General features: G+C 41.9%; 2 protein-coding genes and 1 long non-coding RNA gene across 6 annotated transcripts; 1 reads left to right on the forward strand and 2 right to left on the reverse strand.

Annotated features, from left to right (window-relative positions):
* Positions 1-1,491: 1,491 nt before the first annotated feature.
* TFAP2B (transcription factor AP-2 beta) lies at positions 1,492-33,266 on the reverse strand. Of its 4 annotated transcripts, XM_064508297.1 has the most exons (10): positions 33,016-33,266; positions 29,838-29,864; positions 28,167-28,625; positions 27,824-27,979; positions 22,942-23,002; positions 14,776-14,995; positions 12,054-12,172; positions 9,669-9,810; positions 7,245-7,504; positions 1,492-5,873 (listed from the first exon to the last, which is right to left on the reverse strand). In XM_064508297.1, the coding sequence occupies exons 1-10, from the start codon at positions 33,094-33,096 to the stop codon at positions 5,833-5,835; spliced, it is 1,566 nt and encodes a 521-aa protein (XP_064364367.1). In that variant the 5' UTR covers positions 33,097-33,266; the 3' UTR covers positions 1,492-5,832. The 4 variants fall into 4 exon arrangements, with proteins under 4 accessions (XP_064364367.1, XP_064364369.1, XP_025949604.1 ...); XM_064508299.1 differs by lacking the exons at positions 27,824-27,979; positions 29,838-29,864 and having other exon boundaries at positions 33,016-33,259; XM_026093819.2 differs by lacking the exon at positions 29,838-29,864 and having other exon boundaries at positions 1,769-7,504; positions 33,016-33,262.
* LOC135327780 (uncharacterized) lies at positions 32,989-35,588 on the forward strand. The gene is made up of 3 exons (XR_010388157.1): positions 32,989-33,086; positions 34,206-34,533; positions 34,895-35,588. It is a non-coding gene; the product is annotated as an uncharacterized LOC135327780 (long non-coding RNA).
* Positions 35,589-56,860: 21,272 nt separating this feature from the next.
* Positions 56,861-104,421, reverse strand: TFAP2D (transcription factor AP-2 delta). Its single transcript, XM_026093835.2, has 7 exons — positions 103,876-104,421; positions 100,288-100,348; positions 89,216-89,381; positions 87,638-87,756; positions 81,680-81,821; positions 74,394-74,507; positions 56,861-58,123 (listed from the first exon to the last, which is right to left on the reverse strand). The coding sequence occupies exons 1-7, from the start codon at positions 104,419-104,421 to the stop codon at positions 57,904-57,906; spliced, it is 1,368 nt and encodes a 455-aa protein (XP_025949620.1). The 3' UTR covers positions 56,861-57,903.
* Between the last annotated feature and the right edge of the window lie 39,758 nt (positions 104,422-144,179).

Genomic DNA, 144,179 nt, shown 5'->3' on the forward strand with positions numbered 1-144,179 from the left:
CCGAGAAAAAGAAAAAGAAGGAAAAAAGAGAGAAAGAAAGGCAATGCCTCCTTGCTTTTGGAAACCGGCTCCAGGGTCGCTGGTCTTCCCAGCGCTCCCTGCCCAAGGGCATCCTTCCCCCACACCTGCAGCCAGGCCAGCCCTGCACCGGGGAGGGGGGGGGGGGGCGGCTTTTTTGGGAGGGGTGGCTGGTGCCCACTCCCCGCCGTGCCAAGCCCCCGCAGGAAGGAAGAAGGGGGGATTCCCTTTTCTCTCGGGCTCCCAGGCCTGCGGCTTCCCCCCCCCCCCCCGGCTCCCCCCGACCCCGCTCGGGTCTCGCCGCCCGCCACCTCCCTCCCCGGCCCCGCAAACTCGCTCCCGGCGCTTTCGCCATCGCACCGCGGAGGAGAGAAACTAGGTCACGGCTGAGCCCAAGCCCGGCTGGAGCTGAGGCAGCCGAGCCTCGAAAGCTTCCCCAGAAAACAGACTTTGGGGCCGGTTGTTTGCAATGCCTTTTTGTTGTTTTTGCCGTTTTTATTAGGATTTTTGTTGGACACCTTGGGCCATCAGCTGAGTCTGCTCCTGTAGTCCGAGCTGGAAGGAGAGGGAGAAGGGAGGTAGTTTGGAGCTGGAGGTGGGGAAGGATTTATTTTTTGCTCTCCCCCCACCCCGACCCCCAGCAAGAGAGAAAATATTAAATTGCAAAACCCGATCCGTTGTCTTTAACGGCTCCTGCATTTCTCCGTCTACGGCTCCCTCCTGAAAACTAACAAACCCATCAGACTCTGCAGAACGGGCGCTTAACTAAAATACTTCGCCACCGTAAATGCCACGCTTGAAAGCCGCTCCCACCCCCAGGGCTCCACATATGCGCGCTGCTTTTCGGGGGGACCGTGGGGAGGGTTGAGTTGACGGTCCCTTCCACCTCTGATTTACAAGGACAAAAATGACAGGGCTGAAAGGAAAAAAAAAAAAAAGAAAAAAAATCGGGAGGCCCTAATCTGCCTCCCCAATCCCATTTCCCAACCGCAGGGTAAATCTTGAGTCGCTCCAGAGTGGCTCCGGGTTAACCCTGGAGATCAGGATCTACCCCGAGCTGCTCATGTATTCTTCATGAGCCCCTGTTACAAACCCAAATAAAGCCGACTGGGGAACGAAGGGGTTTTTTTTGGGGGGGGGGGCGGGGGGCGGAGGGGTTATTTTTAATATTTCCCTTTGCTAATCACTGGTGCTGCAATGGTGGACCTAAAGGTAGAAAATAATCCTGCATTGTGAATATGAACATCACGCCCGAGCTGTATATTATAGAATAAATATACATACATACACACTCACATACACATATACAGAAGTGGAAAAGTACAGTAACAGAGCAGTGAGGATCGCGGACAAAACGGTTCCTGCTATTGAAGCCTTGTAATAATACAGAACATTTTGTTTTACTGGCTAATACTTGGAAGAGGGAAAGATTTAGTCCGAATTTAGCTAGTAAAGGCAAAATGAAACGAAAGATCACGTTAACATGACATGAGGTTTATTATAGGTCTGCTTAGAATGAAGAGGTAAGAGTGGTAAAAATATGGACACTTTTGAGTCAGACAGAAATAAAATACCAACATTTCTGAGAAGCAATATTTATTGTCCTTTTTTTTTTTTTTTTTCATGTAGAGACACGTCCTGAATTTCCCCAAAGCCTAGACTGGGAAAATAAAGACTTCTTGGCGTTATAAGTAAATCCGTCTGCAGAACCAAAGCAGCACCAACATTCAAAAAAAACTGAAGAGGAAAATACAACAAAACACAACAATCTCTTTTTTTATTCTTATTCTTATTATTTATGTAAATCAGGTCAGCACTGGACAAGAAACCAATTTCTACCCATTACCATAACAGCTTGTCTATAAAGAACAGAAAAGATTCAGATAGGATACTATCTAGTCAAGCGGTTTTTTTTGTTGGTTTTGTTTTTTCTTTTTGTTCATTTTTTTCTTTTTTTTCTCTTTTTGTTTTTAAACTCCCCCACCCATTCACAGAGGTATAGATTCACAGATAAATAACCCCAAAACTACTTGCTCGCCATATTTACACATTCCCGTTAAATTAAGCATAAATAAATATATACAAACTCAATACTGAATGCCTCTCCGCATTTCTTCTCAGGAAGAGTCGATAAACTGATATTTCTCACTGCATGGTCAGATTTTTTTTTTTTTTTTTTCAAGAAGAGGAGGTGAAAGGGATCATTTGGGGCATAGGAAGGAGAACGGTGTCTTTTTTTTTTTTTCCTCCATCTTTCCAGTTTCTCATTCGCGTTTTCATAGCTTTGCATTTGTTTGGTTTTTTTTCCTTATCGCTGGCACACAAGGCTTAGTCTCTCTCGAAATGCTCAGGCGCTTGTTGGGGGATCTTTTACTGTTGTTGTTGTATAAGAAAATATATTATTTGTAAAAAGCCTAGGGTGTCTCTCACACAGGGAAACCCGAGGGGAAGGGGCTCTTGGCTGGATAACAGGGAGGCGGAGAGATGCTCCCCGCCCCCGGCAGCTGAAACGAGCACCAAATTCTGTGAGAAAACGTACGAAAACAGAGGACTGCGTGTTAAACCAGTCAGAGAGAGATTAGCAGGAGAAGGTAATAAGCTCTTGGGCACAGCTAAAGGTCTTAAAAGCACCCCCCTCCCCATCCACTCAGCCCCAAAAGTGAAAATTCGGGGATTTTTTCGGGGGGGGAGGTTGTTCTGGATACAAGACTGGGATTTCTCCCATGTGAGCAGGAAGGTCCTCTCCATCGCCTAGCTGGTCTCTGGCCGTGGAGGTTACGATGCTATGAGACTTTAACAGAGCTTCTCACAGAGAATTTCTATTAGGTGGGACAAGACACGACCCGGTTTTAAAGAACTAAGCCGGCTCTAAAGGGATTCCCATAAAATTGGCTTCTCGTTTCCTTCACACCTTGTGTGAATAACAACCAGAAAAAAAGTCAGGGAGCATACAAAAACAAAGATCTTTCCAACGGAAAATAGAGAATTGTATTCAAAAAATAAAAATAAAAAAGAGTGAGGTTAAGAATGAAATAAAGTTTACAGTAACCCACCTGTTTGGTTTGAAAACAAACTTTTCACGGTCTCTCCTCAAACTTTTCCCTTGAGTTAAAGAGCAGAGCTGCCGTGTTAATCCTCCTGTTTATTGATTTATGATCCCGAGGAAACCAAATCTTTTAACAACTCAATTATCAGATATATGTCTGAGGTGCCCCGCCAAGAGCAGAAGTCAAGCTGAGGGAGCTCAGGGAAACGCCGCTCGGTTAGGGCAGGCTGTGGTGGGACTTGGAGAGCAGGAGGCTGCGTTTCGCTCTCATGGGGGGACCTCAGCACTGAAAGCAAGCAAGGGATGTTTCCCTCTGTGGCCAGCACTAGACCATGGGGAAGAACAGGGATGGGTGTATTCCTGTGCCATGTTTTCTGCCTGTTTGCTTTTAATATGGAAACATCAGGGGTTTTGTCTCAGGACTTTGGGGAACAGGTGAGAGGAGTCTGCTGGAAACACTGAGAATTTTGCAAACTCTTTAGTTTTGCCTAAGGAAAACATGGCCTGGTGTTTGCAGTCTATCTTCCAGGTGGGAGGCATGAGAGGCACATCCAAAGTTGCCAGGAGTCAACTGAAACTCTCCCCTCGAACTTCCCAGGGTTTGGATCCTGCTCCAAGTGACCCAACCTGCACCTAAGGGAGATTTCAGCAGCAGCAGCAGCAGGAACAGGCCCTCACACATGCATGTGCATGCACACAAGAGCATGCAGCTCTTCCCTCAAGAAATTGCAAGCAGTCTCTTTCCCATTAGCTCACGGTGATAGTGTGATACACTACACTATCTTTCCCTGCTTTTAAAAGAAAGGAGCATCCCAAACACCCCCCAAAACCCTTGAATTGCAAGTTCTTCAGTGGCAGGGAATGAGTCCCCCTGTCCCTGTATGCACTGCTGGGGAGCTGGAAGACTGAGCACTAACTTGGGGTCTCCCCAGAGCCCAGGAGTCCACTCGGGGGGCGGGATGCTGCAGATTTTGGAGGGTTTGCTAGGCCTCTGGGCTCCTCACAAAGGCTGCTTTGCAGAGGGCAGGCAGAGCTGCATGCAACACTCAGCACTTGGCTTCGAAAACCAGAATTGTCTCACGTGACAGAGGAGGGAGACATGCCGGTCGCATGATGTCTTGGGGATTTATACCCGTTTGTTCCTCCCCATGTCCATACACACACACACACCCCTTCCCTTCTTGCATCACACAGCTGGGGCTCGCCTTGCACTGGAGCCAGGGTTATCCTTCTCCGTGAGCCTGCCACAATCAGGAGGCTGGTTGGCAAAGGGGTGGGCTTCAGAGTGTCCCAGTTGCCTGGGGTCTACTGCTCAATCTGAGGGTCAGAACCTCTGGGTGAGGGATCACCAAGGTCTATGTCCCACAGGGATCCACACCACCTCCAGGGACATGTGTAGGGGTCTACGACTGCAAGAGGTGTAAACCCACCGCTACCTGCCAGGGGCCTGCCAAGATCAAAGGTTACCCCAGTTCCTGCCGGGAGCCCACGGAGAAGTCCACGTGCCTCAGTTTCCCCCTTCTCTCACATGAGGATTCTCTGCCCCAGAAGGATCAAAGATACATGCATAAAGGCCAGCTTCAGAGCGGGTAGCACTCTCTGGAGCTAAGCAAATCTGTAGGGTTCCTGCGTTTCTATTGCTACACACGTGTCTCAGTCACAGGTATGGGACAAGAGTTGAGACCTTCGCTTGCAGCATGAAGATAAACCTTTGGAACTTAAAAATAGAGCAGGCCTCAGTTCTAGACCTTTCCCAAGCAGCTAAGGACATTTTGGGGTGTGAATCAAGAGGCTCATTTGCTTATTTAAGAAAAAAAAACTGTTGAAAAGATACATCCCTCAATTAGTTCTTCCCCACCATCCACTTTCAAAGACTTTTTTTTATTTTTAGAAACTAAAGCAAGGCAAAGGCGTGTCTGCCTTCTCTCTCTCCCCCGCTTAGATTTCAGGTGTGCCTGCCCAGGTTGGAGCTGTGGCTCTAATAGGGATCACGGCGGGGAGGCCTGACCCCATGGGAGCTTTGCCAGGGCCTCCAGGAGCGCCAGGATTTTACCCACACCCCGAAACTGTTCTGACACAAGCAAAAAGATGTGTTAGTGCATGAAACCTACCCCGCTGCGAAACATATGCAATTACCCAATATTGCAGAATCTGAACAGAAATTCATATCCTTACACTTTAGCATCATTTTACCATATAAGACAAAGAAAGGTATGTTAAAAAATAAGGAGAAAGAAAGAAATCAGACTTCCCCTCCACCCCTCAAAATCATATGCATAAGACAGCCCGTCACACACCAAACCACTGAGAAAAACATTGGAGTTAAGAGGTTTTTTCCCCCTTACCACCCCAACATGATCTAAAGCAAGAGTCACAAGGCATTTTTTTAAAAAAACTTTCTATGCAAAACCTCTTTCCTCAGCCTGAGACCAGAAATCAGGATATTCCCTGGCAAACCCTCCCCGCTCCCATCCTGAGGAGCCAGCTCACACGGCAGCCCTTTCCTCTCTGCGGACAAAACCCTAGTGCCAAGCAAGGTGGCAACAGTCAGCACAACGCTTATTTTCTTTGCAGTGTTACACCTTGATTCCAACTTCTATTTTTATCTTGTTCGAATTATTCCCTTTGAGCTTCTTTAAAGAAGTGCACCTACAGGATTCTGAAACAACTGGCTTTGATTTGAAAAAGAAAAAAAAAAGAAAAAAAGTATCAGAATATCAGAATTGTGGATTTTTTTTCTCTGTACCTGATATATTGTGTAGGGATCTCTAGTCCTCTTTGAAGAAGCTCATAAGCCAAGCGGGCAAAGCTTTAGGAAACAGAAGAAAATAAAATAGTGCATACTCCTGAGAAAGAATTACATACTCATATCACTCATTTTTTTGTTGCTGTTAACAGTTCTTTAAAAATGGGGAAAGATATCTCTCACACACACCACTAAAGGAAGTTAAGGATCATAACATTGGCATAGTTAGGAATATAAAACTCCCTAGAGAAAAAGAGGAGATCTCAGAAAATTAAGAAATCAGCTAGCACTACCATTTTACCAGACCTGACTTTCGAATTTTGCAACCCCTTATAGACAAGGCATTTTACCGTCAAAGGCAAGTACTAAATTAAAAAGGTATGTTTGCATGCGTGAATATGTGTGGCTGTACACACATATTAAATACATGTATATGTATGCATACATATATATACACAAGCATACACAGTGCACATACACACCTCTATCAAGCTATGTGTGTGCATACGCATATGCACACACATCCGCACACGCGTGCACATACACACCTGTAAACACTGGTAATCTAAACAGAGCGGCTGTCTAGACCAGGAAAAAAAAGGGTTCTTAAAAAATAGAGTTAGCTAATTCGATTGAGCTAGCATGACTCAAAACATCCAATCTAATGTAATTAACTGGAGTTGCTGCCACGAATGCAGATAGAGCCGACTGGTTTTGCTGTCCTCGTAAAAGGTCTGGGGCTTTGCACACCCACTCGCGTCACCTCCTTTCCTAGTCTAGACAGAGCCAGGGTGGTGAGATGAGATGGGAAAAGCCTGGGAATGAGATGATGGGATTGCTCAGAAAGGAGCGCTCTGGAAGATACTTTTGTCTATTGTGGAGACGGGACATCGTTCCAAAAAAAAAGGGGGGGGGGAAATAAAATAAAAATCACAGGAAGACAGACCGTGCATCTCAAGAAATCAAAGCACTGACACCAAAAATGTTTCTCCAATTTCTTCCAATAAGTTATTCATTTCTTTCTTTTATTATTATTATTAATTATTATTATACTCCCCCCACCCCAAATCATTATTTAAAAAATGTGAAAGAACAGAAGTGGGAAAAAAATCCTGGTGGTTGTCTTCACATGTTCCTGGCAAGAGACTCTGAACCACTGGTCTTGCGCCATTGTGCTCCTCTGATCTTAAATTATTGTCTTTCTTTAATTATTATTATTTTTATTATTATTATTATTTTGTCCTACCTAATAGAATTCTTCCAAAGCCCAATCCAATATTTTTAAAGCTAAAATTAAGACGGTTTTTTAAAAGATTATCTCTCTCTCTCTCTCTCTTTTCCTTTTATTTATTTAACTTTTTTTCTTTTTTCTTTCCTTTTTTTTTTTTTTTTTTCATTTTCTGTGTTTCTCTTCCTTGTCTCCAGTTTTACTACCTGGTCCTTCGCCAGATGTGTGCCTGTTAGCAGTGTTGTTGTTCAAGAACATCTTGTCCATGCCTTTGAGAGCTTCAGTTAGGTAGTTTTGAAGGGCCGTGAGAGCGGCGCAGATAGCGGGGGCCCCAAAGCCGTGAGTGATGAGGCTGAAGTGAGTCAAGCAGCTCTGAATGCCCGGTTCCAAAATAGGGGTGGGTCGGCTGTTCCCAATGGGCGTCCTGTCCTGGGCCAAGAGATCTGTAAATTCTTTACAAAGTTGCCTGCATGGAAGAGGGGAAGATGAAGAGAGAAGATAGAAAAAGAGAGAAAAAGTGGTGGTTAGACCCATCCCATACTGACAGCGGTCTATGAGACAACAGAGGCTGGAGGAAGGGGCAGGATCAGGCCAGGGCAAGGCTGATCTCAAGCCCCAGGCTGGGGCTTTTGTGCCACCTTCCTTTCCCCAGCTATATGGTGGACACAACTGCTGCTCCCACACCAGGATGCCGGTGGAGATCAGCAGCCCTCTGCCCAGGACCAGGCTCTTCAGCAGCAGGGAGCGAGCTTGCTGCAGTGGGGTTGTCAGAAGAGCACCAGGCCTGGAGATGGAAAGCTCCACCACCAGCATGCCTCTGAAGCCCTGCTAAAAACCCAGGCCTGCTGGGTGCCTCTAGAAATAACTGGGCAGCAGAAAGGCAGAGAGATGCAACACTAGTCTGTGGTCTATCCTTCTGTCCAGAGGCCTGAGCCAGGCCTTGAGCTGGTCCCATCGGTGCTGTTCCCAGAGAAAAGCATCAGTTGGAGGGGACCTGCACGGACCTACTGCCCCAAGCGTGGAGGAGCCTGGGGTAACACAGGGAGCGGGCAAAACCCCTCCGAGATGGCTCAGGCCGGGCATCCTTGGGAAGAAAAGCCAGGACCCTGGGGCCACGTGCTTCCTCATATGGGGACCAAAGCTGGGGCTTTCTATTTTTTTTTTTTGGGGGGGGGGGGGCACCAAAGCATCAGAGCTGACATCCAGCTCTTGTTTGTTTTCCCCACACCTTGGAGAATCAGATCTTTCTTTTTTATTATTATTCTTAATGAGATTGTCTTTCTTTCTTTCTTTTGCTTTGCTTTAGTCCAGAAGGCCTTCAAGTCAACAGGTACCTAGGCAAAGTGAAAACCTGGGGGGCAGGGAGGTCCTCCCAAAAGAATAGTCACTTTGAGACAGATGCCTACCCAGGGACCAGAGAAAAAGGGGCTGAAGGGAGGAGGAAAAAAAAAAGGAAAAAAAAGCTTTAAAAGTGCATACAGCTCTCATCCTCTGAAAATCTCTGAAATTCCCGGTGGGTTGAAGGTTTCAGAGGGTGGAGAAAGATAAAGGTCTACTTCTATATGTATTATCCATTAAGAAAGTGCAAGAGAGGAAACTTTGAATTTGGAGAACAAACAGTAATGAGTCCAACATTTTACATCTTCAAAGAGCAAAGCAGGGTCTGCGAGCAATTAAAGTTCTGGGACATTAATATCTTCTGACCCTGCGGAAAAGGGCAATCAAATTCCAATCACGTCTAAAAAACATCTGGACAAATTTGAGCAAATGATTTTTCAACCCTCCATATATTTCTTTAAATTACACTGTCATCGGAGCAAGCCACGTCCCAGAGCATGAAATAAATGAGAGCTGTTTGGGTTGTTTTTCTTTTTCTTTTTTCTTTTTTTCCCAGAGAGAGAGAAATGTGCAGAGACACACAGCACCCACCACCAAGACCTGAGCGAGATATAAAACGCCCAGCTCGCTGGCCCGGGAGGCAAAGCCGCCTGTAAATCAAACGATATAGAAAAGCCGAGGAGAAAGTCCCAAGGGAAGGAGATGGATGGGGGGGACCCAAACCCAGTGGCAGATTCCCACTCCCCATCTCCCCACCTGCTTCGCGACAGCGGCCGCAAATTTGTTAAAAGTAGGGACGATTAGCAATACGCGGTGGGTTTTTGTTGTTGTTGTTTTTAATTAAACTGTGTGGGAAAGGCGTTGCAATTTGGCAGCAGCCATGCAGGTGCGAGTAAGCAGCAGGGAGGGACAGACAGACGGTGTCGTCTCCCTGCAGCCCTGGGAGTGGAAGCAAAATACAGATTTTTGGTCTCCTTTCCATGCAGGATTTTTTTGGGGGGGAGGGCGGGGGAGAGATAGCTTGGAAACGACCTGGGGGACATCCACCTACACCACACAGAAGCCCCATTGCAGAAGGACACAGAAGCAATATAGGGTCATGGTGTGACACAGGGTCCACACGAGCATCCCCTCCTCCCATTCCTCCCCCCCGCCCCGGACAGCTATAATTTTGCGGCTGCAAACTCCGCCTGCCTTTAAAACGAGCTCAAAGGAAGGCTTTAAGAGGGGGGAGGATTTTTTTTTTTCTTTCTTTTCCAGGGGAGGGCAGAGGTGGCCAACTTCGCACTCACTTTGTAGCAAGCAGCATGTTTTTCCTGGAGTGGAGGTCGCTGGGGTCCGTGTGCTGCCTGTTCAGGTACTCAGAAACAGCCTTGGCCGGGAACTCCGTTTCGCAGATGTACCCAAAATCCCGAGCTAAATGAACGGCCTCACCTGGACGAAAGGAGAGGGGCATTAACAGCCTCTGATCACCTCCCTCTGCTACAAGCCAGCTCTTTCGGGCCGTGTTTGGGGACCCACTAACACCCCCTGCACCTTAGAGACAGGCTGCGGTCTCATGATTTCCCTCCACAAGCCCTATTTGTCGGCAGAAGCAACTTTATGGGGCAGCTTTTCAGCTGATGAGATTTGTCTTTGCTTCGATCTGGTCCTATACAAACTTGTGGGAAAAGTACACACACACAAACACACACTTCCAAGCAAACTGGACCAAAAAAAAAAAAAAAAAAAAAAAAGAACAGTGAGGTCTCTGAATTCAGGAGGACCCAAACTTCTTTTAAAGTAGAGAATTCCCTCCTAATTCAATACGCCAGCACATTGTCCAGGATTTTACAGATGTGCGCATAATTTTTGGTATGAATGTCCATTCTCTGCGGGACATTATATACATACTTCTATATACACCTACATATGAGGGGAGAGCGCCTGCATCATTATCGCAATTATTGCTGCATCTGCAAAGTGATGCAGGTAACTGCGTTTCATCCTCTGGAAATTATCAGTCCACTATCTGATCAGATAGTTTGGGTCCACCCCAGTGGAAAGACAGCAACTAACAGCAACCTTTTCCTGTGAAAAATAATAATTATTCTAACTCTAATACTAATTGTCACTTCCTCTGCCTGTCTGGTTTCAGGTTTCTAGCCTCCAGAGGTTCGTGTCATCAAACTCCTACTGATGTACTTTATGCCACAAGAAGAAGACACAGTAGCTGAAGAAAGAGGAAAAGAAGGAGAGGAAAAAAAAATACAAAAACCCCTCAGACTCTAGGGGGATTCCACCAGATTATAGCTCACCCCCTCTAGAATAAAGCATTAAACCCTTTAAAGCACCGCCTGAGGGACCAGGGGAAAGATTTCCAACACGCAAAACAGATAAGTCTAAGAACTCTAGGACCGCATTATTTTTGACGATCAGGACTTGCGGTACGACGTCATCTTTATTTTCCGAGGCATCTCGCTAATCGCCAAAGGGGCTGGATGCAGCATTTTTGCTATAGGCAAAAGCATAACAGCAATGCCAAATCCTGACCGGTGGCAGAAAGCAAGGTAAAGCCCGAGCAGGTGAAGCTTGGTCTGCGAGGAGGGAGCTCTTTTAAGGGAAACTGTTGATTTGGAGTTAAATCAGAGGAGGTATGAGCATGGGGTAAGTGATGCTGCACCCTTGACATGGTTGGTGACACCCACGCCATATGGATAACCCCATACCATACCCCGTGCTACGCCTTGCGCGCTCGGGGTAAGCCATATGCCGACAGCAGGCCAGGGGAGCCGGTCCCCACCGGCCCTTTGGGATCTGGTTTCAGCTCTGCATGCGGTCTTAACACTCGCACAACTCAACCAAAAAGAGCCGAAAAGTTAATATCTAGCGCAAATGTTTATGCATGGTTATATGCAGGAGAGATAAGTGGATTATTTCTGCGCCTCTCGGTGTGTATGTATAATGTAGATACATGTAATTCATAATTACATCCATACTATCCTAGTTATGTTTTTTGGAGAAGGTCCAACTTCTCTTAGCACAAACACAAGCACATATCCTCAACATATTAGCAGCTCTCAATTTTACTCTTCACTACGGTAACAATAAATCAAAGAAACGCGCCGAACACCAAAACGGCATTAGTTCGCTTGAAATCATCTAAAACTTAAGCTTCTCCTTCCCTCTTTCCTTCCTCGGGAATTGCTCATCTCTTTGTTCACGTCTAGTCATCCTAAGGTAACCTGCACTCTGCAGCTGCTAAAAATGCTCTGATTTCTTTCTTCTGCCGAAACGACAAGGGGGGCTGAATTTTTTTTCGCGATGAGCGTGCGGTAGTGGGCATCTGTCAGAAATAAACTCGGGAGGAGCGAATTAGCGAGAGCCTGGTAATTAATAGCAATGAGGAGTGGGGACTGCCCTGCACACACACACACGCACCTACACATATACAGAGCCTCATCCTTGCCACCAAGAGGATTCAATGCTTTCCCCACTCCCCACCCCCTCCCAGGCCAGGGACTTCGCTTTTTGGGGATGGGCTCCTTAGGCATGCTAGCCTTAGGCATGCTCACCCGCCCTGAATTTCACCTCTGCAGCGCTTTCCCACCTGATCCCGAAACTTTTTGGGTTCGCAAAACGTCAGACGCGAGTTGAGAGCGGGCAAGAGTGCGAAGGGGACGGCGGCCCCTGCTTACCTTCCACCAGGGAGGTGAGTAAAGTGACATTTGCGGCCTTACGCCTGCCGGCTGGTAAATTCAAACCGATTTTTTCTAGCCTTTCTCGCAAAGATCTCCCCCCGTTTTTCGATTTGGCTCTAGAATTGCAAAGAAATTAACAGTGTGATTAACCCCGCAGTGTTCCTGGAAGAAACGTTTAGTCTGAGCAGGCAGTGGAGCCTGGGAGGGTTTTCGCTCCACGTTAGCGCTTTGTGTGTGTTGATTTCTCCTTAAATTTGCTGAGATTTGCTTAATTTCTCCCAGGAGTGGGAGTGGGGATGAGCCCACTTTTCTCCTCCTTTTATCCAGGGAAATCAAATAATGCCAAATAGCAATAATTACCGTACAGAGGCCTGATATGGAAGGCGGCAACTGGGTTCCTATTGTATGACACCAACATGTATCAGGATGGAGTGTAGAGACGAGCAGAAAGACAGAGGGTGAGAATTAGAGCCTCAGTTATTCTAGGAAAGAGCCAAAATGGAAAGAAGAACGAGAAAAAGAGATCTAAAAGGCTCTAAGGGAGAAGGTAATGTGCGTGTGTGTCCGTGAATAAATAGAAAAGGAGAAAAACATTCATGAAACTAATGGAAATGTTTCGTGTGTGCGCGCAAAGCCAATGCTGGGCTACTGGGAGGAACACCTAAAAGCAGAGTGCACTATATAAAGGATTGCCTGAAGGAGTATCTGGATATCTGCCGGAGGTTACAGACAGGGACAATAGAGGGATGAACGAGCTATAGATGGGAAATACAGAACTATTGTTTGGACACCTACAGATATGTACCCGGAGAGTAAGTCCCCAGGGGTGAAATTTTGCCACCTGTGAAACTAGTGGGAGTTTTGGCACTGGGATCAGGGTCCATCCCAAAACTTTAATAGTTTATATCTATAGCTATATATATAAACTTATATATATATAAAATTAACAATCACACTTAGCAGAAGAAAGTCAGAAGTGACAGAGAAGCCTGGCTTCTCACTATTTTATATCAAAGCAAACAGGAATAGATGGCAGAATTGCAAGAGAGCAGCTTTTTGTATTTCATTCGCTCTGAACCAAAGGCTTGTCTAAAACCCAGACGCGAGATAGGAACTGAAGTCAGCAGCAGCCAATGATTACGTCTTGGGCCATCTCCAGAAATCCGCTGAAGTTCAGTAATGATGTTTCTTTACCTTGATAATTACATTTTCTACAGTATATCTCTCAGATGTTCTCTCTGCTCCATTTGCAGTTATACAGAATGAGCAGACCGGCTGGCATCTGTAAGTAAAAATCCCTGCTTCTTCCCCTGGCACGGATCACAGCTGAACACCGATTACAGAACTCACGTGGAAGCGCATCTATTTAAGGAGACCCTACGTCTCATCTACATTTTAGGATGAGTGACTGTGCATGCAGCAGGACTTTCCCTCTGCTCCAGACACGGAGCCGGATCCCCTGATGTGATAACAGACTTTGCCCAGGCTTCGTTCAAAAACAGCTTAGAAAAGATGTGGCTCAACTGCTCCTATAGGGTAGCTGGCAAGATCTCTACTGCTCTCAGATTAACAGCTTTCAAGCGCCACCTGAGATTTATTCATGGCCAATTTATATGCATTTGTTCCTGTCCGGGTGTTATCCTTTGTCTTCCAGCCTGCCATATACCCCCCAGGTAGAAAATGAAGTCTTATCCCCTCTCAGCCTTCCTTTGGCTTGTGAACTGTTACCTTGTACCACATCAGCCCTTTCCTGGCTAGAGATATACCCTTATCTCACCTTTCTCACAGACGAATCACACTGACAATTCACAGTCCTTCAGTCAATATCAAGAACGTAAAGGCTGTCTCCCTGTTAAGTTTTTCCAGGCAATGACCTCGGGGCTTAAATTCTTGTTACTGGTACCCAAATGCATGACTTCTCACTTGATATGAAGAAATGGCAACCAGGCTGCCAGGTCGTGCCTTGCTACTCTTTTTCTTCAGATAACATCAATTAATTTGGGGTCCAGATAACATCAATTAATTTGGGGTCTTCCGCACAGTTCACCAGCACATTAGTGGGTGATTTTCACAAACATGAAACATCATAGGCCTCAAGACCAACCTTGAATAATTCCACCAGCAACCTTCCTCTAGATGGAAGCTGTTGACTTTCAAAGCTATCTGTTGTTGACTTTTCTTTAACCAGGTACTTACCTACCTTATAATTCTCCTACTAATTCCCTGCCAACTTCAGTGATGTCCCACGTGGCACCTGTTAATTGCCTTGTGGTTATTGCCGTATAGAGGACGCCCCACAGATCCCTGTTATCTGGGAAATATACTGTCTTATCCCTGAAATACATCAGGTCCATCGTGCAACATCTAACTTCCACACGCCCACGGTGGCATTTTATCCTATCTTCCGTTTGCTGTGAGAGCCGAAAGTGGAGGAGAGAAGACAGAAAGGGTCTGTGTGCGTGCACAAGGGTGAAAAACATCTTCTACTCTAAGCTGCTTTAATAAAAAACCTACATGGCCACATCTTTCTCTATCCTTCATACATTCCTCTCGATGCCTCAATACAGTATCTTTTTTACCTGAGCCTGGGCATTACACACACACGCACATCCTGCTGAGATAAGAAGATCAAGGCATATCCGAGATCCTCTTTCCTGCTGGCCAAGCATTTCTGGTAGGGAGAAGGACGCCCACACACCCGCTCGCCTCGGCCTCTTACCTTCGGAGCACTCCTCCGAGGAGCGACGCGTTGAGACACTCGGGAGGAGAAAGGCGTCTTTGAACTTCTCCCACAGTGACTTTGTACTTTGAGGTTGAACTAAGCAAAGACAAGCGGCCAGGAACGGAGCAAAACACCTCGCCGGTATTGACTGAAATTCCACCCAGGAAGCCATCTTTATTCATCATCAAAGAAGTAACAGATTTTGGAGGAACCGGAACTGGAGAAAGAAAAAGGGGAGGAGGGGAGAGATGAACCATCACGCCACCGAGGAGCACAGCTAGCCACGCTGCCTCCGACATGCACCACAAAAGGAAAGGGGATTTTCAATCTCCTGCTACCTCCAGCCACTTAAAGGGGTGCTGCTCCACCAATCCTCTAGAAAAGTGCCCCAAGAACCAGGGATAGCCAACAGCGTGGTGCTCGTATGCCTTGTTCCTTCACGAGAAGGTAAAACACACCTTGTTAGCACCAACTTCGTGTTTCGGATCTAGGCTTGTCTAGAGCCCTCTGATGCCTTTCTGTACAATGGACAGCGCCTGGCACATTGATGGGGGAAAATAAGGAAAACTTGCTACTTTTGCTCATTTTTCTACTATTCCTATTGCTGAGCTAGGAATAAATTCACTACACTAAAGGAGGTTCTGCCTTAAATAAATATCGAGGCTGGAGGATACAGCAACTAGAAGACAGCTCTATTATTGCTTTGTGGTTTTATTAAGTCTGGTATGTGAAACAAAATGAGCCTTCCAGTTCAGAAAAATGATCTCCAGAAAAAAAAAATCTGGTGTAACCATAGCATTCACCATCTTGATCATATCATACTATCCATAGAGTAGCACAAAGTAGTGGGAACTCTCATGTCCCCGAAAAAAAGCTGATCTAATTACTGTAACACATATTTAAAGGAAGCAAAAACAAAAATAAAAACATTTTATTCTGCCCACGATAAAACAAAATATTTCATTTATCTGAGAAACTAGTAAGGTTATTTTAAGAACAACCAAAGGGCTTAGAATGAACTAATTCCTATAATAGCAAACAGACTCACTCAGAAATAAACAAAAAAATGGCTAAAGTAAAAATGAGAGCAATCCCCTAGTGACATGAATTTTGTTTACAAATGAACTTAAATAGCTCTCTCATAATTGTGTGTAACTGTTATGATTTACAGCAGGTGCTCTAATCAATCAACCAATCACTTTAATTTATAGAGAGCCTCGCTGCATTTTCCCAGTTGTTTCATTTCTGCGAGTAATTGATAACAAACCGTACTTAAGGTATGTTTTATGCAGGAGTTAATAAGAGCTGACAGCTGCTACTGCTGCTTCCTTTCGGAATCGCTGCAACGTGCATTTCCTTATAGAAAGCGCGCTCCTAAATTGCAGATTCGCTGGTGGTAGTCTAGTGGCAGTCTAGCGGGCATGTTTTAGAAGAGAAGACTAATTGATTACACACCCTCGTAGAGCAGATACTACTTCACAATCTCCCATTTCCACTCAATCAATTGCAAAACCAATTCGGCAAATAATAGGGTTCTATTATGCACATATGTCAGCTATTTAGGTAGTTATAATACATGTCAGTTAAGTAATAAAAGCCCTGTTTATTTGCAACATATCTGGAGAATCAAACCATTAGGGTTGAGGGGATATTTAAGTCGTCTGGAGCTGCTAAACAATAAGATCGGGTATCCTAATATATTACCAAGTGCTAACTACTGGGCAATTGCCAATTTTATAACCTCAGTGTATGGAATAGACACAACCGTGTTTCACTGTTTTTATTACAGATCATTTCCTACCGCCAGACCAGACCCCCACAATAAAAGCTCTATAACAGCGAAAAACTAAAAGGCAAGTAGATTTCAGATATACATATTGCTTCACATGCCTTGTACATAGTCTCCAGTATAAACAAATTATTCTGAGTGGCTTTAGTTCAGGGAATCGGAGAGTGGAATGAATTCCTATTTCTCTATTATTTTTAGCTAGGCATTTTATACAGCTCATAAAGGCGGTTTCAAATGGTTTGAAATCGGCACAGAAACAGTTATAAAAGAGTTAGAGGCCCGTTCCTGCTTTTCTTGCTATTACTAGGTATTTTGCCATTGATTCAATGGGAAGAGACTCCTTTGGGGTATCAGAGGTAGCACTGGCATTCAAAATATATATATATATCTGTGTGTAAGTGTATCTCATATTTCATATACTTTGTTCTGCAGCGTCACTGGAGTGCAAAATCCCGAAAAAGAAAAAAAGAGTTAGATTAAAACACTGCCCCAACAGAGATATTTTCATGACTGGCATTTTTCTTCGGACAAACACACAGTCTCGCTGGTTCGAGTACACCTTTACAGGGGCTATATTTAGTGCCCAGTTTATCAGGTCACTGTCCAGTGAACTGAGAAATTAAACAAGAGGCAGCAATTCCAAGAACATCTGATCTTAGTCTAAACTCACTAAAGAGAGAGAGAGGTGCCCGTGTAATGTTTAAATATATCTCACCCCACTCGCTTTGGCCTTTTGGAGCACTTATTACATTAGTTAACCTTTGAAATATGGATTTTCGAGTGTTCGATATTTTTTCCATGCAAATTGCCTTTGGTAAGCAGGCTGGCTCCTTTCCCTGCTATGCTGAGCCCTCTTCAGCTATTGTTCTTACCAGTGGCTCACCAAAAATGACTAAATGAACATACCGATCAGCTGGAGTCTAATAACTCTAAACCCATTTGAGAGTCTTACCAGGCGGTGTAAGCATAACTATCGCAATTTCATAGCTTCAGAGAGATGTATTTTATCTATCCTCTATATCTTCTGTAAATTACCTAATGCTTCCTTAAAAAAATGTGTTTGCCACGGAATGAATTATCCCTATCTTTATCATATCTGTATGTTTAGCATGGCTATAGCGTTTCAGACGGAGCCCAGCCAGTACCAGAGATAACGCAACGTGGAGGTTTTGGTGGGTGAACAAACACCCACGGCCGTGTGTGCAGCTGCATGTGGCAGCGCCCTGCGTGCATGTAAACTGTGATAAACTGTAATGCGCGGGGTGTTTTTAGTCGCTGTCAACTTTCCCGGTCGGTTAGGGATTGTCGTAACTGTTGTGATGATACAGAAGAGCACACACATATATACACGGCGTCCCCGCTACCTCTGGTTTAACTTTATCCCATTAATATAGTTCTTGTTGTTCCCAGCAGCAACTGTTTTCCTTTCACTCACAAACTCCTTTCGGCGAGTGTGTGTGAGCGCTCTCACCATCCACCCTTCCCAAATCTTTCCCTCCTTTCTCCTTCTCTCACCCTTTCTCTCCTTCTTTCACTCTCACCCTCTCTCTGTTCCTCTCTTTCTCTCTGTCTTTCCTTTCCTCTGGTTACTTTGCATCTCTTTGTCATTTCTCCCCCTTCCATTTCTCTTCAGCTTATCAATAAACTGAGAGAGCAACAGTAGCCGCTTGATTTGTTAGTAATTATAAGCATACTGTTCCTGCAAACGGGATCTCTAGATGAGTGAGATCGCTTTAAAACGACAGCAGGAAATGGTGGGGAAATGGAGCATGGCGAAACTCAGCGTGAAGCTTTCAGTTCTTTACATGTTTACAATTTTCTGTGCATACATTAAGTCTTAGGTTGTGAGGAGTTTTTTTTTTTTTTTTGGTGGTGGTGGTGGGTCTCTGTTGGGCTGCTCGCCACGAACGCGTGGAAACGCGCCCCAACGCACACGCGCGAGAAGAAATAGCAATAAAAAGAGCATGTCAAGAGCACAAAAAAAAAAAAAAAAAGAAAAAGAAAAAAGAATCGTTATGCCCTGAAAACAGCTGAATAACCATTCTCTAAGCTATGAATATCGTTGCAGTAAACCTGGAGAATAACAAGATAGTCCACCAGTCAATCAATCAATCAATCCACCGATCAAAAGAAATGTTTTGCATTAAAAAATGTCGTGGACAAACTTATTACTAATGAGTTATCGGACTGCTGTCTTCATACCTTGGGAGCTACCTACTGGGCCTAAAACGAGCCAAAAGCTCTTTGTCCACCATAGCAGCAAGGCTTGGTAGTTGCTGCTGATTTGGTCTGGCTCTGTAGGCAAGTCTAGGAGCCCAGGAACAGTATATGACCCGTTGCCACTAAGTTTCGGTTCTTATTTTCTTCTTAATGAACACGCACAGAAAGTGGGTATTCATGCTCCCTTCCCTCCTCTGCCGCTCGCCTCCTCCTCCTCTTCCTCCCGCCCCCTCCTCCTCCTCCGCAGCCCCTATGCCCCAAAGCCAGGAGGAAATTTCAAAGTGAAATGTATTCCCTCGAAATTGTTTCGCATTAAATTAAAGGTGACGGTAAGGTCCCGGCGGTCTTCCAGGAAAAGGTGCCCAGCACAGTGACACCGAGGCACAAGCTCCGAAACAGCGTTTGATTCCCAGGTCTGTCACCTGAAAGCCTGTGGCCAGGGTGGCTTTCAGTTAATCATTTATTGCCGGATACTTCAGGAAGGGGGTGGGGAGGCATCTCATGCTATGCGATTAAAAGAAATGTTAAGACACCTCTTTTCATATGATTCTTTAAAATAATACAAATAATAGCGCGTGCGTACGCAAGGAGACAGTGAATTAAGGTGTTAGGGTTAAAATGGCCTTTCGTGCTAAGTCAGATGTGAGTGTACCGACAAGCTCCAGAAAAAGCTGAAAGTAAATAAATACATCAGGATAATTTTAAGGTCACTGACTGTGCCCCAGAGTCACAAAAAATTAACTTTGGACTCGGGCCATGCAGGATTTTGAAAGACGACAACTTATTTCGCCATAGCCCGTGCCAAACAGATTTCAGATGAACAGTTGACAAGGGGACCCGATCTTTTATTCCTAACAGACGGAAAACCTTCCCTTCGTTTCAGCAGAAACCGAGGGAAGGCCTCAAAACATGTAGCCGGTAAGCTCTTAAAGCCGAGTTAAATCTGGTATTAATGCTCTTGATGATTATTATCATCTCGATGATTTATCTGGCTCCCTCCCTCCCACTTCCACCACCCAAATCTTAATGGGACTAGGAGTTAACGATGATTTTTTAATGTCTCGTTGGATTTTTAGACTGCTAATGTACCGCATCCTTCTCATTATTAGTTTATTGATTGTTCATTGACCAGCCCCCTTCAAATCGTATTAACCACCCTCTGCCAGTTTAGATTAGGAGGGTTTTAAAAGCACCTTTCATTATTTCACCGCCACCACCACCACCACAGTAGAGTTCAGGCTTGGTAGCTTAATGCTAGCTCTAATGGGGCAGCTAAGAGACGAGGGGCCACGGTCCCTGCCTATTGCATTAATAGCTCAAAGGGGGCTAATACAGAAAATTAGCCTTAAACGAGCTCTGGAGATCTCCAAATGAAAGAGCCATTTATCACGCTGGCTACCTTCACTCCACTCGTTTGCTCTCTCTACTGGGAACAACTCATTTCCTCTTAACTAAATTACTTCAGAAATGTCAAGTAAGCTCAGATAGCAAACATAACAAGAGGCTGCGTATCTATAATCTATTGTGTGGGATCGATGCGCAAGATAAATTGATAGCTGTGTATGAATCCCCATATAATCTCCTTAATATTTTTGGCAATCCTTTTGCATCTCTGCATAGATGGATAGAGAGGTAGACGGATGATTCCCTCTGCAGGCCTCAAAGACCACAAAGAAGTAAACACTTAGAGGCTGGATGACATAATTAAGTTTATGCTTTAGGTCTGTATCATATATTTTTTTCACTACATTTTTATTACAGCATTTGAAACACTAAACTAAGTTTTTGGTGAAATAGGCCCCCTTCAACCCTTGTCTACAAAGTATTTATCACGAAGAGTATTGCACTGCACAAAAATCAATCAATACCTATCTGACCGTCATCTGCCTGCAATAGTGACCTAAGTCTAGATAACTTATCCTAACTTCAGAGTATATCCTTACAGCTTGGAAGTGTGGAAAACAAAGAGAAAGTCCTGCTGAACCCTTTCTGCGCTGCTCCTTCTCTCGTTCTGATTAAATATTGTCTGCCACAAAAGTGCCCTACTACTTCTTGCAGGCTTCTCTTCCTTTGCACCCAAGAAACTCGCTGTGCAAAAAGAAACCGAGCTCACAGTATGCCTTTCCGCTGAAAAGTTCCTTAGAGCTCAGCATTGCCTCTAAGAAAGAAAATGCTGCTACACTGGCTTTAAAACAGCTACAAGCAAACGCTAGTATCTTTTCAGTTATTTCCGAAGTGCACAGGTATCCTATGCACCATGGTTAAACTCAGAGTATCTCTCCCGATAGCTGCAGATCCTCTGGGTGTTTGGGTCTCTGTGTGTGGCAGCTGCAACTGTAGCGATTCCAATGCCCAGGCACTGTAAGCACATCCCAATCTATACCTAAGAGCTCCCTCATAATTATTATAATTCAAATTTTAATTTGGCAAATTTAACCGCATGATGCTCATTGTCTAACTGTACCCGTCAGCATGCACATTATCTGTCTCTGCTATCCTCGTCATTTGAAGGAGGGAGAGACACAGGCAGAGAGAGAGAGAGAGAGAAAAAAAAAGAGGCTATTTTTGACTGGGTGATCACACACAATGCAGAAGAGCGTCCTGCGAATAACAAATTGCAAAACGAAAATGCGAACACGGACCAATGTTAAAAAGAAGTCTCTCGACCACAAATCAACCACCAATTAATCAAATACACCCAAGAGGAAACATCGTATATGAGCTATCAAGCGAGGTGTGGGGGGGGGTAGGGGAGGAGGGGGCAGACGGGAGTGGGAGGGAGAGAGAGAGGGAGAGAAAAAAAGGGAAAAAATACAACCAGAAGCCGTCGTGTTTCAGACCCTAAGCACAAAACCTACCGATCACATGCAAACTGAACTCATTTCATTAAAAACTAATTACAAAAAAAAGATTGCATTAAGGCAACTTTTTAAAGGTCTTCCCCCCCCCCCCCCCCCCCGAAAAAGTCCTTGGTCTTTTCAACCGGTGGTCATAAATGATGCTGTCAAATGATCTTCAAGTTTTCATCTATCCTTCCTCAAATGACTAGAACTTCATTGTGTGTGTATGTGTGTATGACTGTACACGAGGATTTAAAGAAAAACAATAAATAAACGGAAGGACCTCCTGGTGCCTTCAATACATTTTAAATAAACACCCTCACTATTCTTTTTCTTTGCCTCCCAGAAGATCATCTCTGTTAAACTACTTGCAGTTTAATAGTTCTGCATTTGACAAATAATAAGGTCCTGGCGATAAGTGCTGTTGATAGTAAACATAAGGGACAGCATTGCTAACTCTCATCTCTGGTACTTAAAATTGAATCTAGAAATAGAAACTCCTTAGATAATTAAAGATAGCTTTCCCTACATTTGCAGCGTGTGATCTGTTTAATGTCTATCAGCATAACACAACACTAATCGCCAAGCATCTTCAAGTGACTGTCAGAGAAATGTAAAAAAATTAAGCAGCTGCAATACACCCAAAATGAGTTATTGTAATTACATTTAATTAGTTTAATTAGTTAATTATTTTGCTTACAGCTGTACAAGAGACTGCAAACATTTGTTAATATCACATTCCCTTTAACAGTATGGGGTGAGGCTGCAGTCGCACTAAATCATGCACGCATATGTAGAAAGATTAGGAAAAAAAGGCATGTGGAAAGGAGGGATTCTTGGAGGAAGGGGGGAAGGAGTGGAGGCTGCTTTTGCACCGACGTGCATGTCTCTCCCCCGCACGGCTGGATCGCCTGGGAAATGCACTGAAACCCCAAAGGGGCTCAAAGCCGGGCGGGAAGGAGGGGGGCCGGCTTTGGGCATGGGGGGCCCCATTTGCCAGCAAGGTGGGGGGAGAGGTGGCAAATTCACATCGGGGTCAGAGTGTTTCCCTACTCGAATTGCTATTGGCAACAGCGCAAAGAAATATTTACAACTACGTGTGATTAATCCGAGTGCAGCGCAGGGAAAAAACCCGCTTCTCCTTTCACACGTCTTTCCTCTTCCCTTCACTCTATCTACCGACCCAATCAGCTATTCATCTTGCTGCCATGTATGCCTGCTTCCCGGATAAATTAATTGCCCCAAAGTAAAAATATATCATGAAGATATTGCTACACAGTAAAAGTTTGTCTAGCTTGTTGGAATAATCCATACCTTTTTTAATGACAGACTGGTCCAATAAGTTCATACCGCTGTTATTGGCATCTTCAACTGACTGTGGATATAAAAACATCACTATTCAAATTGACTGGATATTAAAGAATCGCGTACATAAATCATGTCATTCCATACTGGAGTTTCTGTTATTTCCATTTATATTAATTCACTAGGGGAGGAGGGATTTATTATTATTATTATCATTATTATTCCCCCAGATCGACAAGGAAATGAAATTCTTACAAATTATATTGTTTTCTAATAAAAAAGGAGGTGTGAAGCATATGGGGTGCAATACTGGTTTTGTTATCTTATAAAACATAGATGTTGCATAGACTTTTTTTGCATACGATAAAGCTTTATATTTCTTTCTTTGAAAACCTAGCAATTTGGCAACATCTGTAAGATCTATTGCATGACATAAATGAACACGATTAAGAACAACTTAAATTCTCCCTCCCCTTTTCCCAGCCTCCCCCCCCTTTTTTTTTGTTTTGTTTGTTTGCTTAACCCTGCCACATCTTAATAATTCAAGGGCCATTTACTTTTTATATATAATAGTTTACATTATGGACTTTTAATTAAAGCCTGAGCAATTCGGAGTGCAGCGCAACGCCCACATCGTATAGGGTACAAGCAGAAAGAGATTTACAGCTCCCAGGGTTGCTTACATGTCCTGAATTTGTGGGGGCGGGAGTGTCCGTGTGTGGGAGGGGGGACGGGACTGCACATTATCAAAAGTCTAAACTATTAAATTGACTGCCTAGAAAAAGTCTCCCGGTTTCCCTACCAGCCTTTTTATTAATGTTATTTTATTTTCGGCCCGATGAGGAGCACACCTGTTATTCTGGCATTAACTTCTTTAGGAGGGAAGAGAACAAAGACGGACAGGGAGGACAGGGCAAATGTTTCGTTTCTTAACATGAAGTTGCGATGTATATATATAAAAAAAACGAGTACACAAAAATTGCCGCTAAATCTGCGTTCGGCACAGCAAAATCATCTCCTAAAAAGCAGTGATGTGATAGGAATAATTTATGGCAGAATTACGACAGGTTCCGTTTTAGGATAGATTCTGGATTCCAGCTAGAAGGAGGATCTGAGGGCTGCTCTTTTCTTTCTATTTTGATCATTAGTTGAGGTTTTGCTTTTTTCCTGGTTATTACCTATTCGGAGAGTTTTCTCCTTTTTCCCTGATAAGGAAAACCTCTTTACAGCAAAGCAAAGCCTTTCTTCCCTATTATTTTAACTTTATCTTTGCTACACTGAATGGCTGAGTCTATCCTGCTCCTGCCCTTATCTCCCGTTCTTCCTGCGCTCAGCAGAGACTTTCAAGATGGAATATGATTTAGGAGAAAATTACATCTCCAAAAGGCGCACCGAAAAAGAAAAAAAAGTGACGGACTGATTTTTTCTTGAGATCTTTCCTCTCCTTTCATTTTCCTTGAACACACACACACACACACACACACACACACACAGAGTGGCTCCTGGTGTCCTGCGTTTGTGTGTGCCTGCGCGTCTCTCCCCTAATCAATAGGCTACATACCTAAAGGGCACAAAATAAAATCACGGAGGCTTCCCTCCTCCCCGCTAGCAGCCACCAAAGGGGGAGGATGCGCAAATCCTGCAGCCTGCTCGCCACTCGGTGGCCCAGAAGTGGAGGTAAGTGTAAAACGCCATCTTCCCTCTCCCTTCTCCGCCCTCCTCTCCTGGGTACACGGCGCTGCACACGCTTTATGTGCGTGCCCTCCGCTCGCTCCGCCAGCAACGTGGGTTAGTTGTTGTAGTTAATGAGAAGACTCCTGTCTGATTTTCTATCTAATTACGCCCTCCTGCTGGGTTTTTGTACAGGATATTCGCTCAGCATGCTGGCAGTTAATAGTCACAGAGAGGATCGTAAAGATTTAATTAGGACTGCATGCGGAAACGTGGAAAAACAACTCAGACTTTTAATTACTAGACTTCTTTAGTTAAAAGTGATACCAGGGGTTACTTTCGAAGAGACTTGGGTGTTTTGGTGCAGCTGAACTTTCCAGCTCGCTACCTAGCAGGCAGAGGTGGTGGCTGCCGCGTGTGCGGGTGAGAGGAGGAGAGGAGGTGTGTGTGCAGGGAGGGGAAAGGTGATGAGTTTCTAGATATACTTAGGAAATCTGGAGAGGAAGATTCCCCTCCCTCCCCTCCTCCAGCAATCAAGTAGCACAGAGCTACCTATATATCATATATACCTCATTCAACGGCTAGGAAAATATCTGGGGGGGGGGAGTTTAATCTCTTTTTCCTCTCTCTCCAAAGACTCTAAAGCACCTGGATCTTCCCCTGTAGATTTTTCTTTATCGTAGCTTTGCCCTAATAAGACCCATAAATCACACTTTGCCTAGTTGGTAAGAAAAAAAATATCCTGGGTTGCAGTGGTGTTTTTCAGAGTCTCTATTAGATGAAGCAAATTGGTTTTCAATAAGGAGGTCTTTTCTTCCCCGTTCCCTGTCTGTACGGTTGCAAACTGCAGACTGAAAATTCCTCTCGAAAGGGGCAGCAATGACAATGCAATCCAGTCTGTTTACAATAACAGAGCGCTATCGTGTTACAATCACTTAATTATATCCCTGGACAATGGGTTACACATGGCCTGGATTTGGTGTTTATATAACAACCGCTGCTTCTTTCTGTCACGCACTCCCTTTTTTTCCCCCTCTCTCTTTTTCTCCCTTGTCAGCCCAGCCCATTCTTATGACATCTGTTTAATCAGAGACGCCTAAGCTGAAGAAGAGATATACGTCCTTATCTATCTACCCAGATATCGCTTCAACTTTTTAGAAGACTTCGGAAAAAAAAGTGATCTGGGACCATTCCTGGACATTCTCTCCAGTGACTACGGATAATAGGTGTATGTACTCCTTGGATAAATCCATACAAATCCATATCAAAAATCAAGGTGGAAAACTGCCCAGCTTCATCTGTCACTAATGGTGGAGGGGAAGAATAGAAAATGCTCAGCGGTAGGAGTGAGTTTTGGGCTACCTTTCCCGCTGTCTGTGCTAACTTGCAGTTGGACACTTCTCCCTTCACGTGCTTCTCCGTGAGTCACCCTCTGTCCCTCCTCCCCCAGCTTAAGACCAAACTTTTACAGATGAGGGCCCGGGCTGGTCCCCCAGGGCCCGGTGCCTCCTGCTCAGCCCAGCCCGGGCGAGAGGCCGAGGCCCCCGACGGCGCCGCCGGAGCGGCCGCGGGGTTCGGGCGGCCACCGCGGGCTGCGCTGGGGGCCGGAGCGGCTCCCCGCGCCCGGAAAGGAGAGGAGGAGGAGGACGCTTTATGGGAACTGTCCGAGAAGAGTTTTCCCTCTTTCTCCTTCCTTCCTTCCTTCCTTCCTTCGTCTTTCTCTCTCTCTTTCCTTCTCTATTTTCCTCTTTCTCTCTCTATCCTTCCTTCCTCTCTTTCTCTTTCTCTCTTTCCCTCTCTATTCCCTCTTTCTCTCTCTATCCTTCCTTCCTTCATTTTCTTTCTTTATTCTCTCTCTCCCTTTCTTTTTCTCCTTTCTCTTCCTTTCTCTTACACTTCTTTCTTTCTTTCTTTCTTTCTCTCTCTCTCTCTCTCTTTCCCTTCCTTCCTTTCTCTCTTTCTCTCTCTTCTCCCTTTCCTTTCTCTTTCTCTTTTCCTTCTCTCTTTTTCTTTCTCTCTCTCTCTCTCTCTTCACAACAGTGTAAGAACAAGAGAGCAAACAATTACGGACTTTCTTTGCGGGAGGTGGAAATATCAAAGCACTAGTTACATCTTTCAGTTACAGATAAAAAGAGAGAGGGAGAGAGCCCCTCTCTGCATCCACCGAGGCCAAAGCCGCCTGGACCCGCTCGCCAGCTTTGCCTGAGTGAGGAAAGCGAGACGGGACCCGTGATTCCTGCCCAGGGAGGCCAGGGGCTACCCCCAGATCTCACAAAAAAACTTGGAAACCCGCGGAAAGCAGCGCCCCGGTGGCCACTGAGAGGAGGCAGGAGGAAATCCATGCCGAAACCCTTCCCATTCCTAACGCACTCGCTCCAGTCCTCATCACCATCAAAGCTCTGAGATTTTCCCGTGAACCGCTAAAAGAACCCGCAAGCCAAGGCGATATAATCCCTCTGCTCCTCTTCCAGTGCTTCTTTTATTAGGATCTTCAGCAGGATCCCTTTCCACGGCTATTTTTTCCTTCTCAGCCTCCTTTTCTCTCTCCTTTCCCCCCCCTTCCTGCAGTGACTTCCATATAGTACCCAGCAGTCCAGATCTTTCTTTATTCCATCTCTGAATATATATATACACACACATATATATACATACATATAAATACATATATATACATATATCTCCATAACATATATATATTCGGAAAAAGGAATAAAAGCGGACGCAAATCCCGACTTCGAAAGCCTAAGGCAAGATCTGGCCCCTGAAGGCTCCTGCTCGGGGGTCCCCAGCTGACTGGCCTTACCCACCTCCAGCAAGGTGGAAACCAGACCGAGGGCCCCAGCACCAGAGCTGTTCAGGGCCTTTCTGTTTTAAGCGAATAACACGTGATGACGAGTTTCGCGTGGGATGGGGGGAAGCTGGGAAATAGTGTGCACTGAGCCCCGTGAAACTCCTTTGTTACCCAGAGGAGCTAAGAGACCAAATTTAAAATCAGTGCTACCCCTAAGGACTGTATTTAAAAAGGGGGGGCTGCCTCGTTCCTGGTGGCGTGTTGTTGCATCATTATTATTATTACTATTATAGTTGTTGTTGTTGTTATTGTTATTATTATTATTTCCCCCTCCCTCACGGTTGAAGAATAAAGTAGCTTGACAGTTTCATCAAAATCCCTAAGCTGCAGGAAATTGGTTAGCAAGAGCTGCTATTTCCTGGGAAATACCTGGAATTTGAAAGGCCGGCTTGAACTCTGCCAGCTCTCGAAACACGTGGAATATTTGGAGCAGTGTGTCTGCCTGCCTGTCTTCCTACTGGGTTCTGCTAGCTCTCCATTTAGGGGAGGGTTTACCAAAGAGAGCCTGTGCGTGATGACATTCTCCTTTAAAAAAAAAAGAAAAAAAAGAAAAAAAAAAGGGAGCATTAAAATTATAACCTCCAGCGCGACAGCAGGATGGCGAGCCGCCATAGAATTGCTGGAAGGCCCCCTGGGGGGTTTCGGAGCGAGGCCGCAGGCTGGGGGAGGCTCGTGCCCTGCCCGGGGAGCAGAGAGGAGCGCGGTGCCTTACCTGGACCTCCTCCATGCCCGGGTGTCCGATGCCGTGCAGGGAAAGGCTGTCGCCCATGCCGGAGTCCAGGCCATGGTGGGCTGAGTGCAGGAGGACGTCTGGCCGCCTCACCGAGTGGTAGTCCCGCCTGGGGTCCAGGCCCGAGAGCTGCGGCAGGGCGGCCCGAGGCTGTGGCAGCAGCGACCCGGTCTCCGATCCCACCTCTTGCCTCTGCCTCTGTCCCCAGGGGTGCTGCTGGGGCTGGTGCAGGGGGTTTAGGGAGTAGGGGTCATTGACATGGGAGTAAGGGTCCTGGCTTTGGTGGTAAGGAAGAGGCTGGTAGGGGGGTGGGAAGTAAGGCGGCTGGAAATCCGAGGACGGGGTGTGAGACAGCGGAGGAGCGCTGGAGTAGGGTCCCTGCGAGACGGAGCCCAGCTGGGACAGCCGGGAACTGTGGCTGGGCACTCCATCATGCCGGTCCTAAAAGCGAATTAAATAAGAAAAAAAAAAAACACAAAAGGAGGACCTTTAAAAAAAAAAGGCACAAACCCGGCAGCAAGTCGCCCACCCCAAAATAAAACTTAAGCCCTAAATAAAAATAATAATAAAAAAAGGAAACCCGTGTTCAAATGCATCCCCCTCCCCCGCCGCGGATTAGAAATATTCCAGCGTTTCTCACCCAGATCGTGTCTATTCCCAATAACTACCAGGAAAGGGGGGGGGGGGGGGGAGAAATGCTAAATGTCATAATTAAAAATGTAGGACTGGTGTTTCGTATGCGTGTAAGATGCGTGACTTCAGTCCAGTAATACGATTCCCCCCTCCACCAGCCCCCCAAAATAAATCCGAAGGTAAAAAAAAAAAAAGAAAAGTTCAAAATGAACCCCAAAAAAGAACCCAGCCCTCCAAACAACCCACCCCTTGTCCTGCCTAAAGTTTCCAAACATCTATTTATTCCCTCTGCTGAAGTCCTGAAACTCAAAATCACCAACCCATCTTCACGTGGAAAAGACCAGAAGGAAAGTTGCACTTCTCGGAGGACTCCGAGGTAAGAAGTAGTCCGGGAATGGACTTTAAAAAAAAAAAAATCAAAACACGGGGGCTCGCTGTATAAGGAGAGACACCCCTAGGAAAAAAAAATCTCAAACAAAACCCAAATCAAATATCGGTATTGAACAAATCCAGCCGCTGTGATTTCTGCAGCAACTTCCAGTGTCTTTTGTCTCCTTTTCCGATATTATATTCCGGAGCACGGGGTGGGAGCGGGGGGGGGGGGGGTCGTCATTGTAATGAAAACTCTTTGGGGTGTGTGGGGGGGATGTGAGGGGGGGAAGTGTGTGCGAAAAGGTGGGAGAGGAGTTTTGTCCAGCTCCGCCGAGCTGGAGCTGCGAGGCTAAAGTAAACAAGAAAATACCTAGTCCGCAAAGTGTAGTTCAAATCCCCACAAGCAATGGCACACATGATTAAAAAAAAAAAAAGTTTTTTTCCCTGCTCTCCCCCCAAACACCCCTAGCTCAAATCGAGAACACACAATGCAAAAAGGGAGAAGCAGCTGCAAGCCTCCTCCAATTATTGTGCTAAATTACCAAGCCAAAGGCGTTTAAAAAGAGAGAGAGAGGGAGAGAGAGACAACAGATCGAGAGAGAGAGAGAGAGAACATGCAATTCTAGTACAACATGGATCCAAACTCACCATGGCGGAATAGGTGTGGACTAACATCTGGAAATAAAAAAAGTCTTGTAATAGCTAAAAATAAAATAGTGGCGATAATACTACTAATTGGAGGGAAAAATATCAAGGAGATCTGCAAAGGGACGTGTTGGACACAGGAGAACAGCTTGAGATATTTCGAAGTCTATCCATCAAAAAAAAAAAAAAAAAAAAAAAAAAAAAAAAGGACCAGTGCCCCCAAAACCGAGCCTGGAAACCTCTATCTACATATATGATTTACCCCTCCCTCTCTGTTTTTTTTTTTCTTTTTTTTTCTTTTTTTTCCTTTGAGCTCCCAGACACAATCCTCTTCAACCCAAGGCTAGGCTCAGACTGCTCCGATACCCCTTCCTCCCTTTCCTTCTCTACACCGCCTCATAATAATTGATATTCATGACTATTAATATTACACGACTACTTTAAAGGGAGAATGCAGGACCAAATGGAGCGTGAAGCTGGCAGCCAGCTCGAGAGCTCCCCTACTATTGTAAATGACGTTCATTCAGTGGAGAATTACTAGATGTAATCAGACGAGGGGGGCTGGCAGAGGCAGAGTTTGGGGAGAGGGAGAGGGGGGAAAAAGTTTAGCAAGGAAGAGGCATAACTTCAATTAACTCCAGTGGAGGAAGATGTGTAAACTAGACACTGCTGGTCGGCAGCGAGGAAGTGAGACGGAGCAATGCTAGAGGCTAAGAAGAAGAAGAAGAAAACCGTATTTCCTTCTTTTACATTTAATTATACATTCCGAATACGAGAAATTGATTGCCTTTGGTGCTTTTGTTCTTACAGCTTTTTAAAAACAAATAATGAGAAAAAATAGGCTTTTCTAATCCTTTCCTTTCTAAAAAGAAGTGAGAAGAAGAAATGTGCAGCCATTGTATTATAACTATTTACAGCGGAGATTAAGCCCTTTTGCTGAATGCTGCAGATCGTATTTATTCGCAATAGCAAAATAAATACGTGGATCGGGGTTAAGTTGGGCTCCGTTTAATTTCGAATCCTGTTCCTCCTGCCCGATATGAAAATAAATAAGAATAAAAAATAGATGTATACACGCATATCCCGATTTTCACCCAAATGTAAAATGTATGCAGTGAATTTTAAAGGATAGTAAATTTATAGTTTCGAGGCAAAGCCGGGGGCAATATAAAACCTTTTTGATGTTGCAGGAACCCGTTCAACTGGACTGTCTGCCATTTCTGTTAAAGTTCAACTTACGTTCCTTCCTAAATAGACTCACACTTCCCAAAGCAGCCCCCCCGCTCCACACACACACACACACACACACACATGCACACATACATACTTTTGTTTCAAGAACAGTCAGTTTAAGTGGCTAAGACTCCCCCACCACCCTGTTGTTAATTATAAATCGGAAAGAGGAAGAGAGAGAAACAATTTTTTTTCCCTGAGATAAACCTAGAAGGCTTTAGCTGCTTAAAAAAAATAAACAGCCATATTTTTTCCTCTTTTTTTTTTAACTCTGCACGTTGCAAGCTCCACCAGGTTGGGGCATACCGTGCTTGCAGCCCACCCAGCCGCTCCCCCGACCTGCCTCACTCCCACGGCAATTTAGAAACGCGCGTGTCCACCAAGCGCACAGCAGCCAAATCAGATTAAAAATATCCTATATAGAAAAGAAAAAAAGGGGGTGAGGAAAAAGGGGAAGCAAGGGGGAGTCCCCGAGCTCCGCGGCCGGGGAGGGGGCGCCCGGCGCTGCGGCAGCGGGACAATGGCCGAGCCGCGGCGGGGAGGGCCGAGCGGGCCGGGGGGGCGGCCGGGCTGTGCCTGCGCCTCGAGCCGCATCTGCCGGCTCTTTCCAGCCTCCCGTCGATAATCAGCGCGGCGGGAGCTCCGGAGAGCCGAGCCGGGTGGAGCGGGGAGACCCGCCGCGCCCGCCGCCCTGGGCGGCAGCAGCGCTCGGCCGCCCTCGCGGCGCCCCTCACCGTGCCTGCGGGTCGCCGGTGCTTCCATGCGGTGCCCCCCCGCGCCGTCTCCCCAGTCCCTCGCCTCGCAGTTTGCCGCTTTACGCCCGAAACGCGCTGCCGGGGCGGCGCGCAAGGGACCGCGGGGGCCCCGACGGCGCTGCCCGTCCCGGCGCCCCGGGGGTGGCCGCGGCGGCGCGGCCCGCCCTGCCCTCGGCCAGCCGCCCCCCGCCGCGCCCCCGCCGCCGGCACCCTGCTCCCGGCCTCGCATCGCCCCCGAAACAAAATTCAAAAAAAAAAAGAATCAAAATAAATTCAAAAGCCCGACGCCTTTCCTTACGCGTCTGCCCGCGTTTCGGAGCAAATCCCGTTTAACTTACGCGGCGTGCGTTCGCCGAGCCCGTTTGGAAAAGATGCCGCTCATGACACCGTGCAAAATTAGGAAACCTTTCGCAGTGGTTTTGCTGTATTATTATTGTTATTATTTTCTCGGTCTGCTCTAAAATAGCAGAGGTCTGAACATAGCGCACAACTTTTCTCGTCGACGGACTATGCGGAGCTGCGCTCTGAGTATATGAATTCGGGTGCGTGTGCTCATATTCGCGCAAGAATGTATGTACCCTTTGATCAATATATGTATACTTGCATACCGTATCTGCTGTTAGGTAGGTATACAAAGCCGTAAAAATGTATCCGATTGTGAAAGAGAGAAGAAGATAAAAAAATCCAGGTTCAGGATGAGCTTACATTGGAATTGGAAATAAAAGAAAAAAAAAAAGCAAGAGAAGAAAAAAAGAAATGCATCCAGTTTATGAATACCAGATTGTGTTTCTCTTCTATTTTCAGCTTTTTTTTCTCGACATTTGTCCATATTTAATCGAATTATATTTAATTCGAGGTCTAAACAATCAAACTCTTGCCTTTAAGTTGCCTCATTCCAACCCCCAGATCATTTCTTTGATGTTTTAAATCGCATCAAACAGCTTTTCCACGAAAAAAAACCCCAAAGTTTAGGACTTGGCATGCTGAATACAAATACGCAAATAAATAAGCATTTAAGCATTTACTCTTGGTTTCCTATCTATATATTTGTGTGTGTTGGTGTGTGCGTTTATATAGCTGCCTATATATGTATGTAGATAGAGAAATATATAATATAGTCATGCCTGTATACAGCTAGAAGTATATTTAAATATACATATACTCTCTTACTCATATGCATATTATATACTCACCTCGTAGATGTCTTCATACTTGACATTTTCAACCAGTTTCCAGAGCATGATGGCAGGCTGTTCTCTAGGAGGTGAGTGCATTCATGTGAAGAGCAGATGTCTGGATTCTCAGTACTTCTCTGTCTGTAATGATCCATCTATAATTGGAAATGGGGGACAGACACCAAATCCGACGTTCCTCTTCCATCGCAACTTATATCTGTTGTCTGAAACAATAGGCTGCAGAAGTAAACCTCAATCGGATAGTAAAAAACGTTATCTGTTACATACTTACATATATCTACAGACATATATGTGACTGCATATATACATATACACACATATATAGACTTAGACTTATATGCAGGCATATAAAGACTATATATATGCACAGTTGCACACCCACACACACACATATACAGACACACGTACACGCATATATCTCCAAACATACAACTTTTCCTATAAACAGACATACATAAATTGATACATATATGCACGTAAAATGTGTATATCTTCATGCATATATAGGCACATATATATTATACATATGCGTATATACATATAAACCTGATCAATTTATATAGTAGTTTATATAAATGCACATGTGTGCATATTTTTATATATCTACACACATATACGTGGATATATGGTGATCATACATACATATTATATAGTATATATATAGACTGTTTTGATACATAGATACATAGATAGACAGATAGAAGAAATTAATGGATATGTTTTCAATCCTCCTTATATTAAAATAAAGAAGAGATTGACTCTGTACTAAGCGATTCATCATTTACAATGAGATATTATGTTTTTCCCCCCACGCAATATGCTTTTATTTACATGTCCAGAAATTATCGTCTCACATGCAGTAAAACACTAAAACAGCGTCTCATCAAGAACATTAAAGAGAATCTAAAAGGAGTAAATCTAAAATTAATGATTTTCATATGAAAGCTTTATACTTCGGACTGGGAGTGTATATTTTATAACTTGGAAACACTTTCTCTGCAGAAAGAAAAAAAAAAGAAAAGACTGTAGCAAACCCGCCTCCACTCTCATCTGAAGAGCGATTAGCTACTTTCTTAAAATGATTAAAAATAGAGTTGGATTCGTGCGTTTCCCGCTTAGCCCTTGGTTTGGAAGGGGAGAGGAGGAGTTGGACCATTTTTAACCTTTATTTTTCTTTTTTCCCCCAGGCAAACCTTCGTTTGCATTGTCCGTTTTTAACACGTTGTACCGCAAAGAGGCGACCTATTCTGAAGGCGAGCAGAGCCCATCTCTGCCTCTGGAAGGAAACAACTGAGCTTTGCAGTGGGCTGGTGCGCTAGGAGGGAGGGAAAAAAAAAAAGGAAACAAGCGAGACAGAGACAGAGAGACAGAGAGAAAGAAGGTGTTTCTAAATTCAGGGTCCTATCTCTGGAAATTTCAAGCTCTGTCTATAAGGTTCCTACAAATCTTTGTTATTCTGCATGGGATCCTATGGGAAAGTGCATAGTGTCCTTTGTACTTTCAAAGGTCCTACAGGTAAAGACGCTTTTATATACATATATATGTGTGTGTGTGTATATATATATATATATATATAATCTCTAAAACGAGGAAAACTTCATAAGAAGGCACTTCTGGCGTCGTTTGGTTGGCTGGTGAGAAGGGTGGGCTTTTTTGTTTGCTTTGGCCCCTAATTAAAGCAGAAAGCGTAAATTCACCCCTTTTCCCCCAGCCTCTGTAGACGCCCCCCCGTTTCAAAGAGCACATCTCTTCTAAAAAACTCAACCCGCAAAAGGGAAGAGACAAATAACAGCTACTTATTACAAGAGGAGCCGGGCAACGGTTTTGCTGGAAGTTATTAAAGCAGATACGAGTTGATTTTTTCTCTCTCTCTCAGCAGAGCCTGTCTTTGCAGTCACCGCTGCACGGAGGAGGAGGAGAAAAGAGCACATCTCCGAGTGGGTTGGGCAGACCTTTTCAGCCGAGGCAATAGTGTAAAAAATGCTGAAAAGGAAAACGGATGTGTGCCGTTTGCATGTGGATGTGCGGAGACAGCCGTGCAGACGCACCGCACACGCTCCCGTGCGCCTGCAGAGCTGAGCGGCCCCCTTAGAAAAATGCCAGGCTCGCAAAGGGCCACTTTGCCATCACTTCTGTTAAAGTCTTTGAGTCATGTTCTGCGAGGCTGGCACAGGGCAGAGGGAATGTGCTTCCTGACAGCTAATGCTTTACCATTTCGTGGCACCCTGAATTAAATGTGCTCTGCGCGTTGGGGGAGGGGGTAAGAGGGGATGAGAGAGAAAAAGAAGCTAAAACAGATCTGACGACCACCGCTTCCCTGCTCACAAAATGGTACAGGCTGCAAATCCTTATTTTCAAGTCCCATAATTGTTAGATTCAGTCGCACTTGCAAAACATGAGATACGTGTCTCAAATGAGCTTTTTAAAAATTAAATTGAACAAAGGTTCTTCTCTTTTTTATTTTTTTCCCTCTGCAGCTTAAATATTTAAGTCTGTCTACTTCAGCAATTACAAACGGGAGTTGTTGCATCCGTTTATCTGAAATACTCAATAAATTCTTGAGTTCAAAATGCGTGACATGTCTTCAGAATTGACCCTTAGAAGTTGCATATCTTCAAACTGAAAGAAAAAAAAAAAAGAAAAAGACGTTTCTCGGCAGTTTTGGGGCATGCTTTGACAATCTTTCGCAATGCACGCCGCGGATCTTCGCAGTGCGCAGAGGCACTGCAACTCAGCCTTGCAGCTGCAATTGCATAGGATTTCGTTTTTTCTTTTTTTCCTCTCTCTTTTTTATTTTTAAGGCCCCTTTTCTACCTAGCACTGCTTGCCTATGAGGATGCCCCCCCGCCCCTGCGGCCCCGGGGTCCCGGCAAGCCGCCCCGATGCCGCCGGGCCGCGCACCGGCCTTGAGCGGGGCAGCGGCGCCCTCTGATGGGGCTTCGCTACATGCGGCGGCTGCTGCCGACGGCTGCTCAGTCCCCCGCGTTTCTGCGCATTTCCAGCCGGCGACCGGGGGTTACAAGCAGCTGAGCGTTTTCCCTTTCTAGAAATGCCGCTAATTTCGACGCTTGATTTGTACAGACGCAGAGAGCTGCAGCTTCTCCTTAGGCTGCTCAGTGTTTGCAGCTCGGTGCTGTAATTAGGAGCATCTTTTAGCCGCCACTTTTAAATGCAATGTAGAGCTTAAATCAAATATTCAAATAAGCTCACTTAGCTGTCTGTCAATAGCTTATCCCCCGGCACAGGAGGGAAAGGAGCTTCAACACCGTGACGGTCACTCTGAAAAAAAGTCGGAAAAAAATTGACTTTAACTCAACAAGTATGTCACTCTCATTTCATATGATATTTCTGCCTTTTTTTAAAAAATAGTCATTTACCTACTAAAGATCATATTTCACTAATGGACTTTCAGTCATTGTGTGCCTTCTAAAGCAAGCGTGGGTCTTTATCATAAAGTATATCCTTTCCCGTATCCTACCCCTTAGCAAGTATGTGCTATTGGCTAGAGTTTAAAATAAATCAGTTTAGCTCAGCGCCCTCTGCTGCTCGCTGGCGGCTTGCATGTAAAGGCAGGTTTGTGATATTTCAAAGTGCAAATTCAGTCTTTTCAGACGTGTTTGGCACCTTTTCTTGCAGACTAACACTTTTGTCCCGTGCCTGTTATTTTCCATATGTTCCCACGTACATTTCAGAATTCAGTCCTAAAAACAAACAAACAAACAAACAAAACCTCAAGTTCTTCACAATTTGCAACACCGGAGAAAAAATACTATAATAATGCAAATATCTAAGAATGTGGCTAAAATTTCACTGCCAGCTTCTTCATGGGTTACAAAAGTCACCTAGCTGGTGTGCGTTATAGTCCTCTTCATTGTGAATAACCCCAAGACTCAGCTCTTCAAAAAGGAGAGACAGAGAGAAGGAGAGAGAGATTAAGAGAGAAAGAGAGAGATAAAAAGAGGAAGAGAGGAAGAAAGGAAGAAAAAAGAGAAAGAGAAAGAGAGAGAGAAGAGAAAGAAAGACAGACAGACAGAAAGAAAGAAACAAAGAATGCCCCCTCCAAATCAAAACAAGAACAGAAAAAAAAATCCTAACTTTTTATCTTATTGGCTGATAAATCCAGTTTCTCTACTACATCTTCAGACATAACTGGAGATTTTCTTTCTTTCTTTTTTCCAAAACCATCAGCAACAATTTTTCCAGCAGAAGCATCTCCACACCCTCTTGATGCTGCCTGCTTTCTTAGATGCCAGGAGCAACTTGTAGCAAGCCAGGAAAGAGCAGCAACACGTTCTGAAGCCTCTTAGGGAGATTTAAGAGTTTTGCCAAGTTTAACAACTCTGCAGGAAGATGCTGGGAGTCTCCCATCAGTGGTGACTTCCCTGGGACCCCTGTCCCTGCAGACCCTCTCAGACCATTCCCAAACCCTGGGATCAGGGCCAAGTGGTCACCCCTTGGCACTGAGACCCACCTCACACTGCCCTGGGGCTGCCACCCTCCCATACCTCTGTCTGCAGCCAGGAAAGACATGGACGGGATGGTAACCTTGTCTGAAATGTCTTCTCCAAGAAGGGCTCTGAAGCATCCTAAGAGCTATGCTCTGAAAAGGGCTGGTGTGACCATTTCAATCTTCAGCACTATGCGCTTTTGAAAAGGAGGCCCAGAAATATCTTTTTGAAGGCTAGCAGGGACTTCCCTGTGATTCCTGCCCTTCTACCTGACAGGAAGAGAGGCAAAACTCCTCCACCAGACAGGCTCAGTAGTGAACTATCAACCAGAGTCACCAGCCAGGAACCCACCACCTGGTTAGTGGTCTCTGTCTCACTCCCATTTTACGGGCACGAGTATAACAGTGTGTTTGAGCAAACTCAGGAAATGCTTTGGACCCCTTTTGGATAGTATGACCCTAGTCCTGTTAATCATTCCTAGTATGTCTGAAGACATAGAGATATTGTAGGAGAGGGCATTTCTGCTGCCCTCGTGTCGGGGTTTTCTCTCTGCCTTCCTGCTCTGCATCTTTTGGGATGGTGACGAGTCGCAATGAGTAATAGCAAAGAGCTTAGGATGTTTTGAAACTAGGGAAATCTCAGTCCTCACCACTAGGAGACACTGAAGATACCCTTGGTAAATATTTCCAGCTGAGAAAGAGGAGGCTCTTTTATTTACTTTTGGAAGCAATTGTAAAATTGTCAAATACCTGGAAAATTAGAGAGAGGAGGCAGCTTAAAAGTAGTAAGTGAGTAAGAGAAAAGTTTTTAAAACAAGATAACATCTCAGCAATTTGGTGTTTTCTTGTTTTTGTTTTCATTTTTGTTTTTTAAGATGGGAGTGTTTTCAGATATGATACAAATTAAACATCAGGATACAAAATGTCAAAGCTTTCTTTTTTTCTGAGCTAGTAGTATCAAATACCCATTCATAGCCAGTAAGCACACGCTGATACAGACTGAAAGACAGTCAGTGACATTAAGGAAAACCCTATTCTCTATTTTAAGAAATTTTGGATTTGTCCAACCACAATTAAAAAATGAGTTTGAGTTCACATGTCACTCACCTTATCTACCTGTGGTACTTACTTGCCCTCCAGTCTTTAAGACAACCTGTGAAGCAGAGTCCTTTATAAATGGGAAATGAGCTATACAGAGCAGAAGTCTAGATTCACAACGGCATTCAGAGATCTCAGTGCCACTAAATTCAACAATTATCTCTTCTATGCCATGTTATTCCTTTCTCCCTCCCAGCTAACTTCTGACTTCGAGGCACTTATATATCCCTAGGGCCAACATTTCATACTTGGAACATATTCTCATACCATGAAGCAAGCTGCTGCCTAAGTTCTGGCAGAGATGTCCCCCCTACATGACTCTGCTCCAGTGCAGATTACTTCGTCCATACTAGAGGACAAACAATAATAATAACAACAACTCTTCCTTTGCAATTACATTAGGATTACAATTACAAATGACATGTTTATATTAAAATTAATAACACATTGTATTGCTAGAATGAATATTGTATGAAAGGCTGTGAGGATGAAGTTAATCTAATTTAGACAATTAATTTTGCCTAAAGTTTAAGGCTATATCCATACTTACAATGGCTCAACCATCATAGTGCTGATGTGGGAGGTAAAGATTTGTTTCTTCCTTTACCTGCCTTTGAGCAGGAATCCCAACCTTGTTCTCCCTGGCCAAGTCCTTGTTCTCCCTGGCCAAGCCTTGCATAGTCAGTGGGTTGTTTGGAAAAGGGAACTCTGCCAAGTGATGTCTGTATTACTAGATTTAGGAGTATTCTGGTACCCAGGTTGGATTATGTGCTCTACTCATATCTTGATGTTATATTCCTCTCTGCAACTTGCTCCCCACCACCACCCTCAATAATCCTGGATACATCATGTCAACAGGGACCTGGACAGTGTGATGGGATATCTCACCAAACCTCTAGATTCAGCCTTCTAGCAAGCTGTTCTACATACTGCAAACTCTTTGGCACAGAAATGACAACCAGACCTCCCAGATGAAGAGTAAAGAGTCCTCCATGTCTTTCTTCTTGTACCACTATCATCTCCTCTTTATTTTGATCTGACTCACGCACTCAGCTCAAGAAAAGTTTAGTGAACATCAGATAAGTGCTTAGTTCCCTACAACATAGAGCAAAAAACCTTACTCATCGCTTCAGTGGCCCTTCCTATGAGCTTGGATTGTTCTTTGGTGTTGGCTTCTGTATCTCCATATCTTAAGACCCACAACACTCTTTACTCTTTGGATAGGGAATCCGAACGATAACTTGAGGGATTTCTATGGCTAACAGGAAAAGTAGGAGTTAGCTGTTGAAATATTAAACCCAAGACTTTACTCCCCCATGGTCTACTACTGAATGGACATATCCCTTGTAACACAAGAGTCTGGGGAGTCCCAAGAGCTGCTGTCTCAACTGCAGGGTTACCCTGCATGTCTGCTCCGTGCCCAGCTTTTGGAAAACAGTTAATTCTTTCTGAAACAAAGCCAAACAAAGAAGCCAAACAAAACAAACAGAAAAGTTGCTAAACTCATTTCCTTAAAAATTTTCAACCAAACATTCATTCACTTTCCTCAGTTTGGGGATTGACACTGAAAGTAGGAACCAGGTTGTCCCTCTGAATAAAGCATAGAATTTTTATTTATTTATTGTTCCGATTCCCCCTGCAATAAACCAAAACCAAAACCAAAACCAAAACCAAATCCATAAAGTAATGAGGCAGCATAATCAATGAAGAAAAAACTGCAGCCATTAAAGGAAGCTTTCTGTTTTACTGAATGTTCAATATGACAAAAAGTTAGAAGATTCAACTTTTATTTGTTTAATTTTTCAGGGAGTTCAGGTTCTTGATTTCAGGGGCCTTTCCCTTCCTTTGCTTTCCTTTGCTTCCCTTTGCTTTCCTGCACATCTGGGCACTTTGGCTGCATCGATGCTAACAAATTGAACGATGCCAAGAAGTGTTGGTTGGCTTTCTGGTTACTTAATTATTTAATTGCTTAATGGTTAACAGGATCCCTGATATGATTCTGGCCCAGGTCAGCTCTTCCAGACACCTCCCAAGCAGGGTTTGGGAGTAAGCAAGAACAGGGGCTATTCCCAGTAAGCAAGTTGGATACAGCCATGCTGTTTCAGAGGCTGAGCTTAGTAATTTAGAAGCCAGCTATTTTGTGACAGTTGGACTCATGGTATAGTGTAGGTATAGCCTTAAAATTAAGGCACAAGCTAATTGTCTAAATTAGGTTAATAGCATCCTCACTGCCTTCCATGTAACATTCATTCTAATGCTAGAATATGATATTAATGTTAATACAAACCTTCCATTTGCAATTGTAATCATAATGTAATTGTATGTCATCGCTTTCATTATTATGAATTAACAAGCACAATAAAGATCAGTGTTTCCTACCTAAAAGGCATAGGAATGAGCAAGTGTAAATGAATCATTCTAACAGCACTGAAATTAAACATTTTGTTCTCCCCTATCAAAAAGAGGGGATTGAAAATGAAAATTGTAACCTTCTTTCCCCTCAATTTTGAAATTACCATCTTTTAATGATTTGATTTGGCTACCTGAAAAGAACCTAATTTGTAAAAGCTTATAAGCTTTCAGCCTACCTTTTAATAATCAGATTTGTTTATGAATCTTCAGAATGCCTGACATTACTAAAAATATGATCACAGTGTTCCTAAAAAGAAAAGGCTCACAGAATCACTACTCAGTTTTGCAAATCTTGGTCTCTGAACCTCATTCACTGCTGAAATTCGACATAATCATTTTTCCCCCAGTTAGATACTAAAAAGTTTCAGCCCAAATTTATGCCAGGAGGCTTAGACCAGGTTTTATCATGTGTTGAAATCACATGACCAGTTTCACAGTTCCCTGAATGAACAATTTTGTTTTGGTCTAGTTTTTATTTTTTTGGTAATTCTGATCCCTAGGATCCCCATACCCTTGTTTCTAAGGGTATGAAGAGTCTGTTTGACTTCAGCAAAAAAAAATAAAACAGGTATCTCCCTCAGAATACATGGAATATAAAAAAGGAGACCTAAACCAGTTTAGTGGAGAGGGTACTTTGGAGCCTGGGAAGCCGGTGCTGCCTCCCATCTCTGCCAATATTTCTCCATCTCCTGTGTGCCTGACTTTCATCCAGACCTGCTTCTTTATTGGCAGCTCAGTTCTGACATGGCTTGTTCCCTTTTAATCATCTGTCCTCATAACATAGCTAATTAAAAGGAACCTGACCATATCCTAGACGTGTGAACATCAGGAAGACACTTGGCTGAGAAGAAAATAGAAGGGATCCATCTTACAGCAGCAAGAACAGCATCCAGCAAAATTCCCCATTGTGTCAAAACCCCTTATGCCATGTAGGACAGTTGCACAAATGAAGGATGATGCCTGTTTGGTCAGCTTCTTTCATTCCCTCAGGGTTTCTATTTGAACGTTCTCTGAAAATGGAATTAGTGGAAAGTGGAGCAGCCAATCTATTTCTTGAAACTCCTGAAAATAGCCATGGATAGGCCAGGAAGGGTGAATATTCACAGCTTCATCTAAACAAAAGCTAGAGTTGATCAGTTAATCTGAACCCCTGTAGAACACACAAAAAAACCCTCTATTGATTAACTGTTGAATGAGCTGCAATGTATCTTGTTTTAATTTTTTGGGTTAATAGTAATACAGTCTATTCTTTACTTTTTAAAACAGAAGATTTAAAATCTATCCCTACCTTAATGAATTGTTCTTAAGTACTATCTCTGATGAAAATACAAACCGGCTTTCTGTTCTGATAGTGTTTCAGTCAAACGTGAATATTGAAAAATCTTCTGTTAGGGTGTATCAAGTTCAAGCTCGTATTTACTGCATTGTCCCCCATGACCAACAATTCCCTTTCAGAGTCACTGCATTCCAAATCACAGTCCACCATCTCATAAGGAAGGGCTGAATCTTTTTTTTCTTAGATATGCAAATTCATTTTCATTCTGTTGCAATAAATTGTTTAATAGCAGCCAAACAATCTGGAGCATGGTACATGTGTCCTCCTCATCAGTTTTCCCACAAGCTTTCAGTCACCTACAAACATTATCACCAATAATGTTAAATATTCTCATTGATGAGAATGCAAGCTAATGTCAGAGCAGAAATTGAAACCTGAAGCTCTACAAGGAGTTTGCATGCTCAGTCATTACTTTCTCTTCATCATCCATTTTCAGGTTCAAATAGGTGGCTTTAGCTCCATTTAATGCATTTAGTATTTTGTCTAATTGTTATAATTGCAATCAACATCCCTGTGCTCCAAGTTAAATGTGCTCTAGAAGTCAATCAAATCTGTAATCTCATTAAAAGGAAGAAAAACAAGTTCATTTGACAACATCTATTTTCTGTAAACCCTTATTGATTAGTATTAATTACATTATCCTCCTTTAATTTTTTATTAATTGAGTCCTCGGTCAGATATTATGTTAGTGACACAGAACTGATGCCAGACTTAAGTATATAATTATGTGGATTTTTCTGTTCATCTTTTAAAAGTTTTGGCAACAAATACACTGTTGTGCTTCACCAAGTTATGAAAAATAAATATTTATCTTCCAACTGTCTGACCATTTATTTGAAAACTCCTCAAATTGTCATATTCTAAGATATTAAGCAACCATAAATGAAGCTATGTCTATGTTTTTATTTATAGAGCTGCTCTTATTTTCTTCTGAGGCATTAGTAACAGCCACTGTGAGAGACAGGTTCCTGAGCCAGATGGTCTCTTTGCATACTGTTCTTGCACTGGTAATTTCTATTATACTCTTCACCCACAGACTTGTGCACATACAGCAAAACACAGACATACTTTTAAATGAAAATCTCACATAAAAATAGGACACTTTTTCTTATTCTTGAAGTTTTGTGGACCTGGAAGTCAAATGAAAGCAGTAGCTTCCCATGCTTTCATACAGATCACTGAAAACAAGATGGTGCATAGTTGTAAGAAAAAAAAAAAAAGACTTGAAAGACTCTGTGAAATGTTTCCATCCCCTGCACCACCACATTCCCCCAGAATAAGTACAAAATCAGAACTTCTAATCACATTAATATTACATAGTCTTTGAAGAAAAGAAATTGAAATACAGAAAAAAGAAAAAACTTACGAGAACTTTGCAGATAGTATGCATCACATCTGAAGTGTGTAAATGATACAAAGTGGAATTTGTAGACCATCAATGACACATCCACTCATGGGAAACATGGTATTCCTAGGAGCAGAGTGACTGCTGCTCGGCGGTGCGGTGCATGTGCAACGCTGTTGTAGCAGCAGGACAGACTGCGAGTGGGAGAGGAGATGTTTGTGAAGAATTGCTTGGGTTTATGGGTATTGGGGAGAGCTGTTTGTTGTTGTTGACATTTTTGAGAGGGGAATCATGAAGGAATAGTAAACAGTTTGAGCACTGTCCTGCAGTCTGCACCAATTGCCCATACTGCTGGAACTGTTCCTGGGGAAGTTTTGGCTCAGGCCAACTAGCAGTCTCCCAAACATGGGGTTAGCACAAAGCAGAGACCTTTCCTATTTTACAGTCTGTATTTTGTCCCCTGCTTCTGAGGGAAAGAAATCACACTGCACCACTCAGCCTCAGGGCAGAGGATGGGCTCCTGGCACACTTGATTTGCCTTTATCAGTGAAGACATTGGCTCTCTGTTTAACCATTTTACTACTACTGCTACTAATATCATTCTAAAACAGTCATGACACATTCCTGTGCAAGCAGAAAATTATTCCACAAGACAAGTTATTTCAAAGTGCGGGTAAGAAATGTATCCAGCTATACTATTCCTTAACAGGTTGTAGAAGATCTGTAGGAAGTTATCCATATTCCTGTTACTCTTTTAGAAAGCACTTTAAGCCTTGTCCTGGAGGCTGCCAGTGCCTGGTCCATTCATGGTTCTTGTTTAGTCTTCAGTTTCCAGTGTACTTGCTCTGCAAATTTCACCTTCTTGAGGAGTACAAGAAAAGGCCCTACAGAAAAAGGGACAAAAAATTCCTGATAAACTGAGTTGTCTGGAATTAATCCTGGTCCTACTGAAGTCCATGGGGATTTTGATATTGACTCAAGTAAGGGCAGAATAGGGTATTAGGAAGGCCCCAAGGCACTGAGTACTAGAAATCAAGGATATAGTGTGATATTGGAAAATAAAAGGAATTATTTCCCTTTCAGGGTATTTTGTAACTAGGTGAAGGCAAGAAACTAGGAGGTTCACTTTGAACCAGCATTTACAGTAGATAAAAGAAAGTACATCATTCTACATTGTAAGTAATAGATCTACTTTCCATAATTATCTTTGAATATTATTCAGTGAATCAGATTTCTCTTTTTCATCCCAGAATTATTAAAGTGCAAATAAAAAATAAATAAAGCCTTTAGAATTGCAGAATATAACAGTATCATCTGCAGTCTTCTTGCTTTGCTATTATTATTATTACTATTTAGATCAGTTTGTTAAATAGATCAACTTGCTGGATAATCATCACGATTTGCATAATAATATGTTTAATTCATCTGCGCAGTGGGATTCATTCACCTTGATCCTGGGAATCTTGAAAAACTGCAGTGGATATGCCTTTCAGATCAACATTTTGGCACCTGAGTATGCCCACCTCATTGAGGTTACCTCAGATCCTGGCCAGAACATCTGAATTATGGGGCTGACAAATATGACACAGGACCTACAGGAGATGCACATCATAATTCTAGAACACTTATTCTAATGCTATAAAATAACAAGACATGTTTAGTTTTCTTCAAAAGCTAATGAGTCATTGGCTGCTTTTGGCTTTGGTTTCGTATCATTCCCTCTTACAATATGCACTTACTGATAGTTGGAGTGACACATTTGTCTGATCTAAACTATATTCACTACCCCAAATGCCCTTGAAACTGGAGAGTTCATTTATTTATTGCTTGAAATAGCTGAAAGGACATCTAGATCATCTGGTCTTGCTGCCTATGTGTCTTGTTGTAAGGCATCTAATGTTGATATGAAGACACCGAATGGTGGGGAGTCCATCACTTCCTTGATAACTTGGTGAAAAACACTTTTTGGGCACAGGCTAGGGACTATTCCCTGTTTGGTTTGTGGCTGCCTGTTTGAATGTGGCTACTATATTTTGGAATCTTTGAAAGATTAATTGTACAGGTATGGCCAGATTGTAACTGTTGACCAGGACCAGAGAACAGTTCAGGCACTGCAGTATTAAGAAAACAAACAAACAAACAAACAAAACCCAAGTAGATAATGAGTCAGAACTTCAGCCGGGGTTGCTTGGTTTCCGGCTGATGTAGTTTTGCTATGGACTTGCTGGTTGCCATGAGTAGATTCTTGCATGTGTACACGAAAGCTATTTTTCCAAGGTGATCAGATTTTTTTCCCCCCCCCAAGACAACAACCTTGACTCTAACTAATCAGGTTAATAACAGTCAAGGATCCGGAGCAGAGGCTGTAATCCCAGCCAATTAACTCCAATTCAAAACATCTTCCAGTCTGATGGATGAATTGAAACTTTAATGCTGGAGGACCTGGGTAAAATGTGGATAGAATAACTACAGCTTTCTCCTCAAGGACACCTGATTAATTCTGATCTAAACTGATGGTGATTAAAAGCTTCTATCATTTAATTTTAACCAAAGTTGAGATTACTGTTTTTCTTCCTCCACTTAAAAGTTAAGTATTTAGTCAAGCGAGGTTTCCTCTACAGTCAATCAATAAGCACGAGACAACTAGTCTAAATAGATAACTGATTTCTAAATGTCAAAACTTAGACACCTGTGCTATCTGAGGGGATCAGTGTAAGGCAGATTAAAGACAGTTAGAAACCACCACAGTAATGCTGTGGCGACAAAGGAGAGTGGGCAAAGGACTGAATCAGTCCTCTCTCTCTCTTTGCAGTCTGTTCCAAAGTGATGAGATTGAACCCACAAAACTGTCTTCTGTTACAACTTGCTCATTAAGCAGGCATTGGACAATTTTTGCCTACTCAAAATGTTTAGTGCCAACCACAGGCATTACCCTCTTCTAAGACAGTTATCAGAAATGCTTTCATTATGTAACATTTCTACTTTCAGTCTTAAATGATGGGAGTAAAGGGAGAAAAAATTCATCCTAATCCCTTTCCATCTGAAGCAAAATCATTATTTTCCTTTTTAAACTGTTTTTCTGTTACCTCTTTCCCTAGTACGTTGTGCAACACTTTTCTAGTGAATAAAGGATCTTTTGTTTGCTTTTATTTCATTTTTCCTTTCACATCATAGACAATTTTTAAAGAAAAGTTTTTCCAAATATTTCCCAGATCCAAATTTCACAATGAGGAGATCATATCCTGGCATACTTCTGAGAGTTTATTCACAGAAAATCTGCTTCAACTAATATGCTCTCTACTGACCATTCCTAATTTCCTGTGCAGTTTTATTACTGGCTTCACACTGTATATTAATTGGCAAAGGCTCAATGATTTGATAACTCTTTAATTCCATTGGCCATAATGACATAGCCCAAGGTGGTTCATTAATATTGGTGTTGAATGTATATTAACAAAAGCATATGGAAACTAGATGGCTCTGGATGGGAATGGTAATGGGTATCATCTTCTTGGCATTTCATGTCTAGTCCAAGACTTTAGAAATAGAAAGCATGAGTTTCACGAGGTGATGAATCTGCTTGTGTATGTGCCACCAGGACATTGGCACTACACCTAGACATAAACAGAAGTGATACAAGACAGCCATTCTTTTCAGTGTTTCATAGATTTCTGGACAAGAGTATCTAATGCAGCTGAGTAGGGCTGGAAAATGTGATGCAAGCCCTGTCTGGAAAAACAGAGGCTAGGAAGGATAATTATCTCAAAAGCTGCTATATTGTCTGTGTGTGGGCAACAGAATTGAGCCCAAAATGTTCAGAGAATCCCCAAGTCACTAAGCTTGGAAGGAATCTCTGGAGATCATCTACCCCATCCCCCCTCCCCGCTCAGTGCAGGGTCACCTAGAGCAGGTTGCCCAGGACTATGTCAAAGCAGGTTTTCAGTAGCGCCAAGGATGGAGACTCTGTGTTCTCCCTGGGAACCAGTTACAGTGTTTGACCTCCCTTACAATGAAAAAACTTTTTCTTATGAAACTTCCTGTATTTCAGCTTCTGCCCATTGCCTCTTGTCTTTTCAATGGGCACTGCTGAGAAGAGTCTGGCTCCATCTCCTTTACCCTCTCCCATCAGGTATTTATACACATGAGTAACATCCCCCTGAGCCTTCTCTTCTCCAGGCTAAGTAATCCCAGATCTCTCAGCCTCTCCTCATATGACATATGCTCCACGGCTTTAATCATCCTCATAGCCCTTTGATGGACTTGTTCCAGCATGTTTATGTCTTTCTTGTACAGGGACTCCCAGAACTGGACCTGACATTCCAGATGTGGTCTCACTAGAGCTGAGCAGAGGGGAAAGATCACCTCCCTCACCCTGCTGGCAGTGCTCTTCCTAATGCAGCACAAGGTGCTGTTTGCCTTCTTTTGCCACAAAGGCACATTTCTGGCTCATGATCAACTTGTCCACAAGGACCTCCAGGTCTCTGCAAAGCTGCCTGTACTGGTGCGTGGAGTTATTCCTCCCCAGCAGCAGGACTTTGCATTTCTCTTTGCTGAACTTCATGAGATTCCCACCTGCCCATTTCTTCAGCTTATCAAGGTCATTATGCCTATGATGATGTTATGAGAGAGAGTGTCAGAAGCCTTTTCTAAAGTCAATATAAATAATACCCACTGCTCTTCCTTCATCCACCAAGCCAGCCATCTCATCATAGAAGGTAGTCAGATTGATTAAGCAGAATCACCCCTTCATAGATCCATGCTGACTGTTCCCAATCACCTTCTTATCTTTTATGTTTTTGGAAATGGTTTCCAGAAGGATTTTCTCTATCACCTTTCCAGGGATTTAGGTGAGGCTGACTGGCCTGTAGTTGCCTGGATCCTCCTTCTTGTCCTTCTTGAAGATAGGTGTGGTGTTTGTTTTCCTCTCGTCCTCAGAAATCTCCTGTGATCACCATGACCTTTCAGAAATAATTGAAAGTGACCTAGCAATGACTTTGGCCAACTCCCTCAGCACTCATGGGTATATCTCATCAGGTTCCATGGACCTGTGTACGTCCAGTTTGTTTAAATGTTGCTAACCTGATCCATCTCCCCTGAGAGTAAGTCTTTCTTGCTCTATACTTTCCCTCTGGTCTCTGAGACCTGGGATCCTTGAAGGCAAATCATACTAGTAAAGATCAAGGCAAAGACTGCATTGAGTACCTTGGCTTTTTCTGCATCCTCTGTCACCAAGTCCCATGCCCCATTCAGCAGCAGGTCTACATTTTCCCTAGCCTTCCCTTTGCTGCAGACATACCTGTAGAAGCCTTCCTTGTTGCTCTGTACATCACTTGCCAGACTGAACTCCAGGTGGGCTTTGGCTTTTCTGTCCCTGTTCCTGCACGCTCAGACTGTGTCTCTATATTCCTCCTGGGTCACCCATCCCTGCTTCCACCTCTTGTATGCTTCCTTTTTATGTTTGAATTTTATGAGAAGCCCCTTGTTGATTCATGAAAGACTCCTGCCACATTTTCTTGACTTCCTACATGTTGGAACAGACCATTCTTGAGCTTGGAGGAGGTGATCCTTGAAAATCAACTAACTCTCTTGGATCCCTCTTCTCTCCAAGACTGTCTTGCATGGGATTGTTCCAAACAGATCCCTGAACAGTTTGCTCTCCTGAAGTTCAGGGTTGTGATCCTGATTTTGCCTTGTTCTCTCCTTTCAGGATCCTGAATTCCACTATGCCACAGTCACCCCATCCCTTCACCTCACCAGTCAGTTCTTCCTGGTTTGTAAGTACTAGGTCCAGCAGAGAGAGAGCCCTCTCATCAGCTCACCAGTAACCTGTGTCAGGAAGTTATCACCAAGGCACTCCAGAAACCTTCTGGACTGTTAGTGCCCTGCTGAGTTGACTTTCTAGCAGATATTGGGGTGCTTAATGTCTTGCATGAGGACCATGGCCTACAAATGTGAGGCTTCTTCCAACTGTCAGAATAAGCCATCTGTCATCTACGTCTTCCTGATCAGGTGGACTGTAGCAGATGCCTGCCACAACATTGCCCGCATTGGCCTTCCCTTTAATCCTGACCCATAAGCTCTCAGCCAGCCCATCATCCACGCCTAGGCAGAGCTCCATACATTACTGCTGCCCTCTCATTACAGCACTCCAGCTGTGTGAGGTGTCTCCTCATGCCTCTGTGATCCCAGTGAGATCACAAACTTGCAGCTTCAGGCAGACCTCTAATTCCTCCTGTTTATTCCTTATGCTGCATGTGTTAGTGTACAAGCACTTCAGAGAGACACCCAGTTGTGCCAGTTTCCCAGAAAAAAAGTATAAGAGCTTCCCCATAATGCTGTCCTCTTGGTTCCTGAGAAAGGAGACCATATCTCTCCCTTGGCTTCAGGAGCTGAGATATCTAGCTTAAACTTTACATTTGACTTTAAGACATGTAGGAGGTGTTTCAGTCACCTAAATATAGGTACTTGATGCTGATGGAGATGCCCTGGAATACCTAAGACTTCCAGGTGGGTCTGGCAGCTGTGGCACAGGACCTGTAGGAAGCCTGTGCTTCCTGGCAGAGTACTCCTGGGCTGCTGAAATAGCATCAGGTACCTGTGTGTGGGCAACTGAATAAACCTAGTATTGTATGTGTAGGAATCAATGTTTGCAGAAAGATGGGTGTCTAATACCATTTCAGATGCCCTTGGGTATCTAAGATGTATGCAAGAGATGATGCAGGAGCTGTGAGTGGCCTACATCGTTCTGGAGAAGCAGTGGGAAGCCAGGGAAGATATGCAAGGCTGTCTAAAATGTCATGAGATGCTTATACGTGAGTAACAGAATTGTGCCCTTGTTGTGTCTATTGGTATAAAATGACAGCAAGCCTGATTTTCTCTGTGCAGGTCTGCCTAGTGTGATAGGTGCTGAATAATCAGAACTGTAATCCATGCTGCAATGTAATTCTAGTGATGCTTTCTCCAAAAGCAAGGGTTTTTTTGAGTTGCTTCAGAAATTGCATTGATATATCACTAACTCAAATATCTTTCCATTAAAAAATAAAATAAAATAAATCTTTATCCAGAGTAACAATTTCCATTAGGACTTCAGGTTCCCACTGATTTCTTAGTCATGTCATTTCAACAGGAAGGTGAGTCTAAATAGCAGTTAAGAGGCTCCACATTTTGTTAGTTTTGGCTTCTGGAGCCTACCTAGAAACTAAACTGAATTTTTCAGCGAAACATAAGTGAAAAAACAACCTTTCTAGCATAAGTGGGAGTTTTGTCCTTGAACACAGGGGCAAATATTACCATTTATACTTGGTCAATTCTGCTAATTCTGGGTTCAAGATATTCAGTGTTTTACAGATTTGGTCCCTTGTTTTGCTTGGTCTCTCACTTTGAATGAAAATTTACATAAACTTTCAGCAGTTTTTTATATAAAATCTGACAGAGGTGATTTTTTTCTATTACTTTTTGCTTTTCATCTTATTATACGGTATGTTATATGTTGCATATTGTTTGTAGTCTCTATAAATTAGAGGATACTTGTGTGTATTGACATGTATTTTGGCAGTGCACTTCTGTGAATCTCAGGAGATTAGTCTTCTTTCTTTGTGGAGAGAGTATGAAAATTTACACACTGAAGTGAAGAGAGATGGCAGAGCCAACCTCTCAAGTAATTGTAGTTAAAATACTGATGATTTTTTTTTCCATGGTTGTATTTTTTCTGACTTTGGACAAGAGCACATACTGGACTGATCAGAGGAATTCACTGTGGCAACGAGGAAATTGCATTTCCCAGAAGATTAGAATGATAATATTAATTACTGAGAGTTCATTTGTTATGGAACTGAGGTGGGAGTTGGATAAACCAGATCCGAAAACATAAGAACTACCATCCAAACTGCTCTCTTTTTCACCTGAAATCCTTGTGAAGCTTCTGCCATTGCAGCTTTGCCCTTGGTGTCTCATTGTTTTTAATTACTCATAAAGTCATTTCTGCAAGCATTGAAAGGACACAGGAAGAAGGGTTGCCATTGGGTTCCCAAGCACTTTTGAAACAAGATGTCCAGGAAATCCCTTAAAAAAAAAAAACTTTTTGAAAAAATTTCAGCAAAATTTTTCAGATCCATTTGTTTGGAAAGTTTCGTTAAACATATAGAGTGGAGTTACTTCAGACCAAAGCGGCAAGAGACGGTGATTTACATCTAGAGACAGTTTTCTTGACTCTCATTGTTTCTGCCTGGGGAGAGTCAAACCTTGCGTCAGTACACTTGGTCCTGAATCCAAAGGCGGGGCACTGGTAATTAACACAAACCCTGAGCTAAAGTAGGATCTGGAATTGAACTGCTGTAAGCTTATGCAGGGAAGATTAAAAGGTTAGATTGAAACTGTGAAGATGTGGACTTGATTGCCAGCATTGTCACAGTCTTCTTTTGCAATCATGGGCAAGGCACTTCCGATGTCATTCATCACAATTTAGTTTGGACATCTAAATGTCAAGTATCCAAGGTAAGTTAGTTTTCTAGACTCCATCCAGCATCAATGGAGAGCAACTTGGGCTCTTACTAGTTTTCTGCTGTGGTTTTCTGCAGTTGAGATAGACTAATCTAATATAAGTCATACCATCTAGCTCAGGGTCCTGTTTTAGGACATTGCCTTTTTACTCTTGGTACACCAAGAAAGAAATTGCTTTACTAGGTTTTAGAAAAGATAGCTGCTTAAGATAGATACAGTTAGGTAGGATAAACTCCACCTTTAATCTCTGTATAAGCTGAGTTTCTGGCCAGGTTCGGCTGCCCTTATTTATCCAGAGATGTAAATTATTTTCATGCACCAGGCACACCAGGGGTTAAATCAACATAGATTTTATTGCCGTGAAATGTTCGATCAAATGTGGTCATTATCTTCATAGACTCATGTAAAACAGGTAGCTTGTATAGGAAATAGAAATATAAAAGATTATGTTTTTCACCACTGAATTATAAATTAAGTTAAATTAAGTGGAAGGAAAAAAGCAACCCAAAACTCCAAACCAATAAATAGGACATTGTTTGTTGGTGACCAAGTGCGCACTCACATTTAAATACAATCACAACAGCTGCTGTACAGAACAGAATTCATTGTACAAAATAAAGAAAAGAAAAGAATAGCAATAAAAAATATCAGACCTCTCCAAATGACCTTCATCTGGCAAAGGAAAATAGCATTATCTTCTTCTCTCCCCCATTCCCCACACAGCTATACTTGAAGTCTTGTAGAACCTGTAATGAGGTTAGAGGCAGAGGATATTTTTATAATTACAGTTCCTGTATAATTATGTTCATTGATTTTCCTTGTGTTGCAGGCTTGTGTCTTCTATTAATGCTGTTTTTTCTTGGCCTTAAAAATATATAATTAGAGCAGCAGAGCTATCTCTCCAAAGGGTAAAAGACAGTCAGATGACCTTGGAATTCACCAGCAGCCCTTTTGGATACCCAAGATATCTAAGACCAAAAATTGTTTACTGGTGTTAAGAAAAAGAAAAACAGTTAGAGAACATGGCTCTTAGGATGCTAAGCAACCCCTCTTGAGCCTTGCTTCAAAATGGTGAGCCACAGCTGCGCCAGTGAGTCATGTTCAAAGGAGGAGATGAGCTGGGGAAGTATTTACACAGAGGTCCAGGATTTGGAAGGGCTATACATTGTGCTTGCTTTGTAGCAGATTTTTTTTGCTTTTAGCAAAAGTTAAAGAGAAGCTTCAAAGAATGGATTCCTTGTTGTTTTGGAGAGCTGAAGTCTTTTCCCAGTGGATGCTGGACTTTATCTTTAAAAAAAAAGAGTCCAAATTCATCCCTTGTGCCAGTTCTCCAAGGCAACAGACTGACACCTGGAAGAAATTAGGGTTTTGGAGGGCAGCAAACTGCTTTGCATTGCAGCACGAAGGACAAAACTCTTGACAATCTTCAGTTGAAGGTGGCAGGATCATCACTGCTTGCCTGTGGTTCACTGCCCTTTACTGGCCATATGAATACTGTTCTAATTCTCTTGTCATCCGCATAAAACTCTCCCTTTGCTACATTTCTCTACTGTTAAATGATACTAATGGAAGTTAGTGTGAACAGAGGTCCAAAACTTAGGGCTGAGGCTGGAAGTGAGAATGTCACTCCTAGCTCTTGCAGAGGCTCACCTTCAAAACTTAGTCAATATAGCTGCTCTTTGTGCTATCCTCACTCTATGGATAACACCTTGCTTTATAAACAAATGCATATGGTTAGTCAGTGAGCCTACTTGATGAGTGGGTTACTAATAAGTCCAAGTAGCAATAATTGGTCTTTGTGAGTCAAATGTATTACAGCTTTTGGTCCTAAAATAAAGCATTAAAATATAGGATATAAGGTCAGTTCTGGGACTTTCTTACTGTGTTTTGAGATCTGTAGTGGGAAAGCTGGAATACTGCTGAAGCTGGGCAATGGACTGAAGTATAACAGGATCCAAATACTCAGCCAGCACTTGAACTATGTGTCTATTTTTGAAGTTTACAGCCCTTAATGACTCACTGCTTTTGAGGATGGAGGTTTGGACACTTTTCTCAACTCCCTGGATTTTTTGACCTGAATGGAATAAACAATTCCATGATGTCTCAAAAGGAGAACTTTTTTCAGACCAGATTTATTTGAAAGTCAAAAAGATACAAATATACTTGAATTTGTCACCCAGTAACTTCAAACCATGCCCTTCCTTCAGGCTGATCTAATTCATGAATGTGTTCTGAGATAGTAACATTTCCACAGAGACAAGGACTAAAAACAGAAAAAAGCGATGGGAATGTTGTGCTTGTATGTGTGGAAAGTGGGTAAGAACTTAGGCTGAAATTTTCAGAGGAACATCAGTGAATTCATTGCTTAAAACCCCACTGAAAGTTCCAATTTCAAAAACCAAAGACATTTTGACACCAAGGTGCTCTGACAAGTAGTTCAACAGAAAAGACTGTAATAATTATTTTTCCTTTCAATAAAATTAATCAAATACCTACAGATAAAAAAAAATCACAGAGAACATGTCAATGTCAGCAAACCTTGCAGATACCTTTTTAAAAGAATTTTACTTTCAAAAGGTGTGAAGATATTAAAGGAAAAACAGGGGAAAGACCAGGATGCAAATGCAGATAGCTCCTTAATGGTAAGAATCTCAGGGAGTTCAATCAGCTTGAATAAAATCTGTATTGAAATCTCCTTAAAAATCTGTAGAGGTCAATAGGACAAAAGCTGGAAGTTAAGGGGGTTCAGCAGTGCTCAGCTTCATTAATATTAATAGATCAAAGGGTAATTCAGGTTAAAAATAATTTGTTACCTGAAGAGCAGAGGCTAACAGTAATTGTGCAACAACAGAAGATGTAAGTCTTTAAATAGCTTATTGTAAGGACTTTGGAATGCATCCTAAATAGCTGAATCTTCCAAATAATGCTGTATACATGTTATTTCCAAGATTAGATATTTGAATAGGATAATAATAAAATAATTCTGATTTCTCAACAGTTTTACAGAATAATCTACACAGCGAGTAATTCCTTCTATCTCCAGGAGTCTGATATTTTGGTGACAAAAATTGAAAAGGAATTTTTCAGTTTTTTTCTTCTGTTTTTCTTTCCCCCATCAAAATCTACTTTAAATTTATTCATGTTTTGAAGTAGAGGATCACAATTAAATAGCTTTACAATACATTTTCACATGGCAAATCTGTGTATCTGACAGTCAAACATGTAAAATTTTTCTCCTCTCCTTTTCTCCCCATCAGTTTGGGCAATGGAAAGAGAAGTATGAGTTTCTTTTTCACTCTCAATCAGTGGTGAGCTACTTTCACACTCAGGTACCTCATGTTCCAGAGTAATTGCACAATGTTTCTTTTGCAGACATCACTGAGGAACATTCATTTGATTTTAGCACTTTTCCACAGGTGCCAAAGTGAAAAATTCCTTCAGTAAAGGTTAAGTTCTGTTAGGCACTTAGCTGGTCTTAGTGAGTTAAGGAGGTGGAGTCCAACAGAGACACATCTATTTCCCTCACTGAGTACAGAGGGAGCCTAGATCAATTGCCCTAAAGTAGGCATCTCCATTATACACCTACCATATGTAGGACAAATCTGGCCTAAATCATAGGGCTCTATTTGATTTGCAGATTTCCTTACACAAGCAGATAGGGACTCAGTTATCTCCTAATATATTTCCTAATTGATGGCAACATGCCTACTGATGTCAAGAGGAACAACATCATGCCAAAATTGCTCTGACCTTGTTAATTCAGTTTGGCTCCCTACAGCATAGCTGCAAATGCCCTTCGATAGTCTTCACATCCCCAAGGTTTGTGAGTCTAAGGCTGATCATCCAAGATGTAATGCATCTTAACTAGCTCTAGAAATATGCAGTGTAGTCACCTGCTATGAACACTTTTATCCTCAGTTTCCTTTATATCTAGTTGAGAAAAACACAGTTTCAGGGCATGGTTCATCATTACTTTGGGATGAGATTCACTTTCACCCTGTAAGTGCCTTTTCCTCTCCACTGATTATACGGAGAGGAAGATGACTAGTCCATGAGCAACGGAAAACGCCACCATTAAATTCCAGCTCTTTCCTGTGGAGAGATAGGCACTTCCAGATGATTCCTCCTACCTGCCTTGGACACCTGGTGTGGGGTTCAGTTGGCTACCCATAGGTATCTGTCTAGTGCTGTCTTCTGGGATACTACAATTCCTGCTCCAGGAGAGTCCTCACCTCCTGTAGGTTTCATGTCATATCTGCCAAAACCCTGTGGCTATCTTAGATACCCTAAAGCATCTCAAATGCTGCTAAACATGTGGGCAACTCTATGTTGTCTTACTGTAGCATGGGATGAATTGTCCTTTGGAAGAAAAGTTCTGGCTCTGTTCATTTTAAAGGAAGTTTAGATGGCCAGCATAACCCCACCCTATAACATCTATTATTTTTAACTTTCTTGATATAATTTTATCAGAGAAACAAGACAAGGAATAGAATAAAAGTCTTGTTAAAGGATGAGTTAGAATGTGGCTGGAAAAAGCGTCTGGGCTCAAAGAGGCTTGAGCTCAAAGTATGCTTCAAATGCTTTGTGAGGGTGTGTGGTAGGTAGTAAAGTAATATTTCAGAAGTACAAGAACTAGGTTATTAACCCTTTAGCTGCTGTGGACCAAGCCAATCTGTCTTGGTTATCATTTTGATTTATTTTATTTTATTTTTTTCTGTAAGTGAGTGGGTTCTGTTGAACCTCTGCACCTCGGCTGGATTTCTAAAGACAATAAAGCTGCAGAAACAAGTTGTTGAAGAAAAGAAAGTATCATAAAATCAAGGCAACACAAAAGGTGACTCCAATTGCCTGCATTGATCCGGTTGAACAGAGACCCAGATAGAGCAGATTGCAGTGTTGTGGGACCAGGGGCAGAGAAGATAGAGGACAGATGCCCATGCTGCCATTAAATCTGAAGTTCACAGAGGGATCAGGGCTCTTACTGAAAATATCAATGTTTTTCTCACTTTAGTCTGTGATGCTCTTCTCATGAGAGACACCATGGCTGCTTCTTGAATGGTCAGGACAGTTTCCCAGTGGGTTCTGGCCTCATTCCAGCGCAGCTTTATTGTACATTCCTATGTTGGGGTATGCAGCCCCCAACACTGAACAGTTAATTCGTCCCACAACCCAAGGATTCCTCTCTTGCCAGGTTCCCGTAGTGTTTCCCAGTGGTGAGTGGATCAGGCATTTCTGATGGATCAGAGGAAGCCCTTCTTTCAATCTAGCCAGCGTGCAAGCCAAGCCATTATGCTGGAACTGCGTCCCCCACGACGGATGTGCTGGCCCTAACTATGCTGCCGGAGAAGAAAGTGCTTCAAGTTAGCCTGTGACAAATTTCATGTGCCACCTCAGCCAAGTCCAGAAGTGCTTATAAAATACAGTGTTAGTGTATCATTCAGAACAATCAAATACTACGTGCACGAAAAAGTAGTTTAGAGCAACATAAATTTTAAAAAGTGACAATTTCATCACACATTTACTGTACACTGCTGTTCTTAGGGTTGAATACTTTCCTCTCTCACGCTCTCTCTTTCTCTGGCTTTTAATCTTTCTCTTTTTCTTTTCTTTTTTTTCTTTTTTCTTTTTTTTCTTTTTTCCCCCTTTTTTGGATTTGGTCCACTGGAGATAAATCACCCTCCATGATATATATATTTAAAAAAAATATCAGCAGCAAGACTCTCTTGAAATAGATTCTGTTTGATGTAGCTAGTCTGTCTTTTCTGTTTTGCCCTCTTTCACAGCAGCCTCTGAAGTTTTCCGCAGGGGGGCTTTCTCCGAGTTGGCGTGTCCTTGGCCGGATTCCGCCGCTCCTCCGTTTTTGTGCGATGTGTGCTTTTCCAAGTAGTTCAGCATTTCACTGAGAACAGTTTGGAAAGTGCTTAGGGCAGCACATATTGCAGGAGTTCCAAAACCATGAGTGATCAAACTATAAATGGGGGAGAGACAGAGAAAGAAAAAGAAAGAAATGCACACACACACATAAATATATATGCACTCACATACATTGAAGAGTTTACAGTACACTGACATTGCTACAGTGAAATTCAAGATTTGCTCCCTAAACTATTTATTACCTGTGGGAGAGACAGAAAAGAGAAGAGCAGCAGAGCAGACTACATACAGCTTCAAAGGTTGTTTTTGGTAGGAGTATCAGCTCTGAAACACCGTGAGACAGATCCTCAGCTGATGTAGATTGACACAGCAGTGTTGACTTCAGAGAGGCCAGGAGAGGATCTGTGCCCTAGGCTCTCTAGCATTGCTACTGTTTCACTCCCAGAAGGGATGACTTCCTCCTTCTCAGGTAGATGAAACCGGTTGTGTGTGGCTTATTCAGTCTACCAGATCAGTCCCTTAAACAACAAGTTCTGATTATTCTGCATGGACATATGGCTGCATCTGTACTGGGAATGAAGCAATGCCAAGGTGCAAGCTTTGACCCTCACAGCAACTAGCATAGTTTGGCCATGTCCATGCTACAAAGTCCTATGAGCATCCAACAGGGTGGAATACAAACTGCCTATAGGGAATGGTCCTTGGCCAATGCTAATGCCCAAACAATGCCCAGAAAATGTTTTGGAGAGAGGTAGTTCAGCCAGAGACTGTTCTAACAATTTAATAGTAAAAATAACTAAGTTCCAACAGCCTCGCCCTAGTGGCATTGAATTTGCTACTATAAATTTACCCCATGACACTTTTCATCCAAATAAGGAGTTTTCTCAAGACAACACTGAGTTTGTCTTGCTGTAATGCTGCACTGCAAAGTAGCTGAATGTCAGTGGTGCTTCTCACTCACAATTACTGAAATGATTTATTAACGCAATTGCCAGGCAGAGCTGCAGTGGGTGGGTCTCTAAATTTAGAGGAGCTTTTCAATGCACACATAAGTACCTATAGTCAATCGAAATGCTCTTGGGCCAGAAGCATGCAGGTTTGCCAGAGGTCCTGTGTCATAGATATAACGCTGTGAGGATGTCTCAGCTGCCCTAGGACATCTCAAATGGCACTAGAGACCTGCTTTTAGGCAATTGACTCCTTTGAGGCACCATGCCAGTAAACCCTGATCTAATGCAGGGAAATGCATGTAAGTCAGAAATGGGAGCATTTCACTTTAGTGAACAAGAGAACCTTTCTCCTCTGCACTTCAGCTTTCCAGTCTTCCCAGGAATTTTAGAAATGAGTGAAAAAGAGTGACATAATGTCAAAGCAAAAGATGTTGTATGGGGCATGGGCAATTGGCAGGATGCTGGAAGTACCAAAAAGGACCAGCAGAAAGGTTTCAAAACTTCTTTCACATGATCTTTCTGTCTGTGCTAGAGATGGGAATCCTGCTTGCTAGGAATGCTGGTATCCTAAGGAAGATACCAAACCTATGGGGGTCCTAATCAAAATGAGAGCTCGGTCTGGAGATATCCTTCCATTTCAGATTGGGAGTGGTCCAATCTTTTATGAACGGTCCCCCAAAGGCAATGACAATTACTAAATAACCAGCTTTTAGGATGTTTATCCATCTGTCTCCTGGTACTTTTCAAAGGAGGAAATTATGTTTATCCCAGTTAGTAATGAGATGAAAATGGTAATTAAATATTTACAAGGAGTCTTTTGCAGACACCAGTTAATGATATCACATGACTCTTGAAGTCTGGACTCTCAAAGTTTGGACTTGTTATTACAAAAGAAAAGATCTCTCAATAATTTTTCTTGAGCATTAAAAAAGAGGTAAATATACCTGGCTATAAATTTAAAACATTTTTTGAGAAATGTCTGGCACACCAGGAAAAAAATAGTCATCATAAGATACGTTTTTAATAGTAGCAATAGCAACAGCACCAACAGTAGTCAAGTGCTTTTTTAGCACTTGACTTTTTTTTTAGTGCTTTTAAGTCCAAGATTTAGGAGTCAGGTGACTTCAAGAAGATTCTGGTTTGCATTTTATCATCATTTTTTGCTTTCATAAGTCCAGAGAAATGACTGAAAATGCAAAGGAACTTATAATAGCAGAAGGCAATGAAAAGGAAGTCTGAATGTATCATTACTTGTTTTAATATCTCATGATTTTTACACTGCTTATGGGATCTTCTGGGTCCTGATTTTGGAAAATGGCTACTACTGAGAGAGACATTAAATATTTATGAACTTGCATGCAAGAGAAAGAAGTTAATCTTATTTAAGAGTTGGCAATATCTGAAAAAATTCATTTCCAATAAATGAAAATAAGTTTTACAAAGGATTGAGTAGAAAAAAATAAGTATCTTCTGGCTTGCTTCTCTTTGAACATTTCTCTGTGTCTTGAGCAGAAAAAGAAATAGTATTGTGTTCATATCATAGGTCCATACACCCTGAAGAGCAAAGTGGGAATACATAGTGGAATTACAAGGATTGGCTCAGAAATCATCCATAGGGTTGAGATAAAACTTTAATGCTCTCAAATGATTAACAAAACTGTAGAAAACACCAGGATGGGACAAAGTCTGATATTAAGGTATATAAGCATAGATGTATACAAGTATGTGTATACGTCAGCTGTGTCTAAGCTCCCATTATAGTCAAAGGGAGCTTAATCCATTTTCCTATACATAAGACTCTATAGTCATTTGAGTTCCTCTGTGGTACCAAGACATCTGCATCAGGTGGGAAGATAATGCAGAGGGCTTACGGGAGACCAGCATCCTTTTAAAGAAGTAATGGACTGATGGGATACCTCATAGCATTCAAAAAGACACTTATCTTTACTCAGCTGTATCTTCCTTGAAGATCTTGCCTAGATCTTCATTGGCAATAACGGCAGCTTAGACACCCAGCTCATATTGACACACCAAGTTATTGGCATTTTATCCAGAGCAGGATACTATACTTCTTGTCCAAAAACTGATGCTCACAGGAAAAGGATTATGTGCAGGGACTTAGGGGCCTTTACAGATCTCCTTTACAGATCTGCCTTTTAGCTTCTCATAGACAGCTAATCAAAAACACAGCAGGTTTTTTTTCAAGATAAAGCGTTGTATTTCCTCTGGAGGAAATGGCTCTGCATCATCCCCCCCACAGATGGGGATATGCAAAACCCATTAAATTTCTCATGATGCTCTGCCTGGATTACATTGAGAGAAACCATTTTATGGAAAATTTCTGACCAGTCCACTTTGCCTTGCTCCTGTGAGCATTTTTAGCCCCACTTTATGTAAGGACCATAAAAAGGCTGAGGGGTATTATTGTCTACTTCATCTTATTTTGCTATCAGTAATTCCTCTGCTCTAATTTTGTTGAACTTTATTCCTCTGCAAATTAAAGTCTTTGAAAAATTGAAGAATGTTGGATAGTTGCCCTTTGTTGATGAAAGTATGTTTCCAGTCAGAGGAGAAAGTTTAATTTTATATTTAAATGCAAGGTATGACAGACAAGACAAATGGTAAAGCATTCAAACATGTTTCCTGGAAGTCACATGTAATTGTCTGATTTTTCAGAGTGACTGAACTCCCACTGAAGTACTGTACTACTACAGACTGTACTACTACAGTCCAATTTTGGTATGCCCCACACCTATAAAGTGAGTTCCTTTCATTGTGATACTTTCATTTAGATTTTAGAGCCTAAATTAAACACTGTGGCTTCATACTGGAGTCATCTGGATATTCTCAGCTCTCTACTGTGCTACATTTCATTGCAATTCCTATAAACTAGTGATTCAATTGTTCTAAAAGGCAAGGCTAAAATCCCTGATTTTGGTCCTGTGCATGGAGATCTGCAGAAAATAGCAGGCCAAGATATTATAAATCCTTATGCTTAAGGACATCCAGACCTGCCTGCAATCCTGCCCAGCACTACGATGCAATTATGTCTGCTCATGTTTTAATGATGGCCTTACTTAGAAGTGAAAAGATCCAAGAGTGCCTGAAGGCTTGGACTCTTGTTTGGCAGCTACCTCAAGGACTCCTCCATACCCCAGGCTGGTGAAACTCCGACATGCTGCAAAAGAAACAGATTCCCTCTCCATGGGGGAGGAAGAGGCCATCTGCACTGAATGTTTACACTCTCATTTAAAATAAATAAATACTTTAAAACAATATTAATAAAGGAAAAAAGCAAGCTTGAACTTGTTGGTCTAAGTTTCTCAGAACTTTGAATGTGAAAGACACTGTATGTTCACCCAAATTTAAGAAAACATGGTAATGGCAAATAATGAGAAATGATATAAGATTTTTCATAGCTGTAGAGGAAATGGAAACAGGTTTGGATATCTTTACTAGTATGAGCAGCATCTGAAGTTAGAGTTGCTTCTGCTGACTTCAAGGTGCTTCTACCGATTTCAAGGTGTTCCCTATGAAGGTTGGCTGGGGAATTAATTTGTGATAACTTTGCTTGAGAAAGTCTCTAGGCCTAACCATGTTGCACGATTAGGCTGAATGTCAAGATAAACATTGGAACATGACCTGCATATATTACAGGGATAATACGTGTATAAAATCAGAGTGGCAAGCAAACAGCAGTTACAAAAGTTGCAAAACTTGCAAAGTAGGCCCTCATGACTGTTTTCCACTCATAACTAAACAAGCGCATTAAGGAAATGTCTTCCTAAGCAGACGAGTCTCTTTTTACTGTTCACAAAAGCAACAAAGTTTCCATGAGAGAGTGGGGAGAGAAGTGCTAGAGCTGATGCCTTGTATTTCCAAAATATTCTATTTCAACCGTGCAGATTTTGGACCTCAGGGCTGATCTTCTACACTAGGAGAATGCCCAAGGGAAGTCTCTGGGACATCCAAGACAGACACTATGAAGTGTTTCAGAGCTACAGGCCAAAGATAAAGCTAGGGAACTGTGGTGCAGGTGGCACTCACAGAAGCCCTTGGGCACTCATCAAGAAGTGTTTATAGCAAAGCATGTTATACCCCAATAATAAAACACTAGACAACCCTGTGACTGGCTGGTTTCCAATGAGGGGGGGAAAAAAATGTACAAGCTTCAGGCTAACTATGGATGAAAAATATCTGGTCTGGTTGTCCAACACTACCTGGGGAGCCAAACACATCAGAGACCACAGAGAGATCCAAGATCAGTGGGCACTTTTGAAAAAGAGCAAGCATGTGCCCCACACAGCCATCAACTCCTTCAGCCTCTCCTTTCCTTTACTCAGTTGTCACATCTCTGCCCTATGACAAGGCAAAGAAGCGAATGAGATTTAACCAACTTGCTATCATGCATAGATTTTTCTTGTAAAGCAGCTAATACGGCTGAGAAGTTGCACTGAGAAAGACCAAGACCTATGGACACAGTGATGACAGAGAACAATGCAGCTTTCTAACCCAGTCATTTGGGAACGAGAAGATGGCATTCCTTTTCCTGTGAATCAAGTGACTGACTTAAATGTTTTCAGAAATATTGTGTTGGACTGAAAAACAAAATCAACCCTGCCAAGCATTTTTCATCTTTGAGGAATGTATATGTGCCCTTTTCTCTGCAATCATGAAACTTCTTTGTTAATGAAGAGGATAAAGAGAACAAAGCTGAGACTGTCATCTATCTCCTGACTCCAGAAACTATGACTTTAATGGTATCTGGTATCACAAGACTCAGAATACAAATAAAATAATTTGGCAATACTGGCAATTCATCACAAAAATTTCCTCATTATTCTTAAAGGAAGAGCAGGAAAAGATGTAAGATGGGATTCTTGGGAAAGGAAATGAGGGAAAAATCCCAGAGGAAAGAACCCTAATGGCTTCTGCAAAAAAGGAGCAAAATAAAAGAAAAAAGAAAAAAAGAAAAAAAAGACCAAAAAAAGAGAAAAACAGCAAAGAAATGAAAAAAATGAAAATCAAAAAATAGAAGAGAAGAGAGAAAAGAAAAAAGAGAAAAGAGAAAAGAAAAACGAAAAGGAAAAAGGAACAAAAGGAAAAAGGAAAAAGAAAACAAAAAAGGAAAAAGGAAAAAGAAAATAAAAAAGGAAAAAGGAAGTAACAATTTGCTGATTACTGTACCTCAGCCCTAAGAACCAGTGTTGTCCCTCTCCAATAGCTGAATCTAAAATCAGATCGAGAGAGTTCATGGAAATCAAGGAACTCTAGAGGGCACCAGAGCTGTTTCACCACGAACTTTGTAGCTCACCAGGCTTCTTCCAGTCCGTGCATCCAAACAGAAGGCTGCTACCACTAATCAAGATGACTGGAATTATGACAGCAGCTGCTCTAACTACTGCTGAGCAAAGAAGAGCAACAGAGAGAGAACAATATACAAGGGGGTAAGCAGAGCTGTAAAGGCAGCCCATCAGTAAGGCTTTGGGCTTGGCTCTTTGTTGCAATTTAAAAAACGTATTGAGCTTCGAAACCCGCTTCATTGCTCTCTTTTACCCTTCAGAAAGAAGAATGTTACTTTCTCTCTGCTCCCAAACTCTGAGCCGCTGGTTTCTTGCCTGTCGCTTTCCATGTCACCTTGTCAGTGTGATGCCAGGCGTTCGCAGGAGGCTGACAGCTCCAGGCTCAGACTAGCTAAACGACAAAACTCGTCTCAAACAGTGTCACGGGAAGGGTGTTTCATATCAGCTGGATTGCTAGGCAAACGCACAAAAATTTGTGAGGATGCTGATTGCTTTTATTATCTAGCTTTAGTACTTTGAGCCTATTATTTTTTTGTCGGTTTGTATAAGGTTTCTCCACTGAGAAAAGCATCACTTGCAAGGAAGTGTTCCCTTTGCTATTTTGCTGTCTTTATCTTTTCTATATAAAATTAATGATCTAGGTGTAATTTGTATCTTGACTTAGTCATTTCTATTAAGAAGAAATGTAACCTTGAAGTTAAGGAATCAAATCCGACTTCTATAACCAGTAGGTGTTCTTCTTTCCCTATATGATGGACAACATCACTAGGATATCCAAGCTTTTGATACAGTACAGATTCTTACAGTTACAAGTGCCCCTAAAGCAGATGTAGAAGATATGTTTATACCCCAATTTTACAAGTAAGAAAAGTGAGATCAAGGGACTAACTAATGAGGTCAGGGATTCTGTGCGCTTGTAAGCCAAGAAATGTGCACAGATCTCTTGAACACAATATCAGCAAATCTTCTCTTTATAAGTTTTTTTGCGCCACATATTTTGACTTCCAAGCACAGAATTTGGATCATTTTCTGTGAGTTTTCTGGTAAATCTAGTTTCTATTAGATCTTTCTGAAAAAAAAAATCACTAATTTTTTGGTGATTCAGTAAGTCATTTTTTTGACCTCTGAATAATGCAGTTTCTAGTGTTTTAATAGTGAAGAAAAACTCAAAAGATCATCTGCAAAATAAAAGCCCTAAAGCATTATGTTGGACATTGTGGACATAAAATTTGGCAAAACCAAGATGAAATCTCAATATGTCACTATTTTTTTTTTTGGTTAAAAAAGACTTTCATCTTTTTTTTTTTTTTTAGATATCTACTCTACATTAAAACATTAATACTTCTAACTTCTACCAGCTAAGAAGAGACCACTCATTTCCAGGAGTGTGAATCTGCCCATACAGTTAGTAGAGCTACCTTCCCAGTATAAACCCAGCTCCTGCTTTCACCTAAAGACTGAGCAGTCCCAAACAGCAAGGCTGCTCAGATGCAAGGGCAGGCTATGAAGGCAATGACAAGAAGACGTGTGTCAGTGCGACTCTCAGATCCCTGGCTGAGTCTGTGGGAAGCTCAGAAACTACAGTGGAGTGGAAGAGGTAAGTAGATACAAGCCCTCTCTCTAGTCAACAGGAGAGGGATAGTGTATAAAACACAGAAAATATCATCATGAGCGGTTTGGGCATTTGTTCAGGATGCAGAGATGTCCTAAATTCTGATCCTTATGCTGAAGGCTGCATAGGTACTTTATTGATTGACTTAAACGTAAAATGAATAAGGCAGGATCTTTGCTGCAGAACTCAAGCTTTGTCTTAACACACAAGCCACTATATTATACAGCCATACTCTCATTCTCACTCCAGTCTTAATTTTTCCTCTTCAAAAGGGAACATCTCGAAGGGGAGAGATGCAAAGTGAACGTGAAGGCTCACATGTGCCTGCTTGTCACCTGGCCTTAGTCCATTTGTCTGAAAGGTAGGGGCAGTAGCTCTCATTTCCCTGTCAAAGGTAAAGTGTCAAGTCTGTATCTCACCCATACAGGGTCAATACGTTGGTCTCTGAGATACTCAGAGAAATATCATTATCAGGTCTCTGTTTCACAGCTGAAACAGGACACCTCACTGCAAGACTTTAAGCGAATACTCTCACTTAGTGTCCTGTCCTTTAGTGAGCTCATTTGAGCCCCCTAAACAGCATGAGGGAAGCAAAGGATAGAAATCACTTGATTGAACATACGCTTCTCACATCATCAGAGCTGCTGTGCGGCATCCAGAGCATGGGGCTGGTAGATGTGAGACAGGACTCACAAAAATGCCTTGAACTCAGGGAGTGGCAGACAAAGGTGAGACAAGATGCCCTGGTACCTCTAAAATGACCCTAGATCCCTGTGTTCAGGCAGTTGAATCCCCTCCAGAGTACTTAAACTGGAGCTAGGGGATGCCTTTAGTCATCTATACCTGTGCTAGCAAAGTAAGAGTGCCCAGGCTCCTTCTCTGGTCCTGAGCCATGCAGCACAGTCTGACCTCATTTTCAGTACTGATGTATTTTAACTTGCAAGGTTATAGCAATATCTAAGCTTTCAACTGGGAACAGTCCCTTGACTGTAATGATGCTGACTTGTGCCTGGGAGTTGTTTGGGACAGTAAGAGTTGGTCTAGGCCAGATTTATAAAAGGAACCACCACAGCAATCCAACTTCATGGACAATTGTATTTCAGTGTCTGTGACTATACCCACATGGTTTAATAGATTAGTTTGTATATATCTTTTGGGGGATGTTAATTTCCTGATGTCCCCATTCCCTCTCTGAAACAGGACAGAAGTATTTCCCTTCTTCACAGCAGGGATCTATACAACTGAAAGTGACTGTCTGGCTCGTCTAGTCTAGCTCCCTGCTGTAGAGGGGACCAGATGCACTAAATGCCTGGGAGAATCTAAGGTATCAGAGAGATGGGTGACATGCAGGATAACCCAACTGGTTCATCAAGATCTAGCTTCACACCATTAACTGCAGATTTTTAAGGCTCAGTGATTGCACTGGTTGACATCATTGTTTCAGAATCAGCAGAAGAAACTGCTGACCTACAATGCACCCAGTCAGCTCTGGTGAGTTAGTGGCAGGATTATATATGCTGGGCTTAGCCAAGCCTTCACTGTATTCTGCCATAACTACCTGCACTATACGGTCCCTGAGCGTGTGTCTCGGAGCTCTCATGCCTTCAGATAGGCTTGTCTTCATCTGCTCATGATTGCCCTGTTTCACCATTTTTAAGCTTTTCTAAAAAGGGCTGCTCTCAAACTATTATATAGGTACTTTGATTACATCCATCTTTTTGCTTTCTCTAACTCTGCCAAATCCCCTTTTCCCTCTCGTCCCCTTGGATAACTGAGAGCTGTCTCTCAGTCCCACTGAGTGTGCAGATAGGTGCTTTTATCTGTTCTGAATCCAAAGAAAACCAACTTCTAATACTAGGGAGGGATTTGTATAACCTTGCTATCCTGAAAACATAAATCAAGATGAAATCTCAGCTTTACTGACATCAGTGGGATTTGAAAATGATTTTAGTTTCAGGACAAATTAGAAACCCAGCTTTTTTCTTCTTGCCCACACAGACATATGCACGTGTACACAGAAGTGAGAGAAGAAACTCTGAATTATAAGTAATAGGAGGCATTTTAAAATAAGCTGTTTTCTCTAAAAAACTTTTTCCTTCCTCCCTCCCTTTTTCTTTCTTTCTTTCTTTTTCTCTCTCTCCCTCTCTTTCCTCCTTCTTCCTTCCTCTGTTCCTCTTTCCTATTTCCTCATGCCCACTGCATTTTGAAAACAAAAGGCTGGAGAAATGGCTTCTCTCATTAAAATGGTCAAAACATTTAGGTTCTTTTCTAGTACCAGTATGCTGGTTGTGTGTGTTGGTTTTTCTTTCTCATTGAAAATCCTCATAGTCAGCTTTGATCTTTACACAGTGTCTACAATCAGCTTGATGGGATAAAATCCTGTGTGAACATTAGGAGGACCATGGATTTAATGGCTTTGCGCTCTACTGCAGTGGACTTCTACACGCTGATACATGGATCAGCCTTTACAGGACAACAGAGACACTCATGTATCCAGATAGAAAGTCTCAGCACTTTCTAATGGAACTGGATTTTTCCAGCGTTATCCTGTTCACCCTGTTGCTTAATGCTAAATCTGTTTTCAGAAACTGGGGACTGGATATCTCAGCTGGTGGCTGTTGCACAAGATACAACCCACAGGATTATTCCACTTTCCCCTTGCATTTGTCATGAAGGAATCAAAGAATAGCTGAAGGACAGCATGGGTGCCTTACAGCCTACCAGCTCTTCTTGAAACTGCGCTTATGTAGATACTTAGAAACATGAGCTGCCCCAGGACTTAGCCCACAAGGTCAGTGGCTTATTATGATCCACACCTGACAAAGTTGGACTTCTCTAAATCTTAGTACCTTTTTACAGCACAGGCAGGGCTGTAAAAATAGGCTATTGTAATAAGGGTGAGTGCTTATATTCTCAAGCAACATATATATTATTAAATAAAGACTTTCAAGGCCCGCTTTCTGACCCTGAGTCCAAATGGCACAATCTGGTGGAGTCAGTCTGGCTGAGCTTTCTTAACCACACAAACTGTATCTGAACTGCTGGGAGACATCCTGATCCACCTCCTGAACTGCGCCCAGGAATAGGTAGGAACAGTGCTAGTTAGTCTGGCCAAAAGAAACCCAGGGATCCTGCTAAAAAGCAGCAGAGGCAGCCAAAACATGCCTATGCCCTGGTGCTTTATTTTATTTATTTTTTTTTTTTACTAATATGAATGTAACTTCTCTGCAGTAAGATACCCCAAAAGGCACTGCAAAGAAAGGAATCTTGTATAAGGCACATACAACTCTCTGTCAAGTCTCAGATAGTACAAAATTATTGCTGATATGAATGGTAAATGTCTCCAGAATAGCGGTTCATGGACAAACAATACCAGGAAATCAATGTTCCTATTGCCTAGAGCTTCCTGTATTCAGGTCAGATGGGCATCTCAGAAAGCTGCTGCATACACATGGTTGTATCAGGGGTGTGGATGAGAGTTTGGTTTTTGCCTGCCTAGTAAGGTTGTGCAAAACTCAGCAGTTTCCAGGCTCACTGGCAGTTTCTTTGAAGATATCCCTTGTTCTAAGCTTTGCATGAACTTTGAGTTTGGGGTTTGAGCAAACCCAGCAATTTTGATCCCTTCGTGGGGATTGTCTTGCACTTCAAGTTGGACACATGCATACAAACCTTGATGAATTGGGACTCAGTGAAAAAACTTCACAGAGAAATGTGAGCTTGAAGAATTCAAACAGAGAAAACAGGAATCACTGCCTGGATCTGACCTGTGCCAGTCTGCAATCCCTCATGGTAATTATTAATGTTGAGGAAGTAACATCATAAGCAAGTGGAGCATATAACTTCACACTTACCAACTATAAGGTAATTTATTCCCAAAGAAAATTTTCTTTTGACTCAAAGGTGGTAGAGGCTGGATTATACTCTAGATATAAGATTTTATACCCATTCGAATAGTCTTTTGCATCTTTTACTGTCTTGCAATTTATTCTAGCACTTGAGATTTGCATGATACTTGCGAATTTTTTTTGCTCATAAAAAATCTGTTTGACTTTCTGACATCATACCACAGGGTATGGTATAATGGCTGTGAATGATGTAAAAGAAAAAAATATATATATATATAAAATCTCAGTTTTTCATTTTGTGGTTTCTTTGTTTATTCCCTTGATAATTACTTATGTGGCAGAATTTTTTGACCTCTTCTTGCTATATTCAACCTGCACGAACCTATACAAGAGTTCCCATGTTTTCTACCTATGATCGTAAATCAGCTTGTACTGGATAGGCTGTCTGCTTGTGCTAAAAACACTCAGAAAGGCTTGTCAGAGATGCCAGTGAAAGTCTATGGCCTGTCCTCTCCAAAGGTAATATAATGGCTCCATCCTGATCTAAAAATCTATGTAGCATAGAAATAGAGAACTTATTGTGAAAAAAGGCCACAGTTCTGGAGTACAGATGAAAATGAATATGAAAATTCACTATTGAGAAAGCGTATTATGAGATTTATGATGACTGCAAGTAGTCACTGCATCAGATTTATGTCTCCTCCGCCAAAGATATTTGGAGAACATTAAGAGCTCTTGGGCATTTTGGACACAAATAACATTAATTTTATCTGGATAATCAGACCAGCCACTTATTAAGATATTCCAATTTTAGAATCTAACCAACTGTCATTTAAGTATTTGACAATGACTATGGTATGAAAGTCAAATACATCTCTGGCATGGAGCTGCAATGCTCTTTATCTATAGATATATGATAACTATGTTCATTCCACTGTAACAGATTGGATCAACATGTTCTTTCGGAAATCTGATTGGGGTTTTGGGGGAAGGCTATGTTTAGGCCTTTGGCATGTGGAGGCCATTGTACATTGAATATTTGAATTGTTAATTAGGCATATCAAATGCTTTCAGCATCTTGTTATGAAATGATTCCCAACTTATGTAAAATGACAAGTAGTTATTACGACAAGTAGTGTCTGACCAGTAGGAGGTTGTGCTATGCCTCGAACAGTAGTGACCTTGTTGTTCCTGGTTTACGAGGACTTTCTCCTTGTGTCTGAGTACCAGGAATTTTTTTCTGTTCTGATTTCCCCAACTGATCGGGCGGGAACTGCCTGTGTTGGAAGTCAGTTCAGTCTGAGCATCATCCCTCAGAGAAAGACAGAGAAACCAAGTGATCTATCAGAGCCAGTCTGCATTGAAACACTGACTCTGAAAATACTTGGTGTCCCTGAAAAGCATGGTGAATTGTACGCTCACATCTTCTCTGACATCTGAGACAGACTTATGTGCCTTCTGTGATATTTTAGATCAGGAAGGCAAGTAGTGGTAGGAGTGGTTCAGACGACCTAGCTGTGAAGGCTGCCAGATGTAGGGAAATGGAATCTTTCTTCTTCTTCTTCTTCTTCTTCTTCTTTTTTTTAACCTCACTTAAATATACATATTTACAATATAAGTATATACATGTACGCTGATTATCTAAGCTCCCATTCAGCTGAAGATCTAGGCTAGACTGATCAGTCTGTGGAGTCTAGAGAGAAATTAATGTCACACTATAGTAGATGCCTGCTTAATTGTGCTACAGAAGTCATTGGCTGTATGGACAGGATCCCCAGGACTAGACACCTGGCTGAAATAGAAGCATCTAAATGTAGATGGCTAAAGTTAGAGGTCTGGGTCAGAAGCTGGATCTGATCTCGACTTCTATAAGAGATGGAAAAAGTAGGTGGTCTCATTTCAGCCTTTTCTTCCCTCTGGGTCTGGCAGACCTGGATAGCAGGCAAGCTGAAGTACTCATTTTTCCATGAGCACAGAAGTCTGTCTGATTTAAGCCCAGGGAAGCATCTATGTAGGATCAACATCTTTGATCTTCTAGGCGCTCATCTGTCCAACACTTGTGGCCTAAAGCAGGCATGAAAGAAAGTACTGAATGATCCTGGAGCTGCCAGCAGAAGCTTTATTTGTTCTTTAGCCTACTGGAGTGAAGCAAAGAAGGATGGGAGCTATATCAGCTTCTAGATTTTTTAGCCAAAGTATTCAGCATTTCTGCCTGACTACTGTTTCTTCTTTAAACACAGAAATCCTTGGGGATTAGCTGACCTGTATCACATTTACCTTGTGGGCTTGTAAAGGAGAATTATCTGTATCTTCCCTGGCCTAGGCAGCACATTCAAATCTTGCTGTGTAGATAGTCATGCCCTAACGGGGTGCACTTGTGTAGATAGGTATTGTGGAGCTTGTGTATATAAGGGAATGTAGAGATGTAGGTGGTGGTGGTGGTGGGGTGTGCGTGTGTGTGTGTGTGTGTGTGTGTACATCATTGCATGAAAATAGAAGTGATGCTGTGTAGGTGTACTCCTAAATGCATAGGGTGCACACTGGTAGGCATAATCATAAACAGCTCATGTGCATTTGTGGGCTAGGCCAAAAAAAAAAAAGTTACATATTAATTTAAGGACTGAAAAGTTTCTTTCCTCCTGGGTCAAGATGTACACCCTGCCCTTCTCTGGGCTGTGAGTTGGGGTAAGGCTGGGGGAACAACATTCCCTCAGTACTCCTGTTTTCACTAGCAGAAAACCTGGGATCTTGTAATCCAATAAATTTCCCAGTTTGTATGCATATATTGCATATATAGCCAGGATGAGGTGGTACTCTATGCTTTAACCTTGTTCCCTCCCCTACACCCCCACACTCCAATGCAGAGACATGAAAGAGGTGGGATGCTGGGTATATTTTGGATTCCATACAAAGTCTGGATGCAAAAAACAGTGAGGTATCATACCACCTGGCTGGTAGGTACTTCATAACCTATCAGAATCTTAATAGCTGAAAGCTGTTGAGGTGTTGGGGCACAAGGGGTATCTGTCTAGCCAATGAGTGGCAAATGGCTCAGAGGGCTGTGCTTGAGAACATGCAGCACCACCTTGAGGCTTTATAGACCTAATGAACCTGCTTGGTGTCATGGTCTGTAAACAACCCTTTGTAAGCAGTTCTTTTCTTGTTCATTTTTTTCAGGTACCAGCTAATGGATAGCTTTAAAAAAAACAAAAAAGAAAAAACAAAAAAAAGACCTCTATCATGTCATTTAACTGTCATACAGTTAAACTACCTTCTTCTCCCTGAGTAAAAGCTAGAAGTTTTGTGAGCAATGCTTATCAGAGACCAAGGATGAAGACACTGTGGAAATTAATGTCTCTTCTCCCCTTCTCCAGAACAGAGGTGCCCCTCTGCAATTAAATAAAGTACCTGCTGGCTGGAAAGAATATGCTCAAGATTTCTGGTCTGTCATGTTCAGCTATTCAGTACAAAGAAGGGAAAATCTTGGAGTGAATTCATATGCTCTTGCTTTGGAGAGCTGGAATTTAAATTTGTAGCCTCAGTCATTTATTCCCCTCTGTGGTCAGGGTAAAGATAGGAGAACCTCCAGGATGTTTCACAATACCTTGCTTTGATAAATCTGTTAGATGACCCCAGTAGCTCAGAATGGCCCTTTGGAAGTTCCCATCACTCTCTTGGCTGTATCTGGCACACAGCCTACATCAGAAAATATATAGTTGGGCAGCTACTCCCGAGATGATAAATCTTGCTGGTCCAAAGCCATCTATACACTTTGATCAACAACTTGGATAAACTTCCAATAACGTGTGGACTTGGTTTCCATGCACAGTAAGTCCTCATCTCCATAACAGCTTCTTAAGCTGACTACACCAGTAGATTTAATATTGCTAGGGCCTGGACCCAGGCGCTGGGTCTAAGCATGCTAGTAAATTTTTTAGCAGAGTTTCTGGCACAGTTTTGGTCTGAGCCGTCTAGCTCCCAGACCATTCCAAGGCATTGTTCAGGAATTAATGCAGTGAGACCATTCCCAGCAAGTAGTCTGCCCTGTGGCCAATCTGATCAGAGGCTAAAAAAGTATATAGTGTAGACATGATGAGCTGGTGTCAAATGGTCTTAGTAGCAAAGAAGAGGCTGTGGAACTATTTAGTTAATTGGCGTGGATGCAGCCTAAGCATTCCTCCTTTTATTGTTATTTTGATTCGTCTACACTGTTATTCTGGCTCAACTTGAGTATCCATACTTCTGCACCACCCACATTGTCTTTAGGTTGGGTTGTGATTTGGTTTGCATTTAGAGCAAGGTAACTCTCCAGACAGACAGACAGATTTGGCCAGAGGCTGTAAGAAAGGACTATCTCAGATTTAGACTGGTCCTAGAAGCAGGGTGTATGCAATGAGCTTCAGTTGCATTTCTGGACAAACATGATCTTTTAACAGGCACAGATAACAGAGTATAGACATAAGCTTAGTCTTCTAGGTAAGGGAACAAATACTTCCATATTATCATATGTAGTCTTTAGTTCCAAACTCAGAAACAAAATATGTACTGATGAAGGACTTTGCCACAAACTACATAAAATGTCTCTTCTCCATCTCCCCTCCCCTTTTACCAAAAGTACCAGTTCTGTGCAATTGTTCCACTTTCAAATTTGTACCTGAAATGTGTTAAATGTCTCTGGATGTCGAGGTCTAATATTGGAGTTGGTCTGGAGGATCCGAGGGGTGATCTGTCTTGACTCAGAAGGTCTTGAAATTCTTTACATATTTGTCTAAAAGGAAAGGAGAAATCCTTAAATAACATAGGTGTAATCCATCTCACAAAGCTAATTCCTACCTTTAGTTCACAACAATTTCGCCTTTTCCTCAGTAATTTCTTCCAAAACAAAAATATTTGGCAGAGGCAGTAATAAAAGAAATAAAGACAAAAGAATCCCCCCATCCTTACCATGAATTCTCAAAGCCAGCAACATAAAGAACCCCTTGAAATCTTCCCTTGAAAGGGAATAGTTCATACCTGAAACCATGTTTGTATTGACATTTTAAAATAAGATTTCTCTCCTAGATTGTGTCCAGTTTGACAATTTAAGCCTGGCTTAGCTCGTCTACGCCAGAAGCAAAAGGGTTATGGTTTAAGAAAATGATTAGCTAGCATTAGAACATGCCTGGAGAGTTTGTGCAGATACATTACTAGTTATGTATTTGCTTCTGTGCATTAGTTTATCTGCATGTAAAAGTCATAGTAATTCTGGCCTTGAGTTGTTCAGCCCCAGTTCTAAAGTGAAATGTAGCACAGTGATTTGTGAAGGAAAATATTCTCTTTGCTCTTTCAGTTCCTGATTGTGTACATACTCTGCTTCCTTGTGGCTCTGGGGCAGACAAAACAATAGCCCCTCAACTGATACATCTCCCAGAGGTCTGTCCAGAGTAAGAACTCATTCCAGCAGCAACTATTTTAACTTCTTATTAAAACATATTTTTTTGTTGTCATTGTTTTTTTTACATTTCCACCCTCCATCAGGCAGGCTAAAGTAGGTGTCTAAAACAGCCTGGAGGACTCACATCCTAGTAGAGCCTCTCTCTCTCCAGTGACTGTAGTCACTGAGCTGAGTGACTCTCTTAGCTTTCAGTATCTACACATTAGACATGCACAGGTAGGTGAGACAAATCCCATCAGCTTTCCTTTTTATCTATCTTGCTTTCACAGGCAAGGTATACTTTCAGTAAGCAGGACCTGGGACCCCAACTCTTCCCCTTGTCTTCCCTGATTCCCCATCTGCATGACAGTCAAACTTCTTTGGGAAGGATGGACAGTGTCGTTGCCCTCTCTCTCCCTCTCAGAATGCCTCAGCACCTAGCGGTTAAAAACATCCCCTGGTATATGAGACCTGACATATGGCATAAGGTATATGGGATATGGGACCTAAAGCTAAGAGGTACCTCAAAATAGGCCTTTTCATTCTTGCAATGTTGATGTATTGGTCTCTTTTTCAAATTAAGCTGGGAATGTTCTGCCAATGCATTATTTTAGTTTAAAACAGAAGCCAAATCAGATCCATATGGTGCATGTCCTCAGAAGAGTGCTAAGCTGCTCTCTGGAGCATGGATGGAGAGAGATGTCACTCATTTTCAATTGATTTATGGTATGGTCAATTAAGAAAAGGAGAGGTATCTGGATCTCTCTCACAAAGTGTCCAAATGGGCATACCATTCCCCGCTGACTATTCTGGAAATGTAGACACTTACTGTGGGATCAGGAGGGCATGATGCCCACCAGATGATCAGAGCACTCAACCAGATTGTGTGAGCTAAATGTCTAACATATAGACACATCTGCTTATGTGTTAGATGCCTAATCCTGCCATAGTAACTACATATACACTAATAAACTAAACAGTGCCATGGGTTGTCCTCAGGTCCTGAGGCTGATCGTCACCATCTGATCAGGTCTATATGTTTAAGCTTTCCTAGCCTGCTAAGCAGGGTGACTGCAACCAAACTGACTCCTGAGAATGGACCCTGGTCCAAGCTATCTCCCAGAATGTGCCCGGAGGCTGTTTGGGAGAGTTCCAGGAACCATTCTAGTATTTTAATAATACAGACAATTACAATCTTATTCCTCATTTTATGCATGGTTTACTTTGTTAGTATAGTTGCAACCACTGTGTCTGGACTCAGTCTCTAACACTACAGAAAAGCACTTGGGTCTTTGTGGCCCATAACTTCTGTTAGAAGAATCTTGCTTTGCATGTCTGCTCCTAGATGAAGTTCAAGTTCCTGGTTATCCCCTGTAATGCTTGTCCTTTAGGACAGCAGCATAATGGAAAATAAGTGGGTGAACTCAGCTTGTTTATCTTTAGAAGGCCCTGCGTTACCCAGTTAAAAGCAAAGAAACTCCGCAGACCTGCTTCTAGTATTCATTATACTTCTGCAAGATTTGGACATAGACTTTGACACCATAGCATCCCTAACAGGAGAAAAGATGCAGAAAACTATTTTCTGCTGTGCCTCTGGACTTCATCCAAGACTGATTTCTCTAAATGATTGTCATCAGTATGAACCTAGACACCAGCTGCTTGAAAGGGAAGCATCATCTTAGCCTTTCAGGCAAAGAGAGGTATTCAGCAGAAATGTATGTAAATGCAGCATACAGTTTTAATGAATCAGGTCCTTAGAGGAAAAACAGTTCCTTTTAACAACTGAAAACAGTCAGTCACTTTGGCTTCTAAACAGTCTACTATCCCCAGTCGGCCCTGTCAGCATCACTCCTCTCTCTCCCCTCCAACCTTTACTTTCTACCTGTTGAGAAAGTTCATCTTACAAGTTCTTATATTTTGACAAAGGGAAGTGTCAGAACCAAGTATGCAATTAAGTTCTTTTCCATCTTCATATGTCAAAAGTCTTTACTGAGTCTTTCAGATTGAAAGAGGAGAAAAAACATTTTTGTATTATACATGAAAACCTGCAAAAGGCAGTAACCTACTTTTTCAAGGGGATTTCTAGGTAAAGTGATGTCTCAGTGCCTCCACTACGAATAAAACATCGCCTGGGGTAGGGCCTGGGTGGGAGGATAGTTGCTCTGAGATGGACTGTGGCTTTGCATAAGCAAAGGACCATGATTATGTCTCAGGAACCTCAGCAGAAAAAAAAAATATATATTATATATGTATATATGTGTGTATGTATGTATGCATATATGTCCTGTCACTCCAGCAAGAGATGCACCTACTGATGATATTCTACAGATGGACAGATGCTCCAATATATGATCATGAGGACATAAGAAAGGCTGCAGTGGATCAGAGCCCATATAACCCATTATCCTATCACTATCAGTGGCCAAAAATGTGTAAGGAAAGAATACAAGAATGGGGCAAACGTGTGCTCATGAGTCTGATGTATTCCAAGCACGTCAGAATTTCAAGGCGCTCCAAGATTAGACATCAGAGAGGTGCTCTGCAGGTCCTGTCCACCCTGTCCCATACCTACTTTTCATAAAAGCAGCACACTGAGCACATTGTGTCATGAGTATGTGGTGAATCCACAAAGTTCCTCACCAGTGAGAAAGCAGTGGGGTACAAACACCAGAGAATAAAATGTGTGTGCTGTACACTGAACAGCCATCTCCACCGATGTTAGTTATCCTGTATCAGTGATAAGCAAACCCACAATAAAGCCATTATTCACACTGATCTGTTCTGGTGTGTGTAAATGTGCATGTATCTGGTCCTCTCTCTCACGTCTAAGGCCTTTTGTTGCAATACTCTGGGATTTTTTCCTTAAACAGTGCGCCTCTCCATCGAGTGGAATAGTTGGTATAGCCTTCAACAGTTCTGTCTCTGCCCTTACTGCAACCTGCTCAGGTTCTGACCTGTGTTGTAAAATCACTGAGGGCCTTTCCTACACCTCTGAAAGGTGAATGAACTTAAGGTCCCTCTAAACCCAGACATCCTCCTCCCCCCTTTTCTTTTTTCCTGTGTGGATTAAATAAACATGTTTGTTCTGAAACCTTTGAAAGAACCTGGGGTTAAGAAGACAATGTCAGCACATATTGGCTGGAATTATGACATTTCAGTTTTTTTTTTTAAGCAAATTGCTCTGTAGCACTTACATAATCATCTACTTAGTCAATGGAGGTGAGTGGGGAGAAAGGGAATATTAGGCACTTTTCCTTTTCTTGTCTGTTTAACTCATAGCCAATGCTTGCTTCTCTCCCATCCTGCCCTTGCTGTCACTTGTGTTCAATACTGTATACTGGCTGCACAGCCCAATCATCTCTTCTTCTCATGATCACTATCAGGTAAGGCTACTTCATTGTCTAGACCATCAAATTATTAGAATTGAACACAGCATCGTCTTGACCCAGACCAGCTAGCACCCTCCTGGACAAGGTCCTGCTTTAACACATATGAGGAACCATTTCCAAGAGGTAGTTCTCAAAGGTAAACTGGTTTAACACGTTGAATATGTTTTATTCTATGACAGAGAATGGTCCTGGTTTCATTCACTACACCAGTATCAACATAGGCTCAGACCAAGTAAGGCTAAGCAGGGCAGTAAAAAGAGTGTTACCTCAAGTTTAGTGCCCTGCTGGGTTAAAGGGGGGTTAAAGGGTTAAAATGCTTATTGCCATCTAAAGGAGCAGTCTCCAGTCCTCACTAGCTCATGGACCACAATTCTGTGCATGGCAACTGAACTACATCTAGTCAAGGTGGTTGGGTAGCTCTCTGGATTCCTTTGATTACACTGAGAACTTCTAGTGCTTAGTGGAGACTCCTGAACTGTAGACATTAACGGCTCTATTTAGCTGCCCGTGAACTAATCTGTGGTACCAGAGACATACGTAAGAACTGGCAGATACAACACCGTAACAAAAGAAGCACTGCTCTTTTGGAGCAGCAGCTAGTAACCAAGATGGATAACCTAGTTCATCTCAGGTGGCAGTAGGTACCTGTGTCTAGGCAACTGAAACAAGCCCCTGAAGTTAGATGTCTGAATCCAGAACTGAATTTCAGCTCTACACTAGGAATTAGAGAAATATTTTTTTCCTTACCCTTATTTTTCCTCAAGACCCCCAAATTTGCATGATCTCACCAATTCTGCCAAAGACACACTTCGAAGGGCTCCTGACTGTGTGCCATAGAAGGCAATGGCAGCGCACACAGGCAATGGCACTCCACTTCCTTCCACAGGCACAGATTGCCTTAGTTTTACCACCCAGAAATTTCAGTGTCATTTCTGTTGACAGCATAACAAGCCACTGTTTTTTCCGGTGTCATAACTCTCAAGGGCAACTATGAACTTAATGAAAATTACAAACCTAGACACCAACTGAATAATCGCAAGACTGGACAAACGACTGAAGTAAAGTACTGTTATCAGATAAGTGGAAGTATGGCTTGGAAGTACGATGCTAATATTTTGACACTATGGACCTGTGTCTCTTGTCCTCCGGATGGAGCTGGTCTGGTGAAGTCACTGTTCTACTTCCAGGCAGGAGAGGGCAGTAGTAGCACACACTTTGGGCCATTGGTCCCCTATGAACAAGCACTCTGCAGTAGCACATGGCCTCTCCTTACATTACCAACAGACCACTCTGAACAATTTGCTGGTGTTTTGGAAGGGGGGGGGAAAGACATTTTATCCCTTTAAAATGAAGGATAACAGCCTAAATGCCTAAAATTCATGGGAGTTTGGAGTAATGCATGCCAATGACTCCCCACCTCAGTAGTAAATGAGGGTGGGAAAGTAGATATGGAGTGGTGGAAAAAAGTAGCCAGATTCTAATGTGTCCCTCAATGGGATGTCCTTCAGAGGGAGTAGATGACAGCCCCTGACGACTGCCATTGATAATAACAACTAGTTACAATGTGCTCTCTCCCTAGTGCCACACAAGGAAGGAGGAGATTTGTATCTTCAAGGCTGAGTTACAGAATCTCCTGGGGCAAGTACTCAAGTGGGGAAATTTACAGTCTTAACCTTTGCTTAGTACACAGAAGTACAATCTACCTCTAAATAGTTTTAGGGGGGCTGGCTGTAAAAAAAACTGTACAACAGTGGAAAGACACAGCTTTCAGAAGAGAAATGTGTCTTGCCAATTGGTTCATTCTGATGTCTCTGGATCCCCCTTGGCCCTTAAAGCAAGAGTAGGAGCAGGTAAAGATTAGATGATATTCTACTCACATTATTCTCTTTAACCTACAAGGAACTTAGGAGCATGATGAGTGAAGTCTTCTATCATGCCCACAACAGGCAAACTCCCTCTGAGCCTCATGACACTCTGCTTTCCACCCAGCGGAGAATCACAGGCTGCATTCTTGGCGTTCACAAGTCTGAGAGGTTTCAATACATGCTGGCTCTGAGTCACTTTGAGGGCAAAGAGCTCTGGATACGAGAGAGACACCAAGCCACCAAAGTGTAGCAGGCCAGAGGTCCTTTTCCCCATCAGAACACAAAGCACAGGGACATCGGGATGCCGGGGTGCTGGGAACAGTCCTTGTGGCTGTTGGCCATCCCCACCCCAGCATCATGATTACTCTCTATTGGTTATATCCAGGAATAGATCATCTCCAAACATTTCCAGCACTGGGTTAGAAAGATGAATGACAGTTCAGAAGCTCTGGCTTCTGGCCCAAGCTCTTCTGCAGCCTTGCTGCATAACACTACAGTAAGCTTGTATGGTTATGTTCAAGGGTACCCGATGCAGGCACACTGCACACCTAGTGCAGGTATACATTACGTCATGATGACTAATTACCCCCGTTTCCCAGGTTTTGTGAAGGTTAATTCCTCCCTCATCAAGGCTAATTAATCTAGATGAAGTGTTATCTTAACATGATGTTACTGCTCCAGGGAGGTCAGTGGCTTGTTCAGAGCTAAATCAGGTGTCTCTGTGTGTCCTTAATGACTTTAGCAAAGCTCCGCTGCTGGTGTACACTGTTCTAGCTCCTTTGTCTTCAGGAGAACTCTTGAAATTTTCACCAGAGAGGATTTGTACCTCTGCAGACCAGCTCTCCCTCACCAGACTTATGATAATTATCTAACAGTACTTCAGTAGGTACTAAGATCTACTCTTATATCAAGACCTTATATTTGCTTCTCTGCAAATGGGAGGCAAAACCAGGAGCTCTTATCATGTAACAATGTCCATTCCAGTCACCTAAATCAAATGATAGCCCCAGTCTGTGAACATGTATGTGCTGGCTTAACCTCATGCATTATGCTGTAGCTACTAGAACCTCATTACAGTAAAGAAGGTTCCTCTTGCAGTGTCTCTAAAGAGGCATTCTCTCACTTTTTTTCCCTGAGTACTGTTGTGATAGCTGTCATCATAATCCCAGCTCCTTACTCCCACTCCCCCCCCCGCAGCCCCCAGATTCAAAATGAGAAAGTGACAGACAGATTTCTTTTTCAATTCAACATTATTTTTTCCCTCCCTTCTTACTTTGTCGCTAGGATCATCTTTTTCCTTGCTGTCTGCTCTTTCTGTTCCATGTGCTGTCTGGCAATGTGCTCTCCTACTGCCTTGGCAGGGAATTCTGTTTCACAGGTGTAGCCGAAATCTCTGGCCAAATGTAATGCTTCCCCTGTGGGCAAACAAAATGGATCAGTCAGTTTTTACAGTGTTTTTTTGGTTGGTTTTTTTTTTTTTTTTTTTTTTTGGCTTATAGAATTTCTTCTGCTATTGAAAGAAAAAGGGAAAGGAAAAAAAAAAAAGAACAATGACAAGTCACTTTTGTAGCCATGCATCCCAAACTCAGTACAGGTTCCAGCCCATTTGGCCTGTTTATACTTAGCCATCAGACTTAACCACCTAGAAGAGAGAAAGGGTATTCCTGTCATGAGAAAATACTATTCAGGATACTTGGGCTTAACTCCCTCCCTTGCCACCAGTGTACCGGACAAGTTTTGTAAGCTTAGATCTCCAAAGGTATCTAAAATTTGTGGAAGGTGGGAATAAATCTGAAGAGCTGAGATTCAGGCTTTGGTGCCTCACTTTCCTTTGTATAAATGAAGAATAACCTTCTACTTCAGGAGAGTGTTGTAGGGATAATGAATACAGTTCAGCTTATTTACTAAGGGGTTAATTTAAGTCAGCAGGCACTATACAAACCCACTCTAAAGGTGAGTAGACCCCTAAGTAGAGCACAAGAAACAATCCTGTTTCCAAAAGGCTTGCAGTCAAAATTGACCAGACAGAACAAAAGAGAAGGCAATGAATATCACAGTCCCTATTTTATATGTGGGGAAATCAGGGAAAAGGGAGTACTTGACTTGACTAGGCTTTCTGAGGCTTCTGTGGCAGAGGCAGGAACTGAATGACTCTCTACCTCACCTATAGAGCCTGGACATTATAACCCAGCTCCACGCTAGGTGTCAAATGCGTGTGGAAGTACCTGCCTGTTTTCATGGAGAACTTGGGAACCCAGACATTTATTTTAGGATTAATTGAACACTCTCTGGCCTGTGTTCTCTCACTCCAACAACCCTGGTGTGGGATTTATCTGATCAAACGTAGCTGCCTGGAGTGTGATCATCTGCTGCACCGAAGTTAATCTTTCTCTGGAGGGAAATAAGCATTTCTAGATCACACTTTCTCTCATTTCGAAGTAGAAGTCAGAAACAGGCAAAAGGCAACAGGCAACTGACAACAGTCAGTTGACCAGAGGTGTATGTCGAAGCACATCTGTGTGAGGGACTGCAAGAGACTTGCTCCAGAATAGCTTTGGGTTTAGGATCTTTTTCAGAGGTGTGTGTTTAAGAGCCAAAATGAGAGGTGGAATTGGTACCTGGACCTTTAGAAACCAGGCTAACCCTCTAGGTGGACACTTAGGACCTGTAGTACACCCCTTCGAAAGCACTTTCAGTGGCATGCATCTGACTAAATGTCAATAATGACGTCTGAGCTGGGACTCTCTAGTCAATGGAGAGAAACTGTCACGTGAAGCACATATCCCATGCTAAAGTAGAGGGCAAAAGTGGGTCAGATGAATCATAGAAAAATTCAGGTCAGAAAGGACCTCTAGAAATCATCTAGTCCAACCTTCTGTTGAAAGTAGGGCCATCAGTTAGGTTATCCAGGGCCTTTTCAAGCCTAGTCCGGAATATTTCCAGAAATTGAGATTTCAGTCCTTCTCTGGGTAACCTAGTCTAATGTTTAATTGTTAATAACCCAGAGGTGCTGATTTATGCTTCTTGACTAGAGTGGAACCGGAGATGACAGAAGCAACTATGATAGAGATGTTAAGATGATATATACTATACAAACTGTATATATGCATATTTATACATATAAGCATGTAAATATATGTGTGTATATACATATAGCTTTTATGAAGTATGGAATAGGCATTCTAAATTACAACATCAAATTCCAAATAAAAATACGTATCTGGACAGGAAAATACTCTACAGAACATGATTTCTCATACCTCACTGTTGAGCAAATCTGTCATTTTCTACAAAGACCAGATGACAGTGTATTTGGAAGTGGAATGTGTTATATTTCTATGCATATTATTTGTTAATCTCAGTGAAGAGAGATCCCTTGCAGAATAAGAAATTAGCCTACTCAGTGGGGAGAAGTAATTTGTACAGAATGTCATAAAAGATGTTCTTCGTTTTTCTGCATCGAAATTTTGATGAACATTTCTGTTCTAGGGGAGAAAGCAGAAATGTGGGAAATGTAGATCAGCTGACCTCTTTTCTTTCAACTTCCTCCAGCTTGTTACTGTTTATGTCAGGGAAGAGTCACACTAAAGTTAGAAACCCTTAAAATCCCAGGCTTTTGTAGTCAGTTGCCTCATTTCAATACAAAACCAATTTCCCCCGCATGCGATGTCCCCAGCTCTTTCCTCCTCTAGAGACAAAGGATGGGTGCCAGGCATCATTGACTTTTTCCGCTTAAATCCAGAACACGGCTTTTTTTGTCGCTATAGGCAATGCAGCTTTTCCTATATATCTTGACAATTGACCAGAGAGCTTTGCATGATTGAAAAGGACAGTTGTTGAGGCTGAATTGGCAGAGACAGCTCTGGAAAGCCTCCATGGAGGGACCAGACCGTGTACCTTGACAGGCTTCTGCCAGCAGGTGCAAGGAGCAGGCTGAGAGTCTCCTGGGTCTAGCAAGAGTGAGAGATGCTCCTATCCGGAATGAAGGCAGCAGCGGTGTCCCAGGAGGGGACCGCTCAGCATCTGAACCTCCTTCTCTCTCCTCGGCTTCACCTCCTCTGAGGGGAGGAGGGACACGTGGGAAGTGTAAGGAAAGTGGGTTTTGTTTTGTTTTTTTTTTCCATTCATAGGAAGAAAAGGGAGGAGGAACAAGTGGAATAATACTAAAACAAAAGCTGAGGAATGGGGGAAATGTGGCACTTGATAGCAGAGTGAACAAAAGTAACCACTGAGCTATTTTCTCAACAGTTTTGTTCCCCAAATCATCAGTACAGTCAATTCTGTGTCTAGTGAATTTAGTGTTTTAATTAGATTTGACATGAAAACAAATTACAGATTTTTTTGTAAGTGACCTTATCTGATTTTTATAAATAAATCTGATATTTTTTAATTCAATCAGTCATTGCAATCACATTTACGCTGTCTCAGCCTTATAGTGACAGGTCCAAACAGATGGGATATCCATCTTCTCACATCCTTCCTTACTTCTACTGGGGACACTTTCAACTCCTTTGGGCCAGCAGAAAGCCTTAACTCTGGCAATGCTGATATTTAATGGAAGAGCCTTTATACTGCTAGCTAAGCAGTAGAATTCTTTGGGTTTTTTTTTGTTTGGTTGGAGTTTTTTTTAAGAGCTTGTAAGAAAAGTGACCTTTCCCTTCATCGAATACTGGCACCAGAGGGCATCCTTCACTTACAGGTTGCACAAAACTCTGTCTCGTGCTGCTGTGGATAGTCCTGAAATGCTGATTTCATTCTCCCAGTCTGTGTTCCCACCCAATGCACTGATTTATGTGGGTAACAATGCAAGAACAGGACTGATCTGTGAAAACAATTCCTTCTCTGGATCCCAAAAGTTCTCACCAAAGATGCTAAGGATGCAACTTGATCAGAATGAGAACACCATTAACCAGCCAGCAGTCAAAAACAAGTGAGACTGCGGAAAACAAAGGCCACAGAATATTTTTCACAAAGTCCAGATCTTCACATGACCACCACAGCATACCAAATCTCAACAGTCCCTCTTTTGAACTTAGCAATACTCCCAAAGGCTCAGTGGGCTTAGTCAATCTAAAGGAAGAAAAGTCTTAGTCTTGCCAGTGACTTTCAAGATATCTTTGGTCAAGACACCTAATCACCACACAACTAGTTTTTGCCTTTTCTTACCTCAAAGCGTTATTCAATAGGTCAAGCACATTTTTACTTCACAAAGATATTGAAGACATCGATACATTGAAGACTGTGAGGACCTCATTAGCTCGAGTAATAAGAAACTTAAAACTATGTAAGAAAACCAAGAATGACACATTCCTAGGTTGTTATGAGAAGTACAAACAGTAACTTGAGGTATGGGAATTTAATAAGCCTAATAAATGACTACATCAGCTTGTGTATTGACATCACATAGGAAAAGTCTATGTTGTCTTTTTCATGTCCTCTAAAACCTGAGGTAAGTGGAGGTAAGCCTCCTTCAGCAACAGGGGCCACCGAGGGACAGCTTCTTTTGAAGGATACATTTGACAAAATAGTACTTCTTGGGTGTGTTATGGCAGTAATATTTGCATATACAAGGGGAGGACAGTTTATATACCCACAGAGTTCAAAGAAAACTGCCAAGTCTGGCCAAAGACTGTTCATATAGACAGAAAATGGGCCATGTCTTGACTTCTGTGGGAACATTTGTGCAAACGGTGGTCTGTTTTCCAAAAATTCCAGTATACATGATTCATGCTTAGCATGTCTAGGCAAGCAGGTTGCTGCCGAAGTGAACTCAGTCTCCTCAGCATATGGCGTTAGGAGGCCTCTTAGTTTGACAGTCTCAAAGTAACACAGTCAAGGAAGAAAAGCAATATCATAGGCTTGAAAATAGTTTTACTGTTGGCTTTGAGCAAAGGGCAGGAAGACAAACAGCTCCATCCTTGGGAAGAAAAAGGAATCTATTTCTGATTTGCAATAAAAGTAAATTGCGACCAATCTCAGGACAGCAGCTGGAGGAGGGTTTCCTCCCTCTCCGTAACTTCTAGTGAAAGGGTATATGTCCATACAGCTCTGTGTATTCTTCTGTGCTAAAACCCAAGACCTGTGAAGAACTGTATAGAGAGGAACATCCCTTACTCCCCTAAACTGATACCTTTTCTAAGATTGTAACTTCAGTAGGGCTTTCTCTTTATTACAGTTAGGTGTATTTCAGAGCAGTCCCAGTGTGCTCAGTGGCCTCTGAGCACCTGAGTTTCTCCTCTTGAATGCTGAACAATCTCCACTGTTGTGAATTCAGCTCTATTCCTGCCTTGTGGAGTCTACCTCCTTGGAGATATTCAAAACTCAACTGGACAAGATCCCAAGAAACCTACTCTAGCTGACCCTGCTTTGAGCATAGAGGTCTCATTAGAGAATCTTGAGGTACCTTCCAGCCTCGACCATTCTGTAATTTTGGGATTCTGAAGTAATATATGAGATCTCAGCCTACTTGCCTAGATCTGTACGGACCTTTCAGGTTATGATCTCAGATGGTGTTGACCGTTATGATGGACTGAGTGCTCTCAACATCAAGAAGAAGGGATCTGAAATTCCCGAGGCTGCTACTCACAGCCAAAATACAAACCAAGTACTTAGTGGATTCACACAGAATAGAAGAGATTCAGGTATAATTTCTTCCCTTTGCCTGAGGGGTTTGAACCTGCATCTCCCAGCTGAATGCTCCAAGAGCCTGGCAGTATTTGGTGATTTATATTTAAACAATAAGTAAAGACCATGGAAGTATCTCCTCGGTCAGTCTAGAGTTTATCTGAAAACAGATTTCATTAATTCAGGGGAAGGGAAGAAGGGTTGTCTAAATACGCCTTCTTATGGGAGAAAAATATCACACTTTTGAATCAGTTCCAGGAAATTCGCTAGTTAGGGAAAAAAAAAGAGAGAGAGGATAAACAATCCTCTTGTCGAATTGGTGTAAGACATTCATCTCTCTCACAAGAACACTTGGATCATTGATTTGTAAGTCAGACCCCAGCACAAAAAGCACAGATTAATGCTGAGGAAACTGCATGACCATATCACTTGCTGGGAGTCAAGACATCTCAGAGTGAACTTCCATTTTGCCAGTGGTTCTGTCTGTGGCTTTAGGCAAGTCAATTCACTTCTTTGAACAAAATACAGATCATGATATTTAACAATGCTGTATACAGGGAAACAACTGAATTATGCTTACATTATATTGCAGTATTAGAAACCATACCTTCTACCAAAGAAGTCAGTAGTGTGACATTTGCTGCTTTTCGTCTTCCTGCAGGCAAGTTCAGTCCCAGTCTGTCTAATTTTTCCCGCAAGCAGCGTCCTCCATTCTTCGATTTTGCTCTGTCATGAGAGAAGAGTAGGAAAGGGAAACTCATCTTTATTCTGCCTTTTTTTCCCCCCATTCGTATCACACCAGAAATCATATACACCTTACTGGCAAATGTATGGGGGAATGTCTGCTTGAATGACATCAGTGGAAAGTCTTTCAGCGCCACATCCTTAACTCCCTACTCTATACATCTACACTCTCACCCCTGCAAAACAGAATGGCTGCATCCAAGCTGCTGGCTGGGAATAATCCAAGGTTTGTGCTAATTCCTGACCCACACTCAGGAATGATTTAGAAGAGTGATATTTGGCCTGGGTCAAAAACTTATGCAGACTACTCTAGCAATTTAGAGCAGAGACAACTGAGTCCCAGTGTTCAGTCTCATGGCCTTGCATTCTTAATGCCTTGCCCTGGTATTGATGAGGTCTTTGGTATGAGCATTTAAAGTGAATATTATGTGACTACTCGCTGAAGGCATCCCCAGGGTGAAGCAGCATCAGAGTGAATTTTTTTTAGGATATGGGTTTTGGATTTTGATGCCCATATAGGCAGTTAAATGGGACTTACAGCCCTGAAACAATCTGGGGATCTAGTCCTCTGCAAGATGGCTTGATACAGCTGTTGGACTACTATATGTCTTAGAATATTGCAGGTTCTGTAAAATGACTTTCAGCATGAGTATGAGGATCAATGTGGCCTTCAGTGACAGCAGGGAAACAGCCTGTGAGTTTCCGGCTACTTTTGATCAAAGGGCATTCGAGTAGTTTGTGCCATCTAAGTTGATGCCTCAGGGACATTGTGACTTACATATGCCTGGCTGAATTACAGTTGCCTCCTTGTTTTTCGCTTGTAGTGTGACGCAGTCTGCCATTTTCCTCCTTTCTGTGGCTACTCTGCAGGAGTACCCAAATACTTCCTTCTCCTCCAATGTCTCACAACAGGAAGAACTAAACCAGTGTCTTCTGCTATCTCTGTCCTTCCTGTATTCAAAGCACATTCAAGGAAGGCTAAAAGAGCGAGGCAGCCCCACACCTCCATGTTCTTTTTGTTGGTTCGGTGAGGACTGTGACGACACCAGTTTACGTTCAAATAGTTTCTTAACAAAAAGTCAAGTTTGTAGGTCTCGTGAAATTTTCCATGCACAGAGATTGGTTTGGCTTGGTTTGATTTTGTTATTCAAAACAAAGAAAAACAACACTTGTCCACCTTTTACCAGCTGATATAGTTAAAAAAAAAAGTCAGTTCACTAAAAAATATAAACTTCATGTGAAAATGGCAATACAAACTTTAATTTTGTTCTTTCTAATTGAAAATGTCCCTAGAAACAGTATTTACTCCCAATCTACATCCTTCTGCTTTCTCAAGCTGTGATTGTCTATCCAAGTCAGGGGAAAAAAGTATATTTGGGGAAAATTAAATTGCAGCAATGGCAGCACATTCTTGGAGCTATTATTCTTGCCTTCAACTCACCTTCTCAAAATACCTCCTAAGAGGGAAGCATTGAGGCATTCTGGTGGTGAAAGACGCCTCTTCACCTCTGCAATGGTCACTTTGTATTTAGAAGTGGAGCTGAGTAGAGATAAGCGACCAGGTACAGAGCAGAACAGGTCAGTGGGGTTAACAACGCAGGTACCACCTACAAAACAAATGAAGCATTAGAGAGAAGGAACTCTTGTACTCCATACTTCGACAAATTCAATCATGAAGAGCAATGCTGTTGCATATTTGGGTTTTTTTTTTTCCTTTTTAATGTTGCACCACAGCTTTTGAGAAAGATGGAAGGATTGGAATTTCAGTTCAAGAAAAATGAAATATTAGATATCAGAAAATTTACAGTCATAATAGATCATTAGGGCTACCTCATTTGATCTCATACTCAGTAAAAATTGCATAATGTCACCAAAAGTTTTTTGTATCCAGTATGGTAATATCACATAATTGAATCAGATTCAGGCATCACTTATGATTTAAAAAATACAGTTGGTGAAAAATTTAGGACATCTATTCAATGACAATGCTCATTTTATCTCTCATGACAGTGTTTAGGATCGTAAAGATGGAAGAGTGCTATAGGTTTGCAGTGATTTGCAGCCAGAACAGCTTTTCACACCTTTGAACTCTCATATACTCTTAGGGCTAGGTCAGCTCTTCAGCCGATGTTAATGGCTGAGTTATATTGAGCTGCGTCAGTTTATCTCAGATTAGTTCTGGCACTATTTATTTCTTGAAAGTGGCGATTACCTGGCCTGGATCTAAAATTGCTGAAAGATCACCAAATCTTTCAACAAAGATTGTGATCAATAACTCCTCAAGCAAAATGGAGCTTTAAACCAGATGCATAAAGCTAATCTGTGCCAGAGCAAGAAAGAAAACTTTCTCTGGAGCTGATCCAAGAGGATGGGACAAACGCTCAGAAAAAAGTCATAAGGACTAGCACATATTTTATTACTAAGTGCAAAGCACTTTTCCCTGACCTGCCTTTTCCAACCTGACTACAATAATAGAAAAAAAAAATCTGTGGAAAAAAATAAATCTTACCACTGTATGCACAATTCTTCCCTGGGGGAAAGATGAGAAAAAGAATGCACTGCATATAACAATTAGATAACATATCACATCATTCAGAGAGCTACTGGAAGGAATTCAGATGATTTCTGTGAGACTGATGATGTAAAGACCTTCTTACAGCAGAATGACTCTGTGCACATCGTTCATGTTTCAAGGAAATATTCTGTATTTCTTAAGCTACTATTATATTTTTCTTTATTTCCTATGAATGTCCTGCTTCCTTTACACTGCAGATATTTGTTTTATTACTGTTAGAAATAGAGTAGAGTAGAGTAGAGTAGAGTACAATCACTCTCTTTAGGCCAGATCCTAAAACTTTTACTCTATCTCCTTCCACAAGTAATCCCTCTTAAAATCAAGGTGACTGTATATGTTCCAGCTTTATCAGAGGTAGAGGGATATAACTCAAGGATGAAACTTCATTACAAGCACACTATTGCTTGCTTGTGTAAGGCAAACAGAATTTCTCTCCAAATATTTCAGCTCTCAAAGGTATGTTTAAACTTCTGCACTGACAACAAAGTCAGAAAAGAACATCTCTTGGTATAAATCCCAGATGGGTGAGATTCTGACTCAGAACAGCAGGATATTTTAGGACTTTTCCAAATACAGTATAGACGAGTTGTTAGTGTCCACTTCTCTGATGGGATATAAAGACAAATCATGTATCAAAAAATGCATACACAGGAAGGTCACATATGCACATTTTGCACAGCTTTGTGTTACAGTATATGAGCTCAGATGCTCAAATGCAGAAATCTGGTGCCACATGCCTGAATTTCTTTCATGCTTTTTTTTTTACCCTCTTTCATATTTGAGGCAAAACTGCACAGATAACTATAAATATTTTCAATCAACATTTGCAAACTTCTGGTCTCTAAGGTGCATTTGTGAAGAGTGTTAACACTGGGTAGATTTGTTTGTTTGGCATCTCTTGCCACACTGATACACAAATATATATACACACATGTACATATATATGTGTCAAGAAAACAGTAGCAACGGGTACATATTTATTTACCTCAATAAGTCTGTAAGTTTTATAATCAGTAAGACTGCACTGAAATCAGTGTAATATTAATGTTTCTCTCCTTGCCAGGTTAAGCCTGTATGTGCTCCATTTATACCAGATAAATAATTGTTCTTTAATCCAAAAATACATTATCCTACAGCTGCTCCTACCCTTACCAGATTTATTGGAACACTTCTCATTACTACTTAGTAAAAGGTTAATTACAGCCTAAAATGTTTAAAAACACCTTGACAAGCAATTCCAAGTAAGCTAGGTATGGGTTAAATGTAAAATAAAACAACAAGTCAAAGTCATTTGTTTTCCAGAAACATGGAGAACAAGTTGCAAATTACAAGAAGGTGAAATCTGTTGCATATAATTATTTCACTATATTAATTATTCATTGACACAGCAACAGAGAGCAGTGTGGTGCTTTCCAGACAAAGCTATGTCCTTGTCTCAAACTGTGTGCAGCTTTCAAGGCAAGGCTTTCCTTCCCCAAACACCACCTTGGAGAGGAGAGGGATGACGTTCTGGCCTTTACACCGAGTGATAAACAAAAAAAGGAATAGCAGTAAATAAAGGTAAGGCTGGTAGAACTGGAATGGACAAGTGTAACCACACTGGAGGATGAAGGGTTCTGTTTCCTGCCAAACATGCACTCTTTAGTGTACTCTGGTTGTGTATTAAAATGGAGAAATGATGTGAAGAAGTGCAGCTCAGTAGGGAGAGGACAAGGTATTTTATATCGCATTAAGCAGCAGTGGCAACGACCAGCTTTTCCTTCCTGTCAACCCAATGCCACTGTAGCTGCTGTTAGAAAAGTCAATCACTGTTCAACCACTGAGCTGCTCTTGTGATAACAGGGTCTTTGAGAGGTGGGACACTAACAGAAAACAGTTAAAGAGGCAGAAGAATATGCCTGTAAAAAAGAAAATGGAAATAATACCTTTCACAAGTCTGGCAGTTCAACCCAGAGATCCCTATTCCTCTTTGCAGCTTTTATTTTCTTTAGAAACATTTACAGGCTAGATTCTGGTGTCAGGATACATGAGAAGTAGTTACCTCATGAGATGAGCCCCATACATAGCCATGATCGCGTAATGTGCCCACCAGTGTACATAAAGAAGGGAGACTGCAGCCTGTTGCTCCCTAACCCATGCAATTGGTCCTACTTTGAAGCTAGGAAAAAGAATATCGGAGCAGGTGGGAGCTGAGATAACTGGTACGATGGCCCAGCAGATTGCCTCAGCAATTTACTGGGCTGGGTACCACCTGACATGGACCTGTGAACTTTAAAGGGGCTCCTTTTAGGACAGCTGATTATTCATGCAGTGAAGCGATTACATGGTCTGGTCCCACATCGACTGTTGTCATAAAACGCTGTGTTAGATATGACTATAACTAGTGGTAGTTGTGTAGTTACAGTTGCAAAGGTCTAAGGCCACAAGCGAGACAAGATTTAGACGAAGAGGGAATATCTTTTATATTACAGCTGATAGATTTGGAGAAAAAAATGAGAGAAGCTTTCAGGCACACAAACCCTTCTTCAGGGCTTGTCTTTTATCCAGCTCTATTCAATTACTTCTTCTTTCTTCATGACAGAATTTACCCTCTGATCTGTCTCTTCGTGTTGATTTCAACAAATATAATTGTTCGAAAGAAGGAGGACAGGAGGAGAAGAGACACACTTTGTGGAGAAGAAACAATAGAACACATCTGAGTGGAAGACTCTGGGCTCAATTCTGCTATATCCTGAATCACTTCAGCTACAATAAATTCAACTGGGAGGTGAGATTATTGTCAAATGGTCTGAGGGAGAGGAATAAGGAAAGTCTATGTTCATTTTTGCTGGCACTCTTTTGGGGCCTGATCCTTTTCTCTCTTTCTGACTGGTTCAGCCTTGAGCACTATGTACTCCTTTGTGCAAACCGCGCTATTGCTTCATTTCCTAAGCCCAGAAGAAACAAAAGTTAGGCTACACGATACTGAAAAAGGTAGTCACAGCAAACGTCAGGAGAGTATTTCCCCTTCCTTGTTCCTGTCTGCCCATCAAGTAACGCAAGTCAGTGCAAAAGCCAGCACACCCTGATGATGAGTTGTGTAGATGACAGCAGTGGGAACAACAGAGCCATACTCTAACCTAACAGCAACATATTCCAGTCTTGTCAACACACTGAAAATCCCAATAACTTGTGATGCAAAAGAGGATTGGTCTATTTTGATTGTAGGCTTTCCTTTGTGTAGATGAGCAGGACAACAGGGTGGCTAGAGATGATTTATTCTCTGATTAAGTTTTGCACTTGGACATCTGCTGAAATATAAGTCCCCTGATGCCCGCAGCATTAAATATTTGTATTTCTTCGTATTGTCAAAATACCTATCTATTCTCACATTATTCTTCCTCAAAGTAGGTAAAAGCACATTTTATGCTTTTCATAATAAGTAATGCTAATGCTTTATTAAAAATGAGAGAAATTTCCGTCAATATCATGGGATCATCTTTTAGCATGTTAGATGTAAACTTTTTTTTTTAATGTATGTGTATAATTCTGTACAGATACACACATACTCACACTCTCCAAGGTCATTTCTTGTGTGTTAATAGTAATGGCTGTAATATGATAGGAAATTATATTTGTTCGAGAAGAGGTAGTCCCTTTCTCCAAAATATTCACCCATAAATATAGTGCTGTTATGGAAGGAAACAGCATAATTTATTGGTGACAATGCTGAGGAAGTGCTATTTGTTTTGTTTTCCAGGATATATGTATGTGTGTGCTTGTGTACATTATTAAGTATAAGCACGTGTGAGTGCCTAGAGATTAATCTTATATAAAATATTAATAACATGCTCTGCTTTTTATTAGTCCATTATTTATATCTACAGGTGCTGTTAGTAGGAGTCTACAGCTTATATTTTCTGCTCTGTTCTGAAATTCTGGCAAGGTTACAATATGTTACAAAATGAAGGCATTCTGAAAATCTGCTCCTCCTCAGCTTTTTTCTCTAACAAATGGCAAATCTAGGCAAACAGTTAACTGTATATGGTTTATTAGTCTTATTTAATCTCATGTTCAGTTCCCAAAGGTCTATAAGCCATTTAAATTATCTTCAAATTATCCTCAAATGACCCAATAATTAATCTCTGGAACTAAATATTCAAAATTCTGGAACTTACGTACTTCGGTCAGGAAAAATATAGAGTAGGTAATTTTTTTTTTCAGTTATCCTTTTGTTTTCACCTATGAGTTAAAACTTTGCATCATGTAACTAGTCACATAAACCAGATCATTTCATGGCCATGAACAATTCTGGGAAAACGTCCTTCACCGCAACATTCATCTTAAGGAAGCACAGGAGTGCCTGTGTGCATAGGATATTTTTTAAAATATAAACTAGAAGATAAGTGTGGATTATTCAGTCAGGTTTAACATCTTATATAACCTAAGCATGAATACTCAGTGGGAATGATGAGGAGGTCAGCAGTTTTCAAGACTAGTCGCTTAACCACATACAGCATTTAAGAGAACTAAGAATTTAAGTTTAGACAATGCAAAATATACCCTGGGAGAAGCAAGGAACTATGGTGGGAAGACAATAATATAAATAAAGAGGATCCATTTCTGGAACTCAACTTTGAAGACTGCACCAATAAGCAAAAAGATCTTAAATCTCAGCCACCCAGGAGCAGCGGTCCACCAGCACGGGTGACTGCACTGCTGCGGAAGCTCACACCTCCCCAGCTCTCAGGGTGAAGGACAGGGACCCAAACCCCAAAGAGAGCCGAAAGAGAAGAAGCCTCATTTCTCTGTCACAGGCACAAGCCACAAGAACTTCCCCGCACTTTCCAATGACCCCTCCGGCTGTGCGTGCGCGCTGCTCGCCACGAGTTTTGCTCTCCGTGTGTGAGTGCGGGTGAGGGGTTGAGGCTCTGCCCACGGTGTCCCACGAGCTGCGCTGAGTGCGGGGGCAAAGGGAGCGATGCCGGCGCGGGGGGGGGGAGCTGGGCCCAGCCTGGGTTTGCGGGGTGAGGGGCATTGCGCTGTGCGTGCGCGGCTCCGAAATCCCCGCTCAGGTAGGACAAACCCGAGACTGTGCCGACCACGGAAGCCCCGAGCTCGGAATAGAACAAAAAGAGGTATAAAACACAACCTCCTTCGTCCCACCAGGGAGAGGAGAGCAGCACAGACCCCGCAGCGGACAGGATACCTGCCCAAAGGCTTCCCATCACCCTCCGTGTGTAGCCAGAAAAGGTCTCGCAGATCAGGAGGGGGGAGAAAGAAAAGAAAAAAGCCACAATCGCCTCAAAAAAAACATCCTCGCATCCCTTTCCTAAACTTTTCCCAAAGGTATCGCTCCCACCAGGACCGTTTTGGAAGAAACCAGCTCTGCTCCCTTCCCGACCAGGCGATGTCCTGGCAGAGCCCGCTGCAGCCCCGCTTCTCGGACACCTCCGTGCTCTTCCCCAGCCCCAAACTCCCGGAGACCTGAAACTCGCCGCCCGAGTTGGGGAGGCGGTGGCTTTAGTCGGCGGGAGATTATCTCAGCTGGAGCCGCGAGAGCCATTAATTAAGCCAGCTCTTTAGGATTTTAATGCGATTTAAATTGGCCCTTGGAAGAGGAAAGAAAAGAGGAGGGGGAAGAAAAAAAAGACAACAGTACTAATGACAGTGCATTAGGACCCGAACACAATGATAGGCTATTACCGGAGTCCCGAGGCTCTCGCGGGGCTCGGAAGAGCTGGGGAAAGGGAAGGGCGAGAAGAGCGAAGGGGAGGCGGCCGGAGCGGACCTGCCCCGAGGCCGCCTCGGCCGCGAAGCGGGCTCCTGGCGGGGAGATCCGCCGGCCTGACCCCGGCTCTTCCCCTGGAGCCGGGCGGGGAAGCGATCACAAGGGGGCATGTAATCCCCCGCATCTTTCCCACCTCCAGAAGCCTGGGTAAAGCAGTGGAAAAGTAGTAGCGCCCCTATTTTCTCCTTGTCGTCTGTGCCCAAATCTCTCCTGGCTTCACTCGCCTCCTACAGCCTCCTTGCCCAGAGGCTCGCCCTTAATGACTGAGTCATCAAGCGGCAGTTTAAGGACCTCAAATTAAAATTTGGGATTGGGGAACAGGATCAAGGCTCCGTGAGTGCCTTTCAGATGAGAGGCGCTACTACGACTCAGTACATAAAAGGCAGACGCTAGAAAGGGGAGCGTCTTTCCCCGGATTTTATTGGCAGACTTTATGGTGACTGATGCTTGAGCTTTTAAGAAGAAGATTTTTTTTTCCATTCTTTCCTTTTTCTTCTTCTTCGTTTTTTTTCTTTCTTTCTTTTTTTTAATCAAATAAGATCTGAGGATGCTTCTAGCTAGGCACTAATGCATTCGGATGTCAGTCACCTCTAAGCGATTTGACAAACTCAAGATCTCTTAAAACGTGCAGAGTTCAGATCATATTAATTCCCCAAAAATGTTTTGATTCAAAGTAGTTTGTATTTTATGTTGCCAAGGGCAATCGAAAAAGAGCTATTGCCGATAGGTTGGCCCTTCTCTCTTCATGGCCCAGAGGCGATAGCAGTATTTAAGCTTCTGAAATTAGCCTGGGGCAGGAACGATGGATGATCACAAAGCGAAACAAGAGCTTTTTTTGGAGTTTGCCATCTCGATTTCATAAAACGATGCAGGCCAAATGTCACTGTGTTGTCTTTTTAATCCAAATATATGGAGGTGAGGACACCAAAACTGCATACATTTCGTGTGTGAGGGATGGGGAAGAGACGAGTGTGGAAGGGGGCTTGGAGGGGAGCACTGTAAAAAGAAGACTCCACCAAAAAAAAAAAAAAAACCAAGAAAGAAAAGAAAGAAAAAGAAAAAAAGGGGGGGAAAGAGAGAGAGAAATCAAACAGGAATCAGGTTCTTCTGCTTTTAAAATGGCAACCTAGAGAGGAATTAAAAGGGAGTGGGTATGTAATAAAAGCCTGAGACGATTAATGGGAATGTATAAGAGGGGAGGGATTTTTTTAATGATTAAAAAACACAGACGACTCCTGTAAATAGAAGCTTCATTTCTTCAAGTGATTTCTTTTGAAACGAGCGATCTGAATATTCAACTTTAAGGCAAAGCTCCACTCTGTATGTACAACATTAATATGATCTCTGCAGAATTTGGTACTCAGAAATATTAACATATCAAAGCCACTGCCTGAGGCTAGAGAAGCTATCGATACACGAGCAGTAGGAAAAGTAAAGATTATTGGTTCTGATGGTTAGAGCAGGGAAGCTCCGGGCTAAATCCTGCACACCATTAACTGAAAGTGATAGCATGGGGATCTCTGCCCTGGAATCAGTGGCAAATATTTTCTCTAGCTAGTAATTAGCTCGCCAGCACCTAAGCCTTGCAAAAATCTTTTACTTTCCGAGCCTCATTAAAAGCAAACACCAAATCACTGCACTAAACAATCTCGAAGGCAGATGATATGTGTAATGGCAGCCAGAGATGGAAGCGGGGAACAGCTGTGTTTGTGAGGTTTGTCATCCCTCTCAGTATTAATACCAGGATTGCTAACCACGGCCCTTCCTAAAGACTGCTTTTTGGAGAGGCCTACAGAATAGTGTTTTCCCATGGGAAAGTTTTTTTCTTTCTTTCTTTTTTCTTTCTTTCTGTCTTTCTGTCTTTCTCTCTCTTTTTTCTTTCTGTCCTTTTTCTCTCTTTCTCTTTTTCTTACTCTTACTCTTATTCCTAATCTTACTCTTTCTTTCTCTTACTCTTTCTCTTCCTTTTCTTTCTCCTTCTTTCTTTCTTTCTACTTCTATTTCTCTTTTCTTTCTTTGCCTTCTTCTTCTCTTCTTTCTTCTTTCTTTTGCCTTCCTTCCTTTTCTCCTTCCTCCCTTCCTTCCTTCCTTCCTTGCTTCCTTTTCCTCTTCCTTCCTTCCTTTTTCCTCTCCTTCCTGCTATCACATCTAAAATACTCAAAAGCAATCTTTTCAAAAATATATGTATATATTAGTGACAAAAATAAAATAAAAAATCTGACACAAGATGTTTAAAATATTAGGGAAGCCACTCTCGAGTTAATATATTCTTATTGATGTATTACTAGAGGAGAAGTTTGATTTATTTATATGGGATACCGTATAGCGCTTAGGCGCAGGGTGTTTTGATTACTGCTAACACCTATCGCTTTTTTTGAAGTCGGACAAAATATTTATTATGTATTTTTAATATACATTTGAAACTTATACTCTCGCCTTTGATATCTTCCCTGAATATGCCAAGAGATAGATAGCAGTGCAGTAGTAGTTCAGCACTTAGATCAGGGTAGAGAAAAACCTTGAATTTTCATGCTGGATTTCCTTTACTATCAATCTTTAAATCCTTGAATAATTTGATCGCTTTAAAAAGAGGTAGAGAGAGAGAAAGAGAGAGACTTGACTACAATCCTCTGCACAGGTAATTGGAATCTCCTCAGCAGGAGCTGGAGAGCTGAATAAAGTGGAGTTGAGCTGAGCTGAGGTTTAAATCGCCCGTCAGCTGGGATGTGAGAACCGCAGTCAAGCACTACAGACACAGAACCCATCTGAAGGGGGTCCAGCCTTTCCCTCTCCCTCTTTCGGCTAACAGCCTCCGCTTCCTGGAGGTCACCTCTCGGATCAAAACCGAAAGCACTGCCTTAGGGATAATGAATATCAGCGGAAAGCCGAAAGATAGGGGCAGTGGCGCACGCACCGGCAGCACCCGGGGTTTGCTCGCACCCCTCCCGGCCCTGCCGCCCGGCCCGCCGTGCCCGGCCCGGCCGCCGCGGCCAGCGGAGCTGTCCCTTCAGCACCACGGCGCCGCCGCGCCGCCCGCCCGGCCCCGGCTCGGCCCCGGCCCCGGCCCCGGCCCCGGCCCCGGCTCGGCCCCGGCTCGGCCCCGGCCCGCCGCTCCCGCCACCGCCCCGCGGAAAGCCCGGACAAAGCCGCCCTGCCTGCGCCCCCGCCTCCTTTCCCCGCCGCGGCTGCGGTTTCTCAGGGAGCGCTTCCCAAAGGGGCAGGAGGCGCTGGGAGTGGAGACCCACCCCGCACCGATCGGCTGGGGATAACCGCGTGTGTGCCTGCTGTCCACTCCCTTCCAGATCTGCTTCTCACTCTGAGGCGATTGTCACTGCATAAAGTAGGTGGCTGGCTGCTAAAATCAGCTTTCTGCCACTATAGCATCACCTCACCTAAAATCTCTCCTAAATACCGCCTTTCTAGGTGGAAATAATGAACAAGGAAAGACAATAATTGAGCGAGAAAAGTGTATTCCAAGAAGTTGAGCCCCCAAGTAGCCTCTCTCCGATTGCATTATTCGTTTTTATACTGTGAATGAAAGTTTGGATTTTAAGCTTGTTAGATTATTTTCCTACATTAGGCCTTTAGACTTCTGTTTCTCTTCACAGTAAATAATGATAATAACACACCCCCAGAACACCCAGATTCCCCAAATGTGGAAGAACCGAGTAAGGGTTCAAATCTTCCCTCTAACTTCGACTTTAGATATTTTCATTAATAGCTGGTATCAAATAAAGTTACACTGTCAGAAGCAGGTTCCACACTGACCTGTAGCGTTATTGAAATCACATTTCCAAAAAAGCTCTTTCCTTTCACCACACGAGATCAAACTGCCAATTTAACAGCCCGGAGCCAGGGAGCACGTTCCTGAAACTCACTATCAACTCGGTTAAGCGGGGAATGATAAAACGAGACAAGAGAGCTCTGGATTCAGCGGGATTATCCGAGAGCTACCGAGGAACAGATCACTTGTAAAGTGCAAATGGACTGTGAAATGTGACGTGCTCTAAGCTAGTTTGGACATACTTCTGTCAAACGTCAAATTATCAGTATTTCAGCAGTAAACCCTAACTACGCTGAACAATTGCAGGCGGAAAGAGAGAGAAAAAAAATAGAGGGTTTTTTTATGTTTAAAAAATTAAAGTCACAAGTATTTGCAACCTCTTACCTCTTCTTATCACACCTCCTTGACCGTTCAGTACAAGTCCACACTGGGCCTCCACTGAGCTCTTAAGTAAGGAGGGAAAAAAAAGGAAAGAAAGGAAAGAAAAAAATCAGAAACTGAAACCCACAGCCAGATCACACAGCTTTTGTTTTATCACAGGACTCTTCTCAGGAACAGTAGCTAAGGTGGAGAAACACAATTATTCTCATCGAATTCAACTCGAAAACACACGGCCATCCTGCAGTCTGCCCCTACCTCATGAAATGCAGCATAATGTCACTTTCTTTGTTATTTAAATACGAGTTTCTCTTGGATGGAGGAGGTAGATCGGCAGTTCTATGTCAGGACAGAGAGACAAACAAGCATTCTTGAGAAAATAATGTGTTCGGCCCTTACAGATATGTACGCGCTCTACAATTGCATGAATATATGTGCCTTTGCATGCAGAAACTTAAAAATACACGGGTTTATATACTATATCTGTATGTTTACATACATGAATTTATATATGTTCGCATATAAATATCTATGTTTAGCGACACATATGTACCGACTTCCAAAGTGTGCGCAAAGTACACAAAGAGGAGCTGTTGGGCTCTGCCGGCTGTGCAAAGTCAAGGAGTGTAACAATGGGGACAAAGATATGCGTCTGTCTGCGCGTGTGTCTGTCCATAGGTGGGGGCGAATATGCATCTCTGTGCATGCACGCACGTATACACACATACACAGGCACATATATGTGCGTATGGCGCGAAGAACCCTCCAAAAACCAGCCTACGGGTTCTGCTGTATATCCGAAGGGAGCTCGTTTCTTTATTCTCCTGTTATGACTCTTATTATTTTGAGATCTTCGCCCTCCTTAACAAATATTTTTATTGGAATCATAAAAGACTTGAAAGGGTTGGGTTTTCTTTCGGTTTTCCTTATGTTGGGGGTTACAAAAAACACAACAAACCAAACCTAAATCTTTGCCCGGTGGAAATGTGTTAAAGACGCATTTTCCTTTACAAACAAACGAGGTATTGGACATGAAAGAGGCCTTTAAGGGTGTTAACCTACTCAACAGCCCGTGAAGAGTTAAGTAAATGCGGAGAGAGTCGGTGCATAATAAAAACCCCACTTTACAAAACAACCTTTACAGTCCTGGCTCTCTCCCCCACTTTCACCATATTGGCGCTGGCCCTGTAAGACCTTCCTTTTCAAGGCTCTTTTTTATTTTAAGTGTTCTGCCTTAAAGTGATTATGAAATCAATATGAAAAAAACTTGGCGACTGAGCATAAATTAAAGCGGTGATGGGAAAAGGTGTGACAGTTTTCTTTGTTGCCCATGGAAAATCTTTTTAGGGCACTGAAAGATGCCACTCCAGCTCCAAGACTGTTTGCATCTGTTAGGCTGACTTAAACCGCCCTCTAAACTATTGGACATTCACTTAAAATTCTGTGCAGGGAAAAGTATATTTACATTTGTTGCATTTGAAATGAGGCATATGCTGATGAACGTTTTAAAAAGAAAGACTAAGGGGAAAGGGGGAAGACTGGTTAGACCACAATTTTTGTTTAAAAGTGTTTGCGTGCAGTCCTATTTCTGTTCGCCACCAAAACGCTTCCCACTAAGCCCAAGGTGATATTCACAACAGTCCAAGTTTGTTCTGAATCACCTAAATCATAAAGATAAATATTAATATTTTCAACTTCTCACCGCTCAGGCTTTTCGATATCTCAATACATTTCCCTCTTCTTTTCGGAAAAGAGGAAGGAGGGAAATAAATAAATGGTTAGGGACAAAGACGTAAGTGGAAAGTGAGGATATTTATCTTTGAATAAAATGTGATCGAAAGATGAATATTTTAGAAAGAAAAGCTGTTTATTTTTTCATCTTTAAATAAATAAAATAAGAATGTGCCTCTAGCAGCTTAACCAACTTTTTTTTTTTTTTAAAAAAAAAGGGAAACATGTTGTTTGGTCGGATGACATTGCATAAATGACCAGTTGAATGGCACTAAGTCGAAAATTGGATAAACTATGGTGCTTTTTTGCCCGGGACTTAGGCATTGTCTGCTGTCTTGCAAACGTTCCTAATCCCCTCTTTTGAAAAATACAAGGCTTTGTGCCTGCCAAAGAAAAAAAATTTGTACAGATACAAAAAAATCAGCAGCAGACGTGGTTATAAAAAGGAGTAAATAGGTTTTAGTTGGGCTGAGAAGTGAATGGCAGATTTTTTTTTTGAGGGGGGTAACATAAGGAGATCCATGTGAAAAATGTAAACAAAAATGCCCAGAGAAGATAAAATTATATAGTGAATTTTAATGGAGAAAGCCAGATTTAAATAGTTAGCGTTTCCTCCACGCGGCCATGAAAGATAACATTTTCGTTGGGTTGTTGTTTTTTTTCCTCCTTTAAAAAAAATATTTTTTTCTCCGATGTAAATAGAGGGTTTGGGGTATCCTTTTTAAAAGGAAGAAAATAAGCTTTCTTAGTTCTACAAACTTCGGGGTTTGCGAGATTTTGACTCCTACATGTCTTTGGAAAGAGCCGGCTTTGTGTGAATGGGAACAAAACTAGGGGGGGGAAGAAAATACGGTAAATACGGCCAAATTTGGGAGCCTTCGGTTTTTCCGAAGAAGGAAGGCTTGCGTTTGATTTGGGAGAGCTCTCCGAAACGAGCGCTATTTACAGGAGGGCGTTGTTTTCAATTCTGAAAACAATTTTCATTTAAAGCATCAGCTGAATTTACCAGCGGCGAATTTTTAGTTGATGGGGAAAGGATTTCCGAGCGGGCAGAAGTCAGATTAGGATGCAACTAAATAGAGGCTTTTGACGGGTCCAGATCCCCGTTGGGTGGGGGGACAGATGAATGGATAGAGATAGGCACATAGAAGAAATCAACTTCATCTGTTTGCATCTCTCCCTATTAGTATCTAGATCTGCTACTGCGAGGGATTTTTATCATACTGAATATTTCTGACGAACGTTTGCTCCCGTTTATTTCTTCCCTACTTCACGCCTCAGAGTCCAACGGGGGGGTTGCCTTTTTATGTGTGTGGAAAAGCAGATTTTTTTTTCTCCTGCCCTGTCTTTTTCTGTTTTCCCACTTCACCCCTTCCTTAGCACATTTGCCTGCTATGTCGCTGCAAGTTATTCAAGAGGATGCGCTCGCCGAAAGAAAGGAAAAGTTTAAGAGAAGCAGGGAGGTGCGTTTGGTGTGGTTTGGTTTCTGTCTCTTACTAATGACTGTGATGAGGGTAATGCAGGCACACACACCCCGAAACCTCCCGACGAATCCCATGGTCTCCGTCTAAACAGAGACACAAGCCACGCTGTGAAGTCAGGAGCGAGGTTTTTTTTTGTTTGGCCAAGAAAGGCTACTTGCTTTTTTTTTTTTTTTTTTTTTTCTTTCCCCCACATTTTTTATTATTCTTATCCTGAAGGGGACGGGCTCTGGACCGGATTTGGGGTGAATCTTCCCTCCTTTGTATGAGCTACACGAGAGCTATTCTGAGCGGAGGAGGACGGGGAGGGTGCGGGGGGAGGGGGGCAAGGCAGGGGGAGGGGAGAAGAAGGTGCCTCGGAAGGAGCTCGCACGCTATTTACCTGCAAATCGTCTGCTCCCGAGGCTGCAAGCCCGAGGCTTGGTCCTGGCAGGAGTCTTTGATCTGGATGCATCCCATACTGGGACCCATGGCTCATAAGGGACAGGTCGTGGCGGCGGTAAGCATCTAAGCAGCCCAGCTCCCTCCTCTGCTCGTCCAGGCAGGAGGACTTGAGCGCCCGCGCATTGTGCAGGTTGATGAAGTCGGTGGGTTCCCCGTGGTGGATCTGCTGGTAGTACTGCTGCGAGTGGTGCAGGGAGTTGAGGGAGTAGGCGTCAGGGGTGACGGCCGGGTGGCTGTGCTGGAACTCGTAGTGGAAGGACTGGTGGTGCAGGGGGGTGTACTGGTGGTTAGTGGAGAAGTACGGGGAGGCGAACTCGGTGCCCGTGGTAGAGTAAGTGAGCGGAGACGAGGAGGAATAGGCGACGGTCGAGTTGGCCACAGACTCCAGGCATCCCAGCTGCATCAAGCGGTAACTGTTTGATCCATCGTGACGTATCTGAAAGGAAGAAGTGAAAAGAAGACCCAAAAACTGGAGGTTTGTCATTTAAAACCCCGGGTGCGGGTCTTCCAAGCACGCTGTCCTGCATCGCTTCTCGCCCTTCAGAAGCGTCTCAGCCTGCGAGCTGCAACCGCAGCAACAACAGCTCCTTTCCCACCTTGGGCTGGTGCCATAAAGGTCTGTTCAAAAAATCATAAACAGCCCAGCCTGCCCTTAACACCGTCAAGCGAAAGAAATTCACGCACTGAAATAAAAAATCTATCTATCTATTTGTCCGTCCATCCATCCATCTATCCATCCCCCTCCTGATCACAGCTGCAATATCTGGGGCTGACACAAAAAGTCATCAAACAGAAGAAACTAACGAGAATACACACAAGTCCCGTCCCTATGTTAGAGCGTTACACATTGAGAAAGCTTTGCCGCCTGCTCGCCTTTCTCCCTTCCTTCCCTTCCCTTTTTTTCTGAACCCCTATTTTTCTTTCTTTTTAAAATAACGAATCAGATCAAAAATCCCCCCCCTCCTTTTCCTGTGTTTCGAAAGAAAAGGGGAGTCCTGCTTTTTAGCGAGAACTCCCTATTCCTGGCGAGCTGGTGATTTCTCTCCACTTCATTATATTATTAGGGGTATTATTCTGATTTTCGTTCTGGCAACGGTTTTAACGTGGTAATGAGTTGCCCTTTCTGGCGACAGATGTCATAACGAATTTTCTCTCTATACTTCTTTAAGTTATCTCTGAAGCCGGATTATAATTAAATGTAACGGTCCAATATGGATTTAAAAAAATGGAAACAACCACACAGGCACATACACACACACATATGCACACACACGCACACACACATACACACACACGCGCACACACACACGCACACACACTCTCACACACACAAAATACCTCTGCATCGTGGACGAGACCTGGAAAGGTAGTTGACATTTTTTGGTTCTCCGAAAAAAATAAAAAAAGAAAAAAACTCTGGATAAAATTCCCCTCTCCAAATTAAAAAAATAAAAATAAAATTAAAAAAAATCCAAAGTTCATGTGTTTCCCCAATTTTTTTTAGAAAAAAATCTCTACAGACAGAGAGAATTTGCAATGTATCTGCATAGATCAGATCTCTCGCTTTTCCATGCACCTCCTTAAAAACCTGTAGGAACAAAATTTTCCCTCTGCACAAAAGCTGCTCCCTGGATCAGATTTTGTACTTGCTGGGTATTTCTTTGGCTGATGTCGTAGGTCCCTTGGTAATATAGAAGTTTTGAAAATTAAGCATCAGCACTGAGAACTGGGAGGACAATAGATAGAGGAGCTTCATCCCAGGAGACAAGGAATAAATATTGTATCTTCGCCTAATAAGGAACTGTAGGTTCTTTCAACATTTTTATACATTTTTCTCCTCCACTCTTTAGAATGCTTTTTCTTACCCAGGCTAATATGGGAGCTAATCTGAGCGAAAAGGGTATTTTGTATACATTTTATTGGGAAGACATAGAGTTAATGTATATTAATATATATTATTAAAACCGTCCTTTTCAATAGGTAAGTGCTCCTTCCTGTTGATTATACTGCTTTTAAATATTGACCAGCATCTAAGAATGCACATTTGTATGTGTGTCTGTTTAACTGTATTTTTTTTCCTAAATGAAAACTCCGTGGTTTGTTTTGGTTTTGTTTTTTTTTCTTTTTTTTTTACCCTTGAATTTACATCGAATTTAAGTCCACCCCACACTCCAACCTGCTCGTAAAGCTTCCTAACGTGCTCTCTTACAAGCTTCTTTAAATAGCTTTTTCAAACATAAAACTAGGGTGAGATCACAAAGTATCACTGCAGCGACATATTATATGGAATTATACATAATATACATATAGACCTAAAGAGTTGTAGCTATATATAAGGGGGGGGGGGGAGGAAGGGAACGGGGGAGCTGAGGACCATCTTAGCTGTTTCCCCTGCAAAATTTGTAAGTGCCGCTGTGTGTGAGCGGCGGAGGCTGCGCAACGCCGGGTCGCAGCCCTGAGGGCTGGCGTTGCTTGTTGCTGGGGGCCGCGGAGCTGCCAGCCCGGGACGGATGCGCGGCGGCCCCGCGGGCGCGGAGGCACCGCCCGCCCCCGAGCTGGGCGCGGTACCGCCCCGGCGGCGGCGCCTGGCCAAGCGGCCCTTCCCGGCGGGCTGGCTCCGCGGAGGGCGAGCCTCCGCGAATGGCGAAGCCCGGAGACAGGCGAGGGTGTAACTTGCTTTTAATTGCCATTTAATTCGGTTCGCTCTTAAGTGTTTAAGCTGCGAAGGTGTCTTAATAATAAGCCGCAGGCAAAGAGGCATGTGGCTCTCGCTCCCCGCCCCCCCCCCCTTTTTTTTTCCTTATTTTTTTAAGGTCCAGGTTTTGGGAGAGTTCGTTGGTATCTGTCCATGCAGGCTGACAGGAGCTGCCGTTCAGCCCCCGGCTCTTCACACAGCCGGACAAAGGCACACGACCAGGACCGGAACGCGCTGGCTGCGCGGGGACGTGCGGTTACCGGGCGCCCGGGGCCAGCAGCAGAGGCGCCCTCCCTCCGCAGCGCCGCGCCGGGGCACCCGCCTCGACGGGGCTGTGCCGCTTGCTCGCCCTGCTGAGGGGGAACGGGCAGGGGGAGGAGAACGGGGGGAGGGAGGGAGGGAGGGAGGGAGGGAGAGAGGAAGGGAGGGAGGAAGAGAGGAAGGGAGGGAGGGAGGAAGGAAGGAAGGGAGGAAGAGAGGAAGGGAGGGAGGAAGGGAGGGAGGAAGGAAGGAAGGAAGGAGGGAAGTGAGAGAGAGAGGAAGGAGGGAAGGGAGGAAGGAAGGAGGGAGAGAGGAAGGAAGAGAAGAAGGAAGGAAGAGGGGGGGAGGAAGGAAGAAGGGAGGGAGGAAGGAAGTGAAGAAGGAAGGAAGGAGGGAGGAAGGAAGGAGGGAAAAGAGGAAGGAGGGAGAAAGGAAAGAAAGGAAGGAGGGAGGGAGGAAGGAAGAGAAGAAGGAAGGAAGAGAGGGAGGGAGGAAGGAAGAGAGGAAGGAGGGAGGGAGGAAGGAAGGAAAAGAGGAAGGAGGGAGAAAGGAAAGGAAGGAAGGAGGGAGGGAGGAAGGAAGGGAAGAAGGAAGGAAGAAGGAGAGTAAGGAAGGATGGAGGGAGGAAGGAAGGAAGAAGGGGAGGAAGAAGGAAGGAGGGAGGAAGGAAGGAAGGGAGGAATGAAGGAAGAGAGGAAGGAGGGAGGGAGGAAAGGAAAGGAAGGAAGGTTGAAAGGAAGAAAGGCGGGGGGAGGGAAGGAAGGAAGGAGGGAGGGAGGAAAGGAAGGAAGGAACTAATCGCTTCTTTTCATTTGGATTTCCTACAACGATTGCTCTAGTGTTGCTAGTGAAACCACAAATATTTCTTCCCAATAAGGTATTTTAAAAATATCTAGGAACTCTTCCAAACTCCCCTTCTGCTTGGGACACCTCAGGATCCTGACGGCCGCGAGAACAAGCGGGCAAACCCCGCCGGAGTCCAGCGAGTGCTGCCTGCAGCCGCGGCAGGCTCGACCTGCTTGGACCCAACAAAAAAAGTTAAGGCATCTTGAGCACACACTCCTGCCCCGGGGAAAAGACCCCCCTTCCCTTCCAGGGGGAAAGCAATCGTCTCCACATCACACCTTGCCTCTCTGTTTAATTTAACAGGAGGGTGGCCGGGGGGCACCGCCGGGACCAGGGACCGTTGCCTTCACGGCCGAGCTGGCAGGACATCGCCCCGCTGCAGGAGACCCGTCTTTTGCAAAAAGCCCCCCCGCCCGGCCCTTCTCCCCCCTCCCTCTGCCCAGTCCCTCCCTCCCCCCTCCCCACGCACGCACGACCCAGACAAACCCGCAGCCGCAGCCCCAGCCAGCTCGGAGCCCGAACTTCGCTTCAAACAACAACAAAGCCACCAAAATGGTTTTGTTTGGGGGGAAAGTTTATACGAAACCCGGCTTGCCATATGCACGTTACTGGTCAGTTCCATCTGTTAGCTTCGCTTGCAGCCCTCAAAAATCATATAGCCCGCTCGCGTCGTGCGCGCTTTGAGCTCCCCCACTCCCCCCCCCAACCCAATTAATAAAGCGAGTCAAACTGCAGAGCACTTATTAATTGCTCCCGACGAAATTCTTTGAGGAAAGTTAATTGGGAGCTTTCTGGTTTTCCAACCAGCGCCATAAGCTGATGGTCGCAGCAGACAGACTTGGCGTTGAGTTTCATTGTGGCTGGGCACGTTGTTTACCCCAGCGTGGTTCCCTGCTCCAGGTTTGCTTCTGCTCCTGGGCTACAACGGTCTTTCTTTCTTTCTTTTTTTTTTCTTTCTTTTTTTTTTTTTTAAGAAAGCTGGGAAAGGCAGACTGGGGTGCTGGAAGGAGAGGGAAAAAAAAAAAAGCTCCCTCTCTGGGATCATCTCCGTTTCCCTGGTAGTTCACTGCAGTGTGCAAAGCGGCTGGTGCTACTGCAGGGACAGAATCTGGGCTGGATGTCTGGCTCCCTGGGCTCACAGAGCTCCTTCACCTGGTGTTTGAACTAAAAATGTTCCCCAGGATTTAGGGACCAGCCTGAAGTTACATTTTTTTCCCCGTTCCTCCTCCCATCCTGCCCTAGCCTCTGTGCTCTGCTGGCCGCCCCATGACTGTTTAAATTCTTTCCTAATTAAGAGCCTGCTTTTCCACTGAGAGTCACCAAAGCTTGGTCCTTGCTGGACCTAAACTCCTGGCGACTTCTCTTGGACTTTTCTGCATGTTAAACGAGCTAGAGAGCAGCTCGGGTCTTCAAAGGGAGCTTGGGGTCTGCGGTGCCAGGACGTCGCTGGAGCTGGGTCCATCCCGAAACTGTTTTGTGCCAAGGAGCCACAGAAAAGTGGGCCAGCTTTCTGCTTAATAAACGTTTTCTTCCCCTCTTGTCCTCCGCAGTTCCTGAAGTTCGGGGGCTGTGAGACCCCAAACTGGCCGGCCTAAAACAAAGGCAGTTCGCCTTTGTGCATCACCGGGCTCCTGCCCCATTGTCTGCAGAAGGTCTATTGTTGTCGACCCCTTTGTCTCTCCCTCCCCCCGGCAAGGCTTTTTCTAGTTCTCCTGCTCCCCCCGGGCCATTGAACTCCTCGCTCCTGTCTGGCAGAGGGGGGAAACCTGAACATGGGCCGCTCTGCCCTCCCTCCCCTGCACCTCGCCAGCAGGGAAAACTCCGGGAGGAGCCTAGAGGTGCTTCGCCGGATGGAGGGAGGGACGCAAGAGCTGTCGACCCCCCACAAGCACACACAGAGTATCCACCTCTGCTTCCAGGCATGCATCTCCTTACCTGCCTAGGTGTCTACCTTTCCACTCACCCAAAGAGGCAGACACAACCCCAGACTGGTAAACAGATAAACCATACAAACATCCAGAGGGGAACAAAAAGATATCTCAGTGAGAGGGTTTTTTTCTGGAAGGTTGAAGACTGGATTTTTTTTTTTTCTCTTGCTCCCCTTTAAAAATCATTTTAAGGCCACAAGTTATAGCCATGCATTGCTTTTCCCTTCCAAGGAGAAGGAAAAAGGCAGAAGAAGATTTGACACAGCAGTTCACAGGCTGCTGCTGTGGGCAGTGAGTGTGGGGAGTTTTGGAGAAGGTTTCTCCAACTCAAGCTTATGGGCAGAGATGTCCAGCCCTGGGGTACTGCAGAAATCAGCCCCTTCCTCTTCCCTTTAAGCATAGCTAACCTCTCTGATACCCACCACCATGTTTCCTCTTCCTTGCAAATTTGTATTCTGTCTCAACACAACAGCCAAAAGGCAACATAATGGGACAGAGAAAATGCATTTGCAAGCAATTAAAACGCTGTGAATATATTAGTCGAAAATTAAAGGAGATAACTGGTGTCTCCAGTCATTCCTTTGATGGCAGCAAGACATCCCACTTGCTGAGACTTTCACTAAGACTCAAGAGCAGCTGTGTTGCAAGCCAGGTACCTGGCATCATGCACGGTCAGTAGCAAAGGAAGAGGAGAGATGGCTTCAAAGGGATCCATACTGATCAATATTACCTTGCAAAAAATGATCCCTTGGAGCGATTACCATTCATACCACTCTATGCAAGCATTAGGAGGGGAGAGCTCACTGCCACTGCATTGCCATGTGACTTTCCAGCCAGCCTGGACTTTTGGTAGGTATGATCCATCCCCTGCCCTGGCCCTCCTCCCTATATTTGTCATCAAGGGCCTTTTTCCAAATGGTTAAGATAAGGGTCAGTGAGAAACCCTCTTCCTCCCCTTTTTTTCTGGTTCACCTCCCACATCTTCACCTTCCTCAGCCTCTCTCTTCTCTGCTGGCTGCTGCCTGTTGCTGGCCACACAGTCCCCATCCCTGCCCAGTTACTTCTACCCAGCAGCTCCTATGATGGCTGTCCTGGGGAAGTGATATCCTTGCTTTCTCCTTCAAGCACCTTGTCCATTCTACCACAGGATTACTTCCTACAGAGCTGCTCCCTTTTTTAATGCTCCTCACTCAACATTTTCTCCATGTTTCCCCTCAGCTTCCTGAGCTGCTGAGTGTCCCATCCCATCTGTCCTTGCTCTCCAGCCAAACCCCAAGAAAGCAGCCTCACTTGGCTCAGGCTTGTACAAGTGGGGAGATCCTACTGGGGAGGCTGCCGAGGGCCCTTTCCTGGATGGCTGCTTCGGGTATACCCACTCCCTGGAGGCCTTTCCACCTGGTTCTCCTTGACAATAGCCTCTGTTTTGTCTTGGTCTTTCACATGCTCCTGCTTTAAGGCGTGCATTTTAACCAATGTGTTTTCAAGCTACCTACCAGCTTTTTCTCTCTCCTTTAGGCACCTGCATCAGAAAAGCCAGGCTGGCTCCACTTTTCCCTTTTGGGATTTCCTCCCTTCCAAACTTCACACACAGCTGTAGTTTTGCCAGTGCCTTTTACTGCCACTTCCCTAATTTCTTCCAGCATCTCTACTGTGTCCCTTAGGGGTGAACATGATGACTGGCTGTGGCAGCTGTCCTCTCTCCACTTCTGCAAACACTGAGACAGTACAAAGCCCCCCTCCCTCCTGCCAGGCTTCTCTTGAAAGCAAAAGCTACTTCTTCTGGCAATTGCTCCTGCCATCTCTTAGAGGTCATTTTTATTTTCTATGGACCTCTTCTATACTTGAAGAATGCCTTATTACTTTATTTACCTTGCTCTCTTGTGCAATCCCTTCATTCCTCGACTTGGCTGCTCTCATTTTTCTTACACTTTCTTCCCTTCATTAGGTAATCTTCTGAGATGTCTTCTCTGTCTACCTACCTCATATTGGTCAACATTTTTACCCTTAAATCTTTTTCTTTCTTTCTTTCTTTTTTTTTTTTTTTTTTGATTCTGTGGCCACCTCAGGGTAGTTACTGCTGTGGGTAACAGATTGATGATAATTTTGGAGACTCTTAATAAACTCTCTTTCTCTTTTCCCTGACTATCTAATGATTTGTAAGATTTGTCATATTCTGTGTGTTTGGCTGTTCTGAAGGGGAATGTTTGTTTATAATTACAGGCCTTACTAGACTCTAATTACTCTAATGTGAGAGTCTTGCCTTCCCTCACATCAGTCGCTCTCTAGTCATTTCCTCTTTGCTTCCAAATGATTGATGTTTTCCAAGCTCTCCTTTTAAGTTCTGGTAAAGGGAGAAGTCACTGATATCTCAACAATGCTTTGTGCCCTCAAGTTTATATGAAGACAGAAGTCAAAAGTTCTCCCTTAGAGAACCTTTCTCCTTGATAATACTCTTGATAATACTTTTTATCTTTTTTTCCAAATTGCAATCATGTGTTTTCTTGCTCTGACCATGCCTTGTAACTGCTTCTGCTAGGATGTCCCTAACAATATTGCTGCTGTAAGCTACCTTTGCTATTAATACCACACTGGAAAACTGATAAAAGAAAATGTAAACATAACCATCCCAGTTCATGAAATGGGGTGGAGTTAGCAATTTAGTTCTGTAGTAGAGCAGGGTGAAACCTGGTTCTGGAAAGCAACATGATGGTGAAAAGCCTCAGAGGTGCATAACTTTAATATTAACATGAGTCATGGCTCAAATCCTTGCTCCACTTCTTGTGATGTGGAAATTTGAACCTATTTTTTCTAGAGCAAACAATTTGTGGAAAAGCTTATGGGTTTCAACAGAGACATTCTCCAGCACCAGAATGAAACAGTGGGAAAAGATAGACTTGGAAGAACTATCCTTTCCTGCCAGTCACATTTGGCCTTGGTAAACTGTCCCATAAAAATCCATCATTTTCCTTAAAATATTCTGATTTCATCGAAATATGTAAGGATTTTCCATTGGTTTTTTTTTCTTTCTAACTAGCTACTGCAGAAAAGTTGCAAAGCCTATTTCTGTGGAAAGCACTATAGGAAGTTGTATGGAATATTTCTACTCAGAGACATAGAGCTATATCCATACTCAATAAAAGCAACAGGAAAAAACTCATATGTGACAAGGGACTTTGTATCAGTTCACTGAATTCACTGGGAACTGTCAACACAGCCTTACATTTTGCTATCCAGAAGAAAACACAGACAATAAAATAGGAAACTTCACAACTAACCGGTGCATCCGATTAAAACTTTTTTGGGGGGTCACCAGTCTTAGTTCACAGGGCAATTTTAAGTCAAACTCTACTACATGTAGCTAGATAAACTATGTCTTTAGAAAAGTCTCTATTCAGGAACTGGCTAAGATGACATTATCAACACTATTTTCAGGATGCCTTTCGATATTTGAGGCAAAATCTTATCATTAAACTTCTCTCTGGTAGCAGAGAATGAAAACATCTGTAGACTGTGATGTATTAAAGATGTACCTTATATTAGAATCATCCATAATTAATGCAGACATTCCAATAAATAATACAGTGTCAGGTTCATTGGCTTATTGAATATACTCCACTGTGCTCATATACTAATGCATTGGCAGTAATAGTGAGCAAGATTCCTTACCTAATTAAACACAGAGCACTATTATATGTTTAAATAATGTTAAGATTGTATCACAGACTTAAAAGAGTAAATTCAAAGATAAGAGTGACATCTGTGTCCTTAACTCACGAGTCATGTATTGACAGTTTTTTCCATTTTTTTTCCACCTGGACACCTGTATGGTTATCCATTTTTATGGATTTTTTTACCCCTTACACTTAATTTATAGCCTTAACACTTTAAAATGAGGTGTAATAATATTAATATTTTAAAGAGATTCTTTCCTCAAGAGCCTGGAATTGCTCTGAATAGCTCAAGTAAATCTGTATTTAGGTTAAGTAATATATAATTTTCACTGAACACATATATTTGTTAACATATTTGAAAATGGGACTTGTATTGACCTAAGAATCTTGGGTAGCTGCAAAGAAACCACTATATATATATTTATTGGTTCAGTATTCAGGCATTTGCTATTAAAATGCATAAGATGTATCCCCAAAACTGAAGCCAGCTACTTCAGAGACATAAGATTCCACCAAGGGAATAGGTATTTATGCTTTAAAAACATATTTTAATTTCCCAATTGATCATAATAGCTCATGCATAAAATCAAGAGAATTTGGGATTTCTATTACTTTAAAATTGGGCATTAAAATTCATTTGGCAAAGGAGATCTTTTTTTTCTCTAGAAATAGGATCTTGTCTGAAAAATCTGATATCTATGGTAGAGGAGACACCATTCACTACCTGACAATAGCTAGTAGCGGATTCATAATGAACGTGCTGATAGAGCTCACTGTGAGCCCCATTCTGCAACCTCTGCTCACACCAGTAATCCGTGCATAAGCCAGTTGTCTCCCTGACCTCCATGGGCTTGAGCATGCTAGTGAAGGTGAGGGGTCAGGCTGTAAAAGACTAGGGCTCCCTTGCATGAGAGATCTGATCCAAAGATCGTCTCAAGTCAATGGAGCTCTTTCCCTGGAATTCAATGGGCTGTGGAAAATGCCCTAAACGAGCATTTGGACTTGTATGTAAGAAAAGAAAGGATAATAATAAGGTAATAATGCCCACTAGAAAATGTTTCTTTAAAATATCTATTTAAAAATGTTAATTCCATAGTCTGAAAGCTGAAAAACATTTCTTATATTTTTAAAATGATGAGAAAATATTCTTTTTGTCTGTCCGTCCATCCTTCCTTCCTTCCACCATTATATTGATGTACATACATGTACTAAAAACTGTTAACTGTCTAATTAATCAGTTTCTAAACTGATTAATATGAGAATTTCAGAAGTAATTTCCCTTCATTCATATAGCCTGGCTGTTTTGAAAACATTTTTTGCTGACTGGCAAACAAAACATGGACAATCAACAATTTTCCATTGCACAATAAAATGACTGCAATTGAAGTACAATATGTTCAGCAGGTTAGAGACAATGGGCTATAGCTCACTGACCCCATTCAGCAAAGTACTCAACTGAAACAAGTGCTTAACTTTATTTCTGTATGTAGAATAAAAAACAACAAAAAAAATACCCAAAGCAAGGGAGTGCATTTAGCATCAGTAAGGCATCATTCACTCAGGATGAAAACAGAACTGGTATTTTGGGTAGCAGAGGGTATAATTTTATTTTGGGTGTGTATGGGTAGAAGGAACATGGGCCATGTATTATATGATGTATAAACAAAGAGATCACTTAGTATAGAGATACTTCTTATTGTTATTTGTAACAATGAAGGTTACTGAAAGAAAATATATCTGTATATTTCCTAATAAAACTGTGATCACAATGTATTAAGATCCCTCTGTCTTTCTGTGTATGTCACACACACGCATGCACAGATGCAGTATCAACTTATGACAGGCAGAAAGAGAGATTTTTACACTCATTTACACAGCTATTTCATGACTAGATCTTCGTTTTAGACACATCAAGATAGTTACACTAACATCATTGGTTCACCTCCCATTTGCATCAGCTGAGCATCTGGTCTACTATTTTGAAAAACAACAAACACTTCCTTCTTGTGCACTTGTAATTCCTCATCACACCAACTGGAAATGCTGAGATATTGTGAGCTATCTCATCTCCTTGCATATATGCAAGTGCCTAGTGTGGACTTTGCACCTATTGTATTCCCCCAAATTATCATTTTAGTTATCGCGTATCAAAAGCACATAGGAAGGGGATATATTTCTCTTAGTTGGAAATATGAGCATTTGCTTTCCATGCAATCTTAACCCTGACCCTAAATTTGCAACCCTTAAAGATTAGCTTAAACAGAAGATCAATTTTATTTATAGCTGTGAGCATTGATTTTTCTCCCTGCAGTGCAAGACACTGGCCTGGCTATTAATAGAGGAGGAAATATTATTCTCTATGGTTATGAAGATCTATAACATAAAAAGCCCTATATATTGAGCTTCTTTATATATATATATTTATATAGAGATGTGGAATGTTATCATCAGCTTAATACCTGCTGCCCTGCAGGATGGGTTTCTAAAATGAAAAGTTACTTTTCTTTATTGTCTTCAAAGAGCCCCTGAGCTAGGTTAGCCGTTTGTAGTAACCCAAGGGAGGAAGAAAGCCTGCTTGGTATCCCTCTTCTTTCTTGTAGCAAGAAGCAGGCTGCTATTTGGACTAATTCCCCCCCGCTCCCGCCCCAGCCCTCGCCTCCCACCCCCCCGCCTCCTCGCCTTTGGCTCCTGGAGGACCAGCAGGTTGGTCCCCCCAGCAGCCGGCCGGGTGCCGCGCCCGCCTCGCAGGGGCGGCGCTCCCGCTTTGTCGCCGGGCTGAAAGGAGCTGTCCATTCAGGACCCGGGTCCACGTGCTGCCTGCCCGCCAAAACACAAAAGACGGGAAATATTAATTAATTAAAAACAAGGCGGGGGGGGGGGGGGGAGGGATGAAGAAGAAGGAAGGGAAAAAAAAAAAAAAGCCAATCTGCTCAATCCTCTGCCTGCAGGCAGACTCTAACGGAAACCACATATGCTTTGCCTCTCCCTATAAGAAATCTTCATTTGGGCATTAAAATACTTAAAAGGATTAGTCGTTAAATACTTGTACATTTGGTTTAATTCACTGGAAACTCTATGTCACAGGGTTGCATCAGAAAGCTGGAGAGTTTTAATCTCACTTGCAGTGTTTACCTAGATGTTTTATTCCTTTTACTGCTTGTTACAGGGATAATATTAATATCCGACTCGTCCAGAGGGAGGAGATTTTTTTTTTTTAAAGAGCTGGCTGCTGTTTCATGGTATAAAAAATATCAAAGGGACTTTCAAGACAAAACAAAACAAAACCACACAAACTGAGAGTCTGGCATTCCTTCCCACAGCCTGTTGCTTATTCATGATGATGATGGAGGGGTAAGGAGCAGTTGTCTTAGGAAAAGAGGATAACCTAGTATATCACACAGATCTTGGGACATGGGAGATGTTGGCTTTGTTTAAAATCATATCTCCTTGTTTATCTTCAGTTTCCCATTTGACAGATTTGCAGCTCCTTTGTAAAGCCTTTTTCAATGTAGCAGCTAAAATACACTCTGCCTGGCCAGGCTCCAAGTGAAAGTGGATTCAATAAAGTATGGAAACAGGGGCCATAAATCCAATGAAGGCAGGTACAGAAATGCCTCACTGAATTTCTTGATATGGAGGGGAAATGGTGTGTAGGAGGGGGACTCATGTGAGACTTGCATCTTTTTGTGACTAATGAAATAGGAAAGATTGTTACAGCATAAAGCTTTCCTCTAGGAAGACTTAAATTTTAGAGTTTTTTGCGCATAGTCCTGGAAGTACTTTCACAGCCATACACTAGCCATATCATTCACAAGAATGGCCCTCAAGAAGTGAGATATCAGTGAAGTTCTTTTCTCTTCAAATCAACAGATACTTTGTTCATATTTCAAGTTATTTGGATGAAAATTGAACCCAGGATGAAATTCTGGTCTCATTCAAATCAGTGAATTGTCACAGATTTCTGTTCACTTCGTAAGAAGAAACTTTTGGACAGGGGAGTGGTGTAAATTTCTTTTTTCCAAGAAAGAGGCCTTGGATCTTTAAAGGAAAGGGGCGAAGGGTTTGAGAAAAGACAAATTCTGTCAGGAAGTTCTCTGTTTGCTTTGCAGTGTCTGAACAGCAGAATGACACACTGCCAACCATTTTCATTGTGTCAACGGAGTTATCACTGTTAAGAAAAGTCTCACAGGATGTTCTGCTGTGACTTCAATAAGGCACAACCTAAATGTACGATAATACCTCTTAGCCATCATCCTGAGTCAGGTAGCCTTCAGAAATAGCAGCATAAACTGCCCTGAGAGAAAAATAGGACTTGTACTAAGTCACAGACTTTGTGCAGAGATATGAAAATAAATTTACTGTGCACATAGTCTATCTTCAAAATTCACACATATATCACATAAATCTGGAATATATTTTCAGTGCTGAGCACACTCAGATTTTAAAACATTGCTATTACAATATCAAGGTAAAGAATGAGGATTGTAATATTCATCAAATTAGGCACCCTATTGTTCCGAATTCAGAAGAGAGCATCCCATGCTAGAATTGGCTGATAAGTCTTCTTGCAAAGTATGAAAGAGGAGAATTCTTGGGAATTGGCCAGAAGACTTTCTGAATGCCTGAATGATGCAAGAAGCAAAAGGCAAATCTTTCACTACACAGTGTCTAGGGAGACATTGGATGGGATACTTCTCACCAGATTTGACCACCTAAAAGTTAGTAAACTAAGAAAAGCAAGTTAATTAAACTGTCTCTCTAGTCAGTGTAGTAGAGCTAAGGTTGTCTGAATGCCATTGCTATATATGCCTTTAGCTTAGCATATTTGCTTTTCATTAAAGGACAACTTGTTATAAATGCTGTGAATCTGTAGTGCTTGCTTTTCAGATGAAGCATCTCTGCAGTTTAAATGCTACTTTCAATTTTTGGAGCTTGTTTTCAGCCTTCTTTTTCTTTTCCTTGCACTGTAAATGCCTTTTCATTCCAAATAAGGAATGAATCCACACTTGCTTTGCTCTACTCAGCTCTACTAGGATGCCATTAGAGACTGAACTCCCCGAAGTATATTCCTTGGGAGTTTCCTCTACTGCAAAGAAACTTCCTACAGGTCAGTACAGGAAATAGCTGGGCTCCGTATTCCCCATTTCACATAGACAGGATAATGCCATTAGGAAAATATATTTTTTTAGGAGCAAGGAGAAGGAACCATGTGAACAAGGCCAAGAATTTATACAGTCACATAAGTAGGGATTTCTCCAGTCCCATGATCCCAGAGAACCTTTGCTTAACTAACCAGTGTCAGTAGACCTCCATCTCCCCCAGCCTTCACGGCAAAACCACCATGTGTGTGGTGTAGACTCCATTTTATCTTTCCCCTGTCTGTCCTAAATCTTGAAGAGCTTCATGTCTTTGCTTGCACTCATAGCTGACAGAGATCATTGGTCCCTCAAGCCCACTGCTCACTGATTAATTCAAGGTGGATACTTGAACTATAGGGTACTATTGATACTTGAACTATAGGGTTACACATTGGGTCATAGTTTCCTGCAGGCCTTTTTTTAAATAATTGGTCTACTTGAACATACAGAGCACAACTCTGCAATTTCTTGCCTCTTCAGGTGTCATTTACACTTTGTCTTCAAGGACAAGGGTAGTGTAAAAATGAAATTCTCTTTATTAGGTTTACAGGTGCTTTTCCTCAAAAATCTGTGGGTAAATGGAACTCAGTCCTCTGGGGTTCAGAGCCTGAAGGCCAGGTCACTGGAGTGACATGTATTCTGAATCTGCTCTTTTAACCTCCTGCAGCTGTACCATGCTCAAGCCCTCCACCCTGTTTGTTTGGGATTTTACCGCTTCCTTCAAAGATAATGTTCAATTGACTGCTTCTATTAGGTCTTTCAAAAAATTGAACAAAAATTAAAAGAAAAATGCCTGTACAGTATCTGAATAGTTAAAAAGAGCATCTAGAATCATAAGATCCTGGAACAACAGAGATAGAGAAGACTTCTAGAAGCCATACATTGAGAAAAACATTATGGTAGAACCCATTCACATGCATCCAGATGTGGGAGAAAGTATAGAAATGGCTTTACTACTTACATTAAAAAAATCCCATCTGTGTTGTTACGGTTGCCTTTTTTTTCTTTCTTTCTTTTCCTCCTCTTTTGCTTCTAGTTCTGGGAGTTAAGATCTGTCTGGGATTTCCACAAGTGACAAATGTAGTAGACATCAAAACAACTGGCAGCTTATATGAGGCATGAACTAAACAAACCAGCAACCAATATATGAGACTGGTGATGATTAAATTAGCAGCAATATTAGAATTAAGCTTGATCTCATTCCTTTTGTGTTTCTACCTGCCTGTATTGCTTCTCTCCTCTCCTCCCCCCATCTGTACTACTAAATATTTATTACTTCTTACACCCAGGCTCTTTAAACAATCTCTGAAGACTCCACCAACTTCCTGATAGCTTTCAGGTGCAAATCAAAGTATTGCAATTGATCCACTTGGCTTTGCTATCCCCCTTGCAGTAAAACCTAGGGGAGGGAGGGTTAAGGAAAAAGGTCAGTTGCTTTGGATCTCTTGGATTTGTTTCTCCCCAGATGCTTCAGTGAGGATAGAGTTCCACCAAATGAGTGAATCATGACTGTTCTTCCAAATTCTCTGTGTATCCCTGCATTTAACTCCAGTCTTCTTTAGATCGTACCTCGGGCCCAATCCAGAAAGGTGGCACCAGAATGACATATCTTGACAGATCTCTCTCTAAGATGTGGGGTCCTTGATCATGTAACCTCAGGGATGTGAACAGTCTTAATATAGGACATTGGGCACCTATCTGGGCACATGGTGATGGGATGGGGTGAGGCTCCATGAATCTCCTCCAACCATGTTATTACCTTTACTGACTGGAGTCCTTATCTATTTCTAATCCTCAGGCCAGGAAATAAGCCAGAACACTGGCCATATTCTGTAACTGTTGGCTTAGAGCTAGATTTGTTCTGTGACAACGAGTGCTCTCTAAGACAAAGTCTTGGCATAGTTTAGGAGACAGAATGGACTAAAGTAATTCTGAAGAGTCAGTGTGGAGAAGACTACTCTACATTTGCCTCTTCACAGCCTATATGCATTCCCACAGACTATGCCAGCAGGCTTTGCAATTACATACTTACAGGTTACTGTGGTCCAGACTTTGCCAGTTGTGTACTTGACTTTGCCAATGTGTACTACAGAGCGTTTTTGATTTCACAGTACATGAAATGCTTGATGTCTGAAAAGGAAAGACCAAAATTTGCTTTTGTGGAATATTAATATATTAATGTAGCTAGTTTTTGGCCCTTCACTGGCCTAGATAATGACACTCATTTTTTGAACAGAGTTCCTCTTCATGTAGACTGTACAGCCATAGAAATACCCACACAACAGGTCTCATAGCACAATTTTGACCGAGCATAGCTCAAGGAGAAGATTAAAAATCTGCTGAGCAGGCCAGTAAGTGCATGGGGAATCAACCTCAGTGAAGGCCTGATCTCAAACTCTAAGAAAAACATTGTTTGGAGAAAATAGGCAAGTCCTCTGCTGTCAGGAGGGTGTGACAGGATCAGCACCTCACTAACACAATGCTTTGAGACTATTCGCATCCAGCTGTCTTAGATGTGGATGCTGAAGGGTATGTTTCCACTCTCTTCTGCAGCCATCCATTCAACCACCTGCAGGACCAGACCCTGGGCAGTTATTGAGGCTGCAATCACAAATCCAGGCAACATTGGAGGATACCTCCAGAGCGTGCTCACCAAACAGTATGTCTGAAGGGTCAGCATGTTGAGAAGACTTCCATAGGCATCCTTCAAAGTGCTCAGAAAGCAATCAAGTGAAAAGCAGAACACTGGAAGACAGAGGACAAAGAGTGTGCACTTTGCAGACCCACTTTCCCAGGTGTTAAAGAGGAAGGTATCAGATACCATTGCCCAGTCATGGGAAGAATCATCAAAAACACAGCCACCTCAGGACAGCTTTGGGGGGAATACAATAAAACCAGATTCCTTTTTTTTAACTCCATATTTCTCTCTTAGCTTTAAGAAAATGGCTACACGACCACAACATGACCTCCAAGGCCTTCACTGTGTTGAGGTCTTCCTCCATGACCCATATCATCACATTCTGCAGGAAATGATAAGGGCTCTCACAAAAACAAGATAAGCAGAGGACTATTTTCCTCCTGGAAGACTCTGCCTCTTATTTTTCTCCACATTTTTTTCCTCTTATAATCAATTCATAACATGTATATATTTTTATGGGTTTTCTCTGTCTGGTTTAGGGGGTTTTACTCCTTCTAGATCTGTCAGCCTAATTTCAGTTTGGGGGTGCCTAAATATCACCCTTCCCTTCATATAAAGAGTATCTTTTATCAGACTCCTGTGCTCAGTTGTGCTTTTTTCCCCCCTCAAAAGCAGAAAATGGTTTCTTGTATTCAAAGCATAAACTCAGCTGCCCATGAGACTGCTTGGATGAGGACTAGATAAGAGTGTTACATTAGGGCAGAAATTCGGGTCACATCATATCAAACTGAAAGCACCAGGCCAAAGATAGGCTTGGTTAATAGGATTTATACACGATCATTTCAAATGTGAAAACTCCTCCTGCCGTGAAAGAAATCGCCTCTCGATCCCAAGGTATTTTCAATAGGGTTCTATCACCATTCACTAAAATGTAATGCATTTGCATCTTCTTTGCATTATTTATTGTTATCCTGAAGGCTGGATTGTCATACTAATCAAGATTTGTACCACTGAATTTTATCAGCTTCTGCTATATTCTATTTTCAAGTGGTGCCCCTGTACTTTAGGAAGAGAAATGTCAGTGCAAGTCATTTACACCTGTTACACAGCAGAGATGGATCCTGTTTGTTGTCAAAGTCACACAAAAAAATGTCTCTCCTTCAACAGCAGCTCCTGGTATTGTGACCTTAACACATCCTTAGCAGACAAGCTCTTTAATGCTTCCAAGGCCTTTAGAACAGTGTTACAGACACACTTTATGAGTTCATGCTTGACAGACCAAGGGGAGAATTTCCAAGTCACTGTGATGTGTGCTGCAGTTTGTGACATAGTAGGCACTGCATGTGATTAGAGGAGAGTGGATGATTGTGGGGGGGCAGGTTTTGGGCTGTGTTTGGAAGGAAGACCTAAGATCACTTCTTGCCTCTGCGCTGACTTCCTGTGTGACCTTGGACAAATCATTTATCAAGCTCTTACTACATTCCTTATCTTTTGCTTGTATAGTATATCCTTTTCTTCTTTTCTTTCTATGTCTTGCCTCTTTGCATTTAAGCCCTTCAAGGTGGGGGCTGAGTCCTTCTGTCTGACTGTACCATTCTCAGGAAAAAGAGAACCTTGATATAAACTTGAGGTCACTGATAATGCAAATAGTGAGAGTTTTGCATCTTTCTTGGAAACACAAGTGTAATATATCAGAACACTTAAGGACTGAATCATCAGAACACTTCAGAACTTTCTCCCTTTTAAACTTGTTCTGAAAGATTTTGTTGTGTCACAGACTGTGTGTAGGTCCGTATAAAGGGTATGAGTCTGCTACTGCTATTGGCAAACAGAGACACTCCGTTAGTTAAAAAGGCAAACTGATGAGTGCAATGAAAGCTTCAGGCTTTGTTGGTTGGTCCACACGGATAAATGAAAAACTACCATAGTAGATATGGTCATTAAAATTGCAGCCAGCCTCTTGCATTAGCTATCAGGAAAAATCTTCTTATGCTACATTTTATTTCTTCCCACTGATATCCCTTGACCCCTATGGAAAGAAATATTTCTTCCTCCTCCTCCCTCCATACAGTAAGGTGTGGAGTTAGAAATCCTTGTCATTTGTGCCGGTTCCCCACATTTGGTGCCACACCTATTCATCCTGGCTCTGAATTTGCAACCACCTGGAATTTCTTGGAAAGTACACTGCTACTGCTATCACCTAACTAGGCACAATTCCTTTTTTTTTTTTTTTTCTTCCCCAGATATGAATGAGGCTTTTAGAACTGCCATGAAATAATAGCATATATTTGGGGCATTGTGAAGTATAGTGGTTTCAATTGCAGCATTCAGAATGAAGAAAATGAGGACACCTGAGTTAATTAAATTCTCAAATGACATTCCTTTAAGTCATCTGAGGTATATATCAGGAAATGAACCTTTTCTTGAATATCTACCGGAAAGAACTTTCTCTCATTTGTAATGTTGCACTGTTTGAAGTCCTAACCTAGGGCTGGATTTTCTTTCAGTCAGCAAGAGGCCAAAAGCTCTGATGGAAAATGGGAGGAACAAGTGCTTGAATGCCAAATGATCTGTGGTATTGCACCTTTTTGCATGAGTGGATCATCTAGGATAATTCTCTTCAATAACATCTCTCTAACCTAGGTGTACCAGATATGTCATTGGTGTAAATCAGCACACCTCCCAAAGGACATGTGTTGATATTAAATCCACTGGGCTTGTGGCTCAGCCAGCCTGTGATTTTTAGCACCGAGTTTGGTTCAAGGACAGAAGATATCATTATCATTTGCCTGTGATAAGGCTGCTTCTAATCAGGAACTGGGGTCTACCATGCAACTAGATGCCAGAAAAGCAAGCCCTTACCTAGAAGCCTCTCCATTTAACACAGGATCAGTCTATAAATACTGGAAACTAAAGCAATAAAACAAAGTGATGAAGAAAGAATGTTCATATGTTCAATTTTATGTGGGCTACATGACTTATTCAGGGGTATACATTTGTCTGAATTCTTTCCAGAGGAAATTTAACCTTGAAGGAAGACAATTATTTTGTTTTCTTGAGTATAAATTCAGCTGCAAATGGTATCAGAGAGCCTAATTCTGATCTCATTTACATCAGTAAAAATAAAGCACAGGTCATTGGAGTTAGGCTATCGCAAAGCCAGCATGTGAATCATGACTATTATTATTGAGCAGATGCAGCAAAGGAGAGTTATCAGTATGATAGCCCAGACTTAAATTATTTCTAAGAATGTCCTGTGGAAGGAAAATGAATTTGAAAAGATACTGTAAGGGAAAATTCATTTACATCTCTTTTGCAGAAAGAACCTGTTGAATGACATTTAGAAAAGGATTAAAGCTGATTTCTTACAAGCTGTAGAATAATCAGATTTCTAAGCTGAAGTGGAATTAAGGTCCTTCAATTCATCTGCAAAGCTGACTGAAGTTGAATCATCGTTCAGTAATTTACATGTCATTTACAGGGGCATTCATTGTGCTTTTAGTACTGTAAATATGATCTGAACAGCTTTTGATCTTTTGCAGCATTTGCAGGAACATATTATTGTTTCTGAGAAAAAAGGAAGAGTTTTATACAAAAAAAATCCGTAATGCTCTTTTACAATGTCAAAACAAATGTGTCAACCAAATGGTAATATCTGCGCTAGTTGCATTTATCTGCACACGGTAGTTGTGAGGTTTAATGACTGTTTGTCAAAAATACATTTTAAGAGAAGCAAGCAGATTGCTGAGTAGCAAACATGTTTTATGGAATATGTAACATTGTAAACACTTTTTTTGTTTCAATAGGATTTACAGAGGATTGCAAAATGAATGTGTTCATATAAAATGAGAAGCAGACAAAGCTTCTATTTCACTAGCTAAGTACTTTGCATGCATTTGTTCTTGCTAGAAGGATTCATTTGTTATCATTAAAGTTCATGCCTTCATATTTTTTCATACTGGGCTAGTCTCACTTTTGAACTGGCACTAATTCTTCTAACATATATTTGACCATAGCTTCCATAGTGAAAAAAAAACTCTCCCACATTTCCCACAACTGCCAACCTTGTTTATCCTGTCAATTCTCACTTGAAGGATCAGATCTTTAACAGTGCCAAAGCCCACAGAAGTCAATGAAAAGATTCCCAAAGGCTTTGAATCAGACTCTGGCAGCAAAGCACCAGTAACTTCAATAGAATTACATCACTTTACTCCAGTTGAGGATTTGACCTGGTGTTTAATACTGCACTCATCACCATTCTGTCTGAGATTCATCCTCAACACTTCTTGGAAGGACAAAAAAAAAGGAGATGTACTGAAACCAGAGTTTTGACTGGGGGCAGGATAAGCAAACATAGTTTATATTCAAAAAGATAATAGAGCAAGTTTGGTAAAGTCTGATGTCTTTATTTACTGGATGATAATAATGATGATGATAGTATCCCAGAACAAGTCTCTGTCCATCTGAACTCTTATCAGTGTACTCTAGTGTTCATACTCGTATTTCTCATTTAGCTGCCTAGAAGTCTAGGTAGTTAAACTGCATTCTCCAGTTCATCTTATCTACCATTCCCTTCCCAAGCCAGGCTTGAAATATTTGGAGGATTAATAATCAGTTTAATCCACTAGCCATCAGATTTAGATGTGTAAAGCTCCTTGATTTCCTACATGGCTTCTATCATACTTGCTCAGAATTTACTCTTCTAGAAATTTTTGTCATCTGTCTTCTGATAAAACCACATTTCAGTTAATATTTTTAAAGGTAGCTTTCTACCTTTTCCTGTGCTGTCTGTCTGTTTCTTCCTTGCTTCCACAGGTTTCATTTCCTCCATCAGCTTACAGGAGTTTTCCAGTATGAACATCACGTCTGTGTTATCTGTTGTACAATACATACTACTGTTTCCCCTATACCCATTCCTGTGATATATGCCCAGCATCATCACCTCTTCTCATTCAGCCACTGACACTTCATCCAAGGAGAATTCTACAGCATCTGGTTTGACGGTTAGTTCCCTCATATGGACAACTTGCAGGTAAGCAACCTTTTCTTCCTTCCACACACCCGTCTGCAAGTGGCAGGGACTGCTTCCAGAGGTGCCATGCCTGTCTTGTTCTCATACGGACACCAGTTTCTAATCCAAATCCTCTTCTCCCTTTCTTCTCTCCTCTCTTTTTTCTTGTCTCTCAAGACACCATCAGATCTTGTTTGCAGAGTGCTACAATCAGTCTCATTGCTTTGCTTGTTCTTCAATAGAATAGGCCCTTTGGGTTTACCAGATTCTGGTGGTCATGTCTCACTAAATTGGCAGCTCTCTGCAATATGCCCACAGAGGCTGAGTACACCTCCAGGTCATGCTGTATCTCTACGAAAGTCAGGAAATTTGCCTTCTCCAAGGGGTGAAGGATTCAGAAACAGCAAGTGCCTGCACAGAAGATGAGAATGTAAGATGGGAACAACCTTGGCCACAGTCACGTATCCCATATATTCATATTTGGCTGACAGGCCAGAAGAGGTGTATGGTATCTCCAGGTACAGATCATCTATGTACCTGAGGCATCTCGTTGGCAGGCAAGAGTGAGTGAGGCTGTCAGGTGGATTTCTTCTACAGGATTAGGAGAAGAAACAAGACCTAGCCTGTTGTATCTTCTCTCAAATAAGTGTTACACTGAACAAAACAAAACAAAACAAACAAAACCTAAACAAAACAAACAGAAAAAACTAATCCTACCTTTCTTGACCTTTTGTTCAGGAATACAGACATCATGCCCTAGGATCTTTCTTCACTGTATGGCTGAACATTCAAAAGAAGATATGGGTGGAGGAGATCTTTGGAGATATGGAAAGACTAGAGATTCTGGATTTTTTTGAAAAGCTCTTGGTGTGCATGTATGTGTGTGTGTGTGTACAACGCACCAGACTAAGTCAAAGTGTCTGACTGCCCAAGCTGGGAGCACACCACTTTACTGTTTAGGAAGATACTCATGATTCTCAGGAGTAAGTGGATATGCATAATAGAGAAAAAGATAAATCTGAAGTCTCTTTTTCTTTCTTATCCAATTCCTCTGCCTTGCAGCAGGAGGGGTTGGTCCCTTAGTGACCATAAATCATCAGAGACTGTATATGCGATGGCTCATCTCAAACCCATGGGTAGTTCATCTATAGCTTCTGGCTGGCCCATGGAAGACTCTTCCTGCTCATCTTTTTCAATGAATATTGATATATGACTCATATCCCTTCAACACATTTTCAGCTTCTTAACACTCAAGTAAGTAGCCCAAAAGAAATAATTTCCCTGGTCAGATTTCCATAGGCTTTGTCTTCAGTAATGGTTGACAACTTTTGTGCCCCAGAAAACAATCAGACATGTTTTGTGTTTTACTGTCAATCAACTGAGTTTAGCTGTAGGGGGCCAACAGAAGTGATCTCCGGGCCACACTCTTGACTACATCTAGATTTCCTCCTTGGCTGAATCCTTTTGACAGCTTTTTGTATAAGATATTTTCAGAGGTTAAAGGACCTGGAGATGCCTCCACCTGGCCAGCTCCATGCTCAGATAGAGTTTTACACCATTATGCATGAGTGGCTGTTTGGTGCTTCTCATCCACTTTAGGTTTCTTTTTAGGATGGGGTGAATTGCTGTCTGAAAATGCCTGTCTTTCCAATAGCTCTAGAGGCATCCCACATGCTTGTCTTAAATGAGACATCTACCTTTTAAATGACTCAATTGACGTTAGGTGAATCCCATTATAAGTTAGCAATTTTATATTTTGGAAGCCGCAAATACAACTTATCCCCAGTATTTCTCTTCTTAACTGTTATTTTTGCTGCTTGTTGCTACTTCCTGTTTACTCTTGTTGCAGATGACCACAAACTGTTTTTTCTTTTACCAAACAAATTATTTACCAAACAAAATATTGCACCACTTCGACTGAGTGATTTAATATTCTATTGTATCAGGAATTCTCATCAAGGTTTTGGCTTTGATTCACTGATGTGGGGAAATTGCCCTGTTAGTAATTATGTTTTCATAAAGGCATCCAGAGACCTTTATAAAGAGTTGTCTAAACTGATTGTTTCTCTAAATCATAATACTACTGGATACATTAAATGACTCACGGTTACTTTATGGCAGTCCTGACTCATTGTTGCCTCGCTTTGGGTTTGTAATACTAATGCAGCTGAACAGCCATTGCACTGTCAGAGAGCAAAACAAATGACATAGTGGTTAGACAGAAACAGTTGGATTTATGAAACCAGGGTTCAAGTTTATCCTCGGTAAGGGCACTCTAATCCTTACTGTCATTATATCATTTTACAACCATGGGTCCCTGCCAGTCAGAAGATCTGACCTTATAAAGAAATTGTTTCAGTTTAATGAAGCTCACTGAGATCACCACTCAGGGTTTAGGTTTAATGATACTAGACAATATCTTTGGACACCTGACCCAGAAGTGTAGTACTGGGGAAATTTTGCTTGAAATAGTTCTTACTTCCTCTGCAGTATCCAGTGTAACCACTTAGTAATTCTACTCCTTTTTCTTATCTCTTACAGAAAACTGAATGTATACACAAGCACTTTCTCATCATAAAATTCTGACCTATTGAAACCAGGAAAAACATCTTGCTGGGAAGAATTTTCAAATTTAGGAGGGGAAAAATGGAAAAGACCTAAAAAGCTTATCTTTAGACTTCAGTCATACCACGGTTGTCTCCAACCCTGTGTGCATCTCTTACCAGGTTCTCTTTCTTCTTTTTAATCTTTTTTTTGGAGCTATTATCCTGAGACTCATGTAGGATTTTTTCCTTTCCACCAACAAAGCTGTAAAGAGCAATTTTTCCCCTTTGGAACTCCCAATCATAGAGCTCACACCCACAGAAACATCATATATAAAAGGACTATATAGATAAATATCTAGGTTAAATACCACTAGAATCTATTATTTCTACTTTATTTTCTTTATTTATTTTTTTTTAACAATTTATTTTCCTAGAGGACTATGACATTTAGAGAGCACTTAGATGAAAACAGAGACCTGTTTCACTCTATGTTCAATTTATTGGTAATCAGCTTTTTGTTGTAAGAGCTTCTGCATGATGAAAAAGTTTCTAAGTGGAAGAACAGAATTCACACCATTTGTGAATTTCTGAGGGACATTTATTTTCCCTGATGACTCCTGTCTCTCATAATTGTGGTTTTTGACTGTAATTCCCAAGCTGAGAAAACTGATTTACACATACTTATGCACACATACGCTCACACCACACTCAGTAGGCCTACTGAAATCAATCTTTGCCAGCTAAATAGGAAAGATTAATTTTATATAAGTTTTTATATGAAATTCCTGGCACTAATGAAACACAGGACACTCTGCCACCTATTAGTATGACAACGAAATCTGTTCTTCAAAGACCAAAAGAAGTACCATTCCTTACCTGAATTCATCCTCATTCCTTGCTCTGGTAACTCACCAGTTTCAGATCTCTCTCATTAACTCAAAGGAAATTTATACCGACAAAAAAACCCTAACACTCTCCTCAGTCACTCTCTAGCTGAGGAAAACTGCTGCAGATCCATTCATTTTCCATCCCACCATCTCACTTTCTACTCTGCCTATGGTTACTAATAGGAGGAGAGTGGCACCAGCCTTAGCGACTATAGGACATTTCTACAGTATATCGGATTTAAAAGCCAAAATTAAAAATAAGTCTAGGAGTTAACTATTCTGTTGGAACATTGCCCACATTATGATAGCAATTCCTTAAAATTCTTAATTTTCAGTCCTGTTGTTCTGATGAGATAATAAAATTCAATAAAAAGCCTCCTGGCCTTGAAAAATAAGATTCTCACAGCTAAGCACATGCTTAAGTGCTTGAATGAATCAGGACCTAGGCAATTAAGAGACCAAAATCATTTGCACAAGTGTATCTGAAGGAATTTGGATTTGGGTTGCCATGCTCAAAAGCCAGATGGTTTTAATGGCAAAAATTAGCCTTCCTCAGTCAGAATTAGACTAGCTAGATTATCTCCTGAAAAAATAGAGAAGCTTGAACAAAAAGCTCTCTTTCAGATACAAAGAGAACATCAGCCAAAGATTTACAGTAAACTAGTTGAGGCTTAAAGGTGTAACACCAACCACGTAAACATAAAACAAAATGTACAACAAAACACAGATTTGTGCACTAATTCATCACAAGACACTTTGCCATCAAACTGAACTACAACCATATAGCATTCGGTAAATTTTATTCTCAGGGTCCTAATTTGCATGGGGATACTGTGAGGCTTAATTAATGAGTCTCTGTATTGAGCTTAGAGAGCCTTGGATAAAAGAAATTTATACACAAGTGGAAAAACAAACACATGAACAGAAAGGGAAACAGCAAAATAATAAATCTCAACATGAGTTTGGTAGAGTTAAGATGCCATTATTTCAGCTGTGATTAAAGGATACAAGCTTTAAGAAACTGCAGCAGTGAGCTTCCTCTGTGGTAGAACACTACGGTTTTATGACACAAAATAGGGCTGTTGAGTTGATTAGTCAGATTGTCCCTAAAAACAAAAAAAGAAAAAAAAAAAGAAAACGAAGCTTACTATTCACATTCAGCTTAAATAATTAAAATGGTATTTGCAAGTGCTGCTAAGATCTTTTGTTATTTCATTTGGCATGTGTTGCTTTTTTATATATAGGGCTAATAAGTAAATTGCAAACATACATTATTCTTCACCATTCTCCACTCACTTTCCTCCCACTGGCAACCAATCTACCAGAATTCTCTTCCATTCCCATTAATTGGTCCTTAGAGAATCTCCCTCACATACCTTTGCAGTGACAGTCAGTGAACATTTCTTAGTAATACTGAGTCAGAAGCCCTGTGATAGCTCACAAGTCACATATTGAACTGGAGCTGTACTACTCCCTTCCATTATGTTTAATGCATGAGGCTTCTTGAATGGCATGGCTCAGGTGACGGATCATACTTTTACTTCCAGAGTATCATGAGTTTCTCTGGTTATTTCTTTAATATATTTATATATATATATTTTTCTAATGTAATGATTGCTTGGCAGTCCATATCAAGCACAATAGCACGGCAAGTGATATCGCTTCATGTTTTTTGAAGCTGCAAAATCACGAAGTCTGAACCGACCACAGCTCTACAGGGGAGAGTTTAAAAAATAGCCCTATCTCCCAGACACTGATATTTTTAACACATCTGGAAATTTTGGACTGGTAAAATTTCAGTGCAGTATGTAATCCACAAGGTCTTTCAGAATTTCAGCAATCCATGACATTTTTTTCTTTTAAATGCATATTGCTCAGCAGTGATCAAGGTCCCAGGTGAAATCAGGTGTCTGCTGTGCACAGCACTGTATATACATATATGTATATATATATATTTATATATATACATATACTCACACACACACACACACACATACACAAAGTCTTCACTGCCCCAAAGACCTCACAATCAAAAGAGAAGAAAGAGGGAGAAAGCAAGTATTATTCTCATTTTGCAGAGAAGGAATTAACTTGCAGGTTGATAAAGTGCTATTGGGACACAACCTTCTATATATGTCCAATTTGCTTGTTGTGTGGATTTTAGCAGGTCAAGTAACAAGACCAGGCTCAGGCTGGTCCAAACTTCCTGGAGTTGCAGTCAAGACATATAGGTTAGAAACTAAGGATGAAATCCATCACGTCTAACTGTAAGAGGGAATAATTTCACCTACCTTTAGGTGTACTGAGTCTGCAGTGTAGGTATCTACCCATTTGGTTTTCAGCTGCCACTCTAGAAAGCTGAATTTACCATTAAGTCAACTGCTACATCTGCTAGACCCAAACAGATGTCATACACCCTGTAAGGCATCTCAAACAGCACATTGTGCTATGCAACTGATTTTAACCCCTAACCTAAGGATATCAATTAGATTACCTTTGTGACTATGGAGAAAGACAATGGAGAGAGAGAGAGGCACCTCCAGAAGGTTATTCAGTACCTCCCTAATAAAGGTGTCTGAAATAGATGGGATCATTCACCTTCTGGAGGTGCCTAGCCCTCTCCAGTAATAGCAAAGGACAGCTAGAAGCTTGGCTTAGACCAGATGACTATCACTGAGATACCTAAATTCATATGAATCCCTCCTCATACGACCAACAGAAAACTAACCGATAACCTTTCTTTTCCCTTCCCCTTCCTCCTTCCTCTAATCCTATGCATAGGGCTGGAGCCATGACATGTCTCCTGAAAGTCTTACCACAAGATGTGTAAAGCCAGTGAGGTATTATGGAAGAGCAGAGCAGTTCTATGCATTAACACCCTCTCCTCTCCCCCCCAGACTTACTATAGACTGGACTGCAAACCCTTTGAGAGAAGGGACTACAACTGACTTCATGTCTGTGCAGAAGCTCTCACAATGAATCCTTACCTGGTTAAGGTCTCTATCTGCTACTGCAGTAAGAATGGTAAATAATAATATTAACAGAACCAATCATTTCTGATCCAAGAGTGGAAAGCACTCATACTACAGTATAGTGACTTGTAAAAACATTAGCAAGAACCACAGCTATCCCACAGACAATGCAAACATATTTATTTTTATATGTAGAAAAGCTAAGCATCAGATAATGGACATATATGCTACTTCACACAACTTTTTGTTTTGCTCTTTCCCAAGATAGACTGAATAATCAGTTAGGTTTGTGCCTTTAGCTTCTCTTGTATATGTAAAGAATGCCTGGGAATAATTCTCTAGCATGAATGCCATGGGCTCCCAGATGCAGCTGGAAACTGTCATTTTGTTGATAGCAATTGTCACTGTACTGTGTTCCCTTACAGATGGTGTTCAGCCGTGGATTAGTAATTCACAGATCACTGTCTGTGTTTGCCTTCTCAAGGTGGTGAGGATATTTCAGACTAGTGATGTACCATCATTTTCGTCTTCATTTCTGGGTGTCTTCATGCTAGGAGATTGTCTTTGAGAAAACATCTTGAGTTGGAGAAGATCACAGGTTTAATGTCTGTATATACAAGAACAAGTATAAGAACTTGCTTTCTTCCTCATACCTTTGATTCTATTTTATTGGGTCTAAAAATATTTTCTTTGGCACTAACATATTAAATTGAGCCAGGGCTTGTTCCCCAAACACTGGAACTTGGTCGACTGTACTATTAAATTGTTAAAGAATCATTTTGGCCTGATCTAGCTATCAGTCTCAAATAATTCCTAGACCTATGCCTAGGATTAGCATGGGCCAGAGATCATTCTCAGTAGATAGTTTAGGTGTTGTCACTGTGTTTGAAAGGAAGCAACTGGACTGCGCCTGGTGACCTCAAAGTCAGAAAAAGATTCTGGCATTGTTTAGTATCTCCATAAAGGATATTCATTTGAAATCCAAATAAGATAAAAAAAGGGACCAGAAAGGGCATTCCTTCCCTCTTTTACAGGCATATATTCACAGACCATGAAGATATGATCCATACTCAATATTTTAAGAGGAAAGTAAACTCTCTGCCAATGGGAAAGGGTACTGGATCCACACCCATGCATATCAGACTTGCTCCACTAATGACAAACTGCTGTCAATAGCCTTAGCATCCAGCTGAAGCCCAGATGTTTGGGTTAATTCATTCTCATGCATCTGAACAAGATCCTTTATCAAAAAGGACCAGGGATACATGCAACCTGCATGATTAGCATTGCCAAGATATTCTAGTTTCTGTAGCCAAAGACCTATAAGGCAGCGATATGGCCAGCATCAGGATTAGTTACCTTGGCTCCCCCAGCTTCAGCCTGGATGATTATATGACAGCTGGGTCAACTTGCCTTTGGCATGAATCTGGAGGGCGGATTCATTTTGTACCACAGGTTTTTGGTGAAATGCCTTAATCACTGCCGCTGTTCCATATGAATATGCACAGTTAAGAATATGTCAATTATACTTTGAAAAAATAGATGTCTTAAAGCAGCAGTTTCCCCCCTTCCTTTGTTCCTTCCTTCCTTCATTCTTTCCTTCATTCCTTCTTGTAATACAAATTCAATTGTTATCTTCTAGTCCCAGATATGAATTTTACAATTTGTGTAAATCAGTTGTTTCTAAACTTAATTTTTTAATGATTTTTCCCCCCGTAAATTATATGGCAACTGAAAAGCATCCATTTCACAGAAATCTTCAGAAAGTAAGTTGCTTTCTTCACTGATAGCAAGTTGTTGTAAAACTCCAGGATAGATGAGTGGATTATTCTGAAGGACCAATTTTTTCCATATTTTCTTAAAGAGCAATGTTCCAGTTCAGCTGAAATCAAGGCAATGTTTTAAAATTTTAAAATATGATTCCTGGATTTTGTATCATGAATATATACAGAGCAAGCTGCACAATACCTACTTCTACAACTCCATTTGGAATTTATCCATCACTGAAAAAATTCCATTCTACAACTGGTTGAGCAAATTTCATCCATTATGGTGGAGAATTTTCTATATTTGATTTCTCCCTCTGCTTTCTTCTTCTGTCCTGATTATTTTTAATTATTATTAATATTTATTTTTCAGCAGTTTCTTCTGGATAAATAATAATAAAAAAAGCAGACTAAACCTTCCTATTGCTTTTTTAAAGTCTAAAATGTTTCTTGTTTTTTATAACTTAGGCTGAGACAGTTTATCACTTGTTTGTTGACCTGTTGTACATCCATGTTCTGAAATTATAGCCAGTTTGAGGTAATATGGGTAAAAGTTTTAAAAGTTCCATCTGCTTGAGTATTATCCTTCTAAGACACTCTGTTTTTCTTTTGAGTTTGGCTCAGGGTGTGAAGATGGCTGGTTACCACCAGTCAGCTGATACGTGGTAAGATTTTTTGCAAGCAAAACTGAATATGAGAAACAGGAGAGGGGTCCAGGATGAGAAAGGATAGTGATCTTAGACATTAAGTCCCATGGTACGCACACTATCTGCAATGAATAATAATCCCCATTAAAACCATCTGTAGCAAATCTGCTTTGGAGGTGTCTTAATTGAACTTTAGCTTTAAGGTATGGTATGTATAATAAGGTGGAATTTGATGTCTTGAGCATAGATAGGCAAAGCTGGTAGTTGAACCAGTGGAAAGTACCCCTCCTTGATATTAAACATGGGCATATAGCAATTTTCTGTTACAGCCAAGATTTTTGAGATGGAACTTCCTGATGCCCAAACTGGGAGCCTAGGGTAACTCTTGTTAATAGAAAGGGATAAGCACACTCTGAGGGTCTCATCCCTTGTAACACAAGCTAAAAACACTAGGTATTCATCCAAGCTTATCATCCTGCCTATTTCTGGAGCTAATAGACAGACACAATTCACAGGGACTGATCCTTACCTGTCTGAGATGCTCTCATATACAACACTGAATCACAGTCTAGAAGAACTCCTCTGACTAAATAACGAGAATCTGGGCACCTCTATTAAGTATCTGATGTTAATTGGATGTTAAAAATTTATATGGTTTCAATGAAAGGCTGGGCAAGTTCATGGAGAAGGAATCCATAGGGGGCTCCTAATGTGTAGAACACACAAGAGTCAGAAGTTTATTGGCCACAAATTGTTCAAGGATGCAATAATACTCAAGGGGAGTATTATCTGATCTCATTCCATTTTACACTCTTCTAAAGACACCCATTTTGGGGTCATTTTTTTGAGAGAGAATATGGGGCTAGATGAATGTTTGATCAGGCTTTATACAACTGCTCTTTCTTTCCGATCTGAGCCTATCAGTTTGCACTGGTCTGGACGTGTCTTATTTCATTCTTTCCTTGAAGCTGAGTGAAATGGGCCAAAAATTGGCAGTAAACAAATCACATTACATTAATTTCACTGTGGCTGAAGTGATTGCCATTGTAGTAGCTGGAGTCAGACCACTGTAGAACACAGTAGCCTTATGCTGTCTCTACCTGCTGTTTCTGTCGTAATGTCAGCCATTGTCAGAAAAGCCATTAAGATGTAAAATTGATGTGTATTTAGACCTGCTATCTACATGACTGTTAAATGCAAGCGTTGCCTCATTTTGTAGCATGTCTCATCTGTGGGCTGAAATGTAGGTTTAGGGGGTGGGGGGAAATCAGTGATTCATTTGTTTTGCACTTTTTTTCTTTCTCTCAGAACATGACTCAAATGCCTCAAACTTACTGGAAAGATACTCCAGACAGAATTAATCTAATTTAATGTTGATTCTGAAATGTAAAGGACTACCTCTGAGCTAGTCACCCTGGGCTCCTTTTGTGGTCAATGGAGAGGAATTGGTGTCTCGAGGCTGTAACTGATCTCACCAAAAATAGAGCATTCAAGTAGGTCAAATGAATCAAGCCTGAATGTGCCTGTTTCCTTCAAGGGCAGTTATAGATGTCTGCATTAGAGAAGCCTAAAGCACCCCTTGAGTACTACTGCATTCTTCAATGACTCCATAGTACAGGCAGTGCTAATTTACAGTCAAATTATTCTGTTTGAGTTCCACTAAGATCATAAGAAAGTAAGAGAGATCTTACTGAATCTCACCATCTAGCCCAGCACGCTGCCTCTGACAGCTGCCAAAAAGCAGATGCCCAGGGAAGAGCCATAAAAACAGGGCAAACATATCATATTTCCTCTAGCTTCTTTCCCAGCCTTTAACCATCTGTAGCTTTAGAACTTTCTAAGCCAGACATGTTTTTGATGTATTCAGTAATCTATGAATTTGTCCAATCTCCCCTTAAACCAATACTAAAGACTTAACCATACACTGCATGGTGTGCTAAGGAGTCTCTCAGCTTAACTGCATGCTGTGTAACGAACTTCTTCCTTTTGTTTGTTTTGTTCCTGCCTTCTGCTAGCTTCATTTGAAACAGAGCAAAGTGGTCTCTGGAGGAAAGACAGTGTGGAAAGGCAATCTTCTGGCTTTCTCCAGCTTGGAGGGCGCAAATATTGGTGACTGTAGAAACCTGCATGCTTCAGTAATCTTCACTAACATGTGTGTGTTCTTTTAAGTGCTGCCAGGCATTTGAATTGAGTGCCCTGTACTGCAGCCCTACAGAAATTTCCTTCTCTATTGTTGGAAAAAGGTACTTAAGTGTTTAATGTTATACTCCGGAGCTGTGTTTAAGCTAAATGTTGTAAGGAGCCTGAAGCATACAAATATCCTTCTTTGTCTCTGTTTCATTCTGTTCTAATTTCAATACAGCTGATAGCCATCTGAATTCTTCAGGATATTACACTGCATGTTTCATCTATTCTCAACTGGTATTTTCTTTTTATTTTCAAATTTAATTTCCAAAAGATACAGTGGTTAAAATGTCCATACATTCTGTTCCATTTTCTCCTGGAAATTGTGGCACTGTGGAACAGTTGTTTACCTTAATACCTGCTTCACTACTGGTCTTTTCAGTTGGGAAGAAAAATGAAAAGTTCAAGAATGCCAAAAAGCAAGCCTGGCATGTGGGAAATTTTTTCATGATCTTCTGAATTAGAACAATTAACAAACTAAGGAAGTAGCTGAGTCACTGGGTCTGGGAACAGGGGTTGACAGTAAGGCTTAGTTAACCCTGTGGGAGAGCGCGGCAATAAAGTTAGACATGATCCATTGATCATGAAAGTTGTCTGGAGAACAATATATATGAGAAGTGTAGAAGTAACTTGTGTAGAAGACAGGAAAGAGACAAAAAAAGGAGACAGCTGAATGCTTTTGGAGACTGGATAGAAAGAGATTATTACAAAGCAAAAAATACTTTATTTTCTTGTAATTATTCCACTTCTGAAGGCAAAAAGTACAGTGTGGATAGAAGGTCAAGGCCTGATAAAGAGGAAGGGAAACATATGAATAAAAGGAAAAGAAATTCTTGAGAAGACCTAGAAAACTAGGTAAACAAATGGGAAGAAATGAAGAGGACTGTTACAGTGCACCAGAATTCACGCATCTGTAATTGCTTCTGAGACCTTCCCTTCTTGCTTCCTTTCTCCTCTCTGTTCCCCTCTCCCAGCTTCCACTCTGTTCTACAAAACTTACCTCCTCTTCCTGCCCTCTCTTGTCCTAATTAAACTCTTTTTTGTCTTCTGTCTCTGCTAATTTCCAAGTCGCTTGCTGCATCTTACAAACACCAGACGTCAGCCAAAGCAAGTACCAGCTTTCAGATTTCAGGGATGCCAATGAATAAAGCCTAAAACAAAAAGTGAATTTAACCTTCGTGTTTGTGCATACCAAACAATACCTCACACATTAGACTGATTCGGAGAGGCTCATTTCATCTCCGGTTCCTTTATGATTTGCTCTGCTCTGACTTCCATGTACCTTGAAAGCTTAATCTCATAACAACACTGCCTCTTAGTTAATACTGAAAGTGTTTAAAAATTTTTTTTTTAGAAATATCATACAGAATTTAATAAAAAATGTTATCTGATTTATAGAAAGCAACAAGGTGTTTTTCCTCTAAGCTATGAAAATCTTCTCTATTGACAAGTGTAATTTATTTAGAACCCTACTAATTTTCTGTATCTTAATTTTAATCTTGTTCAAATTCTTAGAATGCTTTCACATGATATTAGAATAAACGGCAGGCAGGAGATTTACATTATTAATAACATACTGCAACAGTGAATAGCAAAAAGTAATTACCTGAAGACTGACAAAAGCCCAAGCAGATAATTTAACTAATTTCAAGCTACCAGCAAATACTTGCACATAACCAGCAGCATCTTCCAAATCAGGGGAAATGATCTGCAAACAGTTTGAAATTCTCCACAAATACTATTTACAGCAGACAATGTGTTGACAGTCAGACAAGATTGAGATTATATAGGGTCTGGCCTTATTTGTTATTTTTGTTCACCAAATATTCCTTTTATAACATACACTGTATTTGGATTTATTTCACTGATCACACATCTATGTGAGAATCAGTTCCTAATTAGCAGCATTAATGGGAGCATATGACTCAAAAGTCTGATTAAAATCTTTGCTGTTTATATCTTATAAAATATTAAATATCTTATTCAAATGTCCAAGACATTCAATATCAAACCCTCCTCACCTATTCTAAACAATCTTGTTCAGAAGGTAAATATATCCAAGTATTTCAATACTATATTCATGAAGTAACAAATAAAGTAATATCTTCAATTGAAAAAAAAATGTGTCCAAAGAAAATAGTTTCTACTCTCATTTCCATAGTGTGAACTAAAAAATACCCATTAAGCTAGACCCTAAGAGACCTACACTATTACCATCACAGAAAACTTTCCAGTCCATGTTGGAAGAGTCTGGAAAAGTGCTCTGTCTCCAGGAAGAAAACACTTTCCATTTGCTGAAATATCAGTTGACTGATGCAGTTCCTTCTTTTCTTTTCTTTTTTTTTCTTTTTCTTTTTTTTTTTTTTGGTAGTAAGAAAGGACAAAATGGAGTCTATGGCAGAAAAATTAGGCTTTTCAGTTAACCCAGGTCCAGAGAAACTGGTAAGAACCTTGCTCAAGACTCCTATTGAAGAATTTGCACTGTATTTAGTGATACACAAACTGTGAGTCTGACTGACACAATTTTTAGACCTCTCTCCACACAGCTGTGATTTGTACCCTCACAGGCCTTATTAGCATTGCGTTGACTAGTGTTCCTTGTTGCTGCGTTATAATTCGGTCTTGCTAAGGAAACTAGAAGGAAAAGAGATGGAAGAGAGACTTTAGGTTCCCTGTAAAGTCCCCTGTCCAAAAAGAGCTCAGGAATTCCAATATCATTGGTGTCTCCAGTTGTCCAAAGTACTGTCTGCTACCAGTTGTGTTGAAAGAAAGCACAATTACTCCAACAGCATGCACTGAAGGGATAATGCTGGCAATCCTGGCACTCTAGGCCATTTGACACTGAACATGTATTTGATATCTGTAGCACTACCAGAGGTCTTTTTTATGTTGCTGAAACGTTCAAATCATTTTTTGCTAGTAAAAATAATGCTAGTAGCATCACTTCAAAGAAGAACAGAGCATCAAAAAATGTTTGTGTGATGGTTATTGACTGGAAAGAGAAGTTGCCTTCCCTTTATCTCTAAACGTTTCCCCTTCCTTGCAACAGGACAAAGGAATCCATGCTGCTATTCCTTTTTCTGGATCTAAACCCGGGGGCCATTGACAAAAAATGGGTCAGGGCTCAAGAGTCACTGGCCCTGGCAGCAGCAGTTGCACAGAAAGCAAGAAACAGAAACATCAGGCATAAGAAGGCCAACGAGGTGACCCACGGCATAGCATGGCAGTAGGCTGAAAAGAGCATTTGGATGCATCTCTGGCCTTTGTTTACATGCTGCTATATTCACATTCAAGTTAAGGAAGAAAGTTCACAGGACATGAGTGTTCTGTGGGTGTAATAAGGAAGACGGTAAAGAGCACAGTGAAGGCGGTATGGTCTGATTTATTAATCATGTTCAACACAGATATATTAAAAATACTTCCAGAAGCTCCTCCTCTCCCTCTTCTACTGCCTGATGCCCAGGCTCCGTAATGTCTGCTTGCTGTATGTGGAGAGCCCTGCTGCCTCTCTGGTCCTACTCATACCTCTAGCTCCACCACCATGCTTTGTGGCCCAGGACCAACCCTGCCAATATTTATTCTTTAGCTCTTTCCTGACTCTGAAACCATGTCAGGACAGTACATTTCAATTCTTTGGTTCTACCTGCTGTATGGTCCTTATCTGGGATTGTTACATCTGCTTTTTATCTCTCTTGTTCATTTAGATTGGAAACTCCCTGAAGCAAGAACAGGCTCTTGCTGTGTGTACAGCAAGTGCGTGGAACACCAGAGGCTCTAAGTGAGGCAGTAGCAGAGGCAATAAAAACAAGCACATAACTTATTGCTCACCTACTGCAACAGGACTGCCTAACAAATGGGGATTTTAAAACAAGCAAAGTTAAACTTTGATTTTATTCCAATGCTTTTATCAGCCACTTCTTCAATTACTCAAATTTAGGTTTTCTTTCAACAAAAAATTGAATATTTTGACAAATGGTAATGCAAAATTTAACAAAAACTGAAAAAAATGAGTCCTTTAATTTATTAAATTAGAACATGCATATTAGAAATTCATCTAGTACTACTTTTCTAGTCACATCATATGATGAAGTGGAATACCAGGCTAGAGCAAATTTAGCTTGACTGTCTTGACAAATAATTTAAAGATAATTATAGCATTTTTCAGGACATAATAAGAAAAATAACAAACTTTATAAAACTCATGTAAACTTCAATTATTTAAACATTATGTCTGTTCTGATTTGCCCTCTAAGTTCTCTTTGCAGTCAATGAAGTGAGAGACATTTTCTGAAGCTGGTTCTAAAACAGGTGTGACAAAAGAGATAAGAAAGAGAGAAAGGGAGAAAAATATCTCTTTCCACAGGTTTTAGAAGGTGACAAGCTTAAATCAGACATCTAGGTTCTAGACATTTAAAACTGGGAGAAATAAATTCTAGATACACAGGAAAAAAACAGATAAATCTGGATTCACCTAAGTGAGGATTGCCCTTGGTTAAATATACAGTGATTTAGGAATCTGTAATCCCAGCATTAAGATTAATCTATATTTAATGCACAGCATTACACTCAGCATATTTTCTGAATGCAAACTCTGGGCCTAGTTCTGAAAAATCTTACCTATGCATCAAACTACAAGTATATAAATAATCTTATTGGCTTCAGTATTTTAGTGTTTGCAAAATTGGATCTATGTTTGAGACATGCAACTTGTTGGGCACATCTGAACATGACTCTTCAGTTTGTGCTGTTTCCAGATAGGTTTCCAGATAGCTTTTACTTCTCATTATTCTAACTTGTGGACTCGTGGTTGCATTGCCCTGCCATTTTGCCGCCAGCTATTATTTATCTGCCTGACATTTTCTTCAGACTTTCAAATGACCTCCTGTCATCAAATCTGCGTCTTCCCCCATTTGCTTCAGTCATGGCAATGGATTCCTGCTTTGCACAAGGTCTTAGGGATGCAACCCTCATCTCTGCAAAAATCTGGTCTGATATGGACAACTGTCCACCTTGGAATTTCCTTGTTAGGGTTTCACTGAGGAATATGCTATATGAGGATTTGACCTTATGGCTGGAAGACAAGGACAATATTGCAAGGGATGTTTTAGAATAACCTAAGTACCCTTGCCACCAGCTTTAGCACGGTCCAAACTCTGATATTTAGTATTCTCTTGGTGTAATGTATGAGTAAATTGTATATTATCTTCAGTAAGCCAGGATCCAGTCCCACTGAAGTCAACATGAATTCTGCAGCTGAAATAAAATGGAAGTAAGGTTGGACTGCAGTTTCCAATCTGCGGAACAGAAATCATGGCCACACTTCAGCAAAGCACTTCTGCTTAGGTTTAACCTCTCAAGTAATTCTTTCTATAAGATCAGTTCTCTGCTGAACTCCAAGCATGTACTTAACGCTTTACAAAATCAAGGTCGAAAATTCATAATTATCTCTCAGCTATGCTGATATTTAATGAGTTTTCTGCATTATCCAGTTGATAGAAATGTTTGATATAACAACAACAACAACAAAATGATAATAATTCTATGAAACTATTTTGCTATTATTGATTTAATGTGGAAGGCATTCATATCCTTTATAGATGGACTTACACAAATCCTTTATGGAGATACTGCTATTATATTACTCTCTGAATTGAAAATTGAATGACATTATTCTGATTGCAAGATATATAATAATTTATATTACATGTGTTAGGTTGTCATGGTGGAAGCAGATTTTTACTACCTTTACCTTACCTTAATCTTCTTTTTTCTTTTCAAGAAGGAAACAGATACTGGAAATACAAAGCAATAACACAAAACCAAGCAACATGAGTCAACATGAACTGATTATTTGCACACATTTTCTTGAATCTTAATTGCTTTCAATGCTCTCAAAACACCATTAGATGGAGAAATAACAACTTTCATCATACAGTAAAAGGCAATTACACCAACTTGGAAAAGACACCTTGGGAATCTTCATATCAAGCTTGATTTACCCTGATGTCCTGCAAACGTGTACCAATCACAACAGTTTTGACTCAGCTCCAACACAAAATAGAGTTCCCTGAAGTTCACTGGAGGTAAAGCTAAATTTTCACAGTGGTACCTTCAGGCTTTTAATCTATTAATCATGGTCTTTTTAGATTAAAGTACTAGAATTGCCTACATACACGATCTTTCAGATTACCTCCTACTCATTTTCCAATAGTCTATCTTTCCTGCTCTATATTTAAACTTCATGCCCCTTTCTAGTCTTAACATATACAGTGCATCCTACCCTCCTTATCTGAACCTACTGGGTCAAACTGGATAGCCTGTTTTGCGGGGTCATACCAGATGACTATTTCTGGCCAAAATAACTTTCTGCCTAATTGCCACCTTCAATACAGGAAATCATATGCTCTATTCTTGAATGAAGCAATGCCTGAAAAGTCAGTCTAAGGTTAGAATAAATAAAGTGCAAGTGGTGGGCAAAAACTTCATCTGACATCAAGTCCCAAAGAATTGAGAACACCGCTCCTTACTGCTGTTGGGGAACAGCCATGGTGAATGGCTACTATTGCTTCCAGGAGCAAAAATGCTTGTTTAAGAGAACCATTAGGCAATAAATCCTGATACTTCCTTTAGCAGAAACAGCTGCATAAGGAATTACAGGCTGTCTTTGCCCTGCTGTGCTGGCCAGAGGCAGATATCAGCTGTTTTAACCTCATTACCTGCCCCAACATCAAGTTATTTCACTTTCCACACATGCCAAGCAGATGGAGGAATTAAAGTCTCTTACTGGGGCCAGATTATCACTCCTAGTTATCTGCCATTAGGATCCTCATCTACTTTGCCTATATCAAAAACCATCCCCATGAACACATTCAAGAATACATATGGATGTAATCTCATTAAAGTCAGAGACTTGCTGTGGATTGCAGTTACAACCTGCTTGTGTTCATTCATAATATATCAGGTAGCAATATAGACACAAGAGCATTGCATGGATATCAAGATGCATCCCAGACTTGGTATAAATCCTGTAAATCAGCCAAAAAATGCATAGT

This window comes from Dromaius novaehollandiae, chromosome 3, assembly GCF_036370855.1.
Source record: "Dromaius novaehollandiae isolate bDroNov1 chromosome 3, bDroNov1.hap1, whole genome shotgun sequence".
Lineage (NCBI taxonomy): Eukaryota > Metazoa > Chordata > Aves > Casuariiformes > Dromaiidae > Dromaius > Dromaius novaehollandiae.

What these genes read in the sequence shown, in the direction of transcription:
- TFAP2B (XM_064508297.1), bottom strand. Translation starts at nt 33,096, where the DNA reads ATGCACTCACCTCCTAGAGAACAGCCTGCCATCATGCTCTGGAAACTG. An exon ending in AGTATGAAGACATCTACGAG is followed by an intron (nt 29,865 to 33,015) that starts GTGAGTATATAA and finishes TTTTATTTCCAG; the next exon opens with ATGTTAGTCCACACCTATTC. An exon ending in GCCGGCCTTTCAAATTCCAG is followed by an intron (nt 23,003 to 27,823) that starts GTATTTCCCAGG and finishes TTATATCCACAG; the next exon opens with TCAGTTGAAGATGCCAATAA.
- TFAP2D (XM_026093835.2), bottom strand. Translation starts at nt 104,421, where the DNA reads ATGACAAACCTCCAGTTTTTGGGTCTTCTTTTCACTTCTTCCTTTCAG. An exon ending in CGGGAGCAGACGATTTGCAG is followed by an intron (nt 100,349 to 103,875) that starts GTAAATAGCGTG and finishes TCCTTACTTAAG; the next exon opens with AGCTCAGTGGAGGCCCAGTG. An exon ending in AAGATGATCCTAGCGACAAA is followed by an intron (nt 74,508 to 81,679) that starts GTAAGAAGGGAG and finishes CTTTCCTTTTAG; the next exon opens with ACAAATATGTAAAGAATTTC.